This window comes from Colias croceus, chromosome 13, assembly GCF_905220415.1.
Source record: "Colias croceus chromosome 13, ilColCroc2.1".
NCBI classification, from domain to species: domain Eukaryota; kingdom Metazoa; phylum Arthropoda; class Insecta; order Lepidoptera; family Pieridae; genus Colias; species Colias croceus.
The window spans coordinates 1,861,074-1,982,259 of NC_059549.1; the positions used below are offsets into that span (position 1 = coordinate 1,861,074).

The 121,186-nt window shown below is 31.2% G+C and overlaps 7 protein-coding genes across 10 annotated transcripts; 2 read left to right on the forward strand and 5 right to left on the reverse strand.

The window, feature by feature from the left end:
* Positions 1-3,917: 3,917 nt before the first annotated feature.
* Positions 3,918-12,247, reverse strand: LOC123696974 (solute carrier family 22 member 1-like). The gene is made up of 8 exons (XM_045643373.1): positions 11,935-12,247; positions 10,517-10,620; positions 10,034-10,188; positions 8,217-8,385; positions 7,058-7,193; positions 6,370-6,681; positions 4,925-5,238; positions 3,918-4,138 (listed from the first exon to the last, which is right to left on the reverse strand). Exons 1-8 carry the CDS (start codon positions 12,148-12,150, stop codon positions 3,919-3,921), a joined length of 1,626 nt encoding a protein of 541 aa, XP_045499329.1. The 5' UTR covers positions 12,151-12,247; the 3' UTR covers position 3,918.
* Positions 12,248-16,185: 3,938 nt separating this feature from the next.
* Positions 16,186-47,056, forward strand: LOC123696962 (organic cation transporter protein). 3 transcript variants are annotated; one of them, XM_045643357.1, is made up of 3 exons: positions 16,186-16,328; positions 30,352-30,463; positions 43,306-47,056. In XM_045643357.1, exons 1-3 carry the CDS (start codon positions 16,286-16,288, stop codon positions 44,822-44,824), a joined length of 1,674 nt encoding a protein of 557 aa, XP_045499313.1. In that variant the 5' UTR covers positions 16,186-16,285; the 3' UTR covers positions 44,825-47,056. The 3 variants fall into 3 exon arrangements, with proteins under 3 accessions (XP_045499313.1, XP_045499315.1, XP_045499314.1); XM_045643359.1 differs by lacking the exon at positions 43,306-47,056 and adding an exon at positions 32,400-36,044; XM_045643358.1 differs by lacking the exon at positions 43,306-47,056 and adding an exon at positions 36,983-39,952 and having other exon boundaries at positions 16,187-16,328.
* Positions 47,057-50,242: 3,186 nt separating this feature from the next.
* Positions 50,243-51,214, reverse strand: LOC123696963 (protein sarah). The gene has a single exon (XM_045643361.1). The coding sequence runs from the start codon at positions 51,063-51,065 to the stop codon at positions 50,394-50,396; it is 672 nt and encodes a 223-aa protein (XP_045499317.1). The 5' UTR covers positions 51,066-51,214; the 3' UTR covers positions 50,243-50,393.
* A 359-nt stretch (positions 51,215-51,573) lies between these two features.
* Positions 51,574-52,924, reverse strand: LOC123696722 (RCC1 domain-containing protein 1). The gene is made up of 2 exons (XM_045643081.1): positions 52,232-52,924; positions 51,574-52,137 (listed from the first exon to the last, which is right to left on the reverse strand). Exons 1-2 carry the CDS (start codon positions 52,789-52,791, stop codon positions 51,663-51,665), a joined length of 1,035 nt encoding a protein of 344 aa, XP_045499037.1. The 5' UTR covers positions 52,792-52,924; the 3' UTR covers positions 51,574-51,662.
* A 764-nt stretch (positions 52,925-53,688) lies between these two features.
* LOC123696733 (histone deacetylase complex subunit SAP18) lies at positions 53,689-55,357 on the forward strand. Its single transcript, XM_045643094.1, has 2 exons — positions 53,689-54,088; positions 54,391-55,357. The coding sequence occupies exons 1-2, from the start codon at positions 54,014-54,016 to the stop codon at positions 54,793-54,795; spliced, it is 480 nt and encodes a 159-aa protein (XP_045499050.1). The 5' UTR covers positions 53,689-54,013; the 3' UTR covers positions 54,796-55,357.
* Positions 55,342-67,951, reverse strand: LOC123696732 (extensin). Its single transcript, XM_045643093.1, has 2 exons — positions 67,822-67,951; positions 55,342-56,507 (listed from the first exon to the last, which is right to left on the reverse strand). Exons 1-2 carry the CDS (start codon positions 67,834-67,836, stop codon positions 55,473-55,475), a joined length of 1,050 nt encoding a protein of 349 aa, XP_045499049.1. The 5' UTR covers positions 67,837-67,951; the 3' UTR covers positions 55,342-55,472.
* Positions 67,952-74,997: 7,046 nt separating this feature from the next.
* On the reverse strand, positions 74,998-120,643 carry LOC123696738 (organic cation transporter protein-like). Of its 2 annotated transcripts, none has more exons than XM_045643099.1 (7): positions 120,439-120,643; positions 79,675-79,853; positions 78,830-79,164; positions 77,712-78,032; positions 76,901-77,531; positions 75,843-75,946; positions 74,998-75,447 (listed from the first exon to the last, which is right to left on the reverse strand). In XM_045643099.1, the coding sequence occupies exons 1-7, from the start codon at positions 120,518-120,520 to the stop codon at positions 75,384-75,386; spliced, it is 1,716 nt and encodes a 571-aa protein (XP_045499055.1). In that variant the 5' UTR covers positions 120,521-120,643; the 3' UTR covers positions 74,998-75,383. The 2 variants fall into 2 exon arrangements, with proteins under 2 accessions (XP_045499055.1, XP_045499056.1); XM_045643100.1 differs by lacking the exon at positions 120,439-120,643 and adding an exon at positions 103,901-104,096.
* Positions 120,644-121,186: the final 543 nt, after the last annotated feature.

Consider the following 121,186-nt stretch of genomic DNA (forward strand, 5'->3'; position numbering starts at 1 on the left):
TTACTACATGTAATAAACTAAATGTTGATTCCTTTTCAATTTGATTCATTATAACGGTTTATTTACTTTAAGACTTATTTTATTCGTTTAATATAAAATTATATTTAAGTACAATTTTAAATTACATTTAATTTGCATTTTTATACTTTTAATATTATGTGTTTTGACGCATTTAATCTGAATGTTTGTATTGTGAATGTATTGTTACCTTTAAAGTTCCTAATTTAGATATTTAATTATTTAATGTTAAGTTATTCTATTTAGTTATTATATTATGTTAGATAATATATACTTTATCCTAAAATTGCACAAAATCTCGTCTCTTTTGTTTGCAGTGCAATTTAATTTTATATACTTCGTAAATTATCGTATATAATATTATTACCTATATAATATCATGTGCATTTTAAATATACAAAAGTTTTGTAACGTACATGATTATGAAGATTCATAAAACTATTTTTTTTTTATTTAACATGTAACATTATGTGGCCTTAGATTACAAAATAAAAGACAGATGGAGCGTTGCCGAACTAAACCGAATAATTTATCGTCATTTTCAATAAAGCAATGTGTGCTGTCATTTCGCCGCTGCACTGTACGTACACGGTGCTTCTGTGTGCGTGTAATGTTGCCAGATATTGAAAAATTTCCCAAATTTTTCCCCGACTACGGAAAAAAGAGGGTTATGTTTTTCGAGTTTATGTATGTATGTATAATATTTCTTTGACACTCCCTGCAGTATAAACCGTTGGACCGATTTTGAGTTGTGAGGTTTCATTGCAATGATCTGAATTATTATGTTAGTGGCGGTAGTGACGTAGGCTATATACATAAATGAGAAGTCAAGTTTTAATTTTTATTTAAATTCTTTTATTACATAAAGTACCTGCCTACTAAATTTATATATGGACAAAATAATTGTATTCAATTTTTTATTAAATAAATTACATAAAAAAAGTTTCAATATTAACTATAATAATTATATTATTTTTTATTTTTCATAATATATGAATACGAATAGCGGTAGTTTTTAGTCGAGAATACGGGACATTTTATTTTCATCATATCCATCATGGAGTTCACATAAATTAAATCGCTAGCGAAAACGACTATGACGTTTTTAAGCTTTATAAAAGTAACAAAATAATGTATTATGCTTATTAAAATAATCTGCACTATACAAATAATCACATTCACGATCGAAAAATCCAACAGCATTACCCTGAAGATCTTTTAACCCTTTTACCGTTTTACCAATAAAATGGCAAATTCATTTTCAAAATACTGGCAACATACGTTGAAGTTTTGTATTCCTTCATATCTGTAAAATTATTATTCGTATTAAAGAAATAAATCAGCCAAATAATCTACAGAAAACCTGTGAAACGATGTTTCACCTTTTTTTTTGTTTTCGGGAACAAATTTTACAGCGTTTTATTATCACAAGACGGCATTTTTTACTAAAATTGCAAACCCTTTTTGACGTATTGTATGACACTATATGCGCTATAGCACTGGTGCAGCGACGTATTTGTTTTTGATTTCGTATTTTCTTTGACAAGGGCGACGGGCGGTTGTCATGCTCCATCTGTACTTTATTTTGTAATCTAAGTATGTGGCATTGTTGTCAAATATATGTTGTTAAGGGGAGGCTCCCTAAATTTTATGTGAATTTGCATTAAGAGTCCATATCGATTTTAGAGTGATTTTGACTTGTTTCTGCTATTCTTTAGGCGCTCGTTTAACAAAACTAAATTAGTAACAATGTGTTATAATATCTTAAATTAAAGATTCATTCAATATCTAATATATGTTCGAGACAATTTATTGATATTCATTGTCCAGTTTGTTTAATAGCCAATAACCTGAGGCTTGTTTCAATTTTTTTCCATGCGGGACGTTCGTGTCTTTGTAGTTTACACGGAATTTAAAAGAAGAAGTTTTCTTATAAAATATACGACGGTAAAGACACTGAGACATCCTAAAATATGTTCGAGGCAATTTAAGTACTATTCTAGAAGTAGATATTCTATGATTTATGAAAGAAATGGAATAATTTAAAGTTCTCTAGAATTTTCGATTATATACGGGAGCGCAAACGCTGTTACGGCAGACCGCGCTCCGCGCTTTAGGGAGTAGGACGTGTTGCGCTGCTCCGGCAGACACAAAATTACTAAAGTACGTTTTTCCCGCGCGTAGTAGTCGGGAAGCCCACGATACTAGATTAGAATTGGTGGAGTAGACGATAACGAGATAATAAGGTCCTATAATGTTACCACTTTGAGCGCTTTCAGCCTTTGCTACTCGACTACACGATGATCGCGTTCAAACGTAAAAATACTAGCTTTCGTCCAGCGCAATTTTGTATTAGGACTCTTAATATTCTGAAACAGTCACACATACAATTTTATTAAAATGGAACTTTAGTATAGTATGATTTATTGTGTCTTTTTCTTTCCATGTACAAGACAGTTACGTAATTGTAACATTTTCTCTCGATTCATTTTTTATTCAAAAATTATCCTTTTTCAAGGATTATTATATTTTTTTAAAGATTTTCTTGGATTTTATGTCTAAAATAAATGTTAACAGTAAGAAAATATAGCTTACTATCCAATCCCAAGGTATTTTTTCTCTAAATCAATTATTACTTTAGTTATAATCGAAATAAGAATTGAGACTTAGGAGATTTAGTTTCGAACTCGAACGCGATATTCAACTTTATTACGGCTGTGTTAGCGTCTAGCACCGTAGCGGTCTAACCGGTCTCTCAGTGCCAGAAATTATGTTAGGGAGCCTCCTCTTAAATTATTTTTTATAATTAATATGCCACGAATATCCATAGGTACAATATTTGTTAAGATAATATGAATTTTGAATTTTATTTCATTTGTAAGCAGTAAAATAAATGCGGATGCACATGCTTAAATTACACACAAAATACATAATGCAATCGTACTTATACAGTAAGAATGTTAAATATTTAAAAATTTATTGTCTTGTTGCTTATTTTCTTATAAATTAAATATATGCATAATACTAGAAACGAATATAGCTTTTACAGTTTATTTATCAAGGTCAATTTTAAATATTTAATTAGCTTGCGCGACGAATTGACGACATTTTTTAAATAATTAAATACTTTTGACGAATTGAGAATATTTGATAAAAAAGGGCCTTAAGTTTTAATTAAGAACCATAGTACATATACTAAGTACATATCTAGTATGGAATTCAACTAAGAATAGGATTGACATAGCGCCAATATGTTATGTCATAATCTATTTTTTCAAAACAATTAACCACTTCAGTTATGCAATAACGTTGGTATTTAAATTGATTTAAGAATCAGCCAAAATAAAATAACTTTACTGATAAGCAAAAAGTCATATTTTCAAATGGCATTTACCTTAGATTACAAAATAAAAGGGCATTTACTTACCAAATAAAGATCATTGACGTTCCTGTTCTTAGTTGATTTAGATAGTACGCGCTTGTTTCGAATTTTATTCAATATTTTTATAGTAAATGAACATAACATAATTGAAATATACGTATTGTAATTTATGACCCTTTGTAATTGAGTTTATAATGTACCTATTATTGTATTACAAACCATGTGGAACATCAGACGAAAGTCAATAGATAAAACTAGACCAGAATAAATATTTACCCGTAAGATTTTAGAATTTTTATTTCAGTTTTCATTTCCTAGAAGTTTTACGATAAATATTAATCTTCAAATGTGTGTGTTTTGTTTAAGTGTGTATTTTAAAAACATTAACGTTATATAAAGTATCTAGGTAGTTACTCTTTATTTTCATAAAAAAATAGAATAAGAAAATATTGAAAATAACTATACCTAGTTTATCTACCTACGGATAAAAAGTTAAGAAAATAAAACACGTTTTTATTTCAAGATTTAATGTGTCTTTTTCTCCGGATTTGCCTTACAAAAGAAATAAATCTGTACCACAATCTTATAAAACCGATTGGCTGAGCTGGTACGGTTTCTTCAGAGACATCTGTAGTTATATTATTTGCTCCACTGCTGAACGAATATACTCTCATTTCTACCTCTTCGTGCGACGGAGAATTTGTTTTTTGAGTTGCCCATCGTAACGGTTTCGATAACCTAAAAGTATGGTTTAGTGTAAGGACTAAATAATCATAATAATGAATAGTGAAATTGAGAAGCAGTAAATAGTAGCCTAATATAATTATGGAGATTGTATTATTGTATTGATATTGTGTTGCTTTAAAGAAGAGGGCTTGATGTTTCCTTCGACAATAGTTTTTTTTTTATATTTTGAAATATAATATCCATACATAGGTTACAATTTATAACTGATTACATGGAGAAATTTTTCTGCTAAAACGTTTAATTCTCTCGGAATGAGGACCATGACATTTACGAATTACGATAGTGTGCGAAATTATTTATGCGCCAACAAGTTAATTGCTTTTGAGTCGTAAATAATTTAAATTAGATAACTTGACATTTATTAGTGTAACTAATCGCTTTTCAAAAGAATAGGTATATTAAAAAATTATCAAATCCGTGGCTTAGCACAGCATAATATGTAAAGCATGGGAACTAAGAATGGTTGCAGAGCTTGACCGACCATCAGTGCGTACCGTCGGTCCTGACGATACGCATCAATAATGTGTATGAATATGACACTAATACGCATGACAATACGCGTGCGTATGGTCGGTCTAGCTATGAACGGTTTTATGAATTCCCATACATATGACAAGCGCGACTGACGTACGCACTGATGGTCGGTCAAGCTCTGCAACCAGCCTAAAAATCTATGCAGAAGTGTCTTGTGTTACAAATGTTATTATGCTTTTTGTCTCCTTACTACGATCGTAAAATATATAGGTGAAGAACACAGTTAATACAGCACATAATTACTCTGAAAAATAATCCATGTCCTTGATCGTATCAGGCAACTCTCTATCATCCACATCAGGTAAAACAAAACACAGGGCAACTAGCAACACCGTCACTACAAGGACTGTTATGATCATGGTTGAGTCATTGATAGCTCGTAAAGATATAATAAGGTAGCAAGTAATTGTCCCAAGATGACCAGCCGCGTGGCAACAGCCGACCAATGTACCCCTGATGTTAACAGCGAAGAGCCGTGGTGTGATGTTCAATAATAATGCATAACTTATAAGACCTGATGCTAGTCCAATTGAGGTTAGAAGATCAGATATGGTAGTCTGAAATAAAGATAAAATACATATTATTACTAAACTAATTACTAACAAATTGTATAAATCAATATTCTCTATGATTACTAATATTATGTACTATAAGTACTTTATTAACTATTAAGTAAGTATACATTTCTGGTGTAGATGAAAAAAATATTCTCGGTCTAGCTGCAGGATATAAGACATCTCATGCTCTTGCCTGTATTGAAAAACGATCGTAATTCGTATTGATCATATAAGTACCTATTTAGAATATCCTTAGTGAGATAAAGGATTTTTATTGCAGATTGAAGAACTACTTTTTATTTCAGTTAGTTAAGTATTTTATTCTAGCCGAGTTTATATTGCGCATGCGTCCAATGATAATCATGATTTAGCCTATAGATTAAATAAAATGGTTAGGTAGACCTACATAGTATATATAATTAGTCATCTAATGAATTCGCTAATTATTCGATACATAATATAGAAAACTTTTCTACTTTCTGTAAAATAGTCTGTTACCATAAGAATTTTAGTTGGTTGCTTGCGTATATAATATGTAGTCGGACATAATAGTGTCGCAACAAGCTCTAGTTAAAAATAGAGAGAACGCATATTGCTATGTATAACTGCATTCTCGAGAAGGTAATAAACTGGTACTAGTTGCGAGTTAATGCCTCGCTAATGTTCGTGCCTCATGTTAGACCAAATGACAAGCTATTTATAAACGCAAACGCCTGTGTGAAAGTTGAAGCAAATTACTGTATTTAATCATTTGGCTCTTATTAAAGTTGGCGCCTATAATTTTATTAGTGATAAGTTGTTTTACCGGGTTTGACGTTGTTAAGCGCGTAGGTTAGTGTAGTGAAATGCGTAAGTAGGTAGCTATTTTTACACTTTTAAACACGATTTGTTCTGCAGTGATATATATTGTAGGTTTCTTTATTAAAATATTAACTTTTGAAAAACATGATATTATATTAATCGTGTAAATATTACGAACTGCGGCAGTTAGATTATGAGAAGCCTGTACCTAACCTTAAGTCCTTATATCGTAGATGTTATTCATTATCTGTGCCTGAAGGCAGAAAGTCTCGACGCATAACGGTTTCACCGCTGTAGCCGAAATTCCAATAAATAATGAATATTGCTTACATTAAAATCGATTTGGTCCAAGAACGTCACGAGAGCGGTTGAACTTCCCAAAATCATTACATTTATCGTCAACAAATATCTCATTTTAACTTTCAACATCATAAAAACATTTAGAAGTCCTACAAATAGAGTTATGCTTAGAAGTTGAAGAGGGGCATATGCATGCATCCGTGTATGCAGTTTTATGAATAGTGGAGCCCATAGAAAATTATGTAACGCCCAGAACAAAAGCATCACGAATATTAACACTCTGACGTTATGGTTGCTTAAAATCATCAAACACGTCCATTCTTCTTCTAGGCAGTCGTAAGCCTGCAAATGTTAGTTTAATTTAATTTTAATATACTTATAGCTTTTAGGAATGAAACATCTAAAATCATAAATAAATTGGGAAATTATCCTTTGCCTACTCATATTTGATACTTCTAATAGATCTTTTATTATTATTAAATACGAATGTCTTATTACCAGTTCACCAATCTAAGAAAACGAAGATATCGACGTCATTTGATTATTATTATAAGTATCTTTGAGATAAGATGAGCTGTGTTTAATATTGCGTAGGACTGATGTAATTACCGAACTAACTTCATATTCCCAAGAAAGCGATAAAGCACAGAGTAAATAAGATTCTGTGCTATAAATAATTTTTATAATTGTAAACTGTTGTAAACATAGACATACCTACTCTGTTATTTACTGGTCTTATTTTGAATTCACTACATAGCTTGACGCCATTTTTATTTGCCGCGTTTAGTAAGGTCTTTTCTGCCTTTGGTATTTTTCTGTTGTAGAGTAACCATTGGGGTGATTCGGGAATCCATCTGTTGCAATATTTACTTAGTTATCCCGAAGGCATTCGTTATTATATTCTTAGGCAAAAACAACTGATTCCTAACAAGCTTGGATAGATAGGTTGGGTCTATCTAGGATAGCTTGGTCTTCTATAGATGATATTTCAATTTTCATCTATAGAAGACTCCCCATTGTTTTTTGCTTATTATTTTTATAGGTATTAATAAATGCCTGGAGTGGGATTCATTGAATACAATATCATAGATACCTATGCCACATCCACTTTACAAAACTATTTAGACTTTTTTTATTTTGTACAATATAAAGAATAGGAGGAAATATGATTTATACATACGTAGAATACTGCGCAGTGCGTATTTATTTAATATTGCTTTTAGATTATTAACAATGTTAAATTATCAGTGTTTATAAAAATAACTATTACAAGGTTATGACTATCAGTGTGACTTTAGATGTTCGATGCCATAAATTGCGGTCACACACAAAAGTTCAAATACCCAATTTTTGCTACTTTGACCTGTTTTATTCCGTTTGATCTTTTCCTGCATTATTATTATTCTGTGATCATTACAACGATTTTAAAATTAATCAGCTACAAATGTGTTGGCTATAGTACGTTGGCGCAGATGCGAATTAACTCGAGCCGGATAGTGCCGCATATGAGTCTGAGTAATTGATTTAATTGACCACCGGCTGGGATATTTTTCCCAATAATTCTAATTAAGATACAAATAAATTCCTAATGAAGCTCATCTTAATTAGGAATTTATAAATCAAATCGTCGTAGACTGTTAGATGAAAAAATTGGCTCTACAAATAGGTAGATAGTAGATACAATAGGTACATTTTGTAGGTATCGAGCTTTTTAGCAATAAGAAGTGCAGATAGTAACGCTGAACTCATATTACCCATCAGTTAATTTATTTTTAGATAATAATATCATATTTCACATAAGAATGGCAAGCCAGCAAATTGTTCATAAATAATGTCGTTATGTAGTTTAAAAACTCTTTTTAATCTCTCCTCCTTACCTTAATACAACGAGCAGTAATGTTCCAAGCAATAAAGCAATGAAATTGTAAGTATCAAGATTGGGCGCAGAATTAGCAAACGGAATAGCGTAGAGAGAAGAAAGAATGCGTGGAGCGGAAACTATGAGGTTCAGCTTTGTCCGCAAACTGTTGCTTGCGATTTCGCATACTGTTTAAGAATAAAACATTAATATAAAAATTATCTATTCAATACATATCATTTGAATACTACCTATATAACATTTATATTTTGTAAATAAGGAAATAATTCCGTATTGGACGCACATACACGGTAAATTAACTTTGTTTACGCAAGTTTCTCATTTCTACCTACCACATAACTAGACTAATTGATCAAAGGGAATGTTGGTTATTAAATAAAATATATTGAAGCTAAACATGATACTAGTTTGTATGTTATACTTACATAGTTGACTTCGATATTATCATTGATATTGTTCGTGTAAATATACCTACTAGCTTTTCGGTCAGCTTCGCCCGCGTAGTCAAGGGGAAACCCGCATAGTTCCCGTTGGCCGTTCCCATGGGATTTTCGGAATAAAAACTTTCCTATTTGGTTTTCCGAGTTACCTTGTATGTGTGTGGCAAATTTCATGAAAATCAATTCAGCAGTTTTTGCGTGAAGGACTTACAAGCAAACATACAAAACATTAGCATATATTAGAAGGATGGCCTATATATTATATGGAAATTGGAAACACAATTCGATTATAATGCAATAACAGCATACAACATAAGCACCAACCAATTATTCCTCTGGGATCTTTGATGTGATTAATTTAACTCAATCTTCAGTCAGATCACGTACTAACACAATAATTATTGATCAAGACAAGTCTCGTGCAGTACGCAGTAATTATAATAAAAATGAACCTTGAGAGATCTTTTATTTCCGTAGTTGTATTTTTATTTAAATGTATTTACTTAATTGGCTACATTATCAAAAGTAAGCTGTTAAATATTTTTCACAAACAATACAAAAAATAAATAGATTGCTGATATCGGTATGTTTTTTTTCAATAACCAATTATTTTTAATTTCCTCTTGACTTTATGGAATACTAGGTTCCGCCCGCGACTCCGTCCGCGCGGAAAAATTAAGAAAAATTACGATTTATTTTTTTTCTACGTATTATTCCGGGATAAAAAGTATCCTATTTTATGCCCGGGATAATAAGGTATAATTATACCAAGTTTCATCGAAATCGAACCGTTAGTTTTCACGTGATGCCTGAACATACAGACAGACAGACAGACAAAAATTTTTTTAATCAAATATTTGGGCTTGGTATCGATCCAGTAACACCCATTGCTATTTATTTTTTCAATATTTTCAATGTACAGAATTGACCCTTCTACAGATTTATTATATGTATAGATAGATTTAACGTCTTATTAAGTAATCAATTTTGAAGCAATAAATTTAAATAAATAAATTTTGCTACTTAATTTAGTATTGCCAACATATTACTTGCTACTTTATAAGCTACAGGTAAGTACATACCGTAGTATGAAGAAACAGTAGGTAATAGGTATCATGGGATGGGACATGGGATTTCACTACTTTGTGAAATTGAAGTTTAAATAAACTTTAAATTATCGTCTGAATTTGGATTGATTCATAGAAAGTATTTACTTGTCGAAATAAAAATATTTTTATACCTACACTCTACAATTTGCAAAGCCTTGACGAAAATATCTTTTTTGTGTTCGTCTCTTAACCTGAAGTGGATCTCAAAAGGTTAATGTCTTAACGTATGTAAATCTAAGTACTAAATAACAATACAAACGGCATACCCAGAATTAATTCCAAGTAATAATTAGCGCTTGTGAACATGGATTTTAAAAATATTAACAAGCGGTACCAACTCTCCGAGTCACAAAAGACTAAAGTAAGTCTGAACACGAGGTCAGCAATTAGACTAATAATAATGGCTATCCTTCTTCCAAAACTGAAAAAATATTATTGCTTTTTTAGGTAATTCGGTTTTTGTCAAATTTAGATAAGTTGGATCGTTTGACAAATCGTTATTAAAATTGTTTATTTTCACGAGTTGTTCAATTTCTGAATAATTAGTTTATAATCGAGTTTGATTTAAATGCAATCAATAAATCTCTCAATAAAGCTAGAAAGTAGTAAAATTTTCCATGTAAATGCATTAAATAAGTTATATTAATAAACCTTTAAACATTTATTGTTTCATCTTAATTCTGAACAAACATAAGACAATCACATGAACAACAGATAATTTAGTTATTTGCTAAATAGATAATAATTACCTGTCTGAAACAACCCCAAATATTATACACCCAAATACCAATCCCAAACGGCAAATTACCGTTGTTGATAACAGCTGCATACTCTTATCACAGAATATAAGCCACTGCAATGATATAATTAACACACAATCAAATATCAACATAGAAAGATGAAAAGGTTAATTGTATGTGCATTGATATTGATAGTGGGTAATGGGTGACTCTATATAATTTCTTTTGTATTTTAATTATTATTATATTTTACTAGTCGTTCGGCTTCGCCCGTGGGACATGTTTATGTTTTCTTTCCATAAGAACCATCCTCGTACTTCAAGGAATATTATAAAAAAGAATTATCGAAATCGGTCCACCCACACGTGATGCCGTGACCAAGGAAAACGGGTTTCATTTTTATATACATACTAGCTTTCCCCCCGCAGCTTCGCCCGCGCAGTCAAAGAAAAACCCGCATAGTTCCCGTTCCCGTGGGATTTCCGGGATTTCGTCATTTTCCCGAGATAAAAAGTAGCCTATGTCCTTTCTCGGGTATCAAAATATTTCCATACCAAATTTCATGAAAATTGGTTCGGTAGTTTAGGCGTGATTGAGTAACAGACAGACAGACAGACAGAGTTACTTTCGCATTTATAATATTAGTATGGATATACATATAGATAATCATTTATTGACCTACCTACATAAATATATAGTTACAATACAACAATATATTCGTAATTATATTATCTTAGTATATTATATTATATATAAAAATATATAAAATCGCGATTCCTTTTCCTTTTCAAATAATATAATATTGTAGAATATAATAGTGTGTATAAACTATAAAGCTATGTCTTGACCTAATGTTCTGATATAACAATACTAATGAATTATCAATGTAAGTCATTCTTCCGTTTTGCCACTTATCACATAAATGCTAACAAATAATTGGCGGTTTTATCACGATAACCAACTACCCTCTACCCAACTAATATTTATGTTGCAGATCTAGTTATTAAATATCAAACCACAAGTCACGTGAATATACTGTTTCAAAATGGTCGGTGGTTTCAGTTTTTAGATGACAAACAGTTGGATTTGTTATACGAATGTGACTTTTAAGCTTTTGCTATATTATCTTTAAGGTTTGCAATTTTGAAACAAGCGCTTATATTTATATAATTATACGTGTTGTAGCCGTTTATATACGAACAGTTATAGGAACTTTATTAACATCATAGAAATATCAGGAATGTTCACAGAACGACGTCAGCCGGCAGCCCTGCTCTACATTGGTAATAACTAATAATTGTATATTTTCAAAATTGCCCTCAATATACATACTACCCGAAAGCTACATTAAAATGACGTCGTTGTTAAAATGATTTGAAGAATGTGAATAAACCTAAGTATCAAAATATTTTCTATAAAATTGTTACCGTCTTTTTAATCCAAATCAGCCACATAAATTCGACATGCCATTTATCACAACTCGCTACGGTAGCATTAGTGATTGTGTAACTGCACAGGCTTATATTTGCAGTCTCTTGGCTTGGTACACACAGTATATCTTGAGACGGTTTCATAAGAAACATATCGTCATAGTGATTCAACATAGTTGGTATCACTAGGGCTGTTGCTAACAATGTCACCATCCACTGCCAGGCTCCGATTTTACCGAGAACATCCGTTGTTACATCTTCGTGGATGGTCCCAATTCTGTAAAGAAAAATTGCTTATAAACTTGTAGAATTTGATCGACACTAGGAATTTTATTGGCGCATCGGTGCATTGACAATATTATGTAATTTGACTAAATTATAAGTGGATGTGGTGGTGCAATACAGGCCACTTATAAATGTGATCCTGTCTCATTTTAAATTACATCGTACTGCAACACAGAGTAGGTTTTTGTAGGCAATGTAAATATCATGTGTCTATGTTTCAATAAATATTTATGATCGCCTTTGTACTTTGAGCAATTACATATAATGAGTTAATGTTAAAGAACAAGATATGAATTCGCAAAGCGATAAATTACAAGCCTTTTTATGAACATCATCACAGCCTTACTAGGAAAATTAAACAGAACTAAAAAAGCATTTAGCTCTTTTATTTGCCTTCATAACACCACCAGGTTCCAACGAAAACTCTGTATCAACTTTCAATTATTTTATAACAATGTTTTAGATGATAAGAAAAATAAACTAACAATCGAACATGAGGACGACCAAATAAAAAATTATCACAAAACAAAAACACATGGAATATTTTCATGGAAACTTACTACTCAACTACAACTTTGTTATGATTAAATTCAATATTTTACATAGATACTAGAATTGTAAATATTAATTTCTTACATCGACATTGTGGTCATTATTTCCTTCCGCAAATCCTAAGTCGGACATTGATTTGGCATGTGATTCCATGACCAACTAGATTAGGAATCGATTAGCATATTCGCAGTTTTATCATAGCTATTTTCAAAGTATGTTTGCACTAAAAATTCTCTCGCTCAAGATGAAAATAACCACTCTTTGTGACAGGACCGGTTTCCAAGTGTCCTTTCCAGTGAATCCCCTAATATATTTTAGTTAAGTCATCTTATTCGAGGAAAATGCAAGTAAAGTACCTATTAATGTTTTGCATTACCTATGTTATATTATGATAATAATAAAAATGATTTGAGTTTAAACACATTATTAACACCTACAATAAGGAAAATTTCATTTGTAAAATATTTATAACAATATTGCAAAAATAAAATAAACATTCACTCCTTTTTTGGTTAAGTAAAGTTTGGTTTTTAAGAATTTGTGAAGTGCGTGTGCCTTTTGCAGATTTTCCAACAATGGTAATAAAGATAAACTGTTAATATACCTTTAACTTATCCGCTACTAGGCTGTAAGTGCAAATACGCTTATCAATGTCATAACTACTTATATTTATTTTTACGTAACATCGCGCTTTATATGTAATGAAAAATATCATTGTTTTAAAAGCATTACGTCATAGTGTATAACGATTGATAAAAATAGCTGTATTTGCACACATTTGCTTGTAAGATAACAATTTAAATAATAAGGAAAAGCAATTGGGATGTAGGTGTCGCTTGATTGTGTGCGATATGGGAACTCTTTGCTCACTGGAGTGGAATTTTTTTTAATGACAAATTTATACGTTCGCGTCTATAATATTGTAACTTACATATCAATGAGAGGTCAGTGACCGCGGGCTAGGACGCGTTGCGCAATAAACCACGCTTTTAACTTATTCTGCATTTGTTAAACTCATTTCCAATTTCTTAAATTGTTTTTTTTTTAATTGTACTTCGAATAAAGATGTAATTTATTGCTATTTCGTTTGCTGCCGATAAAGGCATATGTCAATGTTTTCCTATTAATTTTAAAGATACTGGAATATTTAAAATTGATTAGCAAATTCTAATTTATAAAGTACTTAGTTAATAGTTACCTTGAATCAAGCACCAGAATACAGTTTAATTTATGCTATTATATATTTTTTATATAAGATTGCCCGCGGTTTCACTTGAACATAATATACCTATGTATCGAGCTCTACGTTTTCCCTTTAGGGTTAATACAGGCATCGAGATATATGTACTAGTACAGGCATAACATTAAAATTTAAAATATAGGTATTAGGTTAGTAGTGGGTTAATAGTATAAGCATAGTAACTAGTAGATACTACAAATTAGATAATCTGTGGTATTAGCATAGTAGATATATAGGTATTAGGTAACAAAAAGTAGGTGTTCTGAAAAGTTCATTTGAAAGCTCAGAAAATCCCAAGATACATTTACAAATCATATTGAAGGTCTTTTGCTTTTTTAAGCTTCACCTGTGTATGTATTTCTATGCTTGTATGTGTGTTTAAGTAAACGACTTCTTTGGACATAATTTAACCCACATATTTAATCAAACTTTGAACATTTAAAAAGAGAGATAAATACACAATAATTTTATGCGTTTATCTTTAATACTAGCTGCGTTTCGCGTTTTCTCTCGCGTGACTCCGCTCCTGTTGGTCTTAGCATAATGATATATTATAACAATTGTCTCTAAGCCTTCCACGATAAATGGACTATCCAAAAGAAAGAATTTTTCAAATCAGACTAGCAGTTCCTGAGATTAGCGCGTTCAAACAAACTCTTCAGCTTTATAATATTAGTATAGATTAAATAAAATAGTATAAATTAATATTTACTATTAACTTTCATTATGTCATCGCGGTTGTATTAACTCCTTTGGCGCCAGGAACAGTCACGACCTCGTCCAATCACGTAATCAATATTAATACACTTTTCTAAATTAACTTTAATATAGTAACTATAATGTAAATTCGTAATTATCATTTTTTTTTTATAAGAATGCAAATAGCGAAGAAAGTAATTTAAAAACATACCTATTAATCTTTTTAAATTATTCCGATGGAAAATATTTTTACATTGAATAATAAAGAAATATATTAACGAAGGTTAGAAAAATCTCTTAATTCACGTGGACGATATTAAAATAACAATCGAAAACGATTTAAATAACAATCCAAAAAGATTTTGTATCTACTTAATATACCTACGATAAAAACGAGTGTATCTATCTACTTTAAAATGTAGAGTATCCAGTAATACAAATAATCTGCCTGGCAGAGATGGCTTTGAGCCATAAGGCCGCCATTTGTACATTTTGAATGGTTTTGTTGTACTTTTATTTTTTAAGACTTTTGTACTTACAATAAAGAGTAAATAAATAAATAATAAATAAATAAATAATAAAACTTAAATTATTATATTAATAAAAGATAACTTTATTTTCAATTTAATTTAAATGTTAATTCGATTAGTTACATATTAATGACAGACAATTGATCTGTCATTATGATTATCTAATCTTATATTATATGTAATATTTTTCCTTAATTAAAATTGAATTAAAAAGTTACTTGGGAAATGCAGCACTACAAAGTACAAATTAAGATTTGGATAATAAATACAGTAAGCTATAGCCAAATGGCTCGGCCAGTCGAGTACACATGGAATACTTATATCGGGTGTTGTCAAGGATATAGAACTCGCATCGATAATGTACAGTATAATTTTTATGTAGTTTGACCGTGAACTGAAAACGGAGTTATGAAATGTGTATAAAAATTTGCAATAAAAAATTTTTTGAAGTGAGTTTATCTTGAGTGCGGTTTTATACAATATATCTAATATACATGTATTGTTTATCCATAATGAACATTTTATCTCTAGCAGAGAGATTTACACGTTAATTAAGTATCTTTATTCTCTCTTATTTATTATAATATTGAGTCGTCATAATCACAAGTTTAAATCTATGTTTAAATAAATATTATGTACTATGTTTAATAAATACAAAGCCATGCGTATATCTGTTTATAATTAATTTTGATTACAAATGGTTTAATGTTTAGTTTAGTTCAATTTTAAATCAGTGATAGAGCCGCGATTTAATTAGAATACTTACTAGCTAAATAACAATTGTCTCTAAGCAAAATCATATGAAAACGTCAAATTAGAACACTTTGAGGAAACCTCGGAGTATCCCAACTCGAACTTTCCGTTATCACAGAACACGTGGTGTTAGGTTATGTTGTCGACGGCGCGATAAGAGTAGCTTTTAGCCGCCCACGCTCGGCGCCGCGTCGCGATACCGCTCATTCGTACCTCCGCCGCCGCACAGCGCTGGCGTCAACGTTGACAGTTCATGTGATTACAGGAGTCTTTGAAAATAACCGGGAACATGGATAAGGAACACGCGCTCGAAGAAATGATGGGAAAGCTTGGTGAGTCCCCTTTTAGCATTCCGCGCGGGATTTGTAACGATACGTGTGTGAATGTGAAGCATATGTTGGATTCGGAGAATGCTTTAAGTTATAAGGAATTACGGTCAGTGGTACTTTCATTTTTTCGTACTTGAATTATTGTACATAATTACTTTTCTTGGGTTAAAAGATTTTATCGTGTTAGGTATAAATGTTGTGTTTGAAATACTTGATTAATAGCTAAAAAGCGCCGCAATAAAGTTTCTACAAATATACATTTTTTTTGCATTATGATAAATTATGTATCGATAAAATTTTAAATCACGGAAAACTGTATGTACGCATTACGCGACAGGTTTATGAATATCGATATACTCGGAATTTTATTTACTTTATTTATCCTCGAAGTCTATATAATTGCTTATTCACGGTCACAAGATCAATTTAAAAGATTTAAAACAATAATATTCACTAGCTAACAATCAGTTGTGACTTATGCTAATTAATTTAATTATTTGACATTTATTTAACACTAGCTTTCCGCCCGCGGCTTCGACCGCGTTTTCAAAGAAAAGCCCGTTCCCGTAGAATTTCCGGGATAAAACCTATCCTATGTCCTTTCTCTGGTATCAAAATATCTCTATACCAAATTTCATGCAAATTGGCTCAGTAGTTAAGGCGTGATTGAGTAACAGACTGACAAAATTACTTTCGCATTTATAATATTAGTATGGATGTATGAGGGAACTCTACATTTTTAATATTTAAAAAACTACTAAATTATATTTTCCGCGATCACGAATGTAATCATAACAGTTATGTCTTCCAATCTTTACATACGATACATTCCTACATAGACACCTAATAATTTATAAGCTTGCACTCATTATAATGTAAGAGCAATAGTCGAATGGTTTGTAGTTTAAACTCAAAGATTTTTCCCTCATTGATATCAAATAAAACGTTGTATTCATACAGGACTTCAGAAATCGATCAGTGCAACAAATGTTTAAAAAATATCTGCAATACGCCTGAAAACGGAATGAGACTTCATTTGCATACAGATCACTATCTTACGTATAGAGTATAAAAAATAAGTTAGTTACATCGATAAAATTTCCCATCAAACTTGTGCGTCCAACACATGTTTTATGCATCGCAGAATTCGAACTCACGACCTAACGGAATCGTATAAATAAACAACAACTTCCTGGAATCCTTCGTTTGTTTATTTGTTTCTCTTGTTGCAATTTTGTGCAGAAATTATTTGGTGGAATGTTGATACATAGTTGTTGCATTAAGTACCAACATAGCCTGTGTTGTATGATATAAAGTGTTGTGTGTAAATGCAGCTTATCTTTTTTTATGATTTATCTCAGTAATCTTATCTTTTAAAATATAATAATATATAAATAAGAATTGAACATAAGATGCAATGATTGGTCATAAACACGGTTCAAGATATTAAAAAGGATAACAATTACAATTATATTACCATTACATTTTAAATTTTCTCGGAATTTACTTATAAAGTTTTCCCGTTGTTTTAAATTTTTATGTTAAGGATGAAATTTGTATACAAAGAACATGTACTTTCACCTTTTAATTTAAATAATAATTAATTAACGTTGATACAGCACGTTGACTTTGAATATATTAATTAAAGTAGAGCAATTGAAAAAATATATTATACCTATAACATTTTGTGGAAAACTAAACGTAGGTAGTTACGGGTAAATAATAATTATCGACTATAATTTTTTGAACGTATAACCTAAATAGATATACATATTAGGTCATCTCAACCGTGAAATGAAGATCTGTTAAAATAAAAATAGTATGAGTTCAAAGTATTTTTTTCTACCAAGAGGTCAATAAAAGAATAAGTAATTATATATCAGCGAATCAGATTTCAAAATCATCTTCCCCAACTGTTTCATGGAACATCGAGTTTACATTCATTTTATCATAGAGCAAAATCTGTATAGAGAAATTTCCTACAGATGGCGCTAAATTAAGATGTCAGGAAAACTGCCGGTATTGTAAATAACATATACTATTACAAGTAAATAGTAAATAACATTCGCAATAATACCTCAACGTGAATACTTCGTGACTATTGAGTAATACACATGTTAATTGTTATCGGAAACATGACGACTGAGAACTTATACCATTATCACTATAACAAAAACGGAATCGAAACCGGAGCTTGACCTTTATTATGATATTAAATTACACCAGCACACACCCTATATGAATACGTTTAGTACTCATGTACCTAATCATAACTATACAGTAATATTATAATTGGTAAAACAATACCTATTGAACTGAGCGAATCTATTCCCACCTCTCGAGTAGGTATCAATTCCTCAGACAAGTACCTATTATTTTAAATTTTTTATCTGTTTTCAAACTCCTTAAATGTCTACACAACTCTATAATAATAGTTATATACAGAACATAAACTTACCGTTAGTAAAACAATTGCCGTATATTTCACGCACATAATATGCAGCATTGACGTCTTACCGTCAACCGACTGTTTTCAAGGCCTTTCGATATAAATTAGTGACGACTGATGAGAAATCAATTATTTAATGATAGGAGTATTTGAGCTTGAACAATTAAGTTTTTAAAAATAATTAAAATGTTTTCAATCATTTATTTACAGCAATTTGAGAAAATGTATACAGTATAGATAATTACGCATCTTCTTTCTAAAGACATGCTTGCGTAAATATCATTTCAAATTTATCTAAATAGCCTTATTAAATAGCCTTATATCTAAATAATTTATCTAATATCTTCAATATATTTTATTGAGGCATCTAAAGCAACAATAATTTATGAATTGCAATTAGCAAATCCACATCAGCTTTTTAAACAAAGTAAGCTTTAACATATTTATATTAGAATATAATTAGGTATAACGCATTTTTATTTTGTTTTGCTTCGTTCATTGACTTGAAATATTGTGTATATTAAATAACATTATGTATTCATAAAGACAGATTGAATCATACATTTCTACTGACGTGCAAGCCAAGATCATCAAATTATTAGTTACAATAATGTTAATGGTCAATTTGGCACGAATATACTTAAATAAATTAAATTGTAAATTAAGCTATTAGCTAGAGTCTACTTTATTTCGAGAAGCTCCTTCGTTATCTCCAGGTAACAAAACTTCTTACAGTTGTTATTAAAAAAATAATTAATGTTTTGTTTTGTTTAATTAATGTTTAAAACAAAGCTTCAAGAATCTTATTTATTTTTGTATTGTTATACGCGTTTTGTCCTATTTATTATTCGTGAGATTTTTTTTAATTTTACCCAAAAAAAGTAGTTTCTCGTATAAAAATATAATAAGTACATAATATTACGAATTTGTTACCAAAGGACGTAAATAATGAAATAAAAAAGTTTTATCGATAAAAAGTATTATATAACTGCAATTACCTTTTGCAGTGGTCACGCTTTCATGATCTCGTGACGTAATCTGAAAACGTGCTAAAAATTACCTTCACCAAAATCACCAGTGTTCAATAAAATCAATCGATTAACATATCGTAATAATCAGGGTTGTCAATTGTATGTAAATTATTACTAATTACTCTTTTGTCAAAATCTAATTTACTCATAAAAAAGTGTAACTGGCGCCAAAAGTACTTATTTACATCGTTAATAGCTGAGCGTCGATACCTATAAGCAATTTTCAGTGCATATATATTATATTATATTAAAATTAGCGATTTTATTAATGACTTTACATGTATAGTTACTTTTTAATTATGATTATATCAAGATATTGAACACATCTATCATTGAATCAATGCCGAGCAAATAACGTGTGTATCATTCGATTTTACATAATTTATTATATCTGTATTTATCGCAGTCCAAACTTCGTTGCATAGTGATAATTTATCTATGATAAGTTACAGTTTATTAAGATTTGGAGCTGTCACTACGCAATACCCATTCACTAGTATTAGGTACAGTATGTATGTCAGTACTTTCATTTTGTAAGCAGAGAGGAATTTCAATTATCACCAAGTATAGGTAGTCTCACCAAGTATATCAGGGCCACCCGCAGTACATGCATGTGACCGTCGTATTTGTTAACGCGGCATAACTACGGGCTACGGCCACCCTTGCATTTTGTAATTCTTTGAACGCAGTTGCAGCGTTGCATTTTTGTGAAGCGATAAGCGATTTTCATGCTGGATGTAGAGAACGTTTAAATTAAATCTTGTTTTTAAAAAACGTCCTTCGGTCCGTCGAAATTTGAGTAGGTAAAGGTACAATTAATTTTATGTTACATGTAAACATGCCCTAATTTATATTTTATACAATTTACTGAATAGCATTAAAGTATTTTAATACATTTGAAATGCGTTAAACATACATAGTTGATTAAATGTAGAACGCATTTGTGTAAATAATGAGAATTGTTATTATAATAGCGTGAAAATTAAATACATACGTTGAATATTATTAAAGAGGGTTCAATCAAATTAAACATATTATTGAAACTGTTATTAATTTCTGAATCATTTTCACTTCACACAACCGTAAATATATACACATAAATTTAACTATTATTCGTTAAATGTGAACTTTTTATAATTGCAAAAAACATTTTTATCAACGTTTATTTCGCAACGATAAAGTTTTTTCGACCACACTTTTTCGCCTAAAATACTAAAATACCTGCAAACAAAAATGTCACAAGGTACACGCAATTTATCTTGATATTGCTGGATTACTTGTCTGTTAAGTGCAACATTCCTCAATCACAAATACGCAACACTTGTACTTGCTCATAAGTTACCTTATAGGGGGTGGGAGGGCATTGGCCGTCGTTATCAGCGACGTGTAGATTCTTCACATAAACATTCTTATCCGAACGCTTTAAAAATAACAAATACATGTAATAATTATAAATGTTTACTTTATGGTGATGTTGTTATGTTGTTTGTTGCTATATTTAATTAAATACGCTTTGACAGTCTTGCTAATAGTAATTTAAAATGTTAATGATTTAATCTCTCTGATTTGAAAACAAATGCTTTAACTTATATTATTTTTACATAATTTTGAGAACAGTACGTACGTATACGCCTATAAAGATAAATGCAAAAGACCAATATCAAATTAACTCAAATGAAGCGCGCCAAAATAAGATGTAGAGCACAGTAGAGTTAACAATATTTTAATTTTTATCATAGTTTTGTTGTCATTGATTTTTTTCTCAATTTCATAAATAAATGCACGTTTTATATTGCATAGTCCAATCATCGCTATATTATAAAATCACGCTTTGACCATTAGGAGCGGAGCAGCAATGAAATATGTTGTAAAAGCGAATAAAAATTGCCCTATTAAAACCTCACGAAGTTGCGTGTATCAGCTTGTAATCGATATGATTTTATATTCATTGGACCATAAAAATTTAAGAATTTCGGTTCTTTTTCGTTACACAGAAATTCGTTCATTGAAAATTTAAGAGATTTCTATGACGACTACGAGGTTTTTGTTGGGCTTTAGTACATTAATTCAGTAAATGAAATACTTTCACAATTATAATTTTTAGCATACCATTTATTACTAATACTTATCGATCTCAATATAATTTGGCACAGAGATAGCCTACATTAATGGAAGGACATTTTGTTTATCGTGTCACGATAATAAGATTACTACTGTTCTACATAATTACCTAATTTATATTCATAATGGCATTCCGAAATAATTTTAAATAATATATTAATACTTACCTAAGGTAAACAAGGAAAAAACTGCATAGTCCAGTCTGTAAGCCTTGTATCCACTTGAGCATGCTCAGGCGAATGAGCGGCTCATTTGGCCGAGCCGCTCAAGTGGAGGCTTTAAGAATTTGGAATACTACTAAACGTCCATTATCACATTAAAATTTTATTTATTTTGCAACACATGACCAACAAACCAATAGATAACATAATATTTGATATTTACTATTTTAAACTTATATATTTAGATCAAATATGACTATATACAATAAACATTATAAGGAATTGAGATCATATTATGTTCATGTGGTAAAAAAACGTATGTTATGTTTATTTTGCGTTGACGTCAACCACACATCGACAGTGGTTTCAATTATTTAAAAGTTTTAATGGTAAATAACAACAGCCAAAATGAAGGAAAATTATTATACAGTGACATTAATTTTAACGAGCTCAAACTAATATAGCTCTATTAAAAAATATTTTAGTATTTTACACGTAATATTTTTCGGACTTTTAGTAAATTCAAACTGTGCGGCATCAGGCATAGGCATTAGTTGCTAAGAGCTAAATATGAAATGCAAATTATTATTTGATGTGCAAATTTAAATAGCAATGAGACACGTGATAAATCTGGTAATTCAAATTATACACCTATGTATAATTTTATGTGTAATCGTTGACACACTTTGCGATACCTACTCAAGTATTTCAAGATGAGATGAGCGAGGCACTAGCGCATTGCGGTTCATATTATGTTACAGGCAAAAAGAAAAATATCTGGTTAGAACTTGAAAAACTATCCTGTATACTAGGTTCCGTAGGAAATATTTTTAATTTTCTTTTCAATAAATAGCAAGATAGTGCTTCAACTGGGTGCTACAACATTTAATGAATAATACAAGATACACATTTACACATTTTCAATTCGTTTTAGGTTAACAGAAAAGTATAGATAGGGGTCAAACATCTATTGTTGTAATACTAATGCACTGATATACAATTTCGTTACTAGCTATTCACAATATTTCTGCTAATACCACTCAATAAAGAAAATCATTACAGAATAATGTTCCTCTTTGTGTGAAGCTTGTAATTTTCGTGACATTGGTAACTTAAAACGTAACAACGTCTGAGTTACGTAAACATTGTTATACACCTGTATTGCACCTGCTTATAAATTGTAATTAACGACTTTATTTAGTTAAAACATTAATTCTCTACGTTTTGGTTTGTAACCGAGCATTAAGAGTGAAATGCTTTACAGTTAAATTTTATTGATTTGACACGCAAGTTTTATTGTTATGATTCAAATTGAGATGTATATTGTATACTCGTGACTGCTATGTAGAATATTGAAGTTAAGTTATCTATACATATATAATAAATCTGTAGAAGGGTCAATTCTGTACATTGAAAATATTGAAAAAATAAATAGCAGGGGGTGTTACTGGATCGATACTAAACCCAAATATGTGGTTAAAAAAATTTTTGTCTGTCTGTCTGTCTGTATGTTCAGGCATCACGTGAAAACTAACGGTTCGATTTCGATGAAACTTGGTATAATTATACCTTATTATCCTGGGCATAAAATAGGATACTTTTTATCCCGGAAAAATACGTAGAAAAAAATAAATCTTATTTTTTCCGCGCGGACGGAGTCGCGGGCGGAAGCTAGTATATAATACTATTATAAGGGGGATGCCATGATGCAATATTTTTCCAGTTTAGAAAAGTGATGACGCTGTTGTTTTTACACAATAGATGTTTCTATCATCTCTGGATATTTCTATACCGCTATGTATATTGTAAAACTGTTATGACGATTCAAAAGTACTTACATCTAGAAGAAGTCTTGAATAAAAAAAAATTTAAGTTGTGTGGAACATGATGCAAGGGCAGGTATTTATAAAAAAATGTTTCGTACGTGATAATTTTGATGAAATTAGAGATATTAAGGAATATAATGCAGATTTAGTACATTGGCATATATTTGATAGATAATATTAACAATGATAAGATATTCTGTAACTAAATATGATTAGGATTTTTCAAAGTTAATTTGTTTTCATCAGTTGCTATGTTGATATAATAATTGTTTATTTTTATATTATATAGTTTTATTTTATAATTTGACAAGCTTACCGCCCGCGGCTTCGCCCGCTTTCTCTAAAACGATTTATCTCTCAAGTTGGATCGAACTCGACTGGTGTGCGAATTTTATTATAATCGGTTAAGTGGTTTAGGAGTCCATTGAGGACAAACATTCTGACACGAGATTTATATATTAAGGTTTAATTTAGTTTAAAGATTATGACGTTTAAACTTTTACCGTTAATGTATGTAAAATAAATGGATGTTTATATTTTAACATCAACTGAATTGTAATTTATTTATACATAAATTAACATTTAGTTCATAAAACTGACTATTTATAATAATGCAAATTCTCCAATTTCACTTCGACATACACGTGGTCGTTAAAGAGCTTTGGCAAATGGATTAAATAAACGTCAGTTTTCTTATATTACACTACGGAACTAAAAGCAAAACATGTTATTATTACTGTATTATTATAAAGATCTAATATCATAATTATCCGTTATTGCAAATATATAATATTATCTTAATGTAGAGATAAGTATTCGTAGATTTATATTATTACCTACTATAATAAATTTGATTCGTAATATAATTGCTTATTGCACTTCTTTTTTATAGATAATCTTTATTCTCATCTATGTGAAGTTCTTGACTGTAAACTTGCTTGAACATGACGAAAGTAGATAAGAAAAAGAGTCAACCTATAGAGTCTACTCACTAAATAGTGAGTGATAAATAATTATCCAAAAGGTATAAAAATTATTTTGTATATCGTTATAAACTCTGTTTGTATCATATTTAAAACAATAAGATATTTCTGATCTTCTTATCATTACAACACTTGCAAAACCATAAAATGTTATCTTTTTCATAGTTCGTTATTGTTTTTATCCAAGTCTTTTAATCATCCTTTTTTTTAAGAAAATTACCTACTTGTAAAAACACACCAAACGCATCTCCATTACATTAAATTACATTGCATTCATTTAAAATCTATGGTCTATGGACTAAATTATCTGACAGCGCGCCAAAATTACTTACTCAGTAAATGGTAAATAGTGCGAGACCCATTTGTATATTTGTTTATTTGTGATTTAATGACACGGATCTGATAGTATGTACCTACCTGTATTTATTACATAATAATAAAAAAATTAGACAACAAAAGACAAAATTAAAATCTGAGATGAACATATCAGTGCACGTACTAATCTAAGAGTTGTGTCATGTTTGTAGTTAAAAGATATTACGTAATATCATGCACGAAAGCTTAGTATTGATAACTCACGTATTTGATATTATAATTATAAAGATAAATATTAAATTTTAATATAATTATAAGACTGCATAAAAAATTTGATACTGGTTATAAGTATATTTCAACACAGATTCAAAATTCTACAAAAGACACTGGTTCTTTAATAACATTGTCATAAATTAATATTATCCAGTATTTTATAACTCTTTGTATTCATTATGCGATCGATGAAATAGGTACGATTAACTGGGGCGATAATATTGTTGTAAACTATAAGTTCATAAAACATAATAAAAATCTTCAAAGATATATTTTAAGAAAAGTAGAACATAATATACTAATTAACATATATTTACATTCTAAATCACATTATTTTGATACGGAAATTTAACATACTGTTCCATTTTAAATAATAAAACCAAACTCACGTGCTCTTACAAAAAATAGGTTAATGTAGTTCAGCGAACTTTAGGCCATATAATTAGAACCACGCAGCCAAATTGAGAAAGCATCAAAGCACTGATTCAGTGGCCAAAAATACTTCTGTAGTCTATCACTAAACCTTTTTCACAGACTAGCTGTGCCACGTGGTTTTACCCGCATTAGTCCGCTCCCACATCTGCTCCTATTAGTCTTAGCGTGATGATGTAGGTATCTGTAGCCGATAACCTTCCTTCGATCATCGATGAATGGATTATCACAGTGAAGAAATTTTTCAAATCGGATCTTAGATCAGCGTGTTCAAGTAAACAAACTCTTCAGCTTAATAATAGATAGATTAAATAATGGCTTTAAGTTTGAAATAATTTGGATGATAGAATTCGTCGGTACTTTTATTGGTTAGTCCTTGGCATTGTAACAATTACCCTATTACCATTTAAGCGAAATAGCGTCTTGCCCTTGTAGAAGTGGGCCACAATTTTACGTACAAAGTTATTTTTAAGCGAACTTTATATTAAAATAACAGATCGCAGTCAACAAACAATATTTATAGTCTACCAAAACTTTATTTTGTGTTCCTATTTTTCTACATGGTGTAAAAATAACATGACGTTAATTACTTTTGAGACTAACTATGTAGGTACGTTAGTTCTTAACGTCGCGTCGCTCGCGTTTATAAGAGCGTATATATTATGAATTATGATCATCAATCTTTTTATACAACTAATGGGTAACTTTTTCATAGAAAATGCATTGTAATTTCGTCACAAACCTTACCTATGCTCAAGCATTATTTCGGTGTATAAAATGATCGTCTCATGACTTCACATTCGAGGACGTTCCTTTCTCTCCGTTTCTCTTTCTTCTATAACCAATACTTAGGTATGCCAGTATATTTTTATTTAGGTAGTTACGCATATTATGCTTAACAATATAAAAAAAAACATATTATTATGTTGTCGTCAAGAATGTTTAAAATTATACAGCTCATTAATTTACTCGTGCTTTTTGCCGCGCGTTTTTTTTTATATAGCACGTCAACTGCGCGTTTATGCTTTTTTTTGAAGATTTAACGTCCTGGTTTTACTTTTCATAAAGTACAGATTCAGAACTACAGATTATATATGAACTATAGATTTTCTATTCTTCTAAAAATTTCTTAAGTAGGTAAGTAGGTACAGAATAATTAAAACATGAAATGTTCGATTGCAATGTTTTAAATTCTCTATGGTTCGAGCTGGAGCAGTTATCATTGGGTTAATGAGCTCTCGTCACTCGCAAATTGTGTAAGTGGCTGATTACGGTTAACAACTGAATATCCTCATAAATTACGATGCTCTTTACTCCAGTATCGATGTCTATTAGGAAGTTGGTATTTTTGAAGGAAATTTTAATTATTTTTTAATTAGGAAGCTTTTTGGGGGAATTGTTTTTGCACGCCTCATAAGCGAAGCGTTGAGGTGGGTACTACTGTCACTTCACGCAAAACATCTGATTTTTCAAACTTAAAATGTCTTTATGTATCATACATCGCACTTGTAAGATAAAACATACACACACATATTAAGAAAAAACACTATTTTTAACATTCATGATATTTTTGATGTCATTTTTGTTATTTAAACTAGTTAAAAAACAGTTTAAAAAAGTTCTGTGTTGGACGTCCGTGTGTCTGTATGTGCGGAGGATTTTCTTGTTAACACGATAGCGACCGAAATACTTTACTAATCGAGTCTTTTTTTTTCTCTTACGCTTGAGTATGCTCAGGAATAGAACCCTTTCATTTTTCAGGGTCTGATTCGATGTGGTTTAATTGTTATTAAATAAACAAAAAAAAATATCGACTGTTCTCCATAATTTTAGTATATCGATATATATTCTTTATTTACACCATATACATAAATATCTACATACTTATATTATATACACCTTTATAAATAATCAATTTTATTGTAAAGGATGAGATTATGAGGCGTGCACTTTTGGATTTTCCAAACTTTTTTTTTAATATTTTTACATCTGAGTCAATGATTACCAGATTAGTAATAGAGCCAAAATATTGTAATAGAACTGCGCAATATTATAAAGAAGTATGTAATAATAAAATGTAATTTATTTTATTAAAAAAATACCATTGTTACCATTTTTTAATTCATAGTTTTCCTAGCAAAACTTGACAGCAGTTTCTAAAAAAATAAAATAATCGAAAGGTACTCCATGCGTGCAACTCGTTATCCTGCTATCTTAGTGCTATCTATAATAGTAAATATTCGATCCAATTTAATTTCATGCCAAAAACCCAATTTAAGATATTTTATGTAGTTGATAGGACGTGTATTACTTATTTCAAGTAATTGAGTTTTTTTTTCTACAGTAATACCCTACATATTATATGCTATTAACGTAAACAAAATGTCAAATAGAACAGAAAAATTGATCGAAATTATTATATCTTTTATAATTAGGAAAAAATAATTTACTATAGAAACGTCATACAATAACATATTATTTCATTATTTTTCTGCAAAATATTTTATTAGCAAATGCAAATAAGATTAGTTCACTGTTGACTTTGAAACTTTTTTGAACTCGTGATATAAAGTATGTTATAATTGATGTTACATTGTAATAATTTCTATTATCAAATATTATGTTAAATAAGTATGTAATAGAAAATTAAAATATGAATATATGTTAGATTTCCTACTATTTTCGAAGTCTATCGTTTTACATATTGTGCTATAAGAAACCATTTTTAACATCATAATATTATTAGCTTTACCGGACGCGACAGACTGTAATAGATTACCTACCTATTATTATGTCTTTTATTCTGACGTCATGTGCAAGTTGTGATAGAGCTAACATGGGTAGAGGCAAGTTAATAGAGAATTAGTTAGTTTAACCTTTACAAACATAGCAATAAGTTTGTATACCTGTGTTTCTGACACTATTAGGTACGAGTAAATAATTCGACGAAGAAATGATTCGAGGTGTCCAAGACAAAAATACCATTTATTAGAATAATAACATTTTTTAATAATCTCATTCATCTCCTGACATTAATCTATTTTAAAGCTGAAGAGTTTGTTTGTTTGAACGCGCTTATCTTAGGAAATACTGGTCCGATTTGAAAAAATTTTTCGGTGTTAGCCCATTTATCGAGGAAGGCTATATCATAACGCTAAGACCAACAGGAACGGAGCCAAGCGGGTGAAACGGCGCGGTGCAGCTATCTAATATATAAAAATCAATGCCACTTTTCGTTGTAATTCCATAACTCGAAAACGGCTGAACCGATTTCGATAATTCTTTTTTTATTATATTCCTTGAAGTACGAGGATGGTTCTTATGTAGAGAAAACGTTAATATGTACCACGGGCGAAGCCGGGGCGGACCGCTAGTTAATTATAAATATCCTGTTCCTTATTGTTTAATTGTCTAAACCTTGCTTCACTTATAGCTATGTCAAACAAAGGCCCAGAGGGTTATCATCAAGTGCTAAGTACATAATTATCTCAACAGGATGTCATATTATATGAGATTCTATTTTCTATATATATTTATAGAAATCGTGTTGAGAAACCGTGCGTTAAAATCAACAGGTTTAATCGTGATTGGAATTTCCTTTTCCGATTTGTAATTCCACGTATTAGGTACTTAATGTAAATGCCGGTGTCTAGTTGTCGCATGAATTTATAACACCTGTAAATGTAAGATAAAATAAAATATGATATTTTGTGCACTTTTCACGTTTGTTTATTGATAAAGTTTTGACGGAAGTTCTATTAAGTTTGATTGTTAAGTAAAGATTCGATGTCCGGGCATAAAGAAACAAAAATCCTTTTTCTCCCTGTGTAAACTCTTCATATAGAAAAACTGTGAAACATATATATATATATATAATAGGTATTATCAATATTTTATGTTTTCTATGCCTTGGAACGTAAAGTCTAATTTGTAGCTAGGTATTATTAAGCGTATCGAATTTCCTAGAGCAATAACGAGCTGGTACATATTATATTATATTATGTACTTTTCAGATGCTAACTGAGTAATCTCCTTTGGGAATAACTGCCATAGTTAAAATAATTTAACATAATTTAGTATTTACATTTGAGACTGCCATTGTTACAATAACTACATAATTTACTTTGGATCTATCTTATCGTTTTATTGCTTTCGATATACCTATTCGCGAATTAATTATTTGTCAAAACTGTCTATTTCGTTTAATATCAACTATAACGTATATAAAAGGAATTAAAGATCTCCAGTTTTCAATTTAATAATTTAGATTATTGTTCAAATCGAACATAATTACCTATGTGAGAAGAGCGTATTGTTATTTAGCTTGCTTCTTTGCACCTATATGCATTGTAACGCAGGTGTCTATTTTATAATGTTACTCTGTTTTAATGTAAAAAAATAGTTACACCCGTTAATTGACTATTTTCCGTTCCAGGGGACTTCGGCAAGTACCAGGCTTTCCAGTTCTTTCTCCATATCCTGGCGGCAATGACTGCCGGTCTTCACATGCTGTCCTTAGTCACTGTGGCCGCTGTACCAGACCACAGGTAATAAATATAATACAGATAACATAATCCTGTATCATACAGATAAAAATGAATGGTACCTACATCAATACCAGCATAAAAAACCACGAATGGTGAAGTATACAATAACATCGGTGAATTTAGAGACGTCCGTATCAATTAATTCATAATTATTTTGATATTTTATGTACAAAATTGATATACGTACATAAATAAAATATTAAATTAGCATGTTACATAATACACATTGAAATAAATCACGATGGACGCGGCTTTAAGCATATTTATGTAGGCTATAAATTCCAGTTTATGAGTTGAAAACAATGCGTTTATCCCAAATGTCCTATTTCTAAATCTGAATAAGTATTAACGATTCGACGATGTTACACGTTACGCATTTTAGACGAGACATTTGCATGTTAACGAAAATAGAATGGCTACAGCTATTTTCATTGGAAATCCTTTATAATTAGGTCGAGAAGGGAACGAATAAAGAAGAAACTTATTCAAACCGTAAAATAGTAATATAACACACTGGCACTAAACACACAATTGGATGGAAGTTTTAAAAATACAAACATGTTTTACATGAGAAATGTTTTAAATAAAATTAACAAAAAAGATTAATAAGAATTTTTCTAGGGTGTTATTTTTAATTTTTCAGATATTTTGTATCCGATATATTAATCAGAAATTAAGGTAAAGATATTTTATGAATCGATTGGCGTGTAGCTTAAAGATACAGACTTCAATGATTTCAAACAGGTTTAACATGCATGTACAACCTTATGTATGTATTTATCCACATTTTTCAATATAAATCGCATTATACTATAACTAATAACTATATATAATATATTTGTCCTTGTCTGGCATGTGCATGTTATTTTTCACTTTCATGAAGATTACGCTATGGTTGTTTTTGCTAAGATTAAAAATTTTATTATTATAAAAAAAATGTATCGCAATCAATTACAAACACGGTTTAGTTGTTTAGTTCGTAATAAAATGCAATATTTGTTAATTCCAGGTTTGAAAGATACAAGTTGAAGAATATATTAAATAGACTAAGCAGTAGGGCAGTATGTTTTACTTTTAATATATTGTTAGCTAGCATAACATAAGAAAATATAAAATTAAGTAACTAGGTATATCGCGCTGATATTATTTTTAATGAAAAACATCTAGGCAAGTGTCAAAAGTAAAATCTCACAGTTAGTACAGCATAATAATGATTGAATACTACGGTCAGGAATCTATATATTATGCTTATTATTAGTTTACTTAAGAATTATTCTAAAAAGCAAAATTCTATTAACCCTGAATAGTCCTGGCTTTCCTCTCAAGTATTTCAAATGCAATTATTATGAATTAATTTTAATACAATATGTTGAGTGAAGACGAGGTATTTGGTCTGTACAGTCCGCTTGATATAGGCATCAGGTACTTTGTACTGTTTGTTTCGGCTTTGGTATATGTTTCCTTAAGGTTTCCTATGAGTGAATTCCAAGGTGCTGTGTAGTTTATCCCATGTGAGTATATTTCCATTTAAGCTAAATATGTTCTTGCAACGATTAACTTTTGCTTCATATAATAACTTGCAAAATTGCTTTCCTACACGACTAATATTTGGCCTTATCATCATCTATTGCATGCTACTAATCACTCTATGTGCTTTTTATCTGTTATCACGTTCAAGGGGTCATTTATGTCAAATTCATTATAGTACTTTTGTCATAAAAATTCATAGGTCATTAAACAAAACGTGAAACTAAAACAAAAATCTTACTTTACCTACCATTATTTTCTTAAATCTTCCTGAAAATAGCACAAACTTTTGTTCATTAGGACATATTGTGATTAAAATTTATGCACTGAGCACAGAGCTTGTACACCTATTAATGTGTGATCTAGAAATAGATGTTAACTATAGTAACACGAAATTATGATATTTCAGATGCGTCCTGGACGGAGTGGACACTTCCAATTTCACGGAGAATTGGAATTCGTCGCTGGTACTCAATTCTATTCCTTTAAACGACCATGGGAAATTAGAATCTTGTCAAATGTATGGCGAAAATAAAACATTGGAAACTTGCAGTTCATGGGTATTCGATACGCAGTACTTTACTTCCTCCCGTGGTATAGAATGGAACTTCGTTTGCGACAGACGCTGGATGGGAGCCGCTGCACAAACCGCATACATGTTTGGAGTTGTAGTCGGGTCAGTTGTACTCGGGCGCCTATGTGATAAAATAGGCCGAAAAACTGTATTCGTCTGGGCGGGAATTCTTCAATTGATATTTGGAGCTTCAGTTGCATTCTCAAATGATTATTATACATTTGTCGCAATACGTTTCCTTTATGGAATATTTGGATCTGGGTCATACATTGCAGGATTCGTATTGACTATGGAACTGGTTGGACCGAGCAGACGAACAATTTGCGGTGTAACCTTTCAAATAATGTTTGCTGTTGGAATAATGCTTTTAGCTGGTTGGGGATATCTAATTGATAACAGATTTTATTTGCAAATTGTGTATGCGCTGCATGCCGTTGTTCTTCTGCCACACTGGTTTTTAATGGACGAATCGCCAAGATGGTTGTGGTCACAAGGTCGTGCTCGAGAATGCGTGGCCATAATCGAAAAAGCCTTAAAAATGAATAAATCGTCTGAAACCATTGACACGCCCGCTCTTGTCTCGAACTGCAAGGCGACGAATGCTAAATATGCAAATGAGGAATCGGCTGGAACTGCTGACCTTTTCAAGTCGCCAAATATGTTTAAAAAGACCTTGATTATTTGCGGGTGCTGGTTTGCCAACTCTGTAGTGTATTATGGATTATCACTCAATACTGGGAAGCTGAATGGAAATCCCTACTTTATTCTATTTTTGATGGGAATAGTAGAAATGCCAAGTTATGTGATAATTATGTACTACTTAGACAGAGTTGGGCATAGAGCGCTGATCAGTACGATGATGTTATTGGGTGGTATTTCTTGTTTAGTAGTAGTTGCCTTACCGCACGGGTCTACGGCCGCTACAGCGGTTGTAATGATTGGTAAGTTATTTATATCCGGATCGTACTCAATCATTTATAAATACTCCGCTGAATTGTTTCCCACCGTTGTACGCAGTTCGGGAGTCGGTTTGGGAAGCATGTGTGCTAGCGTCTCGGGTGCTTTGACACCATTAATTAGTTTGCTCGATACATTAAACCCTAAGATACCCACAATCATATTTGGATTTTTAGCTCTACTATCAGGGTTTTCAACATTTTATCTGCCTGAAACAATGGGTCGCGATCTACCTCAGTCGATCGAAGACGGCGAAAAATTTGGAGTAGGTGATACTTGTTTCACTAATTGCAGTGGAAGACGTATGAGCGATGCCTCTATCGATCTACCCGAGACCATGGTGCCATTAGAGGAGAAAAAGCAATAAACATCTATTTACAACATGAAACAAACACTGCCATAATAATCCCAGTCAATTTTTCTAGTTGCTGTCTCTCATATTTTTCTTGCCTGTTTAATTATTTTGCTAACCGTCAAAACTTTTTATCTTACTTTTGATTTTATTGAATTAGGATAATTAAGAACAATATTAAGTATTCTAAAAATTTGGAGTTTCTACAATTTTTACACCTACGAAAGCATTTGAGTTATAAGTTATGGTTATAAGAAATGCTTAGCGTTGTTTTTGGATTTAGATTTAATTAAATATTAATTATCTAGTCAGGTGATTAATTTAGACTGGATGATACTAATAATAATAGAGTTTATAATAAGAAATAATGCAAGCATTGTTATGTGCAAAAAACATTAAACATTTTTTGTGGGTTTCTTTTTAAATTTTATACAATTTATGGACTGTATAACAGGGTTGTTGATGTTAAGATTATGTATAGGAATCTTAACATATTAAAAAACATAACGGCTACATCATAATTGGTTTTAGGTTTAATGAATCTAGTGATTTCTAGTAGCTTTTACTACTCCATCGTAATATTTGCCAAAATATGGACATTACAGATATTTTAATCAGTAAACTAATTACAAACACAGTTACATCAAAAAATCTCCTTATCAAAATGTTTTATATACAATCTTGAATCTACGAAGTACCTAGTAGTGTTAATTGTGTCTTAAAAATTTAAAATCGTCCGTTATCTATTTGAATTTTACGATGGAGATTATATTGAAGTATGAATATGTGTTTTGCCAAAATTTGTATTTAATGTAGTCTATGAGTATAGATTAGGATATACAAAAAATATTCTTATATTGGTACGAATTAAAGTGGTCTTTGTTTGCAGGAATGAAATTACCATTCTACTTGACTTACGTTTTATACTAGGCTAGGGTTCTCATAAAATACAGGTAAAATTTTTAGTCTGGATACACACGGTTGAATAAAGACTGTTGCAATGATAGATGTAAGTTTATCATTTTTATACATATAACTCATTATAAATTATTTTTACCATCACATCGTTCATATAGCGTAGTTAGTGAAGTTTATAAAGCACAAATAAAACATTAAATAATTGAGGCAGGGCCTTATCTAAAATTTTAAGGAATTTATGGCATTAGATGCTCAAAAGTACTTAATTATAAATTGATTGGTTATTTTTATTAGCCCGAGTACGATTTTTTTTTCTAGTTACTTAAAATTTTCCAGTTGTACCTTTTTATTTATATTAGTGTTGTTCTGTTCGTTGTTCTGTACTTTTCTTTCCAAAATGCAGAATAATTACAATATACATATTGTTGTTTTTTCAATCAATTAAATAAGGACTTCTCTTTTTTCGTTTAAAAAAATTGCAATATTTCATATTGGTATTTGATGCTAAATGAACTTTATAGTATTAGTAATTAGTATGTATTGTACCTATGTTATTGTACCTATAGGTACGTAATGAAGTACCGTCTTCAAGGTTTCTTTTGATATGTGGTAATTTTATGCATGATCAAATAAATAATTAGCAAATATTCTTTATTAGAGGTAGTTAAAACACACGTTAAAAACATGTTTGGTCTAAAGCAGATAAATTGCAAATCGGTGCGGTTGCTTTTGTGCATGACCACAGAATACTTAATAAGTAGTTGCTAAAATGACAATACTTCGTAGTAAAAGTAGTTTTTGAATTAATTTTTGAAATTAAGCTTAGCGCGCAAGAGCAACTTTTGTCTCCGCAACTATTTTGTCTCTCGCATCAACTCTATATGGGAAGTTGCATCGCTACGTGCGCGCACACCCATAGAGTTGATGGGAGAGACAAAATAGTTGGGAGACAAAAGTTGCTCTTGCGCGCTATAGCTCTTACTGTTTCAAAATTAACAACAAAATTATCTTATCTTTTCTTTTCTTTCGATCTTACATGTTTTTGACAATTTCAAAATAAATCTGAAGTAAATCGTACTTCACTTGTTTTACATTTTTTATTTTACAGGCGTACAATACTAGAGATAGTCTTTGTAAGCATTTGTTTTTTTTATAAGATATTAGACTGCATATAATAATATACTATTTTGTATTTGAAATTACGAAACATAAATTTTCAGTGTGTTTTCAAGTACAATAAATTATAAATATTATATTCCTGTGTATTATTTTCTTTCTCATTCTTTTACCTAATTATTTTTGCTTATGTTTTAGAATTATATAGTTTCATTTAAACTTTTTAATCCTTTTTATATAGAACGTGTTAAAATATTTATATATTTTTTTAAATTGTTTTTTCAGTAAGATTAGTTTCGGCACGCACATTTTAAATGTCAAATCAATTCGTACCTATTTAAATTGATTAGAAATCAAGTTCACTAAAAATTTTTTAATGCCCATATATTATGTATTTATAGGTAGCTACTATATTTCTATAGATACATTTTAATCGATAATTATACGTCATTGTTATGTACAATACCTATTACCTACCTGAAAAACAGGCTAACAATAGGTAAAACTGAATAATTATAACGATTTTATCTGAAAACGAGTATGTACCATAATTTCTAAGCCATGTATGTACTTTTATAAGTATTGCTTACCTTCTTACTTATTTATATCACGTATAAAATTATTCTTTTACAACTAGGACAAGTAATATTAAAATCTTTTACGTATTAAAATTGTGTGATGTACCTACCTACTTTTTGGAATTTTAACATCCACAATATTATCTTACTATTTTGAAAGAAAAAAAAGGGAATTTGGTAAATTAATTTAATAGAAACTCTGCATATTTTATTAGTGAAAGTGGCCAAATTATTATAAAATTTCCACAAACTACGTCCTGAGAAATGTATAATGGAAGGACCTACAAAGCAGACTTAACCATACTAGCCTTTGTTGAAAGAATTTTGAAGAAACGCATGGATACTAAGCTGGAGTACCGAATTTTAATTTTTTAAATTTTTATTTAATTAAGTGCACACCTTTAATCACTGAAACCTTAAATGACATGTCTCAAATACCTTCTGAATAAGAACTTTATAAAGTATGATTTATCTCCAAATAAACTTTTATTTTTCAGATGCTGGATAGACGGCGTGGACACAAACGAATCCATAGCTAGTTGGAACTCTCCGGAAGTATTGGAGTCAATCCCTTTAACTTTAGCTGGCGGTTTACATAATTGCTTAATGTATACAGAAGATAACGAAACAGCCGCGTGCTCTAAGTGGGTCTATGATTCAAAATACAGGACGTCCTCTCGTGCCATTGAATGGGATCTTGTTTGCGACCAAAGATGGAAAGGAGCTTTAGCACAAACTATTTACATGTTAGGAGTATTTACTGGAGCTGTATACTTGGGAGGTTTAGCAGACAAGCTTGGGCGTAAAACTGTGTTCTGTTGGGCCGCAGTGCTACAGTTAATTTTAGGAATAACTGTAGCATTCATACCAGAATATTGGTCATTTTTAGTTGTTACTTTCTTCTACGCATTATTTGGATCAGCCGGTGCATATATACCAGCTTTCGTCTTAACCATGGAGATTGTTGGACCTTCAAAACGTACAACCTGTGGAGTAGCCTTTCAATGTGCTTTTGCTGTAGGAATAATGTTAGTTGCTGGATGGGGGGCACTTATAGATAATAGAATTATTCTTCAGGTAGTATATGGAATACATAGCATAATTTTGATACCGCATGTATGGATTATGGATGAATCACCAAGATGGCTCTGGTCCCAAGGGAGACCTAAAGAAGCTGTAGATATCGTACAAAAAGCACTTAAAATGAATAATTCAGATGAGGTTTTAAATAGGGCAGAATTGGTTTCAAAAGGTAAAGTTGAGGCGTCAAAAGGATCTGAAGAATCAGCAGCTGGTTTATTTGATCTATTTAAAACACCTAATTTGCGAATTAAAACTATAAACGTTTGTTTTTGTTGGTTCGCTAATTCTTTAGTATATTATGGACTTACGCTTAGTACAGGAAAATTAGAAGGCAACCCATATCTCATCACAGCAATATTTGGAATTGTGGAATTGCCAAGTTACGCTGCAGTTATTTACTTCCTTGATATTTGGGGTCGAAGAGCATTAATGAGTTCTATGATGATAATAGGTGGTGGGGCATGCGTTGTAGCTGCTTTTCTCCCTGCAGGATCTACAGTAACGACTGTTATAGTAATTGCTGGCAAATTATTCATCGCTGGATCGTTTGCGATTATTTACAATTATTCAGCTGAATTGTTCCCAACCGTTGTTCGTAATTCGGCGATTGGTTTAGGTTCAATGTTTGCTAGGCTATCTGGAGCACTGACTCCGTTAATAACCTTGTTGGACTCTTTCAACCCTAAAATACCGGCGGTAACTTTTGGCTGCGTTGCTCTTTTATCTGGTCTCCTTTGCCTGTTCCTTCCTGAAACAATGAATCAACCAATGCCTCAATCTATTTCTGATGGTGAAAACTTTGGTAGAGGTGACACATGCTTTGCTAGCTGCCTTGGTAAGAAAAGTAATAAAACTTATGCGAGTGAGGATAAAATAGCTGAAGCTATGGTGCCTTTAGAAGATATGAGTAAAAAAGCTTAAAAAGTTGTATATGAAGGAAATTATATAGTATAAGCTAGATTGGAAAAAATCAAAATTAGTCGACGTTCCGTCCAAATGATGTTAGACCTCCGATAATGTTCTAACAGGCTTCAATAGAATATAAAGAGCTATTTTAAAGTATTATGCAAAAGAGTCTATGAGGCTTAGTTTTTAAAAGGGGTCTATAAATTAGAAATTTATCGAATTCAAAAGATCTTTAAGTGATATAAATCTCAGAATATACTAACATATATTTACAATATATTTTTAATATATTATATCTCGTACCTTAAAAAATAATGTCGTAATGATTTCATAATAAGGGTGATTCAATTAAAAATTACGTTATTGAAACAATTTTAATTGTGTTTTAGTTTACTGTGGATCTTATGTTATGCTGTATTTAATAAATTGAAAAGAGACCATGTAATTGAGATCTCAAAAATGAATCTCGTGCCAATGTCTCATAATTACATGAACATAAAATACCAAAATATCAGGAGGCTTGATTTACAAATTATTTATCTTTAGATGATTAGTTATTTTATTACCAAAGCTATAAAATGTATTAAAATATTGTTATTATTTCGACTTGTTACATTGTTAAAGCTACCTAACTAACTATATATTTTTATTGAATATCGAAATTATTATGTGATGTTATTAGATCTTTGAACTTGATCTGAAAGTATATTTTTATAAATTGTATTGCTAATGTAGGCATAGGTAAGTCAATTGAATATTACTTTATTTTAAATAGATGCTTAGTAGGTAAACTTAATTGCAAAGCCCACAGATTTAGTATGTGTATGATAGATAGATCTAAATGTTAATTTTTAAGTGTAAAATTACTCATATTGTTTAAAGTTGACGAAAGATGTTCGTTATCAGAGCTAAGTTTAGAAAGTAGATAAAGATATTATTTTTGCTTTAAGTTGGTGTTTATAATAGCAATTTCAGTGGGTTAAATAAAAACATTAGGTCCTGTTCATCAGCCTGTTTCTTTGCTAACTTTTTGATGGTTTGTTTGTGTGACGTTCGTTAAATTTCTGTTATTTTTTTCGGAAAAGGAAAATCAGACGATATTTGACTCAAATTTCCCTCATTATTAATATTACTCCAATCACAAATCTAGAACGTTATGCTGCATATTATATATTTTATTGTAATCCTAATTACCTACGCTTGATTTCAGTACATCACATCTTGTTATTTTACTATGTTTAATCATAGAATTATTGTCTTCTTTATAGTAATTTAACACACAATAAATAATTGTTTTAAGTGTTATATAAGTAATTAATGTAAAGGCCTGTATATTTGATAGGTACTTGTTATGTATACCTACGTATCAAATAAATTGCAAGCATTATTGAAAAAGTAACGAATAGACTTACACATTGTTATTGTTATGAAATTATAAAATTTTTAATGGTGTTAAAGTTACTAAATATTAAAATATAATTATATTGTTATTATTATTTTAAGACTGTACGTTGGAACGAAGTTTTGGAACGAAGTACCTTATCGCGCGTTGCGAAAGGGGGCTGGACGGAAAAAATTAAGATAAAAAATTGTAACGATACTTTTTGCTATCTACTTGTAAAACGCGTTTCTCTGTCGGTGTCTCTCTCTCATAGAGAGCAAACTAGTTATTTTAGTAACTTCGTTCCATCCAGGTGTTGACCTCTCTTTTTTTTATTAATAATTTTTTTTTTGTTAATAACCAAAATATAATAAGAAATGTTGCTGTATAATTAATACCTCTAATCTCTATCTTTTAAATGGGTCCTTCTAAATCATAGCATATAAAATCAGAAATTATAAAGTCCAAAAACTTATTGTTTGTTTTATGTCTCTTTGTATGGGAAAAGTAGATACTAAGCTGATGTAGTAACTTTGCTGGACTTTTTTTTACTGGGAACGCATTTCAGAGTTTGATCAGTGTTCCGTCTCTTTCCTTTTCAAATTATTTAATGCAAGGAAGAGTAACAATGCAGAGATTACTTCAAATACCGAGTAAACGTTAAATACATAATTAGTTATATAAGGGGCGTTAATGCTATATTTTAAAATTTAAATTTAGTGACAAATGTTGTTCCTTTTTGCCGCCTGATTAAACGTCATTATGTCATAGATTAAGCTTATAATTATTATTATCGTACAAATGTAAATTCCTTAGATGAAGGATTGGTCTCCGCGCGTAGCGCGCGCGCGGAGATCAATCCTTAATCTAAGTGTAAATTCATATGGCAACTAAAATAATCAAAGAAAATAATAAATATATTTATGCTACTATTGTTTTTCATTTTAAATACTCTATTTTAATGGAAACGAACATATAGTTCAAGAGCCCACGATTTTAGAAAAGTTGAAAGTTTCTGTATACCTAGTTATGTCTCCTATACAGATAAGAACGACCAGCGACTATCAAGTTTGGGTTGGTTACTTTGGCAGGAAACGGGTAATAAAATACCTAGTACAATCTAATCAATTTTATTTAAATTATTAGATGCCTATACCTAATACGTAGGCAATAAAGAAATTGAAATAAAATAAAGAATTACGAAAACTGGGTACCATTTCAAACTATAGGGTAAACGCAGCTATCAACGACCCATCGAAAATCTGAAGGTATTACCGACCTATAAAAGTAATTCGAAATTTAAACGTTTCCAGAACTATTCTAGCTATAGGTAGGCAAAGTTATACACGAATTTATTACTTGAGCATCGTATACTTTAACGTTAGAGTGAGTAACTGAGCAAAAAAGAGTTAAAATGCGTAAGTTGCTGCGGGGTAGCGTGGAAGCAGGACGTGTCGTACTGTTCCGTTGTTCCTTCGGGTAAGTACTGTGAGTATCTTTTTAAGACATTTACAAACAAATGACATCTATACTTTAATTTATATTACTAAATGTCAATGTATTTAAGTGTCAACTTTTCATTTCTTACAACATTTTATTAATAAAAAGTAATTTAAAACGATAAAACTTAAAATTAAAATGGGACGGTGTTAGCTTCACCAGTTTAAGCCGCGGCAGGTATCAACGACCCGTAAGTCGGCAATGGCAGCAACGTAACTTTTTGTTTTATTTTCTTTTATGTTATTATATCACACTAACACAAGTGGTTTTATGGACCAGTTTAAATCTAAGCTATGAGTCTTCATAAAAATCTATTAGCGACTAAACTTTTTTGTCTAGTATTGTGTCTTTTAGCGTTGTCAATTTATACAAAGTTATGATATTTTCGAGGATCCCTATCGAATAGTTACAGAAGTAAATCATTGTTTTTTTTTGTTTAAACAATATGCATTTGTTCATATTTTGTATGACATTAATCAATTATAATCTATTTTATAGTCTGATGATCAAATGAATTAAAATAACCATTTTTTTATGGGTCGGTAATACAATTTAGGTTTATACTTACATACTTTAATACCGACCCATGTGGGTCGGCAATAGCAACTATAGGAAGCTATTACCGATCGAATATAGATTGTTTAGTTTCTCATCTACAAATTCAAATTCAAATTGCTTTATTTGCAGAATGTAGAATAAAGATGTTTGTATATACAGATAATATTGCTCCTTAAACATTCTGCTCGTAATTGAGCGTGCAAATATATTTTTATTACTTTTATGACATAATAGGTGCCTATTAAAAATTATATTTTTAGGTTAAATTTAAAAAATTAAAAAAAATTATATTTTTAGGTTTTTAGGTTAAATTAACATAAAACATATAATTAGGTATATTTTTTCCAGAAATATGGAGCCACGAAAGCGGCGAAAAGTATTCAGTAAAACACAACTCGCCGAAGCAATCAATCAAATAGCATAACGAAATATCCTAGAGTTTGAAATCCTTAATTTAATATATGTACATATATTAATAGTATTATGTTGATTAATTTAAAAGTTTATAATTATTTAGTTCATTACTAAAAAGTACTCATTTGTTTTATTAAAAATAACTACAATTAAAAATACGAATATATTTGCATTTTTATTTCATTTTATTAAGATCGGTAATCATCATCATCACTAGCTTCTATACATTCCATTGCTGGAAAAAGGCTTCCTCTCACATACGATCGGGAATAGCTGCATAAAAATCGTTAATAGCTTCACAGCCGTTTTTATGGGTCGGTAATAGCAACAATCGACTAAGTCACATTGTAAATTATTTTTTACAAGATAATCCTTTATTAGAATGTATTTGCTTCAATAAATACATTTTTTATACATAACACTAGCATATAAAATGAAATTATAAATCTTTAGAAGAACCAGTATACTTAAAAAATATGGTTGATTTTGAAATTGCCTTAGAGGGGTCGTTAATACCTGCGTTTACCTTACCTATGTAAATATGTAGGTACTCTAGGTATATATACTTAGATAATAGATAGTATGCAACCCTTACTAAAACCTAAGGTACTAACTTACTTCTAATTTTTAGAATGGATAAATTGGGAATATTTTTTTACATAGTTATTATATTCTAAGATTTTTCTATTATAATAATTTTAACAATTTCTAAAATGACTACCTAACTACATACTTATCTACAAGCAGGTAAGGCATCTGTTTATTTCTATATTACAATGTTGCTATGAGCCTAATTCCTTGTAGAATTATTTGTACATAAGTAGTTCCTTCTTGTTTATACACAAATAGCTATGAGATTATATCCAAAAATCGCCCTAGTATCAATGTGTGCATGTACATATTATGTAACACCTACTGTCCTATCGAATAGCAAAGACACAAGCACCACATTTACTTGTATTTGTTGCTAATTTTCAGATGCTGGATCGAAGGTGTAGATACCGAAGAATCCGCAGCACAATGGAACTCGACAGAAATATTAAGAGCCATACCTTTAACACCTTCTGAGAAACTCGATCAATGCTTAATGTTTTCCGAGGGAAATGTTACGATCGCGTGTTCGAAATGGGTATATGATACCACATATAGATCGTCTTCCAGGGGAATAGAATGGAATCTAGTTTGCTACCAAAGATATAAAGGAGCTCTGGCGCAATCTTTTTATATGTTAGGAGTATTCACCGGAGCAATATATTTAGGTGGATTAGCTGATAAAATTGGTAGAAAACCTGTATTTTGCTGGTCGGGTATTTTACAACTACTTTTAGGCGTTCTAGTAGCATTTATGCCGGAATACTGGTCATTCGCTGTCGTAACATACTTATATGGCATTGTTGGCTCGGCTGGTTCATTCATACCAGCTTATGTATTACTTACAGAAGTCATCGGACCCAGTAAACGAACACAATGTGCTACGATCTTTCATTGCATGTTTTCAGTCGGCATGATTTGTGTTGCAATATGGGGTGCATTTATAGATGATAAAACCATCTTGCAAGTAGTCTATGGATTACATAGTATAATTTTAATACCACATATTTGGTTAATGGACGAATCGCCTAGATGGTTATGGGCTCAGGGAAAAACAAAAGAGGCTGTGAATATCGTACAAAAGGCATTGAAATTTAACAAATTAGACGAAGTTTTGGATGTAGCAGAATATGTTGCAAGGGCTAAAATAGAGTTTAACGAAAAATTACAGAGACAGCCTGAAGTATCCAATAAAACTGGAGTTTTAGATCTATTTAAAACACCACATATAAGAAAGATGACATTGATAATTTGCTTATGTTGGTTTGCGAATTCGTTAGTTTATTATGGACTAGCATTAAATTCCGGCAATATAGAAGGAAACCCTTACTTAAATACAGCTTTATTCGCTCTGGTTGATATTCCGAGTTATGCGGTGGTCTTTTATTTTCTTAACGTATGGGGGCGAAGAACTTTTATCAGCTCAGCAATGTTAGTCGGTGGTTTTGCATGTGTAGTTGCAGCTTTTCGACCAGTAAGTGTTATGGTTACAACCACAATTGTTGTGGTTGGAAAACTGTGTATAGCTGCATCATTTGCTATAGCATATATTTATTGTGCTGAACTATTTCCCACCGTGGTACGAAACTCAGCTTTAGGTTTGGCTTCAATGTTTGCCAGATTGAGTGGATCTTTGACGCCGTTTATTTCTTTACTCGAGACCTTGGATCCTAAAGTTCCTTCTATAACTTTCGGTCTCATTGCACTCTTGTCCGGCTTCCTTTGTTTATTTCTACCAGAGACCATGCACCGAACGTTGCCACAATCTCTTGCTGATGGAGAACGGCATGGTAAGGGAGACACTTGCTTTTCTCAATGTTATAAAAATAAAGAAAGATCTCAGAAACAAGAGGATGAAGAAGCTACCACATCCATGGTGACTAAGGACAACGACAGTAAAATTTAATTTTGAACAGTATTAATTACTAGATATTGGACTTGCCAAAATTTTAGATTAGGTTTATGAAAACTGACAGTTTTTATGGGATTCGGTGATAACATTATTTTTACTTTCTATTGCATTAATTAAGTAAGTAGTAGCAAGTATTGTCTTGCCATTTTAGTTAGATTTCTAGTTATACATACTATATTTTTACATTTGATTTTATTGTACTGAACATACGTAATTTACTGCACCTAATTATCCGTCCATGACATTGAGGTAACTATAATGAACAAATAATATACGTAAATATTTTTTTATACTTTTAGTTAGCAATCCCCAAAAGATGTAGGTATGACCCAGTTATTTACTTTAGTTTTATTTTTTTGAAGATCAAAATAATAGGTGATCTATTTGATCGTAAAAAAGACAAAGAAAGACGAGAACGAAGAGAAGAGTAAACTTAGTGATAAAGAAAAATATTTTAATGAGGCAGCATCATTTCCAGGCTGCTGATAAAGCCTTCATTCCGTCCACTATCCGCTATCATCAGGACTTTAGGCTTATAGACTCAACATTTCTGTATTATTTACTTTACTACAATAAAATGTACTTAACTATTGTTACCAATATATTTATTATTTTATGATATTTAAATATCAAATATTATAATATTTGGCAATATAAAAATGATAATGATGAAAAGAAATAGAGATAATAAAAAAATTGTGTCTGGATTTAACCGACTTCGTTACCTATAGATTGCAAAGATTTAAGTGCAAAGATGAAATATATCTTTGCAGGCAATGTGGGATGAAGAGGTGATGTGATGTGTACCTACTGTACTGATGAGAAAAGATTATAGGAATCACGGCTATGTTTGGTGGTGGTATTATTTTAGTTTCATATACTTGTTTCGGTATGAATAATGAAGCCTTGTAATGTTTGAACTAAGCAGTAGAGTTACCTATATTTTTTAAAACAGGTAGGTACATCTTAGAGCATTAAACCAACGTACATTGAATAACAAGATATATTCAATTAAATAAAATACATTTTAAACTCAATATTTTATATTATTTACTTCAAACAATAGATAAATATTTTAATCACAGTAAGGTAAAACTTTTATAGACACTATAGAAGATATAAGAGACGAGAAACACATAGGTATTTTAACATGAAGATCATTTAAAATAAGTACCTAACTAACTACCTATGATCACTAAGATTTTCATGCAAGCTGACAATTTTTTATAAGTAGGTATTCAGTATCCAATAATTATTCTAAGCACGTAAATATACAGGGACGGGCAGTTATTATTTTATAGCAATAAAAAGAAATGAGAGGATACAAGGTAATATAAGAAGACTCCACAAAATAAAAGACAATAATTCCATAACAATCACAGATAAGAGTTGAAATCTTACAACACTGCATTAGTAGGTATTTTTATTATAACGGAACTAATATTTTTAGTTTGTAATAGGAGCATAATATATAATTTTAAAATTTAGCCTGTATCCTGTATCGCCATAAGAAATTAAAAATGTTAATTTATATAAATAATTAAGTATATGAATGTTAAAAAATAAAGAATTTATAATTACCTTATGAAATGTTTTGAGCGATTAGGTCGTATATAATACCTGTATGTGTCATCTCACTAGGTTTCACCTCGCTTTTGGCGCCAAAATGTTATAAATGATGTACTTATCGATATTATGTTTTATAAACGTAGTAATAGTATCTCAATGTTTATAAATAGGGCAAGATGAAACATTTATTGCCAATGTAAGCTAATAAGCTAGTTAACAAGATTAACTGGGAAATGTCGATTCTTAGATGTGATTAAGCAATATATTATTATGTACATCTGATGATTTTTAATGCAATAAACCTTTAAATAAGTATTTAATTCAATTAATAATAAATCCACTCAAATATGAAAATAGAAATAGATAGCCAAAACAAGGGAATTTAATTGTTTCCGACATGGCAGCACTGATAATACTCAAAATATTAAATTTGACAATTATTATATAATTTATTATTTTCCTTTTAATTGTAATGCATCAGAAATTGTAATAAATTTACAGCTAACAATAATGAATATTTATTTACATTAAATAAATCGTGCACTGTCCTTTTAACAGGCACTATTTGAATCCCATGTTAATAGTTGGTCATAGCAAATTTAATTGTAACGATAATTATATAAGGTTGAGTCTTGCATTACATCAATTCCGCGCTTATTTAATTTTTTTTTAATTATTCCCTATTTTTAATTGTCATTCATTGCATAATCAACTTATTCGATAAAATATTATTTGTGAATTCAAGAGGATAATATAGTATAGGATATAGTATTTTCGAAATGAAATTAAAAGCAAGGAATTAACATAAAAATATAATAATACATAATGTATTTGACAAACATCTCTTACTGATAAAAAATAACAATTTGGTTATGCAACTAATTTATAAAGCTGTTTTAAATTTATCACGAGACCACAACACAGAGACTTAGAACAATTAATTTAGACCACAGATATAAAATGTAACACTAAGGGCCAATTTCACAACTACATATAAAAATCTAATACTTTTTGGCTTATATTTTCATACATTATGTGTAAGTTAACTGACTGATAAGCCAATGAGAATATCCAGTAGTTGTGAAATTGGCTACAAGTATGTTTTAAGTACATGAATTTAGGTAACAGACATCTTAAAATATATCTACCTACAGAAGCATTAATCCTTTAATTTATCTATTAATAAAAGGAGATGTTAAAGAGTTTTTTTATTAGGGCTTGCACATGTACATTATTATAAAGATAGCCTAATTATATTATATAATAAATTTGAAATAAGTCTTCTATAAAATACATAATTTAAGTACTTTCACAGTTACTCAATTCTTTTTAACTGCATTGCCATAATTTGGTCAACATACCATTAACAAGATGAAAAACAAATAATTAACAACAATATAAATTTGTTTCTATACTTCCAAACTATAATAATAAATAATTACAATATGGTAGATCAAGATGCCCTATAAGATATTCCATGATATAAGTTGGCAAGTAAACATTTTGACAAGACAATTATCTTATACAGGGTGTCCCAAAAAGTAGTGATGAACGGAAGCTGGGAGGTAGAGAACCTAGAGGGCTATCCGAATCACCCCCATGTATGTTATGCGATTTTTCGTATTTTCGGAGTTATGACATTTTTTTCAATTTTTCATCTATCGCCGAGTACGATGAGATTTTTATTAATGGTGACGTGAATTATTGCGCTAGATGCTTGATTTTTTTTGTGTGCTAAGCTGAAAGATAGGCCAAATCAGTATGGTAACATTTACTATCGTTAGATCTTCGAATGGAATAAAAAAAGAATTAAATGCCAAGAAAGATAAAATTACCCAGTATGTTCACCACTTCAAGGGCCCGTAAAAAAATAAAATCACAAAAAAAAAGTTTTCCATTTGGCTTTTAAGAACTTGCTCTATTCATCAGGTAGCTACCCTAAAAATTTCATTTTATTATTCAGAAAGCTTCAATCGAAAAATTGAAATCTAAATGTGGTAAGTGCAAAAATTGAATTAACATGATGATTAATAAAAACAAATTAAAACCAATAAAATATAGGTGTTTAATTACCAGAAATTTTTAAAATGACCCCGCTGTTGCTCAGTGCAAGTGAGACATCACCGTAAAAATTTGTTTTTTAAAATGTCTGAATGCCCTTTTATCATTTTTAATGGTTTCTTTTGCTACTATGAATTTCCGGGTTATTTCGTCCAAATTGTGGCAGTCTCTCGTCTTTGTAGTATCCCCATGGAAAAAAATCAATAGGGTTTATGTCCGGGGACCGTGGAGGCCAGGCTAATGGGCAAAGATACCCTGAAAGATAGATTGGTCGTTGCAGCCTGCGCATGCGCGCGCCGGTGACGCCTGCCTTAAAACCTGGCCCCCACGGTCCCTTGACCTAAACCCCATTGATTTGTTTCAATGGGAATACTAAAAAGACCTCGGCTATTTGAGAGAATGCCAATTTGGACGAAATAACCCGGAAATTCATAGTAGCAGAAGAAACCATTAAGAATGATAAAAGGACATTCAGACATTTAAAAAACAACTTTTTACGGTGATGTTGCACTTACATTGAGCAACAGCGGGGTTATTTTAAAAATTTCTGGTAATTAAACACATATTTATTGGTTTTAATTTGTTTTTATTAACCATCATGTTAATTCATTTTTTGCACTTACCACATTTAGATTTCAATTTTTCGATTGAAGCTTTCTGAATAATAAAATGAAATTTTTAGGGTAGCTACCTGATGAATAGAGCAAGTTTTTAAAAGGCAAATGGAAAACTTTTTTTATGTGATTTTATTTTTTTACGGGCCCTTGAAGTGGTGAACATACTGGGTAATTTTATCTTTCTTGGCATTTAATTCTTTTTTTTATTCCATTCGAAGATCTAACGATAGTAAATGTTACCATACTGATTTGGCCTATCTTTCAGCTTAACACACAAAAAAAATCAAGCATCTAGCGCAATAATTCACGTCACCATAAATAAAAATCTCATCGTACTCGGCGAAAGATGAAAAATTGAAAAAAATGTCATAACTCCGAAAATACGAAAAATCGCATAACATACATGGGGGTGATTCGGATAGCCCTCTAGGTCCTCTACCTCCCAGCTTCCGTTCATCACTACTTTTTGGGACAACCTGTATACTTAATTAACAGGCAAGCCAAAACAACATCCCCTTGAAAATGATAAATAAATTTCTAAACCCTGATATTGTGTTGCAAAGAAGCTCTTTAACTACCTAATATCTGCTAATATCTATTATTCTTTGTCTCTATAAAAATAACAGCTTGTGTTGTATATAATATTTCCTATTTGGTGTGTTTGTCACACTTTCATCAAAATAAATAATTTTATTCAATCTTTGTTCATCAAATTAAACCTAAATACTACATAAGCTAAACATGGAACTATATAATTGAGATTCATTTATGATTATAACTTAGTGACCAGTCATTGAAAATTTACATATCGAGAAATGAAATGAAATCTTCAGAATACTTCAGCATATAAAAATAGTAGATATTTGGTAGTTCAAGATAAGTGATTGAGCAAAAGTAAAATGAATAGTGGCTATAAAGAGCCTTGATATGTGCTATTAACATTTTTTTCTAATACTTAACATTAATTTTGGATTTACAACAATTTCACCATTTTACAAATACTTCAACATTGGTGTTACTTGTTCATTTACATATAAAAATTAAATCTATATTATCTAAGAATCATAAACATAAATGTTATGTTATTCAAAAAATAGCACCAATATAATTTTAACAATAATCACTTTACATGATGAATTAAATGAAACATAAGCAAATTCACTATAGGTACTAACTATCAGAGGTGTCAACGGATATAGTAAATCTGCACTATCTTTGGCATCACCAGTCAGACGAATTGACTTATGTGACAGAATAAAAGCATTTAGACTGCTACTCTAAAAATACAATTTATCTACAAATATTAACAAGGCATATCAATATTCAGGGCATCTAGTGTGTTGAATCTTACAACCTATTGGTGCAGTAGTATCAGTTGCGAGTGCAGTGTGAACAATGATTGCCGGTTGAGTAGGTGTCGGCGCATGCAGCTCGTGACTTTCTCCCGGGGCCAAACTCGCTATGGCTGCTAATAAATCTGCATTCACTATAGGCTCCCCTTCTTCCCGCGGCTCCCATCCTACAGGAGGGCTGGCTGGTGGTGAAATTAGAAATTGTTTCACAGGCGCCGGCGGTTTCAAATTCTTTAACGATATCGGCGTCACAGGCTGAGCGAAATAACAATTTATGCACGAATTATAAAACTGGTATTGGTGGAGTTGCACACGCGCGTTAGCCGCAGCCAAAGGACTGTCATAATTAACACGTAGGCGTTTAAAACTTTTTAACCACTGAAATGTTACATTATCCGAAAACGTGCGAAATAAATCTTCTAATTCCTTTTTCAATTTTTCGTCAGTAAACACATTGCTGTGAATGTTGGTGACGATGACGGATTTCGGTAAATCGTCGAATTCGTTTAATTCGTCGTGCGAATCAGCGTCTTGCTCTATATCAGCAATGTTTGGATGAACGTTCGGCATACCATCTTCAGGATTAATAAAGACTTCTTCCTCTTGAAAGGTCTCATCTTCTTCCTTGTTAGCCATTTTGAATTGAAATTTGAAATGTATGATAGGTACCTAAAAAGAACCAACGAATCTTTGCAATATCTTCGTGATCTAAAAATATTTAACTGTATATTTTAACAAAACAATCGATTAAAATACACTTTCAAAACGTCACAAAACAGTAAATGCCAAAAGGTCTTGCGTCAAAATGACATTTGTTGATCTTGTGTTGTAATTACTAAAATGTAGACGGGGCTACTTCCTATTTGAATTGCAATTTATTTTTAATACAATTTTAATTCATACGGTCTATGGTCTACGTATTAGAACCAAGATTAGAACAAAATTAATATTTACATAATTTCGTTTTTCATCCTTTATCATATTCATGTAGAATAAGGTAAACTCTCTACTTTCACCTGGATATTTTCCTATAGTAAAAGCCAATTATTTTAATGATTTGGATTTTAAATGTTATTGTTCAGTTATATTGAAAATAAACTTAATTATTTATATATTATAAATGACTTGAAGAAAACTGGATTGGTAAAAAATATCCTTTATTACCTCCTTAACAATCCAGTTTGGTATTTATTTACTTATCAATAATGTCTGAGGACAATAAAACAAAAAACATTATTTTATAACTGTACTCCAAGGACCACATATCAAAGTATCAGCATCTGAGTATGATTTCCTAAAACATTCAATTTTTTGGATACTTTCTACACAGAATCCCAACTGTCCATATTTATTACAGCCACTAGTCCAAACTGAACCATTTTCAAGTAGTATGGTAGTATGTCTGCTACCACATGCAACATCTTTAATATTTAAGTCTATTTCCCTTCCATTTTCATCATAAATATCTACAAGTATAGGTAGGCCATAGCTTTGAAGATCAGAACTAGAAGAATCTTCATTCTGCTTTTCTTTTACTCCTAACTGACCAGTATCATTCCACCCCCAGACATACAAATCTCCAAATTCACTTAATGCACAAGTGTGCCAACCTCCTACACTGATTTTTTTTATTTTTATGCCAGATAAAGCTTTGACTTCTGTAGGTTGTTCCAAATTATTTAAATCTCCATGACCAAGTTGTAATCTCCTGAAAAAAAAAAGAAATAGATGTTATTATTGGTGCGTAATGGTTATTATTTTTTAATAAAATGTTATTGTGATAAGATAAAACTAATTCTGACCTGCCATTACCCCAAGTATATATTTTACCAGATTCAGTTAGTAAGACATAATGTTCATATCCAAGAGCAACATCTATAACTTTCTTAACCAAGTTGGTATCTAACATTATCGGTAGCATACCAGAATATATATATCCTTCATTAGTTAAATATATACATGAATTATTTGTTGCAGCCACCTTAACCAATCTTATATCATTTTTATTTACACTCTCAACAAACTTAACTTTCTTATATTGTTCTGTTAAAAAATCATATACATATATGATATTTGATATGCTATTGACTATAATAAGATGGTAATCATTCCCAGTTATTAAGATATGTCCATCTTGCAAATCATCAGGTAAATCTAATTTTACAAACTGTTCTTCTTTTCCTCTAAATGCTCCTGATATGTATAGGTATTTCTTAATCATAAAAATGTTATATGACCAGCCTATGTATGCCAGGCTAGAATCACTTTCTATATTATCATAAATAATTGATTTAAAGTGGTTAAACACACAGTCTTCACTTAACCATTGGCCAAACAAATTTGAACCAGCAACTTTGTACATGGCTGATTTTCGATTCAATACCTTCAATCAGTTAATGAGATATACAACATGCAATATATTTTCTTATTTCATTTCATTTACAGCATTTTATCACTTATCTTGTAGGGTTGGTAAACATCAATCATAATGAAGCTGACGGCATAGAGGAAGGATGTATAACTGAGCTGACGGTTTGTTTTTACTACCTATTAGGTATTAACATGTATACCTATACATAAAATAATAAATTGTTTGATTAATTAAATAATTGCATTTTGCAACTAAAATAAAAAATTCAAAAATAGGTATTGTACAAATTATAAAATTCTGTTTATCCAACTGTCAAAATGTCCAAGCTTTATGTCAACAGTCAAAATGACAATGACATAATTAGCTAAAAATTTGTTAGTCCGTGTTTTCCAATTACAGCACTAGAGCGCAGCGGCATAATGCATAACGTTGAATGTTCCAATTACAGCAATGCTTCGCACAATTGAGCACTCTTAAAAGTAATGCGCGTGAATTGATGCGTGCAATCGATTTATCGTAAGTAATTATTAATTGTTGGAAAAAAATTTAAAGCTTTCGTTTCATTGTAGTTTTTTCGAAATAATCAAAGTTAATTCAAATTGTGATAAAAAAATCAATATAAGTATGGATGAAGGTAAATCCAAATTACTTAACATAACCGTAAATAGTTTTCAACCAATTATTATGTATACCACTTTATTTACACATTATTGAGGTTATTGCTAACTCTATGAATACCTATTTTTTTTTTTCAACACTGAACTTAGCGCAACCTGCTGGTGCGTTTCACGTTCCAATTAAGCATCAGCATAATTCGGCATTGTGCGCCACTGAGTCGCATTATGCTCTATAATTGGAAAACAGCCAGTGTGTTTATTTGGTACCTAATTTTTTTTTGAGAATATTAAATCAAGATTAAATCATTTTTACAGTAAATCATACAATGACTTTCATTACATGTCTTAATGGGTTCATAGGTATATTTTACTGACAACATTTTTGAACGCCACCAATGTCCAATACCGAATTGTCATTTGTCAATTTATTGACTTTTAGAACTGGACGCAAAAAGCCGAAAGATTGTTTGTTTATCGTAAACTAAATAAACGTGTTGTTTATTATTTGAATAATTAGTCAAAAAGTGATTTGTTGCGATACTCTTCTTACAAATTTAATTGGAGTGATTTAAAGAAAATCGCTAGAAGTGACGGGAATGAAAATGGCGGGACTCGAATCAATGGTTGTTGAAGAGGTTAAACCAGCGGAAAAACCAGTGGATAGAGAAAAGGTATTTTATTTAGGTATTTATTAGATATAATATTATTAAAAGAATTTCATATTCGCTCATCATGGTTACTTGTTTTCTGCTTTAGATAGGTATGGCATTTTTAATCACAACATTATTTTGAAAGCCAGAAGAGTTTCCGTTCGATTTTACTACATTGCTTGCTACATTCCATTATTTTTGTTAATTGAACATTAATTAGCCATTAACATAAACATAAAGAACATTATTTATCTGTATTTCTCAAACTACAAATCCTCATTCATAAAACTTATGCTAAAAGCAAATTTTTTATCTTCTTGCAGACATGTCCTCTGTTGCTGAGAGTATTCTGTTCAACTGGTAGACACAATTCACCAAGCGATTATGCAAGGGGCGGTGTACCACAAAATGAACTCCAAATCTACACATGGATGGATGCAACGCTGCGGGAACTCACTAGTCTAGTCAAAGAAGTGAACCCTGAGACAAGACGTAAGGGAACTTATTTCGATTTCGCAATTGTATACCCAGATATGAGGACACCCACTTATCGAATGAGAGAGATTGGCGTCACTTGCTCAGGGCAACGGGGAAACGACGATAACAAAACACTATCGCAGGTTAAATTTCAAATTGGGAACTATTTGGATATATCTATCACACCAGCCAATAGAATGCCTCCTCCAATGAGAAGACCCCAACCTTTTATGAATAATCGCCCATATTAAAATTAAGGCAGTGAATTAAAATAAAATAATTTAAGGTAGTTCAATGTTTTCTTATGAACCTTGCCCTAGATTTTGTACGATTATTAAATGAGAAGTGAACTGAACAAATTTGTTTTATCATTATTGTAGATGTTTGAATTGATAAATGAGTAATGAAAATTATTTACTTTAATTAAGGCAACCTATGTATTAAAAATATTTTTAAATATCGGATTAAAATGTGACTTTGTAAGACTTGTAACTATGAAGTAAGTTCTTGATAATTATGATTTAAAAATCTGTGTTTGTTACAACTACTTGGGATTCCTCTTTATAAATACAAAAATGAATTTGTATTTAAAATAATAATTTTGACTAGTGTTTGTCACTATGTATACTTTTTGTAAAGTGGATAATGCATAGTGCACAGCATTACAGATAAATTTATTCTTACAAGAGAGGATAATGTATGTATCACAGAGTATTACATAGTATAGCATCTTTTATATACAAAACATTTTGTAATAATTAATGATGTATGAACACATGTAGGTAATAAAAGACAAGTTAATTTTTCCGACAATTTTATTGTTGTTATTTCCATCACTCTCCAAACTTAGTGTCAGATACACCAAATGACAAGAGAAACATTCTTATAATTAAAATCCTACAATAAATATATGTTATAAGCTAATTTTCTAATGATTACTGGGTGATCTAAATGGCCTCTTCGATTTTTTGCCCATTTGATTGAGATCGATTGTGATACCGTTTGGCAAAACTGCCTTATTTTCTTGATAGTCTATGAAGCCCTTCTGTTCTTTATCTTCTTTGGTCTTGTCACAGGCGATACCTGTCTCGTAATTGTATTCCCTCCTGAGACCGTCGGGGTCTACGTAACCGTATTTACCCCTTGTGATACAGTCCACACCAATAGTTTCTTCTTTGAATGAACCATCATCATTCTCGAATCCCCAAGTGATGCTTCCATCTTCGTTTTCATCTGTGAACTTACGGATGATTTGTGCAACGGGTTTCTTTTCCCTAGGGTGAGTTGACGCGTATTTGTTCGGTACGCTCTTTACAGGGGCTGGACGAATAGGCTCTTGAGGTCTGTTGTATTGTCTGATTGGTTGAACGTCTTCCTCTTCCGCGAATGGTTTTGGCTCTGGGCGGATTGACGGGCGCTGTGGCCTGCTTGAGAGTGGCTGCAGTCTCGCTGGTTGTGGTCTTGGTTGGGGTTCGTTTCTGTTCGGGCTGAAAGATTGTGGTAATAGAGGACGGTACTGTGTGGGCCTCACGTTTTCGAATTTAGGGATAGATGGGGTAGTCTGGGCGTATGGGGAAGAATTGAAAGCGCTGGGTGGTTTGGGTTGCGATGTGGTGGTGATGTCGAAGTAATCGTTTTGAGGTTCGGGTGTAGAATAAGAGTTGGCGTACGCGGTTGGAGTGTTGATTTCTATTTCATCTTCTGGTTCCTCTGTGACTGGTTTGGAGGGTTCTTCGATGGACTGAAGGCTCGGCCGAGGCGCAGCGTCGACGGATTTGAAGGATGGTCTCGCGAGTCCCGGCCTCCTTACTCTTGCGACTGGGATCTGTCCAGCTTGAAGTCTTCCTTGACGGAAGCCTCCTTGTCTCGGGCCACCTACGGGGATCGCACCAGGAATCTGAAGTCTTGGTGGTGCAGGGCCGTCATACTGTGCGTAGGCTGTGACTGCACACAGCGTTAATATCTGAAAATATAGAACAGCATTATATTAACTAGATTTTAGAGGATAAATTTATTCCTACATTCGTATTATATCAGATATTTTAGTAGGTGTGTACCAAATAATATAGAGAATACCATTACTATTCATAATGTCAGGTTCTTAATATTTATTATGTTATTTAGTAAGATACGATTTCCTAAACTGTAGAGCCTAGAGAAATAATGCTCTATATCAGGGTCTATGACGTGACTGACATTATATTATTAAATCGGAATGTACTTCGCAACGAATATTGCATACTTTCGAGTTTCGAGTGTAATGGGCCTTGTCGTGTTCTAGCAATGCAGCATTAACACCTGACTTGATTGACCGGCCGTGCCCTGGTCGACTTTGTCTCATAGTTTAATATAAACTAGCTTACCGCCCGCGGCTTCGCCCGCTCTGTCTAAAACCTAATCCATACTAATATTATAAATGCGAAAGTAACTCTGTCTGTCTGTTCCTCAATCACGCCTGAACTACTGAACCAATTTGCATGAAATTTGGTATGGAGATATTTTGATACCCGAGAAAGGACATAGGCTACCTTTTATTGCGAAATATGTACCACGGGCGAAGCCGGGCGGACCTCTAGTAAATTATATATTAAAACCTTCTTCTTGAATTACTCTATCTATTTAAAAAAAACCGTATCGATATCGAAATCCGTTGCGTAGTTTTAAAGATTAAAGCATACAAAGGGACATAGGGATAGAATATGCGACTTTGTTTTATACTATGTAGTGATACCTGATATAATATAAAACGCTACAACGTTTTATTGCTTACTAAATAATTCATTTTTATCTGTGATCGTGTTATTAAACATTGTAATATTATTTTTTTTTATCGATGTTGTATTTCAATTTTGATTTCACGATTTGTAGAAAAATAATTGTCTATTTGCGCCGAAATATCGCACGCGAGGTTACGTTTATCGAGTAAGAAATCGATTATTACACCTAATTACGAGAAGGAAATCGATTTAATTCACGAAGAAGAACATGGATTTCATATAATTTCCCATTTTCGTTATTAAACTTTATTAATTTTGGTCCATTATATTCAAATGAGACGATGTATTTACAATTTATGGTCAGGAAATAAGCTATTTTAGTGTTATTTATTGTGAAAACAAACAGTGTAAACGTATCTCATTATTTCATAAAAGTATTTGTATTTACCGCGTAGGTAATTATATTGTATTTAAATAGTTTGATTTAAATACAATATAATTACTTCGTGAAACTAAAATTAATGAAAATATTATGCGCACACTAAGCATTATGTAGGTACTTCAATAGGATAATTATTATGTAGTAGGACTAATTTATCTTGATACTAAAAATGTTATTGACCTTAGTAACACTAGAATAGCTGAAGAACTTTATAAACGTAGGTATCTTCTTGAAAATTATTTTATTACTATCAGTCCGCCCCAGCTTCGCCCGTGGTACATATTTAAGTTTTCTCTACATAAGAACCATCCTCGTACTTCAAGGAATATAATAAAAAAAGAATTAACGAAATCGGTTCAGCCGTTCTCAAGTTATGCGCTTACCAACACATTTTGGGATCCATTTTTATATTATAGATTAACACTATGAATTCATTGATGAACTGAATTATCATAATATTATGTCAGTAATAAAACCAAATGAAACTTCAGTATTCAAATAAACATGTTTTACATAAGGATCCATCGCATGTGCTTGTTCGTAACTCTCACGCTTCACTTCGCTTCGTTCTAAAACGGTTAATTAATTATTAACTATAATTTGCTTAATTGATCATTACATACTTTTTAGGATTCTGTAACAAAATGGTTAAAAGAAAAAGTAACTAAAAGTGATTTTACAATGATTATTTTTATTTCTCGAAACGATAACGCTTGATCACGGTCTACGATTGCTCACGGTGGCAAGCTAAGATATTTTAAGTTTTATGTTTTTTATGTAACATGTGCATTGATTTTTATAGACAAAAAATCTTTCGGGGTCAGATGATCCGGGTATCCTTTTTTCACACGATATAAAATTTGCCATTAGCTTTGAATATAAAGCGCGAAAATTTTTCCCACTACCATGGCCACTACGCACCTTGTTCCTGAGGTTCGGCATACGCTTGGCCGATTTTTCTAATAATCTTATGTCTAGAGGTATAGGTAGGTTAATTACATATCTATGCGTGTTAGTGGAGTAAAAAGTTTAATTATAAATTGGAAGTAATTTAATTGGTTGAGGAAGCAATTAAGATGTCGGCAGTATCTCTTTAATGTAGAGGTGTTGACGATGACAGAATAGTTAGTGGAAGCGTTTAACGTGAGAACATAGTTAGTTATTTAATAAAAAGTAAAGAATTCGATTAATAACTTTATTAAAAGAGAGCACAATAGGCTTAATGTAATGATGTAATATAAAGGATGTAATTCATTCACATTATGTGTGAAATAACTTTAGATTTTAAATTGGGGAGTAGTATTAGGGACTTGTGTCATTGCAAAATTTACTTTTTACTTTATGCCATAATTATTACTACACTACATAGTATAAAACAAAGTCGCTTTCTCTGTTCCTATGTCCCTATGTATGCTTAAAGCTTTAAAACTACGCCACGGATTTAGATGCGATTTTTTTATAGATAGAGAGATTCTCGAGAAAGGTTTTAGTATATAATTTATTGAGATAGAGATTAGATAAAGCAAGCGAAGCCGCGGACGGGTCGCAAGTAACAAATAAAGATTGATAGAGATACTCTCCTTTCCACAGTTTTTAAATTTATTCTTAAGCTTAAAAGTTTAAAACCGTTATAGAAAGAAGTTTACCATCAGGCGATATAGGTTTGCCTGGAATTCGTCAGGCCTCAATATGAAAGTCGTAAGGACGGCGACTCAAGCTTCCGCCAGTCAAGGTTGTGTCTCGTTACAATGTGATATAAATTGTAACAATTATTTACTTGGCATTTATAAGCGTGTGTGTTTCAATCCAAAATGTAAATCGTATTTGGAAGTGAAATCCACTTTTTTATGTGGCAAGACAACTTCCAGAAGCTGGATATAAAAATACCTTCATATTAAACAAAAATGTTAGTGCCGGTTGTTGCAATTATTATATAATTTGTCGTATTTATATGTATGTGTATACTGGAACTATTGCAAGGCGTTTGAAAAAAAGTTGTTCATATACTTTTTAATTCATTAATTTTCTTCTATAGTGGTATTAAGCAAAATTATGTTCTATCTGGAAAGTAGAACAACATGGTTGATAATGTCAATTTAGGCTTGCTATGTACACGTACGTACACTCCAATAGATACTAGATAGAGTAGGTAATTATTTGAAAGGAAAACATCTATGTTCCTCACATTTGCCCTGGGTGGGAATCGAACCCAAGACCTCTGGCTTGGAAGCCAACCAACCAAGCCAACCGGTCTGTCAAAAAAAAACTACCTATGTATATTATATTCGAATACGCTAATATTAAATACGATAAATATATCAAATAAAATTATGACTGACTAATAAGTTATAAGATTAATAACTAGATAATATTAGATACAGTTCCGCATTTCTGCGATATGAAATAGTTCTGGATAATTTAATATGTATTTAAGTACCTACTTTACTCTGACCGTCATATGTTGCTTTTTATTATAATTGATTATTAATACAGGTTTTTATAAAGTCGATCTAAAGGTTAGAAGAAATAATAATATGTGTTATATCAAATCCCGAAACACAATCTCTTCGCGAAAGGACTGGTTTATCTTAGGTTTGGCAAAAGCCATCGGGCAATCCTCGAAATACATTTGAATTTCAATCTTTGATTGAAGTCAGCAGCAGTCTTGGGTGTAGGAGAACGCATAGGCACCACACGCGCATTAAGACGCTTCAGCTAGACAATTACTGACGACAATTGTTTAGTAAAAGACCGAAATATTACATTTGTTTGGGCTTTGGCAAAGTCATTATGCCAGACCTGAGATTTGACCAGTCCAACCTAAGAGTGCCCGAGCTTCGGGGTTTGACTGTAGTCTAACCCCGAAGCTTATATATACGAAGATATGTATGTCTCCGTAGACCAATGCAGCAGGTAAAAAATTAAACATTCTGAATAGACTTTAATTGAATATTCTTTTATATGTTAATAAGTGAATCATCAATTGATTGCTCTGGTATTCTGCTCTATTTAAATAATGTAAAGCACAGGGCCGGATCTACCCATGGGCTTTATGGGCTGCAGCCCAGGGCCCCGAGGTTAAAAGGGCCCCCTTACTCCGATAAAACCAATGGGCGATAATTTAAAAAAAAATCTGTAGTCGGTTTTCGAAAAAAAAATGATGAAAATCGCATACCTACTTCAATAACTTTTGCTAACATGTAAAAGGATGTTTGCATGTTGATTTTCAACTTTTAAAAAATAAATCTCATTTATTGAAACTATTTGGTTATTTTATATGGTGGACGTTTAATTAGAAACAGTAACACAATGAAGTAGTCATCAAGTTTATTTAACATTTGTGTATTAACGTTTTAGAGATAAAGCACTATTTCATATGTAATAGAACACCCGTTTATGTAGTTTTATAAGAAATTGCTTAATTTTAATCAAACATTAGCTTGAATTAATAAAATTAAACAACATTAAGTGCAGTCTGATTTCCGAGTATTTTCAGCCGGGACAACAAATTAGAAACAGCATGGTTCGAGTGTTCTAAAGTCAAAACCTATTAAAAAATTTTTTCTTCTACAAATATTTGCACCATTTTTTAAACATTCTACCTAAAAGTTTCTGAAAATTAATTAACTTTGCACCAAAATGGATAAAAGTAAGATTTGTGACCCATCAACAAGAAAAATAATTTTAAGTTTACACTTTGACAAAAACTTGAGTTACACGAAAATTGCAAATCATTTAGAGTGATCGATAAAAAGATATTCAATGCTATAGTTTATTTCAAAGAGCATGCAGGTACTTCTGATTAAGTGCCTAGAAAAGCTCGACCATGAAAAACTACTGCTCGCGAGGATAGGCAAATTCTTCTTCTTCTTCATTTAAGGGTTCCAATTCTATTAGGAAATATGTTTTTGCAAACGTGTGACAATCTCATACAGTCTAAGCCACGACGTTGTAAAGCCGTTGTTGTCTATAAAGATTATAACAATCTCAAAACAACCCCATACATGTTTCCTCCGCAATGCTTTACTGTTTATGTATTATCTAAGGTATGATTAACTGGACGACGCGCATATCCTTTGCCATCAGAATTGATTAAATTAATTTGTTTCGTCCCAAAATAAAACTTTTTCACTGGCGGACTGTCCACAAGCAATATTTCTTAGTAAATGCATATCGTCATTACCTGTACTGCCTAATAAGAAGCTGTACTTTCCTGGCCACTTTCACAAACAATTTTGCCTCGACTTACCACCTGCAAATCGATCTCATCGACACAATGGCGTGGTTCATCTTCGGAAAAACCTAATTTTATAATAGAATTTGAGCCTTTAAATGGATCCATCTTTGCCAAAAGAATCATTTGCCTATCCTCGTGAGCAGTGATTTTTCATGGTCAAGCTTTTCTAGACACTTGATCAGAAGTACCATGCTTTTTGAAATAGACTACAACATTCAATATCTTTTTATCGAACACTAAATGATTTGCAATTTTCTTGTAACTCCAGCTTTTGTCAAAATGTAAACTTAAGAGTATTTTTCTTGTTGATGGGTCACAAATCTTACTTTTACCCATTTTTTTTGCAAAGTTAATTAATTTTCAGAAACTTTTAGATAGAATGTTTAAAAAATGGTGCAAATATTTGTAGAAGAAAAAAATATTAACGACATTTTAATAGGTTTTGACATTAGAACACTCGAACCATGCTGTTTCTAATTTGTTGTCCAGACTGAAAATACTCGGAAATTAGACTACACTTAAAGTTGTTAAATTTTATTAATTTAAGCTAACGTTTGATTAAAATTAAGCAATTTCTTATAAAGCTAGATAAACGGATGTTCTATTACATAATATGAAATAATGCTTAATCTCTAATACGTTATTATACACAAATGTCAAATGAATTTGATGACTACTTCATTGTGTTACGTGTTTCTAATTATACGTCCACCACTGTAGGTACCTTCCTATATAAAATAACCAAATAGTTTTGCGGGGCGCAGCTAGTTTATGTATAGGTATACATAATAATAACTAGCTGCGCCCCGCGATTTCACCCACGTGGCTTAGATCCTGTTGGTCTTAGCCTTATAATATAAAAGCCTTCCTCTATAAATGGGCTATCTAACACCGAAATAATTTTTTAAATCGGACCAGTAGTTCCTGAGATTAACGCGTTCAAACAAACATACAAACTCTTCAGCTTTATAATATTAAGTAATAATTATAGATACTAGTATAGATATATATTCATGACTTTATTTCATATATTACAAAAATATAACTTAAAAAGTACCGGAGAAATTAGCACTAGGTTGTCATCCGACTTAGCTTTATAGCATTTAACCAATGTCTTAGCAGTTGGCAACGCGCTTAAAGAAGTTTCACTTCAAAAATGCACTTTTTACTCTTTTTAGAGGGCTATATAATTATATATAGGCTTATTTTAAAGCCATGTTTTTTTACCAAACCGTTTCGAAAAAACTTGTTTTTTTCGATAAATTAATATTTATTTGTACTCGTTTATTCAAATACTTTTTTTTATTAATACAGATTTATTATAACTATCAACGTACTATTAAAAATTTATATACTTATAAACATTTGTGATTTTTTAACGAAATGCGTTATTCGGTTATTAAGAAGTGTTTTAACTCTTATGTACGAGCCCGAACGAGTTATGGCCCAGTCATGTAAGGTAAAATTAGGTAAGAATCTCGGAATTCGAGACACCCAGCAGTAAGTCTGTAAATACTTGTATATTGACACCCTAAAAGTTATCTCAAAATCTACATATGGTGGTAGGGTGTAAGGAACTACAAGGTCACAAAAAAATATCTCATTTCTTATGGGTTTTTTGCTATTTGTATTTATTATCAATATTGTAGAATATAAAATTCTCCACAAATTTTGTTTAAAAAATTTTGTATACGGTGAACCGTTTTCGAGATAGAGGGTGGAGAGCGCGCGGTCACAGCATCACTTCATCGACATTTCAATCGTGTGTATTATAAGTTCACTTTGTTTGTCCGCGATAGACTCCTGAACTAATGAAACGATTTAAAATCAAATTTGATTATGTTAAAATAACAAAATTGCGAAAGTAAGTAGGTATTAAGAAAATATGAACATTTCCAAAAAAGGCCCCTGGGTAGTTTCAGCCCAGGGCCCCACAAGTTCACGGTCCGGCCCTGGTAAAGCATGAACTTTATTGTGCATTGTTTTGACAAATTGCGATTGGTATCGCAACATTAATATGCACGTGTCGTCACGAAAATAGCGCGTTGAAGTCTTTTGTTTGATTCTTGTAAATTTTACGAAATATTATTGTTTCTGTAAAGTTGTTGAATATATACAGAATTAAAATATATTTGATTACATATGTGTAGAATAATTTTTAATACGATTCTGATATAATGTATTGTCTATCCCAGACACGATCATATTTTCAAGACGTTGATTTGTGGCATTATGTCATTTGACAAATATAGAAACAAATGCTATGTAACTGAGAATAAACAAAAGTAAAGCATTATTAAACTGGTTTTATGTTATGCATAAATAAATGGCACTGTTAGAATTAAATCATTCTTACAATTCTCTGCAATAAATAAATTATAAGAAGCAATAATTCCGCTGTTTATAGCTCAACGTAATCATTCTCATTTATATTATTAACTAGCTGTTCCCCGAGGTTTCACCCGCATTGCTCCCCTCCCACTGGTCTTAACGTGATGATATATAGCCTATAGCCTTCCTCGATAAATGGGCTATCTAACACCGAAAGAATTTTAAATCGTAGGTAGTTCCCGGTATTAGCGCGTTCAAACAAACAAACAAACTCTACAGCTTTATAATATTAGTATAGATGTAGGTATACAATTTATTTCTTTGGTCATACAAAAATTACAGAAAATTGGTTAATTTTTCACAATTAATAAAATTTGAAAAAAGCAAATAACGGAGGGCGGAAGTCAATCATCTGATGAACGCTAGCCAGCTTTTCTTGCTTCCTGTCTGTAAGTCTGTAAGTATGTAGGTAAGTAGCATACATGGTTAATTTATGTTTATTTATAAACACTGAGACCTTAAGTATTTATAAGCGTCTATAACATTGACTTTTATAGGCACTTATGTAACGTATAATTACTGATATGATAACAAGACATCGACTTTTTTTGTGGAAGTGAAATTAAGCATAAATGTTTGAAACATCTCCAATAAAAAACATACAACAAAGCGCTAAAGATTTAAAAAATGTTTGAAGCCCCTAATTAAAAAAAAAAACTTGCCGGCGCTTGGGTGGTTACCTACTTACGCTTTAGCGCTATGATGATTTAAAAAAAAAATTATCCTCTTTCCAGATAGGAGAATTATAGTCATTGACGATAGACTGCTTTCTATACAAGTAATTTCTATACAAGCTTTGCTTAGATAGTTTATCACATTACTTTTTAAGTCTAATTAGACACTAAAAAGTTGGATCAGTTCAGAGTTTTAAAAATAATACCGAATCTCTTTACTAAGTTGCGGCTAATACAATAACAAAAGAACATTTGTGAGCTAAATTTAATTTATAAATTATAACGTTACTTCAGTGTACGTACAAATAGGTTTACGTAAAAGTCTCTTAAAAATGTATGTAGAGTAACAATACAATACTCTATGTTGCTCTATGTACTGAAATTTGTACATTGATTCGTATCACATTATAGACATAACTTTTGAATACGTGCACTGTGTTTATTGTATCTTTAATGCTTATATTATTAACCAGAGAGGAAAACTTAATACATTCAATATATTTTGCTTTTCCTGCCTTCCCTTTAAATTTTATTATATTTTAGAGATAAAATACAGTATTTATTTCCAAACCTCGATACTCCATCATTATTTAACAAAATATATAAAAAAAAACATGTACATGCTAATGATACACCTGATACCTGATATGCATAAAAAATATGTTAAAATGCAAGTCGTGTAATGAGAGATTAATTAAAACAAGTACACTTGACCGTGTTTTGGGACAGCGGCCAATGTCAATAGAGTCATAAAGAAATGAGTTTTTAATCGAACGAATATGTATCATTTAAAGTCGATTACAATGTCATTCATTGGTTGATGAAGGTGAGCTTTATTATTTACTAGCTGCGTCCCGCGGTTTCACCCGCGTGGCTCCGCTTGTATTTATCTTATGATGATGATAATATATAGCCTAGAGCCTTCCTAGATAAATGGGCTATCTAACATCGAAAGAATTTTTCAAATCGGATCAGTAGTGCCTGATATTAGCGCGTTCAAACAAACTCTTCAGCTTTATAATATTTAGTACCTAAGTATAGATTATATCACTCTGAGATAATATTTTAAATAATGAGTAAATTGTATCGGCGTTTTTTGTTTTCACACAAACTTGGAACACTCACACATTTAATTTGGTATAAAAACATTGTAATTTGTACACGGTACATTTACAATATATGTACGTACATAATACATTTTGTAAATCAATCATTCATATCGTATGCAATGACTTTGTAAATAATCCACGTGTGACTCCCGATATGCTCTAATTAAAACGGATTTATGAAATTTTTGTGTGTAAATTCGGTTAGAATACGCCGACATGATCATTATCAAATGTTTACAACGAAATATTTGAAAGTGTTAATTTTGTCATATAAATGTGCGCGTAAATTGATGTAGATTTTACGGTCTGTAGGTTCGTAGCAGAATGTTTGTTTTAAGTTTTTTTTTTTGCCCATGAAAAAAAAATAACAAACCGTTTATTCTGTAATTCTGCTCAATTGTTGTTCTTCTAAACATTGTTATTTTGCGTGATTGTGGATGTTGGGCGGGCATCATTAAAATAAATTAGTGTATTGTTTCTGACTTCACCTTTAGGTGATTGAAAGACATTTCGTAACATAATTCGCTGGAACGTGATGTTGCTCCTTTTCGTATAGTTTGCATTCAAAGTTCCTCCTTTCAAAGATTCGTCGTATCGAATATATAGTAGGCGTAACGAAATCAAAATTTCTTCAGGTGCAATTTAGATGCGCGTAATGCGATTTCTAAACAACTGGCAATGTATTGTAACAAATAAAATCACAGTTTTATTACTTAATTCCCATGGACTCGATAAGTATTGCAAGCTCCAGACCGGTATAAATAGTTAATTATTAAATCTTACAATTTGCAGTGAATGGAGTTCGGTTGCGTTGAAATTTTAACGTATCTAGTAGTCAATCCAGTTACGGATAACAGCGGGCTAGTTGCCAACATTTGCCATTGCGTGCTTTACGTAATCATGAATACGACAATTGTTTAAAATTTGCACATTGCTACAATTAGTTCCGCTTTCTGAATTAAAAAGGGCAAATTTTTGAGAGGTTAGAAGAAAACCGCCTTCGCGATAGATTCAAGGCTAACCTGCAATCAATACCTACGTTATGAATGTCGATTGTAATATGACCTGAATGTGTTGCACTATTTATGGTTGTTATTATGCTAGGCGCGAGCGCAGAGCTTTTATATCGTTCCTTGAATACTTATTGCGTAGGCATTCATTATGTTTAATATTTATCATTTAAGAATCTAAAACTATTTCTTAAATATTATACTTATGTAATAACAAAAGAAATAGTTTTACGAATAAAAACATATTAGGAAAATTGGCTTCATAAAATTTTTATGTTATTTTCGGACCTAGGCCTTAATATAAAACTGTCAAAAAAACTATCTCTAGATATTTAAAATTATTTACATTTTTTTAATGAATTATCAATTAAATAATAATAAATAAAACGAATTGTCAATTTGAAAAAGGATGAGGCGAAAAATATTTTTCACAAAAAAGAAAATCTACACAACAAAGAAAATAATTTCTGAGAATTGTGTAATATTTTCAATTAATTTTTTGTAATTTACATGAACCATTTAAAATTCAGGTAGATATATTAATTTTATTTTTCGGTAATAACATAATCATTGAAAACTATCTACCTTTTAAACAACTCTTTTTTCACAAAAAAATTAACTACAAAAAAATCTAGATTTTTTATTTTATTATGCTCATCCCTACACCTAACTGATAAATAATCTGACCTTAACTTACCAGTAATGTCCGCATGATGTCCTTTCACACAACACAATCACGGCGATCACAACTAACAAATAAAGGAAATGTGTCCCGCGCAAGCTATATGAGGTCGCCCACTCTCGCCCTGGCTCCACGCGACCACCATACCTTATTGCAAGGTGACCAACTATAGAGGCATATATCGACGAATGTACTCCCAATCAACCACAATACTTCACAATTTGGCTGCACTTCCGAAGATACCGCTAAGCGCACCAATTAATTACGATTCGTCAATTCATACGAAAATTTGACTGGAACGCGTCACCTTGGTATTCTAGCGTCTAACATAGTTAACGAGTGTCGTAAAATTACTCGCATATTTACCCAGTTAGTTCGAAATTGCGGAATTTAGACGCATTCAATATAATTAATAAGCGATCTTAATTAAAGCATTAACCTGGTTGTATCCACATGTATTGCGATATTTATTTATCTTTACGGTGTACTATTAATACACATTCTATGAACACACCTTTATTTCCCACTAGCTTACCACCCGCGGCATCGCTCGCGCAGTCAAAGAAAATCCCGCATAGTTCCAGTTCCCGTGGGATTTCCGGAATAAAACCTATCCTATGTCCAGGGGTAAAAAGTAGCTAAATGTCTCGGGTATCAAAATATCTCTATACCAAATTTCATGCAAATTGGTTCAGTAGTTAAGGCGTGATTGAGTAACAGACAGACAGACAGAGTTACTTTAGCATTTATAATATTAAGTATGGATTTGTTGTTATAATAAATAATTGATAGCATAGAAATGTCCATGTAAACTATTTTTATCATAAGTTTTAAAATGTGTTGAGATTTTCTTTCAATGGTTTTAATTTCCGTCAACAAGAGAAATAAAAATTTAATGACCTCTCGACAGCAACAAAATAACAGGGAACCTCATGATTGATAATAAATAATTCATTTATGAAATAGGTCACAGTGAAAAAGAAGAAGTTGTCTCCAGCCAAAATCCTTTGGCTGGAGTTGGCACATATAATATTATGAACCCTCACTCTTGGCAAACGTTCTATTGAACATTTAAGTATATTTTTGGGAAATATCAAATAGGAATACCCATATATTGATGATTTCCATAAATCCTATACATGATTGACAAACATAAATTTGAATGTTCTAGGAGAGATAGAAATGCATCGGATTCGAGATTACTGGCAGATGCTTTTTACTTCATGTCAATGTTTTGTGTTTTAACGGACGTAATCAATAATCATGCTTTACGCCTGTGATCATAAGTACTAACATTAAAATAACTGCTACGTCATACATGTTCTAGTGATCAAATCACTTGTCATTAAACCCCTAGAGCAAAGCATTGTGACGTAACATCCGATTTGTCTCGACTGGTTGTTAGTTTACAATTTGTATTCAATCGAAACAGCTTGCCAAGTCAATATGTCGAGTGTGGCAATAGATACATTAGTTTTAACGTTTATACCCATTGTAATTGTCAACTTACAAGTTAATTGTGGTTTGTATCACGAGATCTTTAAATTATTAACTGGATTGCTCATAGATATAACTTTTGATGGAGGTAGGCTGATTATTTTAGTAAATTGTTTGAAAAAAAAAAAGATATACTTAGTAACTAAGTTACATTAAGATATTTGCAAGAAATAGATCCTTTTTAAGTTTTTAAATTCATATTACACCAATCATAAGCATAGGTCGAATAAAACATAGGTCATTACTAAAGTTCAAGAAATTTGAATGTCATAACGATTTCATACAACAATTTCGATGTAGAGATTTGCACGATCTCTTATGCAGAAATATACTTTACGAAGTTTCGTATATTAATAATTAAAAATGTATTGCAATTTAGTTACTTTTGGATTGTATAAATTTATTTTCAAAAGTGAAAAAGTTGTCATAAAATATTCTCTCAATGCATCTTCTATTGACATTCGACATTGTTACCTATCATAAAAAAACGAAACACAAGAAATGACTACTGCCCTTTACTATTGAATAACCTTTAAATTCATATATTATAACAATTGTTCCATGTTGCATGCTTACACGGAAAGATAACATAACTCGATGGCGGATGTGCGAACGCGGCAGGATAACAAAATAACCTTACATCATTGTTTCTTGAAGTCGAGTCACGAAAGAAAGTGTCGCATACATTTAGCCCCTTCGTACACTGTGCTACACGTATATCTTCAATTCTCGACGATTTTAGTTTTCAAGCGAAGGATGATACGGTGGTGGAGAGGCAACCATCCAGATCATGGGGATGGAACTGCTCTTCACAGTGGGTTGTCTGAGGTTGGAACTGTGCGGCTGGTAAAAGGTGGAACAATTCCTCACAGCACTCCCCATACTCCCCATAATCCTATAAAATATACAAAGAGACACAAAGCAGAGAGGATCAAGTTATCGGAGAGCCTACGGTCATCGACAATTCGAGCTGCTTGACGTTGAACGCTGTCAAAAGTATCGGAGACTTGAGTAGCATCGTGTACGGAGAGCCTTACAGTGAGAGTCGCTAGTCCCCGCACCACTGATCTAGACTGTGCCAACTTGATTTTCTTGATTGTGACACTGGATTCGAGCGAAATTAAATTCTTCAGTGAAAAGCGAACGTTCCACGGTTTTGTAGAGATTTATAACGGGGTAATAACTTGTGCCTTAGATGGTGTTGTGATGATTCCTAATTGCTTTGTGTTATGATTGAGTTTAAACTTTGGGTAGATATAATATAATAGATAATTAATTAGACAATATGTAGGTGTAAACTCCATCGTTTTTTTCTTGATAAGATTTGTAAATATTTTCTATCATATGTTTTTTACTACGTTTGTGTAGTTTTTAATGTGAACAACGTGAAAATAAACCACCTATATCTATAAATCAATGTGATCAAGTATAAAAATCGAAACTCCTCCAACATATAAATTATTCCATACAGCAAATTATTGCATAGGACAGTAGTATATTATTCCCGATAGTTAACAGGACAAGCTCCGTTATGCGGCCCGTATCACCTTTTTAACTTCTCTGATTCGACACGACGCACACTCTATTGGTAACAATGGGACCTGTTTCGAGGTCATATTCATAGCTATATGTAATTATGTATCTGTGCCAGGTTGCCGACGTGGGTTAATGACCAGGCTACATGCAATTTTGGGTGACGGTGGACGGTTGTAATTGTTATTTTTGTAATGTAAGCGACACTATTTAATTTTCTTTTTTTCACAAAATTTTCTTTCAGAATACATAAACTTTATTTGATCAACATCAAATCATTAAACTCCGCCAAAGGAAGAAGAAAATATATAATAAGAACCTCTGTTGTAATTTGTGTGTGAAAGATTGCATCTAAATTATACGCAAATGACGTCACGGACACAATTGTATTAGGCGAGGTTCACAAATTATTACCTCTACATTCCCTGTGAATTTTATAACTATATTAATGTGTGGAATAAGTAATTTGCTTTTTTCAGTTTCAATATACTACCTACTTTTTATTATTTTATTTTTATCTTAAATATAAGTAGTTAACTACCTAACTATATTATTTTTTGCAAGTTGAATTTTGTTTGATTAAATTAATGAAATCACACAAGGTGAAGTTAAGTAAGAAAATGAAACATTAAAAGAAATATTTATGTTGTAATACTTCTTCAATTCACATGAACTACATATTACATAAAAGTCAATTCATACCAGATACACGCAGCCATAAACGTGTCGAAAATATATAAAGGTACATGTATCAACACGTAATCATTGGCTAAGTAGACGAAAGTATATCGATCTAAAAAACCCATCACGAAAAGAAAAGAAAGCAAAGTTAGAGCAAGTAGGTATCAACTTTTAATCGACCCTAGATGAATTTATCAAATACACATGTCCCTTTAAAAACATATATGGTCCAGTATTAATACAATAATAATGTTCTGGTTACGCCTGATTGTTTTATCATTTGTTAGTAGTAGGGTCTAGGGACTATGGAAGGTAATACAGAATCCAAAAACTGATCTCATATACAAACTCTTCCTTTTCTCCGTTCCATTCATATCAATGCATCAATTATCAATATCAATGTATCGATATGTAAACATATTCTTTTAGTTTAGAAATTAAAAACATTTTAATGGAGTTTAAACCATACACATTACAGTCTTCCATAATTAATCCGTTGAAAAGTCTTTAATTTCTATATGTACCCCTGTTAAATCAAACATACAATCAACAAAATTCTATAGTCTGTTTGTATCAACTATCAAGAACTTCTTAGCACATGATGGTAGATGCACCAACACTTGCATATTTAAAGTGAAGGTTCCATAGTTACTAGACGTCAGGAATCCGTTTCAAGGGATTCCGCTTGTAATTAAGAGTTCTTGCAGAAGTATTTTTTTTATACAGGATACAGGAAGGTGAACTAGTAAACGTTATCTGATGGCAGGTCATCCTCGGAGTCCTAAAGAGGCTTTTAATTTGTTGTGGATCTGTTTTTAAATACCTACCATTAAAACAGTCCCAGAATTTTGAATGTTTTAATAAGTTTGTAGGACAAAAGTCTTGAAATATTGATCTTTCTATGTCGCCTCCATAACTCATGTAATTATGATTCAATTTCCATGCATTTTTATCGCTATCTTTTTAGAGAAAATAAAATTATAATTCATAATTATGAAAAATCAAGTGTAGGCCATTTAAATGATTGTTTTATAAAATTAGGTATGTTATCTAGAATTTGGATTTTTTTTATTATTATATCTGGAGATGCATCTGGAATAGTATAATATGATAGGATAACAAAATAGATTAAACATCACGTTCACACTCCAACATACGAGTAGTGCATTCTGGATGCTAGTTCATGTTAATAGCCTTTACAATAAATAACAAGAAGTATTCCTAGAGCTTTACAGTATCCGCTAATTGATTGTTAAACTTTCTTCTAGCACAGTATGCAAAACGCGTACTGTGACGTATTGTCACCGTTACCGACATTTTGTAATGGCGTCCCATAGTGTCAATGTCCCGTATAATTGCAGTCATGTGGCGCATAATTACTTGATCTTCAGCAATTAATTATCAGCAGTGTTAGGCTGTGGGTACTAATTTAAGTTGAGTTTATCGCAAATAAAATAAGCGTAGTGGCAAGTAGGTAGGTATCTACCAAGATATGACCACCTGTTTGGATCAGTGGTTAAAGCCTGATCGCAGAACCGAGAGATTCCATTCTCGGCGGAGACAAAGAAAATCATAGCAGGCTGATCACCTACTTTTCCCCGATCCGTGAAACAGATGTAGGTATGCATATTGCATAATGTTTCCGTTTTTTTCTAATGATCTAATTAATGCTTATATATTTTAATGATTTGATATAATAATGTGAGCGTTAACGATATTGATAATGTTCAGAACAATACAAAAAAATATAGAACTTAAACATATAAAACAAGTTATCATTTACCTGCATAAATTTTTTTATTTAAATTCAATGTGATCTATTGATATAAAAAACTAGGTACCTGTTACGATTTATATTATACATTATTTCCTTGTGGTACTGAGTGTAAGCTCATAATTTTATGTAAATTTATTGTTCGGGCATGACTAAAACGACTCTAATTTCAAGGTGGCCTAATCCAGAATGTTTAAACAAAAGGCAAAAGTTGCGACGCAATCTGACTCAGTGTCTGCGACTGTCATAATGGTTGCACGAACTAACAGACAAAGCTGTCAATTGTTCATTTAGTCTTTAGTTTTCATAGATAATTCTAAGGAGTTTACAGGCTACTGTAATGTAACTCATTTTAAATTATTAAGAAGGCAAATTTGGAGGTCAGGACATGGAATAATTTTCTTGAAAATAAAATATAACAGTTAAAAAAACGCACTCTCACAAAAAATCTTAATTATGTTTATAAACGATATAAAAGGCTTTTTTTATAATATAATATTATTACTGTTGAAACTTCTTCTTATGTTCTTGCTTAAGTTATAATTATTTTAAACACATTTGATGTATTACTTTTCGTATGTACGTAGTAGTCAGGACAACATACCTTTATTTCGTTGAACTTTAAACCAAATATGTATTTTGGTTTATATTCAATGCCTACATACATTTATATTTCGAAATTCCTTGTTTACAAACACATCTTTAGTAATGATGTTAAATAATTAATAACAAAGATCACAAAGGAAAGTTTTCGAGTAGAATAGAGCAGAAAAAAAATATGGAAAATAAATTCGAAGTAAGTAAATAAAACGCACAAACAAAATTTATTAAATATCGTATATTTACAATACTTATAAGTAGGTACATTCAAAGTTTACACAATATTATGATAACTTCTTACAACATTTTGTTCAATTACTAAATTAAAAAAGAGATTCAGATTTGCTCTACATTCATTAAAATTATAATAACTCATTAAACCCATCGATGATTAATTAACGAGTGGAACACAAACAAAAATATATAATAAATATAAAATAACAACGACTATTTGTCATCCTCTCTTTAAGTTACAAAATTATTGTAGAAAAAATGGTTCATGAGTAAAATTTTCACTTCTTTTGTTTTAGTGATACTAAATTGGAAAATAAATAAAAAAGCAGAAGATGTAACAAATTAAGTACAAACATACACAATTAAGAAAACTTTTTTACTTACTTAACGGTAATTTTATTGTTTTAATATAAAATTAAAGACGCTATCATTAAACTATTTGATAGAACAGGTACTCTACGGAATATTATCAAATTATTTTATTATCTATAATTTATCTTTCTATCTTATTAACCTATACCTAATATAGGTAAAAATCTATATTTACATAATAGATACACAACATATTTTTAGCTAAGCTTAAATTACGCATGACGATAAAATTATTAAGACTTATTTAAAAACTCATACATAAAGTTTTATCTTATAATCGAATAATACAACTGTAAGTTAAGAAATTCAATTTAGGGCCGATTTTTCAATGCTTGGATAAAACTTATTCGCCAAATAATGTATAAAACTACCATTTTAAAAACGTATTCTAATTGTCAGTATTTGACAGTTTACGTGACATTTTAATATTTACGGATAAGTTTTATCCAAGGTTTTATCCAAGCATTGAAAAATCGGCCCATAACAAACAAATAAACATTAATTATAATATTATATTGTCAAGACGTCGTGGAATATGTATCAAAATATATTTGATAATGTATATCTATCACTGGTATTTAAAATGTATAAAAAAATTAACTTCGATATGTAAGCGGGAAGATTCTTAATATCTATAAATTCGTCATGGTATATGTATTGCAATACATATTATATAATATTTTTGGTTCTTATACTAAAAAGATTCATGGTCCCTACAGGTGAAACTTTAGTAAAACATTAATTAGAATTGGACAAACGCGAAAATCCGTATTTTTCTTAATGTTTTATAAAAATTATAAAATGTTTTTCTTTCTTTTCATTGTAAAAATAAATCAATTTATAGTTTAAGAACAGCTGCATTTTGCCAAACGTTTAATCGACACAGCTAGCGCCCTCTATCGTCCGTGGTCGTGTACGTTCCATTGCAAGATGGAGCGCTCTCTGTCGTTCTGAAATTCATAATAATTTTATTAGTAGGTAACGAATTAAAAAATACAATTGAAATAAAAACTGTAACCTGATATAATACATTGTTTGAGGGGGATAACTCTTTTTTCAGAGGAATAAGAATAGTTGTAGAGACAAATTAAATAAAATTACTCTGTATTTTAACGTTTTTTACCCTGTCTCTTCGAATCTGTAAATGGACGATATAAATCTTTAATTTTCTTAACAATATTGAATGAAAAATTTGTAGTGTCAGTTACTTGATTCTACTTGTATCTATTATAAACTAATACAGTTAGCAGGCAACCAAAATTCTTCTGCAAAAATAACATTTCTATTTCCTAGTTCCTACTAAGACAAATAAATGTCAAGTAATCAAAAAAATAATTATACTCACTTGGGTTTTGAATGGGCAGTATCAGGTAGGAGTAACACAGTGGCGCCGCCCGCCACGCTCATAGCAGCTATGGTAACCATCGGTAGATGCTCGTTTAGAGCAGTCTGAAAACGAAATACATTTTTCTGGTCATACATTATCAATGACATTATAACCTAGGATGAGTTATGATGAACCTTTAGTATATTGTCATCGATGGACTTCTAAAAAAAACTAAAAAAGACAGCTCAGTCAGGTTTTTGCAGTGTACAGGGGACTGATCATCTTTTTAATTAAAATCAGGGAAAAGCTGAGTTTTAATTTAATTTTAAACTCTTTATAAACGTTTACACTCCTATAGATCTGAATAATAATAACAAATTAAAAATATATGCTTACAGCAACCGGCCTAATTCGAGCTTTTTAAATAGATGTTGAATAAGTAGGTGAATATTTTTTATGTTTACGGCAGCAGTATTTTTAGTAAGCGAATTTATTTTAATTAAATTAACCTGCTTAGCTCATGATAAATGGAGACAAATCAATCCATCAAATAAATCATCGTATCCGGATAATAATATCAAGAAAAACCACTTTTATCATATTTTTTCCTTCAGTCTAAGTCTAAGCAAGTTAATTTAATTGTCCGGACACAAACAATAGACAATCATTTTTAATTTCTCAGTATTGAAGAATTGATACGTCGATAAAGTTGAAATCTAGATGTTACTTTAATTTATGTACCTACATGTCTTTTTATTAATTGTTGTTTTTGTTACCCTTATTACTTACTTAAATTTTATTTTACTCTTCTTAGTATAAAGAATATATGTACTTACTAGCATAAGTATCTAACAAATTATTCTATTTTAGTACCAGCACTCATACAATTAACAATATTAGCTGCGGTTTAGGTTCAGTTTTACCTGGTTAAGCCCAGTTGCTGGCCTTGTAACTCACTCATAATAATGAAAAGAGCATTCAGCAGAAGATTTTTAAAAATAAATTTTCAGTTAAACTCTACCGTATAATAAAATATTTTACGTGTTCTAATATTTTTTTTAAATTAAAATAATTACCAATTCCCATAAATATGGTATGCACATAAGCGCCAATCCTGAAGAAATTTGACTAGCACCAACTCCCAAATTTCTGACCACAGTCGGATACAATTCCGCAGTGAAAATCGGTAGCATCATATTTGTAGCTCCAATTGCGAATTTTCCAACCATGAGACACGCAATTATCGCCCATTCATTGTTGAAAGATATAGAAAACAATTCACTTGCAATGCAAGCCAGTCCACACACTAACATAGTTATGAATATGGGGAATCGTCTTCCAGCTTTGAGGAGAATCGGTATGCTTAACGCAATAGCTGGTATTTCTACGACTGCCAATATTATCGACGTCAAATGAAGATTTCCAAGGTTGAAGTTGCCTATGTTTAATAATAGGCCATAGTAACCAATTGTCATCGCAAACCAGGCTATGAATAAGCAGACTGTTCTCTTGAGGAGGTACCCTCGTAGAAGCATGCACACACTTGGGTCTTCAGCTTTTGTGTCTGTTTTGTAAACTAATAATAATTTGTCGATGTCTGATGGCATTTCTCGTCCATTGAATTTCGCTGCCTTTTCTAATATGGCTTGGGCTTCTTTTGTCCGTCCCATGCTGAGAAGCCATCTTGGCGATTCGGGTAAAACAAACCTGGAAATAATTTAAAGTAAATTGTGAACTTTTTATGTTTAGCAGTTCTGCTTTAATTAAAATTTGCTCATAAAAATCGGCGCGTTTAATTTTTCTTTTTCAATTTAGTTAAATCTTGAAGACTATCCTAAATTGAACAAGGTAATCTAGTAAGTATAAAGTATTTAACAAAAATCTTACCACAAGAAAATGAGCAAGCATCCAGGAATCGACAGTGCCAGTTGGAGATCCCTCCAGTTCGGCATTACAATAGACAACAGAGAGACGATGACATAAGCCAAAGGAAGCGGGAAAAAGTTGCACACGCCGGCAATTGTCACCCATTTCCCGCCAACCAGTTCCACAGATAACACAAACGCTGCATAGACCACAGATACTGATACAAGTCCCATGATCAGTCTCACTATAACGTATTGGACGTATGAGCTGACTAGCAGAGAGAGGATGGCTAATGCGCTCTGTGTAGCTGCCATAGCCATTAAAATGCGTTTGCGGCCGAATCTGAAAATTCATATAAAAATTACGACGGGCATGATAAATGAGGAAGTAAGTTGGTTTGCATGTTCTTTAAATTTTCATTTCCGAACTTAACGAAAACTGAAAGGCAAATACTTTATAATTATATGATATAATTCAAGAGGCACACGGTAAGGTATAGGTATAGGTGTAAGTTTCCTCCTGACTCTGAAGAATTAACAAAAAAAAAAATTGTACGGATTTTTTCCAATATTAAAAAAAATGCTAACAGAAGGTGTCAATATTTACGGTCATTTGGCAGTCATTTAATTAGCTGCTCATTTTATATCTCACATGAATATCGTCAAATAAAACGTGAATTGTATAATAATGTAAAAAAAAACCTACATAAGATGATACCTACATTAAAGTAATTATATCGTTCTTTTACACGATAACACTAGCTTAATTACAAAAGGTGAACTTAGCTTGTTAGACGCAACAATCATAAATAATTGCACGATAAGAATCTTTGTTTAAAAAGAAGAGGTTATTCCATTCTTTGCAACCATTCTAAATATAAATTATTTATTTTGTTTAAATGCATGAAGTAATTATTTTATTAAAATTTCCTATAAATTTAGATATAACAACAATATTATGAAATCAAAATTGACCGCAATTTACATACATAATAATAATTATTAATTATGAACGAATAACACCCAATTTTAATAAAGCGTGTAAAGAGCGAGAATCTCTTTTATTGAGATTATGAACGTTTTACATACAGTATTGTTGTTTTTCTCGATCGAGACTAGAAGTCAAATAAATTATCTTACCTATCTGAAATCCAGCCCCCTACAACGCCTCCAATACCCACACCAATCAAGAACACCACTTCAGCCAGATTCGTAAGACTAGCTTTGTCACACACGAGTCCCCATTCTGAAATAATTGTGTCCCCAACCTCGCTTCTGTCGAAGCCCCATCTTTCACACTTTTGAAATGAATCCAACACTGGAGCTGTGAAATTCATGATGCTTTCCACAGTAACTTCACTAGATAGAGTTCGTACGTAACAGCCGCCCTGTGGCTGGCTGTAGTTGATCCAATTTTCTAAAGGTAATGTCGATAGATTGTCCGGCCGTTCGCACCAGAATTTTGTGGCTTTTGCCTGAAAATCATAATTGTGTAAGTTACATGATACATAGTTATGATACATATACAAGTTTGATGTACATGGAATAAAAGTTCACACGTCTTTATATAATATCTATTTGTATTTCATTAAATGATGAATCCTTAACAACAAACATACATTCTGCGTAAATGCTTAGGACTTATGATAAAAATAAAATCAGAACCCTTCCTTATGGAAAACCACAACGTGATTTACTGTTCTCACGATAATAAAGAAAAAGGCGATTTAGGAGAATTGTATCTATTGTATTTTATTATCCACAAGTTCAATAAGATCACGATACTTGTGTTTCAAATGAAAACATATCATCATTTCATCTTCTTTGTAAATAAGATACTGAGGTTTTTAAGATGATGAGTTTATTATTTTCCTATTGAAACTTATAATAATAATTAATATCACCATAAAATTAGGCTCTATCACAATATATCTATTGTAAGTAGTGCCATGACAACCATGACAAAGAGAAATATTTAAACTCACCGTGAAAGTAGGCAAAAAGATATGGAATGTACAGGGGAATGAAAAGAGCGACAGCAGGAAGGTCATCATCAGCTGCCAGCGCCCATATTCGCCGATCACCGAAGACACCACGTCCGGGCCTGACTCCTCATCTTCAGGTATTCTGGGCTTCTCTTTGTGAGGACCTTGGCTTGGGATTACTGAAAAAAAAATGATGTAAATACAAAATGTTACATGTAATTTTAAATTGTGTTTGTGACTTTTTTATTTTGCAGTAATCTAATTAATCAGTATTAATCTCTACATAGAGTTTTTGTTAATCTGAATTCATTATTAAAACCGATGCTTGTTACTACTAGTATACGAATATTCAATTATTAGTAGTATTATTATGTACCAAAACTCGTGATCTTCACTTCGAATTTTAGTTATTAATAGCCAAAAAATATTACGGCATGACTGAGCAATATTAACATTCCTTAGATTAAATTCAGAAAAACGTATCCTTATATTAACGAAGATGAAAACAATAAAATGGCAATGACTAGGTAGAAATCACACTGATCATGAGGAAGAAAAAATATCTTTTTATAAATACAATAACTTTATCATCGAAGTAAATTGCACTGATAAAATATGATATAGACATAACTCTATCTTTTTAACCGACTTCAAAAAAGGAGGAGGTTATCAATTCGGCCGGTATGTTTTTTTTTATGTATGTACATCGATTACTCCGAGGTTTCTGAACCGATTTACGTGATTCTTTTTCGTTCGATACGGGATGGTGTCGAATTGGTCCCATAAAAATTTTATTCGGATAGGCCCAGTAGTTTTTATTTTATGAGCATTTTTGTCTGTATTTGTAAATGTTGCAAGTGCAAGTTTGAAGTCGATTGTTTTTAACGCAGCTGCAGTTATCACTTAGTAGTTAGTAACCTCATAGTGAGATTTGCTGTGGTGTGGGGTGTGGGGTGGTGCGGTGGTAATGGTTGGTCAGAGATTTCATCAAAGTCAAAGACAAGGTGAATTTTCTTACATTCTATAGTAGGATTTCCTAGTCTAGAAATATTGTATTATTTAAATCAAAATTCCGAAGCTATCAGAATTTAATGCAATTTTCGTATTTGAATATTGTGCAACTCAACTACGTAGAGTGCAACTTCGTGAACTCTAAAGTGCTATTTCGTGTCTAAAATCGGAAAAATTATATTGTGTTTCTGCTGTTAATGCCTGTTTTAGTAAATTTTTTGCTGATTAGTGATACATAAATGCATATCACGAAAATCGAAAGTTTTGCGTCAAAAACAATGATTTATGAAATGGTAACTAATAATGATGGAATATGCGGGCGCTGTGTGTAACTAACATTATGTTACTAGATAATTATATTATAGATATTGCCTATTACTATGTACTTATTTGACTGTATTAGGTAGTTACATTGTAGATATATATATGATGAATTCATGGATTCCTATTTTAATTAATTGGAATTTAGAGTATATAAGGTTAATAATGAGTTGCAGCTCGATCTTTTTTCGATTTTCATATACCTATCACTACATAGTATAAAACAAAGTCGCTTTCTATGTCTCTATGTCCCTATCTTTAAAATCTTTAAAACTACGTAACGGATTTTGATGCGGTTTTTTTTAATTTTCAGTTAGAGTGCTGTGATTCAAGAGGAAGGTTTTAGTATATAATTTATTATGTTTTAGACAAAGCGGGCGAAGCCGCGGGCGGAAAGCTAGTACCTAGTAGTAGCTGTAAATACGCTACAATTTGGATATAAAATATGAAACAGAGAAAAGGGACAGATCACAGATATTATAGTAATTTTGAATCATAAAGAATAAGAGAATCTTGTAAGAAAATAAAATACTACACGAATAATAAATATTTACAACATATTAATAGAAGTGTGAAGAACTGGGTCAATGAAAATGATAATTAACTTCCATATAGGTATTATGTTTATATAAATTATGCTTTCTCGAAGTGTTATTTAATTGCTATCAATAATATAGGTTCAATGATGTTATACTTATACGTAAGTATATATAATTATAATTAAAATCAATATTTTTTTTCTATTAATATTTGAACACTCTATGATTTTAAAAGAGCAATCAGAGGTTTTTGCCGGCTCTTCTCTATAAAAAATCAAAAATGCTTTCTGAACCGGTGGCAAATTCTTTCTTATAGTTAATGACGATACTTAAACTTTTAAGTTTATATCAGAATTATATAATTTAAGCCCCTCTAATATTGTAATATTATATATACGTATAATATAGAACGACATTTGTAACTGAATCAAAGTTCTAATAGATCATAGATGTCAAATGCAGATGTATATTGATTACGTAATAAGTGCAACACCTCATAATATTCATTTGTTTCGTTTATTGAAGCAATCACTGTATTTATAGCGCTTTGTTTATGAACAGTTAATGTTTCTAATGGCTTCTAGAAATGTGTAGGAAACTTAGGCTAATTGGAAACATGAAGAAAAACCGAAATGATATTTAATAAAAAAAGGCACAAAGTATAAACAAATGCTTATAAACGCAGAAACGGTTATTCATAATACATAATAGAATAGAATGATGTACTAAAAGACAAAAGTTACGTAGTTAAATACATCAATGTCAGTTACCTTGACAATGAACTTACAGGTGATAATGTACGTAACGGTTTAAGCCATTGTATTTAAGATATAATGAAAAGAATAAAAAAAATTGTCGGATGTGTCATAGAATAGAGTGTCATCTAAATATTTAAGATGGTGGTGATGGTGATCTTATGATAGTTCATTGAATATCACAAAATGGTCCTCAAATAAATCAGTCAAATTTATATTAATCTCGCTAATGCAGTTTTTGGATGGTTCAGAAACAAATATCTTCCTCATCGTTTGTAATATTTTCTTAGTATTTTAAAAAACTATCGCTGTCACACGCTTTTATTAAAGTGAAACTTTTATTACATCGTCTCAAACTGTTTGGTCTGTGTAGCGCATGTCGCGTGACGGTCGGCTGCCGAGTAGTTAAATGTCTATAGTGTGAAATAAAGTTTCACTTTTACCGTGGTTTCATAAAACCACACAACATTTTTTTATCCATATTTCTTTACAATGTTTTTCAGACAATATTTCTTCCTTAAAATTTTCGTCTTCCTAAAATTTACCATTCTGCTTAATTGCAATAACATGTAAAAAATTAAATCGTTGATGTTTAGTGATAATCCAACAAAATTAAGATAAGGCATAGGTATTCAGCAATGTCTTATCATTCCATGTGCTTTAATTTCATCAGGGTTAGATAAAACCAGAAACAAAACAAAAAACTGTCACTGTCTTATCTATTTTGTAAAATAATAACATCATTGTATCTATTTCGTAGATGCATAAGATAAACATAGATGCATAAGATAAACAATAAGAGATTATAATTTAAAAACACTTCGTTTGCTCTCGTTTTACGATACAATTTATGACACGCCGTAGTTCGAAGTACATCACAGTAACTTGTAAACAAATGCAGGACAGGCGTCTTAAATGATATTATTCTTCATCAGGCGAATAGTTTGCATTTGGGGCCAAGGCTGGAAAACGTATAGATTTCATTAGACTACGATTAGTAAGAACCCACTGCATAAACACGCTAACACGACCAAGTACTATCATTTATCCAATTTATCCACTTATAATTGAAACTCATAATAATTGATGCAAATTTTAACAAATCCCTTAATTAGTTGTATTTAATTTTACTATTAGTAAATTGTAGATTATTTGATTATTTGTATTCCCCTTTCGGATTTTGTTTTTATTAAGATTTATGTCTTTACATTGTATACAAATCTATTTGCCATTGACCTGCTTTCCTTTCATCACCTCAATATTTATGTTATGTTGAAACGATTGTCACACTTTAATTCATTGTCACGGTCGTTAATTGGTTGTTCTTCCCGCCAAAAAATCGATTAGCTTTACATTTGACACTTCCTAGCAATCGTCAGTTAATTAAATGTTCACCTTCCTTGATTTTTTTATGAAAAAAATTCGTTAAAATTTGCATTTGCATTCTGATAAGTTTTATTGCCAAGCCAACTTTGCTCTACCTTCACAATTTCAAGAAAGGATAATTTAATTTTCTACATGACACTTTGTAGTGATTCATACTTAGATTGCATAGTAGAGTAAATTAAAAAACCACGCAGTGTAAACATAAAATAAACGTGAAATATTAAAATTATATTTAAGTAGGTACTTAAACACGAGACTAATCTCTTTATACTACATTAAGCGATATAATATATTATGTATATATGGAGATGAGCTAACTACGACGGTATTAAATTAAAAGGAGTAACATGATACGGCATCACTTTAACTTTCATGACCCATAAACGAACGGACTTGCTTATTAACGTGAATTACAAAATTGCACCTTAGTTTCGACGACCCATTACGATTTATAGTGAGAGAAGTATCCGGCAGTTTTCTTCCGGTATTCCTTTACGTGGCACAGTTTGGCTTTCGTCTGATATAATTATTTGACCTATATCCCTACGATTATTTATGTGCCTTATCAATGGAAAGAAAATATATTCATTACCTTATTGGACATATAAATATAGAGGTTCATTTGTCAAGTTTATCAGAATTTTTTTCTGGGTTTACGTACTTTTCGAAACGCATATCAATAGATCATAGAAGCAACAAATTCATATTATTTGTTATCAAATGTTCTGTAAGATACAACATTTTGTTAATCGCGATCAAGCAATTTAACTCCCTTCGGTCTTTTTATTACAACAGATTTCCTAAGTTAGAAGTTAGAACCCAAATATTTTATGTCATGCCCTTTTCAAGGTTCTGCGAATTGAATGTAGGGTAAATTAAAGAGAACATATTACACGCAAATCTTTAACGTCGCGTCTTAAGCTGATAATAAAATACTATTTTTATTCATACTTTTATCTATGTAGCACAAAACCGCGTAACATAAGGTCAGTTTAATTTATTATTGCCATTTCTATGCTGATATGATTTTCATGAGATGGCGACGTAGATAATATAAATATAATACCAAAGATAACATAATATTAAGCATGTAAAACAACATTTGAGAAAATCTGTAGAGCCGTAATACCTATTTCTTTAAAATGAATGTGTTAAAAAGAAAAATCTTTGAATAATTTTCTAATGCTATGTGATTTTTTATCTAACGTACTTGTGTAAAACATTGAAATCTAGAGCCTTATTTAATACGGTCTACAATGAAAAGTACCTACTATAAACAGAAAACTTTTATAAGAGTACAAAATATTGGAATGCTATGCTAATGAATATATGCAATACCCATTTAGAGTGCAGTAATCATGAGCTAGCTTAATTGGCTTGATTGCCTCCTGTCTGTTACTTACCCTTTATAAATAACCTTGTTAAGGTGTCGTAAATATTGCTCTGTTAGCTTTCGTTAATGTGTGGTAATTAGTTGAATATAAACTATAAGTATTCTTATTTTTTTATGAAGTCGAAGAAATTAGCCAATGCCCTGTGAAATTATTAATTTTAGGACACATAAGAGGTATCCTATTGGACAGATTATGTATTTTAATTTTGAAAATACTAAGTTTATTCCATTAAAATAATATTACTACGTATGGAGGAGACACCACGAACAAAATCTGTGCGCCATTTTTTTGCACTAAGTTTTAAAAATTATTATCTAGTTAGGTAGGTTACTTACCGATGAAAGTTATTCCTTTGCACTTTTCCATATTATTTGTATTATTTGTAATATTTGATGCGTTTCACTTTAAAACAAATAAAAAATGAGCGTGCAGTTACGCCATATGGTGTATGTTGAGCGGAACATAAGTGATGTAGGCGGTGTCGTCTCCATATGTATATCTCAATGGATTATTCAAATTTTTTCGATATAAATTTAGTTTATAGTTATAGGATATAACCAAATATGCCAAATTAGGGCAAACAGACCAATCTACCGATGTCGACTCATCAGAGTCTTAATAAAGTTTTTATATGCACATATTGTTTACCAATGTTGTGTCCTAAATAAATATAGGATATACCGCAACTATTTCGCATCAAATTACTAAATTCAAATTCAAATTATATTTATTTGCAAGAATGTAGTTACAAATTATAGATGTAAATTTGATTTATAAACATTAATGCCTATTTGGTTTAGGATGGCACTATTTTATTTCGCCTCGAATATTCCCACTGATCGTATAAATTAATATTACATAAACAAATTCACCATCTCAATTTGACATCAAGGAGATTTGGTTGACGACCTCTGATGACATAACGCGCATCTCCAAGGTAATTTCCTTTTTATATGCATTGCTTTAAATAATTTGCTACATATGGAAATACAATATGTATTCAATAACTTTTGGTTTTAGTAATTCTAGCAAATCCATACTAATGTTATAAATGCGAAAGTAAGTCTGTCTGTCTGTCTTTTACTTAAGAACGCGAATAAAGTCAAATCACCAATCAACATTTAGTTGATACGTGTAATATTCAAGACCAAATATAAAAAATAAAATATATGTAAAACTTGATGATATTTTCGATTATGCTGTCAGATCAAAAACATAAAATATTGAAATTGACTCGATAGAAAAAATTCACGAAGTTACCTCTAAATTTCACACTTTTACGTTTTTTACTTGACATGGTAATGCCTATTATGTTATTTTTTTCATAAACAATTATATTGAAACATTTATGAGAACTTTGTTATACCACTTTTGTCTAATTACTTTTAGTTTTGGTTTAATCACGATAAAACACTTTTGGCGCTTACTATATTTTTAATTACGCAAGAAATCATCTTGCATCGCACGTTCTAGGAGCTTCAAACATAATTCTATTTCATACATCAGACGCTATCGCTCCGTTGAGACGAGTAGACCATGCTCAAATTGCTGTGCCGCGCGCCGATTTTTTAATAATATTGTTTCAATATTGTTTTTTTGAAAATGGTAAACAACAAAAGAACATTGAAACTTCAGAAACGAGAACTAAAAGAGATTCATATTTAAATGATATCTAACTAATTTTCGAAGATAAGTTAATATAGTATTGTCATCATATTAATAAATAATTATTATTTATAATAATTAATAAATAATAATAATTATTATTTATTAATATGTATTAATAAAAAATACGACTTTCGATTCATTTCAGAAACTTTATGCAGGTGAGTTTAGATATTACATAAATATGTAATATTATCTAATCACACTCACACGAATTTATGCAAATGCATAAATTCGTTTCCGTGGGCTGAGTATTGACGCGACGATCTTAGGTATACAAACATATATATATTATATGGATACAAATATTTCATTCATAGTGTTACATCAATAAAATCAAGAAAGATTTATATGTAGTATATTTTTTTATGAATTACTTATTACCATTACTACTATGATTACCTACTACCTATTTGTAGATTCCTATGGTTGTTCCAGTAAATAACGTAAATAGGTTGTGAATAGTAGGTTTATAATATAATATATTCACAATCTGTATTACTAATCACTGATGCAGTGAACTCCCATAAATAATTATAATCCATACTATAATATTATACTACTACTACTATACTCTGTCTGTCTGTCTGTTACTCCTATCACGCCTAAACTACTGAACCAATTTGCATGAAATTTGGTATGGAGATATTTTGATACCCGAGAAAGGACATAGGCTACCTTTTATTGCGAAATATGTACCACGGGCGAAGCCGGGGCGGACCTCTAGTAAATTATAAAGTTATACCTGCTCATTATTTGAAATCTATAGTAAAATTATGGTCAATAAAATAAGTAACTTTACTCGTTGTCACGGTATCACGTGTGAACGGCTGAACCGATTTTGATAATTCTTTTTTATTGTATCCCTTGAAGTACAAGGATGGTTCTCATGTAGAGAAACCGTAAATATGTACGGGCGAAGCCGGGGCGGACCGCTAGTTACAAATAAAATACATATCATTCATAAGTAACACGCGAAACGGAGCGCTCTCGATTGCGCTCATATGAAACAACATTCAGTACAATGCCTACATACGAAATCCAATAAGAGAAATTTCGCCACAGTCCTGCGCGTGAATCAAAAGATGGAATAGCCATTTTTGGAGCGCCGGTCTCAAGCGACGTTGCGCATCGCATGATAGCAGCAATTGCGCGCGACGCGACGTAGCCACTCCTATATTATAAACAAACACTATGAATAGGGTTGCCAATTTTTTTACAAGAAATAAAGTACGTATATTCATTATTCAGGTCTATGAAGATTATTAAACAGTATTTTAGCAAAACAAACAGTATTTATTGTAGTGTGTGCCCTCTGACTAAATAAAAAAAATTGTGAGCGTCTAAATGTAACACATAATAATGTCTGCACTTTGATGCTGAAAACAGTCTTTTGTATAAGTACTTTTTATTTGTTAAACAGTAAAAAGTGAAAAACAGTAGAATACTGTTTGGCAACCCTAAGTATGAATATACTCGCGAATGCAAATTCGGGGATTTTCTAATTTTGCTAAATTTTTGCGTTTGTAGTATTGTATGGTCAGCAAATAAAAAAAACAACATTTTATTTTTAGTTTTTATTATATATACAGGGTTACTTGTAAAACACCAGCAACCTCGCAGGACAAGATACCTAACATCATAAGTAACAACATTTGTTCTACGACTCTGTTTGATATTTTGTTAGATTTTATTTTCATACAAAAATAAATGTTCATTTCATTTTCCGTTTGAATATTATAAACTCTACGCGCATCACAAAAATTACGTAAACAAGAAGCGAACGGGAGGGGAAAGGGGGCGTCGCGTCGCGGTTGTCCTTTCGATGATGAGTAGAACATAGACTTACAAACGTTAGGAGAGTACAATAAAAGCTTAAAAAATCATTTAAAAATAATTTATTTCGTTATGCCAAAAGTCGTAGAACAATTAATGTTGTTACTTATGATGTTAGCTATCTTGTCCTGCGAGGTTGCCGGTGTTTTACAAATAACCCTGTATATGGGATTTTAAATTAAACTATATGTGTTTCTCCTCTGAAGAAGATGAAACTTTATTTTAATATTTGCACATTTAACATACGTATAACTTTTACATTAACAATTAGATAACAATATAAAGTTACAACACTTACACACAAATTAAACACTTCAACAAATATTATAACAATAATAACAAATAATAACAACAATCAACAAATACAAAATTTAAGAATTACGTAATAATTATAACTTTTGAATGAAATGTGTGCTTTATGTTCTAACGGTACCAAGCGACTCACGAAGGCACCTGCGGACAGCGTAAACTGGTTTATTCTGGTTTTGTGCGTGTTTCCACTTTCAACTATCAAGTGACGATTTATTTATTTGTTTTGTTTCGTAATTATTATGGTCAAATATTAATAACGAAACAAATTATTATGGACACGATATTTTATTGTTTCACGGTAGTCGTCTTGTCGTTTGCTCAAGGACGTGAAATTGAATGATATTTTTTTTTTTATAAAGTCAAAACCATTTTCTTTCAAATAAAAACTTGTTTTTGTTGAAAACAAAAATCACAGTGTTGCTAAGAATAAGTATAAAATTAAATAGTAATGTTAGGATATCGAAACATTTTTGTATAGGCCTGAACGTTATAGTGGAAACGCGCTCTAACATCTGAGTAATATACACACCACAACATATGCAAATATTTCTCCAAGCTCATTTACCTTGTACTAATATTATACTAATGTTGTACTAATATTGTAAATGTGAAAGTAACTCTGTCTGTCTGTCTGTTACTCAATCACGCCTACTGAACCAATTTGCATGAAATTTGGTATAGAGATATTTTGACCTTTGATACCCGAGAAAGGACATAGGATAGGTTTTATCCCGGAAATCCCACGGGAACGGGAATTATGCGGGTTTTTCTTTGACTGCGCGGGCGATGCCGCGGGCGGAAAGCTAGTATATAATATCTACACAACAATATAACTTTCATTCAAATCATACAAACAAACAGACATAAACAAACAGACAGAATTTTTTTACGGATTCGTGCTCTATACTGTTTCCCTAATATTGTTTTTTGAATATATTACATACATTCACTTTTTTTTACTGTTTTATTATATGTATAGATTATTATCAATAATTATAAATAAAAAATAATAATAAATTATCATATTACATAATTTGTGATGATTTCATTTTCACTGTTTTCTATAATTATTTTAGATAACATACCTACCTATAACTAACTACCGAAAATACGCGCGAAGAATATTTGTGTTTAATTTAGCGTGCGATGAACTTTACGTACGTTGGATGAGCCGGGTGTATGAGGGGATTGTAGGGGAGCGCGGCATGGCGCGTAATGGTGGGGGCTGAATCGTAGAAATTCTCTGTCTTTATTCGCAGCCTTAATCACGCCTAAACTACTGAACAGATTTGCATGAAATTTGGTATGGAGATATTTTGATACCCGAGAAAGGACATAGGCTATCTTTTATTGCGAAATATGTACCACGGGCGAAGCCGGGGTGGACCACTAGTGTTGAGATAAATTTACACAAAAAAGATAACGGTAAATAGTTCGTTACACTAACTTCATTTAGTTATATATTTACATAATATATATTATATCCTCGAAGCAATGTTATGTAACATTCCTTTATTCACAAGATGCGAGTAGCAATTTATGAATTTAACAAGTAGCATGGGGACCTGACTCTATATTGGAAAGATATCTTATTATATATAAATCTCGTGTCACAATGTTTGTCCTCAATGGACTCCTAAACCACTTAACCGATTATAATAAAATTCGCACACCATGTGCAGTTCGATCCAACTTGAGAGATAGGATAGTTTAAATCTCAAATGGTTTTAGAGAAAGCGGGCGAAGCCGCGGGCGGTAAGCTAGTATTTATAAATGTATTAATGTTGCAGTTTGTATACATTTTTGACACAGTCATAATTGGAGGAATGTAGAATTTACTGTGTATTAGACATTAGTAAATATTGATTTATACAATTTGTAAACTGTATCTTACTATAAATAGTAAGATATAGTACTATTAAATCCTAAATAACTCAAAGTCAAACATTTATTCAAATAGACTGCGTTTAGAAGCACTTTTTGATCGTCAAAATACAAAAAAAAAATCACAGATTCGGAAATAAGTTTATTAAAAGTCAAACCTACATTCTACTTACGTGAATGATTAAACAATGAACTCTTCCTTTCTTTTACCAATACAACGCTATGTTATATTATTATACTCTGTACTATTTCGTACAAGTATCCTCATCTGTACTAGGGGACGAGTCCGGAAACAAACACATGAAGCTGATTCGTCGTGACTACGGTCACTGGTCTCATTACTGCGATATAACGTCTCTTCCGCTTAAGGGACCTATCGATATTGGTGAGCCCTGATGCGTCATACAATATGTACGTCACTATAAGGGAATCATTGGAGAAAGTTGAATCAAATACAAAAAAATAATTTTTCATGTTAGCTCTGGAGCTACTATGTGAGTTGATGAACGGTCGGTAAACATACTGTATCGTTTTTTTTAGTAAAGTGATTAAAATAGAAAAATAGAAGTAATTCGTGATGGTTCTGAAGGTACTTTGTGAGCTTACGAACGATCCTTAAACATTATGTTTTTAACTTACGAACTTACGGGTTTAATAATTGCCAAACAATGAATTAAACAAGTAAAATTAGTATATGAGAACTCGCAATATCCTGCAATAAATTCAAATAGTGATAGGAAATAGAGTTCTTATTTCAAAGGCTAAATTTTAATCGATTAAGTAGGACTCTCCATTTTAACATTCCTTACATAAAAACTGTATTTTCCTCGACAAAGGAAATCCACTATTAATGTCTACAACAAGGCATTGACATCGCCATCATAATAAATATTATCAAAAACCAATCAAGCTGAGTTAATAAGAAAAACAATGGAATATTAAAAACCTTAATTGATTAGTTAGGTCAGTCAGTTGTAGCGTCAACAGGAGGACTAGGAAATGATTGCCTTAAAAAGTACGTAAAGGATGACCTTGTTGAAGGAAAGTGAAAAGTGCCAAAATTTATACGATAGGCTTAAAATAGAATCATTAATATTTAACAATTATCACTTACTATAGCCTCGTTTGTTTACCACATATTATATTATAGAAAGGTAAAGGTAACGTTACATTTTATTAAAAACAACATGTTTTTCCCTTCATTTTTAATTAATTGATGTTTTTAATTTGTGTAATGAAATGTAATGACATTTCAAAACGCTCTGCAGTGTTGTAATAAACAAAATGTTGTTGCACACGTAAGAACAAATTTCAAAAACAGTGAGCAGATATTCGCTTGTAAGCTTTTATATTTATAGTTTCCTATTGTCCTGTCTTATTTTCATTGAGATGTTCTTATATGAAACAAAAGGTTAATATGACCGTAAACATATATCAGAACTAGCTTTCCCCCCGCGGCATCGCCCTTGCAATCAAAGAAAAACCCGCTTAGTTCCCGTTCACTTGGGATTTCCGGGATAAAACCTATCCTGTCCTTTCTCGGGTGTCAAAATATCTCTATACCAAATTTCATGCAAATTGGTTCAGTAGTTAAGGCGTGATTGAGTAACAGACAGACGGACAGAGTTACTTTGGCATTTATAATATTAGTATGGAAATAGTATGGATACTTATCCTCACACAATTCTGTTTAAATAAAAATAAGGTTAGACATATTATACATTTTTTTTATTACAACACAAATTATGTAAACTTTTAATTATAAAGCGGATAATAATAAACGCCTTATTGTCCAAACATATTTATTTAAGGAAATGAACACCTAATTCTTTGTGATATTTATATGTAATTTCCGAATAAGTTAGCCATAACAGTAGGATGTAAAGGACGTCAAGATATTAATAAAAATAGCTAGGTCATTACTATAATAGCGATTTTCCTTTTGCCTTTTGTAATATCCTAAAGAAATAACATAAAGGCCACCCTGAGAATATTATGATACTAAATATTTTTAAAAGCTATGAGTTTGTCAAATTGATCATCTATACTATTATTATAAGCTTAAGAGATTTTTGGTTGCTTGTATGGTTGAACGCGCTGATCTCGGGAACCATGTAACTAACTATGGTAACGGGTCTGATTTGAAAAAAATATTTCAATGATAGATAGTCCATTGATCGAGGAAGGATCGATTATAATATGTATATCATCACACTAAGACTAATAGAAGCGGATCGGGTAAAACCATGGGGCAAAGCTAGTATGTAATATTTGTGAGTTTAACTCCAAAAAAGCGTAATATTTTTTTTGTTCTCTTGTAGGAAGCAAGGTGAAAATTTGCAAGCATACAATAAGCATACACACGTATGCTAATTTATCCTATTATATTTGTAAGACCGTGAAAAAGATACTCTTTGTTTTGGCGAAGTTATATAGATGGCATATAAAAATGTAAATTTATTTTTATTTCCATTCGAAAAAACAATTTCATATGTAAATTTGCAAACTAATCTTTATTTCATGAACTATCGAGGTGTATTTATAACAATACCTACAGTAGTTCAGTAGATATTATAAAATACTGAAGATTTCATGACAATAAAAGCTTTCCTCGATAAATGGGCTGTCTTACACTAAACACCGAAAGAATTTTCAAATCAGACCAACAGTTCCTAAGATTAGCGCGTTCAAAAAACAAACAAGCAAACAAACTCTTCAGCTTTATAATATTAGTATAGTATAATATTATAGATACATTGTAATATTGTATGAGAATTTGAGCTCTCAAAATAGACTAATTTTACATAGAAGTGAACAAGGATAATACTTAAAGGAAATTAATAAAATAAAAATTACATGTAAATAATGTTCAAAATACTAGTTTGTTAAATAATTGGATAAGATAAACATCTAATAATCGTGTTAAAGTTAATATTTTAATCTTTATATTTAGATAACAGTTTCCTTTTAATGCAAATATATTTTGCGCCTTCCTTGAACTATACAATTGCGTGTAAAAAATATTACTTAATATGAATTATGGCTTTATTTAAATCGAAATATAATAATATTCCATATTAATTTTTATGTAAATTATAATATATCTAGTTTTAACTTTTCGTTAAAGAATTCGCTAGAGCTAAGAATTACATAGTTTCAAGTTGTATAAATACATATTCAATTAATTCATTCGTCACAAAATAGCGTACTTTTGTTAGACGTGACAAAGCGTTATACTTCTTCAATCATTAAAAATCATTCTTTCTAACCAAATTATGACTATAAATTGTACGGTGTACTATGACTGCTCTATTTCAAAACCTCTTCTTCTTTTCGTTTGAGCCCTGAATACCCGAACATAAAGTACTTATCTCCCATTATACACTATAAATATGTATATAAGTATATTAAAATTTAAAATTTGCACTTTGCTGTATTTTAGTAGTTTTGTTTGTTTCGTGACTCTTTTTTACGCAAGTTGCTCTACCGCCAGAATCTAACGGTCTTTATGAATGAATACCATACTATAAATTAATTAATAAACAAACATACTCTATTAGGTATCTCATAAAATAATAATCAGGAAGTGTAAGATGTCCCAATATCTAAGTATACTATAATAATTATTATATTGTATAACCTAAAAGGTTATTGTGCGATAAGCCGTGATTGTTTGTGTTGACAAGAATAACAACATACGCGTAATAACTAGTAAGTTACGCTAAAATTATAGCTGTTAGTGTACTGTCAAGTGTCATAATATTGTTCATTTAGTATGTTACAATATTGTACACGTTTTCATATTTTGCTTTATTTATTGAAGTGAAACTTCTTTATCGGGGTTGGAAAAAAATTTAGTGTACCTAACATTTTTTCGTCCCTACCACGCGTGATTCGACGTATTTCTGTAAAGTTGCATATAGTAAATTATTTTTTGAAAAATAAGGTCATAAAGAAGTTTCACTTGTTACGTGTGTACACTAGTACACGCACACATTTTTTTTATTAAGCGATTATCTGTAATATTAATTTGTAGTTTGTACTGTACGAGTATATTCTATTGAGATTTGGGAATGAAATTCAAACGCCTTATGACTTTTCTTTCTGCCTGCAAATATTTACTTGCGTGTTTTTATAAATAGATAATAAAAATATATGACACATTTTTTAGTTAACAATCAACGAATGATGCCTTTGATGATTGTAATTTTGGTTATCTAACTACTTACTATATGAATTTTATGAAAAAAAAAAAATATTTGCTCTCGAAAATATTAACAGGATATCTTAATGTATATTATAAAGGCGAAAGTTTGTAAGAATGGATGTATGGATGTATGGATGTTTGTTACTCTTTCACGTAAAAACTAGGTACTGAACCGATTACAATGAAATTTAGCACACATATAGAGGGTAACTTGGATTAACACATAGGATAGTTTTTATCCCGGAAATCCCACGGGAACGGGAACTATGCGGGTTTTCCTTTGCAAACGCGGGCGAAGCCAAGGGCGGAAATCTAGTTGTTATATATTATTATCTTAATGAAAAATCTTATCAGTTAATATTTCGATAATTTTTATGAAATATGAAGCTACATGTACCTATTTCATAATTAGAGAGGTAGCTAATTAATACATTTTCTTATTGTATCCTTGGTAGAAATTATGAACCGGTTCTAGTTATCATAACGATTATATACTGACAATAATGTTCATATTACTGACTGTACTTTTACAAACAATAATAAAAATATGTAGCAATTATGCGACCTTGCTTTGCCTCGGTTTTACAAAAGGAAAGTTACGATATTTACTATCTAAATCATTAATGTTATAAACACCAAAACTGTTTTAATATTAATTTTTTGTTTCAGAATTATTTCAGAACTGGCAATCGTTTATTTTCAGCTTTTTTTACCTTTTTTTTATTCTGACATGGCTGCAAAGGCCTATGAATTATTCATAGGCCATAATCATTTATTCGTAAATGGTAATGTTTTCAAATAGGTACGCGGTCATTAAAATATTTTTTCTTGGTAAATCATTGATTACCACGAGCATGAACAATGGGCAAGGCGAACCTCTCTATATTTAGTTGTAGACTGCAGAATGTTACCCGTTCACTTGAACTGATTCTGGTTTAAAGCAAAAACTAAACATATTAAATTATAACACTGTAAAAAATAGATCTGGATATTATAAAAAGGTTTTTATGTGCATTCATTTAATTCCGCGTGCTGTATCGTGCATATTGATCGATAATACCTATTTTTAAAATGTTCTAGAACAGCTCTTTGTTTTATAAAAGCTTTGGGTTCGAAACGATATTGTGAAAAAAATTTATTGAATAATATTTAAGAGATTTGAGTAAACATCGCTAGGATATTACTCTAATATTTACTAATAGCCAATGTTGATAATAGTTACAGTTAGTCTAACAGGTTCACCATTGTCGTAGGTCATGCGACATGCATATTATTGATGATTCCGAAGTATGATAAAAATAAATGTTAACATACTACGAATGAAGGATCTAATAACAATACCTGCTACTATAACCAAATATTTTAACAAAAAATCAACCTTTAATCAAACTTAATTATGAGCTGCTGCATGCTGGAGTGCATCTTGAATTTAAATAAGAATTCTTCAAGAGCGTGTTTTATTGTAGTATTATTGCAAGTATTGTATATTGTTCCATATATATTTTCCTCTGTGACTACTATAGTAGTCATATTTTATGTAATAATATGCTACATATTCGCGGATGTCGAGGGTGTGATAAAATTACACGCAGCGGATTACCTACGCTCAATTGAGTTACTACTTAGTGATAGTATTTGACATTACAATATCATTATACCACAGATACAGTATACTATATACATTATACTATAGATACATAAAGGCACTACAGCTTTACTTGGGTGAAAACATAATAAAAGTTGCCTGTTTGTTCAATGTAAAACCGGTTTAAAAGTAGTAGATATTACATTTAATTAAAGCCTGGGATACCAGATCTCCAACAAAATGTAGGTATCTACTGACTACAAAAATATTCTTTGACACAATATCATATTATTTATTATACTCTATCTACATGTACATGTTTTATCTGTGGACAAAAGGAGCGCGACGCAACAAAAAATAGTGACGAGATGTTTCATTCGTTAAAAAGAAAAAGATAATGAACCGCTGATAAATTATTTCATATAGAGTCGTCTGTATATTGTTGAATTTTTTGCATGAAATCAGTCTCATCCTTGAATCGTTTTCGGTTTCTTGATCTTAATATAGCGTAATAATTAGTTAATGCAGATAATAGATACAACAATAATTGCAGTAACGGATTGGATTGAAGGGTTACGAATTAATCTAACTAATTGAACATCCTATATTATGTTTTTAATAATTACTTAAAAGAAACCAAAATCTATGTTTGAAATGATTTGAATTTGAAGTATAGGTTTTTAATGAAGTGTATTCGACTACTATTATAACCGTGAAAGTTCAATAGGAGGAAATAATAGAATGGCATTGATGCAGGAATAAACTCATCATTTAGACTCCTTTTCCTGGACTACAGGAGAGAAGCTGCAGGTTGAAGCTTGTATTATCTATTATCTAAATAAAATATATATGAACGCTGATTTAGGTACTCTACATAAGTAATTGATTGAAATAATTATTTAATTAGTTATGGCATTTTAAATGATTCTTCTGTAACGTGCATCGTGAAGTGTATCAATTAAAACACTTGAGATTAATTGAAACGGCAGGAGAATAATGTATTTTCTGAACAAACCTGAAACTGAATAAAATTGTTTTGTCATGAAAGTTTATTTTCTATCAAGCTATGTAGTTCGAGGCTTGTTGATAATGTTCCCTATGGCCTGTTCAAATTTTTTGGTGAAGATTTTTTATAACTGATAAATAGACGACCAAATAAATTACAAAATAAATTCAATTTTTTTATTATTTCCAACGATAAATTATGCATATTTTTTATTATAGTTAGTATTTCAACATTCAAGTTATTCATTATTTCATTTAATTATTCATATTGCATTAACATATAAAAACTTCGTAGATATATATAGCAAAAAATATGCATATATTTTGTAATCCATTGTGTAGATAACTACTAGATACAATAAAGTCGATCGACCGCTAAGACAACCGTCTATCAGCCAAGCGACAAATTATTTTTCAATTCAGGTTTCTACTGTAATACATTCAACATTGTGATACTTAAATATATTTTATAATGTCCCTAATTCTGTTTGATTGCGAATCACTGAAAGGCTTTTTGATTAGGATTTTTTTGTACACATATTATGTAGGTCTAAATAATGGCAGTATATTTTTGCAATATTTTTACAAAACTTTACAATGATTTTCAAGAAAAAAATATAACAATGCTTTACATTGCAATAAAGCGTGCGCTTTTGGTCTTAGTTATAATGCTCATGTTGATGAAATGAGGTCATTCTAGGTAAGAATTTAAATTAATCAATTCCTTTGATCTAGAACAAGCAATACCGGATGTTTTATCATAAGCTCAATCCCTTCGTTGATAACCACATAGTAGATCTAGTTACTAGGCCATAAAAATGTATACCTACTATTTCTAAATTACTCAATACTAATACCAACTTGCACGTTTTTATTCTTGCAGTTTCTTAACCGTTGTTATTACTACATAGATTTTATGTGATAAACTGATTACAAATAGTGAAATAATTATTTTAAAGAGTGAAGAGTGAAAATGAGTTTTGTTTTTAATTTTGCTACGAATTAGTTTCGTCATAAAAAAATATCGAATTCAGGAAACCAAATTCTAATGTATCAAGGAAATTTCAGAGTAGTATTCACTAAAATAACAAAGAAATAGTGACGATTGTCAATTTGTCTTGCATCGTACATCTGTTGAAAATTTACCTTGCGGTGAGGTGTAATTTTCCCCGCTGCTAACTGAATAAAATACGTAAATTCTAAGAGTCCATGTCAATATTTTGCATAAGTCGTATTTTCCGGTAATCATTTCTGTACAACGTTGACAACAAACAGATGTCATTCAATATTTGGTGAAAAAAAAAACCCACAGAAACCGCAGAATAATTTCCATTTTTGTGGCTTCTTATTTGATTATTCAATATAAGTACTTAAGCTACGAAATGTTGAATATCTGTATTGAATTTTGAAAACATCATTCCTTTTTAAAGGGCACGGAAAACTAAAAAAGGCACACAGAGAATAAACAGTTATGAAAAAAAAAGAGCTCTATAGCCTTTTTATGTTAAAAAATTAGGGCGTGGCGTATATTTGATTGTATTTCAATAAAAAATTGCTAAAATAGCAAATCTCTTACTATTTTTATCTGTATCAAAAATGTGTAACCTACTTAAATTGTGATGAGAGCACAGAATACATAATAGTAGCTAAATGATGAGAGATTAAAATGTGTGTCAAAATAGCCAAATAATGATAATAAATTTTACTACAATTCTGTGTAATGGGTAATTAATTATTAATGCAATCAATTTGATGGTATAGGATAAAGCCGCTCTATCAAAATATATCTTCAAAAATATCAATACCACGATAGGTATATAATCCCATAAAATATATAATATCCTGTCAAAATTTTATAAAGCCTAATTATAATTAGAATTAATTTTGTAGTTTCCGTTTTTCTTTCTAATTATTTTTTTATTTTATTTTATAAGAACAAGTGTAACACACACAACATTATTTTTTATCACTTGAAATATAATTGAATTCACGTATAATAGGAATTTCAATTAATATTATGGAAACATAAACCTAGTATACTAACTTACTTATTAAATCTGGTAAAATAAAACCTAAGATAGTAAATAATATTTTTCTACAAGAACAAATGGTATTAGTTACATGGAAACACATTGTTTAAGATAAGCAGAACATTGCAATATCACGTACTTAATATATAAATATCACAAGTATTTTTACTATTAAAACATTCCTCGTTGATTTGTTGATTGAATACAATTACAGTTTATAAATAATAATTATCCAATTTCTTGCCTCTAGGTGTCATTTAATTAAAAAAAAGGTGTGCGTGTACTAGTGTACACACGTAAGAAGTGAAACTTCTTTATGACCTTATTTTTCAAAAAATATTTTACTATATGCAACTTTATAGAAATACGACGAATCACGCGTGGTAAAAGATAAGAAAAAGATGGCGCGTAACGGAAAAATGTCACGCGTAACGAAAAAATGTTACACTAAATTTTTTTCCAACCCCGATAAAGAAATTTCACTTCAATAATGTTATTCATTATGATCAAGATGATTAACCCATTAAATATTAATCAAGGACTTTAGAGTGAAGCAATTAGGTAAACAATAAATCTTAAAAAAAAGATTTTATTTGGTTGCATTGTCTCGACGCAAGGTTCGATCTTAATATTCAGGTTAAATATTGGCTTATTTGTATTCAATCAAAGCTAGAAATATAGTTACAGAATGTCTATATAATACTAAGATATCTGCGCTGTTTTAGATTTAACTGTTTAGAAGGAAAAATATATAGGGTGGTGGCACCAATTATCGGCCATGTCAACTTTTTTTTAACTTTGACTGGATGTAATTTTTACATTGATAGCTTTTTCTTTCTTACAGTGCCTTTTTTGGATAGATAGATATTGAAACTCCATTACTACATTTTCAAAATTACGAATCCATTGTTACTATATTAAATATAGAATTTTTATTTCGAGTATGCCGATTTCCCTCAATATCGGCCACTAATAGCAAGATAACACCCTAATATCTGCCGTCTTTGGCCCTAATATCGGCATATCTTTTCTAAGGTGAAGTTAGATCAATAAAACGTAAGACTGGTAACATTTTTTATTATCAATTGAGATACAAATCATTTTTTTAACTCACCTAGTCACCTATCATGATTGGTATTTTCGTTACATTGTCTTAAAAATTAAAAGTAATGTAACTAATTCAGTATTCTTAAGACAATTAATAAAGATACGGGGTTAAATGAGACTTGTGTCCATCAACTATAAAAAGATTTTTTTTGAAATGTTATCAGAAATCACCCAATCATTATAGCCATTTGCAACATATTCATAGAATACTACATACACTTCTCATCCACCCAATATTTGATAAACTGAGAAACCAGAAGGATGTTTCTATAAACGATTACTTTAGTGGTCTATGGATATAGGGAAATCATCCATCGGAGGCAAAGATTCTCCTGCTGCAGATATGACTAGCAAAACAGTTATTGTATAAGTATAAATTTTCTTCCATATTTTAGGCTCTATTACTTCACCTGTCTTCGGACAAATACTAAAGATCGTCTCATCCCTATTTAATATTCTCCGTGGATCTTGTAATAATTATGTCTTCCGTGCCCGATTGATTTTATATGTTCTTGTAAGTCATTAAACCACTTTCTTCTGTAACTACAGCCCTGGCCAGAGTAATAGCTTCTGGAGCCCTTTCATTAAGAATTGAGTGTCTTTTTAAAAACAAGGAATACCACTTTTTCTTTGGTTGTCCATTTTAAACGGATTGGATCTTTTATCTTCCTTCATCATATTTTTAACGCTATTTATCACATTGCTACGTGATCTAGGAAAACCGCAAATAGCCATCCGTATCATCCATTGAACAATTTCATCTTCTTCGACGGTATCTCTACCAACTGTGCAATCTGTATCTATTCTTCCATAAAGTCTACCTTGTAAAGTGGTCGTCGGAATGTTGTATTGTCGAATTGCGTCTCTGATGCTCATACTTTGATTTTTGACGGCATTCACTGCCTCTATTATTTTTAGATTGAACCGACATGATTATCAAAAATTAAAATACATCTTGTATCACTAGCCCTGTTTATTGTAAAGTCCAATGGTAGTAGAAAAGGTTTTACTAAGGTGGCCGTTATTACGCATCGATTCGCTCTATATCGGCCGCAGCTAATAAAAATCTTTTTAGGCGGCCGACTTTAGGATCTACTGATCAAACGGAGCTGCTGTTTCATTTCTAACCTTATTAATATCACTGCTAACATATAAAATAGCTAAACATGTTATTTAAAGTTTTCATACATTACCCCAATATCGACCACCCGGCCGATGTTGAGATTTATCAATAAATACAGATCCCTAATCTCGGCCCCGCAATTATTTCATTAAAAAGACAAATAAATGTAAAAACACACTATTTTATCGATAATTTGACTGTTTTTCTTTAAGAACATATAAATTTAAATACTATAGGTTTGTTTAATTCCATTAAAATACTTATCCACGTAAAGCGTCGACTCAGGGATTTGACTCCGCAATGCCGCCAAACTACGCATATTCGTACCTGCGCGTGCTCTATGGCCAACTGAATCTTCAACAGTTAAGGTACCCACACCGAAATTTGGGAGGTTTTGCTTATGTATATAGAGTCTCTTTTTGCATAAAAAATTTTATGATTTAAGATCGATATTTATAGTTATATTCCATTTTCTCGAAAAGGCCGATATTAGGAGCAGGCCGATAATAGGAGACTCCACCCTATTTGCAGTAAATTGGCCCTTAGTAAAAATGGAAGTTATGCAGAGCATCAAAAAGTGTTTTGAAAATTGAATGGTAAGATGCAAGAAGTAACGAATTATCATTATTATAAAGTTACCCTTTTCACACATAATATCAAGTATAGAGCTTTTATTGTTGCGGTAGAAATTTAACAGAACATTTATTCGACCTAATTCGAAAAAAAAATGGATGATCACTGAGATATGAAATAAAATATAAAGTACACTAATCAATTTATTTACTGTTAATGACTTTATAATGTACTATGCAATAATAAAAATATGGTCATTGTTAATACCTATATTGGGGTGGTAGGATTTAGAAATTGGAAAACTAAACTGTACAAAAAATTGGAATAGAGCACGATTTATATAAAGTGCGTAGTATTTTTTGTCTTTATCACTATGTAGTGTCTGTCTGTCTGTCTCTATGTCTGCTAAGATATTAAAACTACTGCCTATGTTATAACTAACTAATTCATATTCTTCTTATACAGTAGATACCATTGTCAAAGGTTGGTAAAGGTTGAATACAGCAAGACATATTTTAAGACTTAAATATCCAGTTCATTAGTATAAAAATAAACGACCATGTATATTGTAACATAACATTATAAGTTTAGTATAACATTCACAATTTAAAAAACCCTTTCAAGGCTGAAGAAATAAATGTAAAACCTCGACACACGACACTTGACTTTATCAAGCACTAAAGAGATTTAACTGCATTGTTAACCTTCTTTCTTGATTATTTCTTTGTCTTGTGCTATCTGTGGTATTTTATTAGATGAAAATAGATTATCTTCTATTATGTATGTTTAACAATTGTTTGTTTTCATTAAATTTAGTCTGGATACACCGATGAATATTAAGTAACTTATAGTGCATTGTTTGAATTTGAAATTTAATTTGAGATATAAGTTACATTTCAGCATGAGCTATTTATCCGAATAAAGCGAATACAAAATACAAATTACATAGTTAGGTACACGATTTGAACATTATTATTTTCAAATTAATCGTTATACTCTAACGTTAATGTTTATTAAATATATAGGTACGTACCTAGCTAATGAAAGATAAAATGTAATTATTTGTAAGTCATTGATACTAATATTCTTTTACTGGAAACATTAAACATTGCAATTTATTTTTAATTCATTCAGAGATTCTTTTAAAAAGTAAAAAATAAATAAATATTTTTGTTGGGGTATGCAGCTAAGTATCTAAGTAATTAAATAACGCAAAAGAAAAATATTTGATACTTTATGAATTCCCGAAAAATGTAAGCAAGTGCCCATATTATAATGTAAACGCTAATTTTACATGCAATAAATAGATCCTACCAAACACGTTCAAAATAATTTTATTAAATTTTCTTAAGAAATGCTGCTGGTTAGTTTGATACATTTAATATCAGTCACTTTAAATGTCCTAAATAAAAATTTTCTCCAGGAAATTTTACAAATTTTACAACTTCAATTCCAAATCCGAAAGAAATGTTCGCAAAACAAAAGCAACTCACTTTTGAACAGTCCCATTTTGAAGCATTTTCTCATAATATCGGGGAAAGTAGTCATTTTCATTTCACCCATTGACACAATCACAAATCACAGTTTGTCTCGACTATATTATGTACATTTCGTGTTGTATCTTTTATATATTTGCGCGTTGGATCTGCGCGCGGCTCCGGCAGGGACTGATATGGCTGAAACTTGCGTTCGCAGTCACTCATTGCCACTAATATAAATGCAAGGAATTATCGTATTAAGATCAGCAATTGTTTCACATCGTTAAACAAACAAAGACGGTTATACAAAACTGTTAGCCTTTACTGTTGGGGTTGTACGAAAGTAGTAGAAAGAGCTATAGTATTTTAAATATTCATTCTTATATTTTTTGAGTATTCAAGTATTTAGTAAATAATAGAAACAGATAAATCATTTTTCCATTAGGAAGGTAATTAAAATTCAATTTTGTTTAAATTTGAATTTAACAAGCGTAGGTATAGGAAAACATGTATAAAGTCTTACTCCACATAAAAACAATTGTACTTTTAGAATAATATGTCAGAAAACACATGGGCTCAGAGAACAATTAAAAAGCCTAACTAATATTTAAATTACCTGTAAACAAAGACATTACAGTATGTACAGTATTACAAAGATAATTTTTTATGGCTAGCTTTATATTAGACGGGATTATGAATATAAACATGTATCTTCCTACGTATGCAATTTTTATGCACTTTTTTTTTATTCTCTTCTTTTCTAGTAATGTATACGAATAGTCCCAATAATTATCCCCTATTTGGAGTAGAGTTTGTAAAAGTGCATTAATAAAATTAAAAATCATTTTTGTAATGGTATTTATACGTTTAATGAAATAAAAAATCATTGACCGTTCAAAAGTTTTGAGGTAACAATCCGAAAAAAATTACAGATCCTATCTTTTGAAGTTGGTTGAAAAAAATGTCGTGCCAGTAGCGTTAGGGCGCTTGTGCACTACAAGGAATTTTACTGTCCGGCATTCCGATTTTTTACGGTCCGGTGTGGCATGAAAAAACCGATGAATTGCTTGTGCACCTGTCCGTCTTTACTCGGATCAGTGCGGTACAGTTCAAGGAAGTTTGGCGGTATAATGCTATCATAAATGATTGTTTTTGCATTTTACAAGAAACGAGTAAAAAATATAGAAGGTGAAATATTATATTACTTCGTTGTAATAAAAAGTAAAGTTCCGTAAGAGATTTAAAATGCGTGTTTCACTTATTTATTTTAATCGGTAACGAGGAGCTAAAGCTATTCCCACCTGAACTTTAACTTACCAACATTTACTTAGATAATAATTAAATTTTTATAGGTCAATGTATATAAGATAACAATACCGACTTCTCAAATCTCATTGCCAACTAAAAGAAAGTAAAACAAGAGCTTGCTTTCAATTGGTATATGCAGTAAAAAGAGTAAAATCCAAGCAAGTGGGCATTCGAAAACAATAATTATACCTACAGCAGCTCGTAGACACAAAAAACCATCCGGAATATGGAAAAGTAAAATGTCGGACAGTAAAATTACGTATAGTGCACAAGCTAGTATTTAGATTAATGGCGTGCCATACCGGACCGTAAAAAATCGGAATGCCGGACCGTAAAATTCCTTGTAGTGGACAAACGCCCTATCTGTAACTCAAAAACGTAACGGAATCTAATAATTTTTGGTTTGTTGTCCAAAAAGACTATATGACAAAGTATTGTATAAATATTATGTATTTAATAATATTTCACATCCAATAATCTAAGATTAACATTGCTCTAAAGACACAACTTCGTTAAAAAAAATTTTTTTTCAATATTTGTAACATTTATCATTGAAGCTCAGCCCCTATGGTTATTGGATCTTAGCGTATTATAAAGGTTACTAGCTTTCCACCCGTAGCTTCGCCCGCGCAGTCAAAGAAAAACCTGCATAGTTTCCGTTCCCGTGGGATTTCCGGGATAAAACCTATCCTATTTCCCGGGATAAAATGTAGCCTATGTCCTTTCTCGGGTATCAAAATATCTCTATACCAAATTTCATGAAAATTGGTTCAGTAGTTAAGGCGTGATTGAGTAACAGACAGACAGAGTTACTTTCGCATTTATAATATTAGTATGGAGAAGTATTAGCTTTTAGCCTTCCTCGATAATTTAACTAGGTATCAAATACAAACATACTTCAATCCAAAAAAGTTGGTTCCGGCATAATAACGATAAATTACCTAGACTTTTTTTCACAAAATAATTACTTTGATTCTTTTCACTAGAAATGCTACTGCATAATGCATTTTCTTTTAGTACCTTAGTACGTTATATAAACAAAATATAAAAACGTAACCTGCATTTAGACTTCATTCTTATTCAAGGTACACCACACATCGTTTGAATTTTAGCGTATAGGTGCTGCCAAAAGACTGCTTCATCATTTCCACCAAACAGGTAAACAATACCATTTCGCGCAATGCTACGATGTCGCAGACTAAAAAAAATCCTTAAATTTTTAAGTTTATTGCGAAGGAATAAACCATTTATCCATATGAATAGTAAAATTTTAGTAAAATAATGTAATTATCTAAAATAACATATAATATAGATATTCGATGTATTTTCGATTCAGTAGATCCAGAGATAATAGGTATTATATTCGATTCAGTAGAACCAGAGATAACCCCAACTCAAGAACGGCTGAACGATTTAATGACTTTCGGTTTATTGCATTTGTTTCTGCTTGAATTAGAATAAAAATATTTAAAAAAAGTGAAAAATTAACAAAAATAGGTAATACCCGGGCGATGGGAATAGCCGGGGCAAACAGCGCTAGTACTAGAATATTCGTGTTGGGCCACTTAGGTTTGGCAGGCATTGCCAATTCCAATAACACAATTTTATATTGCAAAAAAAACGTTAAATAAATATTTGAAAAATAAACTTACTATTGATGAGACATTATTACAAACGAGGCCTTTGCTTCGCCGAAGGCGTAGGCGCTATAAAAGTTAATATGCCTTTAAACAATTTTGCTCTTTTAAAAAGTTCAGGCGTTTATAATTATACAAACAAAAATCTGCGCATTAGGTTGCGTACGCAGTCTGCGTATTTTTCATATAAAACTTGTTGTGTCCACTATTATTATCTAATTGGAAATGCTAAATATTAAGCAGAATTTACATCCAGCATGATTCGCATACATCATACATAAAAAACGACGTCAGATTATTGTAAATTTTCCCAAGTCATTAAATAATGGGAAACGTAAGATAGGTATACGAATCCTGGAGGATTTAAAAAGGATTTCTACACAATTCTGTTAATTTAACAATAATAATTGATGATTGGTTACGTCAAAAATTATACCTGCAATATTTACAAATAAAGAAGGAAGACAAGGAAGTAGGTACCTATCAGCTGAGTTTAGGCTCATGATATTATAATATCTTCAAACCTATAATATTATATAACCATTTGAATGTGTTCGGATTTTTATTTCGTTTCATTCTAGAATATTAATTCAAAATTAAGGAACATCTTGTATTTAAAAATATGTATGCAAAAATATGTAAATGGTCTTTAATTTAGTTATTAAAATCAATACTAATATTATAAAGCTGAAGAGTTTGGTTGTTTGTTTGTTTGAACGCGCTAATCTCGGGAACTACTGGTCCGATTTGAAAAATTCTTTCAGTGTTAGATAGCTCATTTATCGAGAAAGGCTATAGGCTATTTAACATCACGCTACGACCAACAGGAGTGGAGCCACGGGGGTGAAACCGCGCGGAGCAGATAGTGAAAGTATAAACATCTTTATTTGTTAGCTACTTGTTAGATTATAAGATTAAATATTTAGTGAAACCTAGTTCTAGAATGCTCACTGAAGATCTTTAAAATATTTGAGCCTTTAAAAGGAAAGGTATGCTATCTCTCGTCATAACGGTAGCTTTTCTAATATTCGCGCCACCATCACACATTCGCGCCTCCGTGATATAGTATAACCTAAGTACATTAGGTATAGTAAAAACTAGTATAGTATTATATTATGATCTGTGGAAATAAATAGTGATTTTGGTAGACCATATGATGGCAATAAAAGCTTCTATTTGATTTGATATTGCAACCATCGAAATTCGAATGTGCACTACACGGCACCAATGTAGAGCCGCCATTAGATTGACGTATCTCTTGTTTTTTCTAAACTATGTTACTTTAACCTTAAGGGTACTTACCATAAATGATTTTTTGTTGTATAAAGAAGAAGTTAAAATATTTAAGCAGTATTTTATGTGGCAGTTGCCAACTATATTATCTATACATATAATAAATAGGTAATATGTGCTTCATGTCATGCTTAAGCTACCTATGAAGATATTCCACTAGAATCTAAAATTATTGCTTCTGCCTTCTGCAATAACATAGATTATAGAATATACGTAGTACCTCCTTTTCTGAAATCGGTTTAATGTTCGCGTCTCTTTTAGTTTTTGGTTTAGCTGTGTAGCCCGAACAATGTAAACAAAACGTCGAGTTCTTCAAATAATATTAAAGAGTTTATTAAATATTTATCTTCACGTGTAGTCTCGAGTAAATATCAAATCTATTAAAACCATCTTCTAGCTATAAGTAAATCTAGAGACCATATAAAATATTCATATGGTTGGTTTAACTTAACTAGTTACTAGAATAAACGCCACATATTAATATTTTATAGTGTGGTTACATGTGTAACGGTATTATATTACCTTCGTTTGAACAAGAGATCTTTATTTGTGTTCAATTTAGCGGTTCCACTTACGTAATTAGTAATAAATGGTCATTACAAATGTTAAAGGTAGATAATTTATAGTTTCTAATGGAATTTCCATGGTTTTCCATTGGAATTATAATCGATGTATTTCTGACAAGCGGTTATTATTTTTTTATTAATGATCTAACGCAACTTCAAAATAAACGTAGTTGTAGGATTATTGATTGGAACCGTGTCTGCATATGTCACGATAATATCAATATGTAGGTATACTTACAACTAAATTAAAATAAGGAACTCCACGTTTACAGTCAACCACTAGGCAACATCAAGTACTACTTAGGCTAGAGTAAAATTCCTTAAACTGCTTTGCGAAAGTTAAGAGGGTAATTAATGGTAACCGCTTGAAATGCCTCTTAGAAAATCGTTGGCATTGTTCGATTACCTACCATTTTGGAGATCCGTCGCCTGTCGTCTAGGAGATTTCCAGTAACGTGTGATAACTGATAATAAATCGCTCTTTTACTGGTATTATAACAACATTAATTATTAGTTTATTGCTATTTCCTCACCATAGGTTTCTATAAAAAAAAATGATGATAAATGTAATTATACCTATGCCTATTGATAAATTAGTATAAATCACAATCCATACACATTAAACATTACTCACGAACAATTAAAGATCTATATCATCAATATCTTCTTTGTATAAATGGTATAAATTGTACAACTTTTAATAACTATTTAATCACTTTTTTATTTTGGGATTAAAACCGTGAGGTGTTATCAAAATGTGAGTTAGGTGGCTCATCGATATAAATAAGCATGGAGATTTTGATCTTGAAGTGCTCAAATATTTATATAGAATCGTGTCAATGTATTTGTTTCGCTAATAAACCACTGTCTAAACTAACACTGTCGAGTTAATTTGTCTCAGAAATTGTTTTGTAACTAAAAACTTAAAATAAACTTGCCGTCATAGCATAGGCCCTAGACGATTGTCAATTATTAATAAATTTATTGCCTTTTAATGATAATCAAGAATTCAATATTAAAACAACAAAAAAGATAACTAGCAATAAATATTTGTAGAAAGACTTTGGCAGCTATAAACATTAAACACCACCTACTCAAATCGTGGTGAAAGTTTTGGTTTTAGACAAGGCTAAGGTTAGTATCACATTTAAGTATAACTTGACCTACCATTATAAAAAAAAGAAAACATTTAGCATATAACTGGCCGTCTGCAGAGATAGAGCTGGGCCACAGAATAATAACTAGGTATTTAGTAGCACGTAGCTGGCTGGGCTAAGAAATATTAGTTTTTCAATACCCATAGAAAAGACAGATAAAACGCACTGCACCATCAACCACAATGACGTCAGAGGTCCGATGTTAACCCTACTCTATACTAATATTGTAAAGCTGAAGAGTTTGTTTGTTTGTTTGAACGCGCTAATCTCGGGAACTACTGGTCCGATTTGAAAAATTATTTTGGTGTTAGATAGCCCAATTATCGAGGAAGGTTATAGGCAATATATCATCACGCTACGACCAACAGGAGTGGAGCCACGGGGGTGAAACCGCGCGAAGCAGCTAGTCCTACTATAAAAACAAAGAAAAAAAAACTAACGTTGATACTATACCTTAATAGATCCATACATAAACTTTAATGAAATACAATTAATCAAAAATACCTTACACGCATCAATATCATTTATGAGTCTAACATTATTAATTATTATACGATAACATATTATGTATATTTTATTGAGCGTTACATTAATTTTACCATTCAACCTTTACCATGAAATCGATACATAAAAAAATGATTCATCGTTCATGTTTCTAATTTATTCAAAAATGTTGTAAGGCGGGTTAATATCGCACACAATATTTATTTCCACGTGATTAGTTTGTTTATTTTGATAATATAATATGTTGCAACATAGTCTTGGTTTAGATGGGTTAATCCTACCTACTTATATTATAAATGCGAAAGTTTGTGCGTATGGATGGATGTTTGTTACTCTTTCACGAAATAACTACTACATGGATTTGGATGAAACTTTACTGTAATAATTAATATAGGTTATATATCAGAATGATACATGAGATAAAGAAATACTTGATTTTGCCCGCGGGTTTGTCCGCGGAAACCACACGGCACAGCTAGTATAACATAATGGTGGTCATTGAGTACTTCTTGAAGTAATTGGAACGTCAATGTCACGATTGGAATTGTGCAATTTTAAGGAGATTAGAAGGCATGTAACGTTTAACAAGTGTTGTTATTCAATGCATCTGCATATCAATTGACCTTAGGCATTCGATTTGAATTGCTATCTGGTCGATTTTCATTTTTCATATAAATCCTAGTTTAAACTAGGTTAGGTAACAACTTAGATTTTGAGGTTATTTATTTATAACCTCAAAATCTGCTAAAACTCGGCGCAGAGTAACGGCGACCAATTTAGGATATTGATTATTTTTAACAGGTAATGATGAAAAATGGGATGCTACCGTTAACTTTTGTTTATTGCTTACTGTTTATTGCTTTATCTCGAAGGATACGTATAAAACAAGTTTGTGTTATATTGTTTGACGCGAGGTTCGAGATCGCCGTCTAGGGGGGACGCTCTTGCGCATGTCGCTACCAGGGTGAACCTTCAGTTCACTCACGCGTCCGCGTTAAAATGTGTAAGCCCTTCTGACTAGGTGTCCAGCAATTTACTTATTTAGGCAGTGTGGTGTCCAATACAGGAGGAACCGAAGAGGACATCGCTTCACGAATCGCCAAAGCAAGGGCAACCTTCGCGCAGCTACGATCCATATGGCAATCGAAGAAGCTAACACGTGGAGTGAAATTTAAAATATTTCGCTCCAACGTAAAAAGTGTCCTGTTATATGGTAGTGAAACGTGGAGAGTTACTAAAGCTATCACGCAAAGAATCCAGGTCTTCGTCAACCGATGCCTCCGCCAAATATTAAGAATTTACTGGCCCGAGAAAATATCAAACGAACAACTGCTGGAACGCTGCCACGAGACGCTGATTTTGCGCCAAATTTCACGCCGCAAGTGGAAATGGATCGGCCACTCTCTCAGAAGAAACACATCGCATATACCCAGGCAAGCCCTGGAGTGGACTCCCCAAGGGAAAAGGAAGCGTGGCCGTCCTAGGCAATCCTGGCGACGTTCGGTGGCGGCGGAAGCTAAGGCGATTGGGTTGACGTGGCCGGAGGTGAAGAGCGTAGCCCAAGATAGAACGCGATGGCGGCGCACTGTGGACGCCCTCTGCCCCACATAGGGGACATAGGACAATAAGTCCTTCTGACTAACATTGAGAGACACCACCACCATGTATTGAGCTTAACTAATTAAAAATGGAAGTCTACGTAAATGTACCTACGTTAGGTACTAAAGTAAAGCGCAATGTTTTAGTAAATACATTGGAATAAAAGACTCTACATCAGAGAATGAAGAGCTACCTTCGAAACGCCAATGATTTCGATGACACTTTTTGACTTTGTGTTTGTTATATTCCATTACTAGATTTCCGTCCGCGGCTTCGCTCACTTTGTCTTAAACCTAATAAATTATATACTAAAACCTTCCTTGAGAATCTTTCTCAACTATTTAAAAAAACCGCATGAAAATCCGTTCCGTAGTTTTAAAGATTTAAGCGTACAAAGGGATATAGAGACAGAGAAAGCGCCTTTGTTTTATACTATGTATTGACTAGTGAATTAGTGATACAGTAAAATGTTTAATTTGTGTTCATGAAGGTGAATTAGAGGTACATGTTCTGATAGTGATAAATGTTAAAAGAAATAATGAGATTCAACTTAGATGTAACAATCTCTTTGAAGCACTCAATTCAATAACTAGATTTAACGATCATTATAAAGGCCTTATGATAATATTATACTTATGTTTAGCTTTGACCTAAATCACAAGTAATTTATAAAATATTGTGCAACACTTGAGTGTTTAGGTGCCATTGAAATCAAAAAAATATACCTACTTATATTAAAAAGTTTGACAAGTCTCTACCTCAATAGATGGTCACACGATTTAGATTTTATAGACATGAAAGCATTATAGAATAAAATATAAGAATTGTGTAGTGTTGAACAATAAAATACTTATTATAATCAGATTTTAAAATTAATATCTATAGGTAACTAAGTATATCAATTTGGACAAATAGGATACAAAAAGGTGGAAAGCAGAAGAGACTTCCGTTATAAATTTTATTATTTATTTATTTATGTTTTATTGCTCTGAATAAATTACAAAACTAGGATACATTGTATAACTAACGGCGGCCTTATCGCTAAATAGCGATTTCTTCCAGACAACCGGTAGTGTAGGGCAGAGCACAAATAGCTCAATTTTCTATCATTTTGCAAAAGATTTTAGATTGGTAACATAGCAGATATATTATATGAATATGTTTTTAATACTTAGGTAAGCAGAAAAGCTTAAAAAAAAAGAAATTATCCATATTATATGTAATGTAATAACAATTCAAACTGCTGTAACGTACACCTAAAAATAAATATGAAAGTTAGATCGCAACTACAAGAACCGATACATAATGCATTTAGTGCGAAATACACCATAAATCATTTCTAAACACGTTTCACGTTGGAAGGCCATGAAAAGCTCATATTATTTATTAATATAACTATTCAATAAATATAACAATCCACAGGTATTTCTTATATCATGAAGTATTAGGTAATCTAGGTAAGTTTAATCTACCTACATTATTTTAGTAATTATAACCATTTGCTTGATATAATAAATGTAATTTAATACAGAGTGATATTGATATAAAACATTGGTGCGAAGAAGTACTAGGCATTATTAAACTTTATCATCGATTTTAGAAGTACCTACCTAGTACCTAATTTGAAAAAAGAAACATATTTAGTAGGGTCCCGGCCGCACAGACTAAACACAAACCAGATAAAAGTTCCACTTTAAAAAATATAGCCTGACGTAGCTGTAGGTGCTATTTTTCACTGATACTGATGAGAAATTTTTGAACATTTATCAACTTTTAGGACTACATACTCAATTAGTAGGTAATTATGTATTTTCATACAAAGTTAATGAAAGGGAACCTCTTTTAAAATGTGATGTTCAAATCTCTGTAGATATATAATTTAATATTTATGCTTTATTCTGGTATTTCTTAAAATTAATCCGACATAATACAATCTGTTGCACCCGCCATAATGAAATGTAACACGTAATTGTACATACTTTTATTACCACTATAAATGAAATGAAAGGTATGTAACAATTATTTCCTCAAAGATACCTAATCTTCGGTAAGATGGGACTATCCCGAGCAATGAAATTTTTCCTATTATTTGCTGTATAGGTACGAATCCATGTGTCATCGTATAAACTACGGTATGAATTATGTAAATAATAAACATTTAAAAAATTTACATAATAAATCCTGTCGCTAGAATACTAATAATGTGAAAAAATACCCCAAATGTGGTATTGGGATCCCCTTCAAATAGCAGTCATATCATAAGGTGCTCATTTTGTTGATATGTTTTGTTTTATGCTAAGTAATGTATTGAATTATGGCACGAACTATTTAAATAGTAAACATTTAACAAAATTTGCATAATAAATCTTGTCGTTGGAACTACTAAACTACCACGAATATGGTATTGGGATCCCCCGCAAATAACAGTCATATTACATACTAGCTTCCGCCCGCGACTCCGTCCGCGCGGCTGGTCGGTCTTCGCGTGGATGGTTTATTTCTCCATTTTGAGTAGGTACCTCTGACAATAAAATCTTATAAATATCTATTGGACCCAATTCCCAAATACGGCTAGGCCTATAATAATACGCAACGTGTGTTCGCGGTTCTACGGAACAACGTCTATGGATAAAACTGAAAAATTAAGATTAATTTTTTTCTACGTATTTTTTCAGGATAAAAAGTATCCTATTTTACGCCCAGGATAATAAGGTATAATTAATTATACCAAGTTTCATCGAAATCGAACCGCTAGTTTTCACGTGATGCCTTCACATACATACAGACAGACAGACAGACAAAAATTTTTTTAATCACATATTTGGGTTTGGTATCGATCCAGTAACACCCCCTGCTATTTATTTTTTCAATATTTTCAATGTACAGAATTGACCCTTCTACAGATTTATTATATGTATAGATAAAACAAACTTTTAAAGGTGCTCATTTTGTTGATATGTTTTGTAGGTACTATCACGTACCTACTATGCTATGTAACGTATGTATAAAGGATGGTCCGAATTATTTAAATTTTAAATAGTAAACATCTACATAATAAATCTTGTAGCTCAAATACTGATAATGTAAAAAATACCACGAATATGGACTACCATATTCGTGGTAATCCCACTAGGGATTCCCGGCAAACAACATTCACATACAATTTTTGGAATAGGCTCATTTTTTGTAAATTTTATAAATGAAATATAGGATAGGATTCTTTAACCATACAATTATTAATGCACCTATACGTTATGTAGGTAACAATGAATAAATTTTTTACAATGTATTGTTATACTAAATTTCTAAGAAAACAATCTATTTTCGCTAATAGCTTAGTACTAACTACTAATCCATACTTATATTAATATTATAAATGCGAAAGTAACTCTGTCTGTCTCTCTGTTACTCAATCACGCCTTAACTACTGAACCAATTTACATGAAATTTGGTATAAAGATATTTTGATACCCGAGAAAGGACATAGGCTTGATCATGTCTTATTACCTAACAACCTATAAAAGTATAAACTAAGTACCTAGTTATAATGTTAAAAAAATATCAAAACAATACCTACCTATGTCTTTCATTTTTCATCCCTCTCATAACAGTTTTATTACAGAAGAAGATACAATTATATCTACAACATGTTATAGCTAAACAGTAAACGGATACATTCTGAGCTAAATACCTTCAAAAAGGAAAGGTCGTAAAGGGAGTGTCAATAATAACCTTCTCAAATTAGAAGGACAGTTTGGGCACTTGGATTGTCTTTAATCACCTTATGTATCTCACGTATTGATGGCGTGTAATATAGAAGGTCCCAGAGAGCCAGCAAGTGGTGACAGGCTTTGATTAATTAATTACAATTACAATTTATTACAATATAATATAATTAATATTCATGAAAAGTATATAAATAAAAAGGCTACCAAAACAATTTATACAAGCCAATGTTTCCCTAGCTAGGTTACTGGGCAACCTGTGTTTAGGGGAAACAGCTTGCGTCTAAAATAATTACGTTGAAAATTAAATAATATATATGAAAATATCTGAACAAGACCAAATAACCCACTCGGAATATATCGCTTTTTCTTGCCGGTTGATGAATATATTACCCTCTTAAATTTATTATAACTGATGGGGTTTATAAAATAAACAAAGATGATAAAATAAGGAAACAAAATAAACCTGATGTATGCTATATTGTAATCCTACTAATATTATAAATGCGAAAGTTTGTGAGGATGTGTGTGTGTGTTTGTTACTCTTTCACGCAAATACTACTGAACCGATTACAATGAAATTTAGCACACATATAGAGGGTAACTTGGATTAACACATAGGATAGGATTTCATCCCGGAAATCTCACGGGAACGGAAACTATGCTGGTTTTTCTTTCAAAGCGCGGGCGAAGCCGCGGGCGGAAAGCTAGTGTTTTCTATTTGAACAAAATATTACTACAATCGCAATAATAACGGGATTGTTTATAAGCAATATTATAACTAACTGTTTGCCTTGGAACTGCTTGAAAGTTGTATATACCGGAAACCTTGTAAGTAAATACAAAGCACCGGAATCGAGAATATAGTAAACTTTTTCCATGCATTTTCTTATGGTAATTTTAATATATTATATTATGAGTCATTGACTGCTTGCGTGTAGACATTTGTCTTCCTAAGTAAATATTTAATTATGTGAACATTTCTTGGAAATTAACCCAAATCATTGTGAGGGGAATTTTTTTTTTTTTTGTGATTTACATTACTTTGTTAGAATTTTTTTCAACTAAGTACTACCTACTTAAAGATAATTGTATTCCAAAATAAATTGCGTAAACTAGTTGGGTTTTTAGAATCTTTTTGGTTTTTACGTTGCAAATAAACGTCACATTTTTGTATTTTATTTTATACCCATTTATACTTAAGCATTTAGAAAATGTCTAATGATTACAAATTGACATAATATTTAAATCAATTTTATGAGGAAATAAGCTCGTTTACACTGTTACACTCGTGTGATATTACGTCGCAGAAAACACCCTAAACAATAAATATTTACTATAATAAAAGTATCACTACATACCTAGGTAGTACATATAAAACAAAGTCGCTTTTTCTGTCCCTATGTCCCTTTGTATGCTTAAATCTTTAAAACTACGGAACGGATTTTGACTATTGAGTTAATATGTATTTTTGATGTGATTCAATAGGAAGGTTTTAGTGTATAATTTATTAGGGTTGAGACAAAGCGGACGAAGCCGCGGGCGGTAAGCTAGTAAATATAATATATAATGTAAGAGCAAGAAAAGAGAAGTTTTTTTTACTGTTTCGAAAAGAAAACAGCACTAACTATAATATAGGTAGGTTATTAATTTTTTAGTCAGAACTGGACAAAATCGAAAAGGGTCCCATTTAAATTTTGTCTAGTTCGGCTCTCAAAGCTAGGTATTAAAGCTTTCAAACAAAAAAGATCAACAAACCACCAAAAAAGTATCAGCTAATAGATTTCAAATAGATAAGCATCAATACAATCGGTTAAGTTGAACTGAGAATCTCCTTCATTTTTGAAGTCGGTTGACAAAAAGAGGTTTGCCTGCTCTTCACATAAAAAAGGCGGTAATAAATGTATTACGTATATATTTTACCTAGCTACTTCAACGGTGATCGGACTCATTTGATTTTCTTTTATTTTATTCTCAGAACAATCATTATTATAACAATATTTAAGACGCGAAGAATGGCTAATAAATCGAATAAACCTAGCTCGTCATAGTATTGTTGAATTGTAATCTACTAGACTTAGTAATCATAACAACAATAATAAATCAATAAAACAAGGTTTTTTTTACTTCGGTTAATCATATTTTTTTGTAAGTTTTATTTAGTATCCAAACTTTAGGGGTTGAGGGTTGAAAACCATCTTTCAAAGATCACAAAAAATATGTAAAACAGTTCCTAATAGGAAGATATACATCACGATTAATAAAACACTAAATGAATTTTGCATGCGTAGATTTTTAATGTGATTTTTATTGATTTCGTAGGTAATATATTATGATTTCAAAAGCGCGTAATATTTTTATATTCTACCCGCTTTTATAAAAATGTGATCGTGGCCCCGTTGATATCAAAACATGCAAATATTTGTTTCTAATTTTAATCTGCAGACCGAACATTCATAATATTATTCTTATTTTATCGATTCTGACAAAATCGGACGAAATAATCAGACGCCACACTTACGTGTTTTACGAATACGGAACATTTTTTTTTTGTGGTTTCTTTATACTTCTTTATGCTATGTGGGATCTTCTTTCTTAGCGATATTATTCTTCCTTGGAAATAATCGTCGGAATACTATAAGCTTAGCACTAAATAATAACCTAATCCCTTCCATTAGGTACCTACGAGATACTATGTACCTCCCAGCGTCTAGACCTCCATTGGTACCTAATCATAAAGTTATCTTATTTCTATTATTACACCTTTATATCAACATATCAAATTACAAGAAGTACGATTCAGTTTTATAGTATCACTCATGTATATAAAGTGTTTTATAGGTACCACAAAACAGCATTGCGACAAATAAAACTAGATCATTTGAAGACGAAAAATGAATATAGGTACCTTTTAGGACTATAAATCTAACATTTTATTATGCTATATATTATGATAAAATACAATACGTTTTCAATGTAATAAAACAGCGAACAAAATGATTCACATTCGTTTGTGGTATTTGGGCTTCCAAACCGGATTAAATTGCTCTTAAATGTTTTAAATATTTGATTTTTTAAAATTCAACATGATATTTTCAAATACACAAAATTAGAAATTGTTCATAATATTTTTTTAACATGGTTTAACTTCATTACTTCTATGTCTGCCTCTGTGATATCGTAGCTAGTAAACAGAGGAACTTTTTTAATTTAGTTTTTCTTGTCATAGATTATTTTATCCTGAGTTTTCTATCTAAATTCTAATCTGTTTAGCTGTTGAAGATCATTGAGAGCTGAGCTTTTTAAAACTGGACAGGGTATTTTTTAAATTCGTAACTGATATTAGGAACAAATCACATCCACCGGCGAATTATTATTCTGTTATATATCTATACATATAATAAATCTGTAGAAGGGTCAATTCTGTACATTGAAAATATTGAAAAAATAAATAGCAGGGGGTGTTACTGAATCGATACCAAACCCAAATATGTGATTAAAAAAATTTTTGTCCGTCTGTCTGTCTGTCTGTCTGTCTGTCTGTCTGTCTGTCTGTATGTGAAGGCATCACGTGAAAACTAGCAGTTCGATTTCGATGAAACTTGGTATAATTATACCTTATTATCCTGGGCGTAAAATAGGATACTTTTTATCCTGGAAAAATACGTAGAAAAAAATTAATCTTAATTTTTCAGTTTTATCCATAGACGTTGTTCCGTAGAACCGCGAACACACGTTGCGTATTATTATAGGCCTAGCCGTATTTGGGAATTGGGTCCAATAGATATTTATAAGATGTTATTGACAGAGGTACTCAAAATGGAGAAATAACCATCCACGCGAAGACCGACATCCGCGCGGACGGAGTCGCGGGCGGAAGCTAGTATTATATTATTTTTATTCTGTAGATAAGCATTAATTATTTAGGTACCCTAATGCTCATAGAGATTACTTGAATAATTTTAGTTTTATTTACATGTTTTTAACAAAAGGAAACGTAGGTTAAGTATCTCCTTGGAATGTTAAATGATATCATAAGTAATATTTTATGGACCTTTGAAGTGTACCGTAAACAAGTTGTGGTTTCAAATGCAAAGTGGACCTGTTTTGCAGAAAACACATTGTGTTATTTAATTTCTTTATCTCTCTAATTGAATAATTAAACAAATCTATTCTCAACTCTTGTTTATTTCAGTGGATTTTCTAGTTACCTTATTAGCCATAATATGCTCTCTACTAGACACTACCTACTAGGATTTTCTATTGTTACTTCCTACAAATATACTTTCCACGAAGTTAGAATGATTTATAATTTTCAGCTTAATCAGTTGGAAATAAAATTTTATGAATTACCTAACTCGTGAGTATTCAGTATATGAGACTATGATACTATACAGTATACACATTTCAGCATTTAGATGAATGAAAATTATACGAAGTTGGCAAGTCCACAATTCGTGGTTATTTATCAAAACATTAAAGATAAACACAGCATCAGTTCTTGCCAAAATATATAGGTAAATCATAATAATTATGTTTCCATCATACATCACTTGCTACGCGCATGTAACACTATCAAGTGTTAATTGTTATGAAAATTCTTATAATCTATTGCACTGAAGTTTCAAACTGAAAATCTGAATAAGTTTTTGTTATTATGCACGCTTTGACGTTAAACCGTAACTGACGGTACTATTCAAATGTCACTTAAATACAAAAATATTCTACATTTACTCTCAGTATATCTACAATATCAATACGTACTTTTCGGAGTACATTTCTTGAGGACGATCGGTTTCTGGAGTAATTCTTGTAGCTCCGGTTGAGGAGGCATGTCTCTCTTCATCGTCCCTGGTTCACTTCACTTCACTGCACAAAACTAAACGTGGTTTAAGTGAACTCGCGTTTAACTGAAGACGCATGGCTTCAGACTGGGTTGGGCAAACTGACGTCCGGTATATATTGAATGCTTCGGAAGTTTGAACGCGAGGGTATCACCGTGTGGCCGCGCGGAGAATGAACGCTTTACTGGTCAAGGATGTCCAACGATTCGAACCGCCTCTGCGGTCAATGCTGCCTTCGTTAGACGATAAATATATTTAATTGTTAATATTTGTAAAATTTATGGGTGCTCGTTTTAATGACCAATGAGTAGGTCAGTACTTACATAAAAAACTTACTAAAAAAGTTTGAAATTTATAACATGTTAGATTAATTGTCCCGGGTATTAATTATGTACATATTAGATTACGTTCTTGCCACCCGCCCGGGCCCAGAACGCGTTGTGAAAATCGAGATCATCTAACCACAAACTGCCACTGTGCCATCAGCAATTTTAAATTTAATTACTTCATTTATTAGGACTTAGAAAAGTAGTAGGATAAACTTCACATAAAACAAACAAATTGTGAAGATACACCATGAAATTTTAGCAAACCAAGAGTTTAAAATGTTTTAATAGATGTTAATTGTGTATCCCGTAGTGTGATGAGGGAAAATTTAAATTGCAGGA

Bases quoted from the DNA above. Each gene is read 5' to 3' on its own strand.
- LOC123696738 (XM_045643099.1), bottom strand. From the start codon at position 120,520: ATGAAGAGAGACATGCCTCCTCAACCGGAGCTACAAGAATTACTCCAG. The intron at 79,854-120,438 runs GTACGTATTGAT...TTTTTTTTTCAG, and splicing joins CAAGAAATGTACTCCGAAAA to TAATCCCAAGCCAAGGTCCT. The intron at 75,947-76,900 runs GTAATTATTTTA...TTTCGTTTTCAG, and splicing joins TACCATATTTATGGGAATTG to ACTGCTCTAAACGAGCATCT.
- LOC123696974 (XM_045643373.1), bottom strand. From the start codon at position 12,150: ATGGTGACATTGTTAGCAACAGCCCTAGTGATACCAACTATGTTGAAT. The intron at 10,621-11,934 runs GTAACAATTTTA...ATATCATTGCAG, and splicing joins TGATTTGGATTAAAAAGACG to TGGCTTATATTCTGTGATAA. The intron at 10,189-10,516 runs GTAATTATTATC...ATATTTTTTCAG, and splicing joins TTTGGGGTTGTTTCAGACAG to TTTTGGAAGAAGGATAGCCA.
- LOC123696962 (XM_045643357.1), top strand. From the start codon at position 16,286: ATGGATAAGGAACACGCGCTCGAAGAAATGATGGGAAAGCTTG. The intron at 16,329-30,351 runs GTGAGTCCCCTT...TTTCCGTTCCAG, and splicing joins AGAAATGATGGGAAAGCTTG to GGGACTTCGGCAAGTACCAG. The intron at 30,464-43,305 runs GTAATAAATATA...GCTAATTTTCAG, and splicing joins GCCGCTGTACCAGACCACAG to ATGCTGGATCGAAGGTGTAG.
- LOC123696963 (XM_045643361.1), bottom strand. From the start codon at position 51,065: ATGGCTAACAAGGAAGAAGATGAGACCTTTCAAGAGGAAGAAGTCTTT.
- LOC123696722 (XM_045643081.1), bottom strand. From the start codon at position 52,791: ATGTACAAAGTTGCTGGTTCAAATTTGTTTGGCCAATGGTTAAGTGAA. The intron at 52,138-52,231 runs GTCAGAATTAGT...TTTTTTTTTCAG, and splicing joins TATACTTGGGGTAATGGCAG to GAGATTACAACTTGGTCATG.
- LOC123696733 (XM_045643094.1), top strand. From the start codon at position 54,014: ATGAAAATGGCGGGACTCGAATCAATGGTTGTTGAAGAGGTTAAACCA. The intron at 54,089-54,390 runs GTATTTTATTTA...ATCTTCTTGCAG, and splicing joins AACCAGTGGATAGAGAAAAG to ACATGTCCTCTGTTGCTGAG.